Below are 137,644 nucleotides of genomic sequence, written 5' to 3' on the forward strand. Positions count from 1 at the left end.
TAGGACCTGCTCCAAGCACCAGCCTGTGCTGAGGAGATGAATTTTTACTAATTTGGCCTTTTGCCAAAGTTTTATTAAATCTTCCTCCTCACCTTTTGAATTGTGCTGCTCCTTTGCAGAGCCAGGGCTGTGTCTGTCTCACCCCTCAACTCAGAGTTTAAAAGCACTTGTTGAAAATTAGCTTGTGGCTCATTTTGTTGCATGTACAATGGCCATTAATTTTGAATGTGAGTATGGATTACATGAAGCCCATGGATTCAATCTGATCTGCTTCATTCCTCAGAAGGAATTTCATTGGGATGGAAGGAATAGAGCTACTGCCCACCCTTGGACACATGCTGACTTTGAAGGGGATTTGCTAGAATTTAGGCTTTAAGATAGCACAAAGACAAGATGTTTGGATTGCTATAGCTATCTTACCTGGATTTAGTTCCAGTCCATTTCCTTAGGGAACTTCTTGTGAGCATAATTTGAATGAACAGCCTTTAATAATAAGCCCAGATATACTTATGATTGTAGGTGATCTACTTCTGTAGTGAGTGTTGAATTTGTGATATGGGAAGAAAACTCCTGAAAGAGATTTTTAAACAATTAAGCCCATTTCTTAGGCAGATGCCAATTTAGGTGATAATCTAGAAATAATTATTCCTTCTACCACTGCAATTTAAAACAGCTGTGGTATGACATTGTGAGCTGTGCTTTGGACCATGTTGTCAAAAGCCATGCCCAAAGTCACTAAAGGCCAGAAGGCTTGTTAAATGGAAAAATAATGGGCAAAACTCTTAATATCTCCCAGAAGGAAAGAAATCTGTTTGACCACTTCAGATTTCTTCATTCTGAGTGCAGATCTAATTTTTTAGGCCAACTGAACAAAATGTCTGTCTAGAGAGCTCCAGAAAGAGGAACAAAAGTAAATTATAAATATTCAGCTCTTGATTTCAGATTTTAATAAATTATGAGCTCTGGGAGAAGCATTTTTTTCTTTCAAATAACAGCTGGCTTGATTCATCTTATAATTTGGTTGTATAGTGCTTGTCACCTTCTATCTGGATACAATCCATAAGTCTCTGGCAAGACTTTAAGATGACACATCCCCAAGGAAATTGGGTCCAAGTGGCTAATGAGGAACAACCACTCCCCGTGGAAGCTGCAGTCCGTATCTCTGCACCCGTGTCTGCAGCTATAAATAAAGTCTCCTGCACGGGAAGGGCTGATGCGAGACACGATGCTCAAAGATCGCCTGACCTAAATAACAACCGGGCAGTGCTGCGGTGCCAGCCCTGGCCCGAGGGGGAAAGCGAGAGCCCGCAGTGTGTCCCGGCAGCCCGGCCACAGGCAGGACACTGCTGCCAGCCCGGACACCCGCTCTGTGTGCCGGGAGCACAGCTGGCACAGCTGGCACAGCTGGGGCTGAGCGCCCCGGGCAATCTGGATCCACAGGACACCCGCTCTGTGTGCCGGGAGCACAGCTGGCACAGCTGGCACAGCTGGGGCTGGTCACCCCGGGCAATCTGGATCGACAGGACACCCGCTCTGTGTGCCGGGAGCACAGCTGGCACAGCTGGCACAGCTGGGGCTGGTCACCCCGGGCAATCTGCATTGACGATCCAATTGACAGTGTGGATGCAGAGTCACTTGCAGCCCTCAGGGAGGTGATGCCAAAGCAGACACGGGCCGGTGGGAATCCTTAAGCCGCACCTTGGGGGTGCTGCCCAGGACACAGCCGAGCCCGGGGGGAGTGCTGCAGCCCCCGGACCCTCCTGTCGCCGGGAGCAACCGCGGTGCTGCTGCTCCCCCCGGCCCGCAGCACTCCGGGGCAGCCGGCAGTACATTATTGTTCCGCCAGTGCGGGAATCGCCGCTTGATTTCCAGCGCTCGGATTTCTGGATGGGTTAAGCCAGGCGGAGCTGAGCTCTGCGGGCGCCCGGGAAGGAGGGAAGGGAAGACTGGGAATGCCGATTCTGCAACGCAGCCCACGGAGAGAAGCCCGGCAAGGTCAATGCCAGGGGACTGGCTGCCCTCTGCTGTCCCCTGCTGCCCGCCGCTGCTGTCCCTGTTGTCCCCTGCCCGTCACTGCTGTCCCTGCTGTCCCCGGCAGCCCGCTGCTGTCCCCTGCTGTCCCCTGCCCATCACTGCTGTCCCCTGCCGTCTGTGCTGTCCCCTGCCCGCTGCTGCCAGTCCTGCCCGTCGCTGCTGTCCCCTTCTGTCCCCTGCCCATCACTGCTGTCCCCTGCTGTCCCCTGCCCGTCGCTCCGGTCCCTCGCCATTGTCCCCAGCGCCGTGTCCCATCCCGGCTCTCAGCCCCTTCCCAGCGCTTCCCCAGCTCCCAGGAATGTCCCGAAGCCGGACGCTGCCTGTGAGAATAGTGTTTCTCTGGTGACTTTGGAAATATTTCATGTAACTTCAGGCTAAGCAGCATTTCCTCCTTTCTCTATCTTAACGCCCACCTCCAGGGCAGAAGGGTGGCCACGCTTCCCCGCAGGCTTCCACCGTACTGACCTTCCACGCGGGTTAATTATTTTAAGATCGATCCGAAATATATTTAGAAATTCCAAGAAATAACTTCTCCTGCGAAATAAACGCTTCCCAGCGCTGCGGGGCTTACCACAGCATCACCCTACACTTCAAAGTGAAAACATGAATAACTAAGCATAAATGTGACTCGCGCACTCCACTGAACGCTCCGGCAAAATTTCACAGGGAACCTTTTCCTTTAATAGAAACCAGCAGATTAAATTCTCCCTGCTGCTTTAAGAGGGGGAATTCAATTTACCCTCAAATATTATTAAACACTAAAGCAGCTCTAACTTCGGGAACCTGTTGAAGAGTGTTTGTTTCCAGGAAAGAAAAGCCTTTTGGATTTAAAATAACGAGTTGTGTAAGGAGTGACTTAGAGAAATACTACAGAGAGAAACCCCGGGGTATCAGTCGCTGCTCCAGGTTACCTGTAGGGCCATCCGACCCTTTCAGCTGTTAATGTGGGGCTATCAGGGGCTTTTGTGTGGGCACAGAAGGGTGGGCGGCGCGGATCGCCGGTGCTGGTTCTCGCTGAGGCACGGGAGGTCCCTCGTGGTCCCGCAGGCACCAGCACAGCCCCTTCCTCCCTCCCGTGTTCCCCGGGATGTGCAGCTGTGGGCAGGTCTTTAGCACAGGTTCTGGCCCACACTTACTTTGCATCTCATTTCAAACTGCTGCGTTCACTTCTCTCGTTCCAATCGATGCTGCGGCACCTTTGGTCCCTCACGCTGGAAGATGTGCTGGAAGCGCCTTTTCTATGCGATGGTGCCAAAAAAAAATTCCCAAATCCCTTCCTCTGGGTGTAAGCAAGACTACACTCGTACCGGTCACTCTGGACATGACAAAATCAGCGGGCTGCTGCCCTTTCAGGGGAGACACGTTTTGCTCTGCCTAGCCCAGGAGCCCCTGCCCAGCCCGGGCTGGCTCCCCATCCTCGGCCTCTCCATCCTCCATCCCGCCCCTCCTGCAAGGGAACCAACAGTTTTTTTACCTTTTTGTCCTTGTCAGACACTGTGCTGTGTCTGCCCACTCATCCCTCAGACTCCCAGGTTTTAGGGGAATTTGTCTTAGGGTGGATGGGGCTGACGCCGGGCTCAGACCGTGATCAGGAGCGCTTCTGTCGGGCACTGCCTCTGAAAGCACAAAGCTTCCCAAATCACCTTCCTCTCCTCTGAAACGGCAAGTTGCGGGTTACGAAAAAAAAATATCTAAAACCTGGACTGAAATTCTCACGGTGACATAATTCCAGCGTGTGAAGCTTTAAATAAAGAAAAATAATAATAATAATAAAAGCAATCAGTTACACAAAATACTGTGAAATACCTCATATAATAATTGACAATTGTCAACGCCGCAGGAACTTGTGTACGTGAAAGGCCTTTTCTGTCCCCTGCCAGCCCACTTTAGGGACAAATTAGGTTGCTGTTGAGATCGGGAGATTAGGGGAAGTTGGCAGAGCCCAGGAATCTGGGCTGTTAAGCAGACATCCCCCATCCATCCTGGCTGGGGGTTGGGCCAGCAGCTGTCCTCCCGCACAAAAGTCACCTTTACAACCCTTATAGAGCTTTAGCTCTGCCTTGGTTTTAGCTTCCACCAAGATGGACCGTGATTTATTCGCTCCTGAGATTCCTTCCCTGTGCCTGCGTTGTGCCTCATCCTTCTGCTCGGACTGACAGCATCCATTCGCCTGATAGAAAGGAACATTTTTTTTATTTTTTATTTTATTTGCTAAAGACGTCCTGCAGCAAGGGGGACTCGCATACAATACCTGGCACGAGCTCCTTGCAGGCTAACTCCAATTGTCAAATTCTTGCTCAGGCAAGTCTGCAAAGTTTTAAGCGCAATCTTCTGTCCTTCCTGCTGAGCGCTCAGATGTGCTTAAATCCCTCTTGGTGACTCTTGAAGTATGAATGTGCTCAGATACAGAGTATTTGTCATTGTGCACACTAAATGTTTATGTCACTGCCATCGCCTGTGGGCAAAACAATGAAATTTCCTTTTCTCCAGAAGTGGGAGCAGATATGCCCCTCTGCGAGCTCGTCTCTGTCTAACATCAGAGAGGGATTCGCAGATTTGAGATGAATTCAGCAGGTCTGAGGAGGTTCCCCTTCCTGCACCACGAAAATATCTCTGCAGAATTGAGTGTTTCGGGTGGGGTGTGGGGAGATCAGCCGTGGCAGGGATGGGGCAGGGATGGGGCAGGGATGGGGCAGGGATGGGGCAGGGATGGGGCAGGGATGGGCCCGTCTGGCAGCTGAGCACTGGCACAGCTGGGGAGGAGGGAGCTGCTCCTGTCCCACATGGAGGGAAGAGCGCTGGCACCGGGAGCAGCTGCCTGTGCCAGGGTTACCCGCACTGATGGGTTAAACAGGGTTATTGTGGTTTTCCATCAAAGCCAATTCCTCACGGGAACAGCAGCCCAGGAAATCTCTGCAGATCCGATCAGCCAGGTCAGTGCATGGCACGGCAGCCGGGGAGCCGGGTCTGTCCCGGGAATGCTGCTGGAGTCCCGAGCCAGCCACAGGCACCGAGAGCACAGGGTGGTTTGGTTACCTCACACAAGATCACTGCGCCTTTAGAGAAAGGTCTGAAAGGTCTCAGCAGGCGCCTTCCCACCAGAAACACTCTCCAGCGTGTTTGCCTTTGCGTGCTGCATAATCTCTTGTGTCTTTGGTACCTCTGTCCCTGTGTGGCGTATCTAAAACAACATTCCAAATTCAAGTGGAGCACCTTACGGTCCTAACTGGATTTGGTTTGGTTTTTTTCATTGTGCAGATTTACAGCTATGTCTTTCTAATGAAACAAGAAAACCAAACCAGATCCTGAATGACTAAATTTACTGTAATTCACTGTAAATTATTCTAGAGCAGACGTTCCTGGGATAACCAGCGGATGCATTGATTTCTGGGAAGAAATAATTTTTAGGGACCTTCATGCTGCTATTTCACATAAAACCAGTCTAACAGCTGTAAACAGAAACAGAATCTCAGCTGAGGCGGGAGGAGGTCAGGCGGGTCCGGTCCTGGTCCTTGTCCTGAGCACAGCCTGTCCCTCCAGGGACAGCGGGATTAGCTGGGAGCCAATGCAAACCGCAGCCTGCCTATTGAAAGTAGGGAGGAGATTGAAAAGGTGTGCACAATAGCGCTGAGTGCTTTGGAAATCACGGCCATCAGCTCAAATTAGCATTAAATCGCTCCCTGAGCAGCGCCCGGGGCTCAGAGCGGGAGGGGAGGTACCTGGGCCCAGCTCCCTGAATCCAGAGCATCCAGCTCCCTGCTCCTAGAGCCCAGCATCCAGCTCCCTGAACCCAGAGCATCCAGCTCCCTGCTCCTAGAGCCCAGCATCCAGCTCTCTGCCCCAGAGCATCCAGCTCCCTGCTCCTAGAGCCCAGCATCCAGCTCCCTGAACCCAGAGCATCCAGCTCCCTGAATCCAGAGCATCCAGCTCCCTGCTCCTAGAGCCCAGCATCCAGCTCTCTGCCCCAGAGCATCCAGCTCCCTGCTCCTAGAGCCCAGCATCCAGCTCCCTGAACCCAGAGCATCCAGCTCCCTGAATCCAGAGCATCCAGCTCCCTGCTCCTAGAGCCCAGCATCCAGCTCCCTGAATCCAGAGCATCCAGCTCCCAGCATCCAGAGCCCAGCATCCAGCTCCCTGAATCCAAAGCCCAGCATCCAGCTCCCAGCATCCAGCTCCCAGCTCCCAGCATCCAGGTCCCTGTGCTGGGCTCCTCCCAGAGCCTTCAGCAGCCACAGAGGTCCAGGCTTTGTGCTTGGAGAACTCACACCTGCCCTCAGCTTCCCATCCAGGTACTGAACCTTTATAAAACAAGTAAATAAATGTATTGGCCACTGGGAGCTGAGACATGAAACATAAAATGACACAATTTGTAATGTCCATTTATCTTTTGGAATTTTTCAATAGTTACAATAGGTTCCCTAAAGGGGAGCAGTGATCTCAGAAATTTCCTGACCCTTGTAGTCAGTGCTGTACTAAAGTGCTGCCTTGGCATGGTGCAAAGAGTCTCACAGAGGAGTTACATCATCACCCCTCTGACATCCCATCATCAGTCTCAAAATGTGGCTAAACCAAAGCCAACCCAAGCACTGTACTCACCCCTGCTCCTACACCGGGTCCTGTACTCACAGTTTTCAGGTATTCCAGCAGCTTTGATCAGGAGTGTGTAATTTATGGCAGAATTTTGCTGCCTGGATGGGCCCGGGGGGCGAGAGCACGGTGGGGTGCAGAGCTCCCCAGGCTCCCATGGAGCCCCCCAAAAAGGGGGTGCTGCTGGGGGTCAGCAGCTGTGCCTGAGCCCTCAGGGAGGGCTGTGAGCAGCAGATGCATGGAGCAGGCTGGCCAGGGGCTCCTCCAGCAGCAGCCTGTGCACCACTGACCCACAGCCCTTCCAGGGACTGGATGAGGTGACCTGGAGGGGACTCTGTTGTCATCTCAGGAATTGTCTGGTGCCTGAGCACTGGCTTGGAGCAGCAGCACACAGACTATTCACTTCAAGCTTTTTAGAAGTAAGATCTCCAGAGTTGAGGGATGGCTGCTCTCTGCAGGGGAGGAAACAGCAAAAGAGATTAATCTTCTGCCAGGCAAGTGAGCGCTCAAATAAAATTCATCACTTAGTGAAATGGCTGCCATTAAAGCAATACCCTCTGAACCTCATGAGAGTGGCTTTGCTTTAAGCACAGCCTGAGCTGACAATTAGGAGACCTGTGGCTGATGTAACAGAGTCCCCAAGGGGTAACAGAGACCACAGGGAACTCAGTCAAACACAAGGACAGGAACTCCAAGACTGGAATCCCCATGAAAACAAGACAGTCCTATTAGACTTCACTACTTATTTCCCAGTAAACCCATGGCAGTCCTACCACATCATTTTTGGAAGTGGGAATCACTCAGGAGCCTTAGCAAGAGTGCATGAGATTTTTTTCTGTTGGACAAGGAGACACCAGAAATCCCCAGTGGTGCCTTGCTAATCCTTAGTGCCAGGATTGTGCAGTGCTGACACCCGGGGCCAGTGGGGCTCTGCACTTCCCACTTCTCCTGGGAGTCACACGGGAAAGGCAGTGAGGGCAAGGATGGAGTGCATCCCTCTGCTTCAGAGCAGAGCTCCATGTGCTGGGACAGGCTGCAGAAAAACATTGAACTTTATTTTCTAGTTATAGCTGGAACAAGGTTTAGGAAACACGAGTAGCTCCACTTCAGAAAATTGGAAAAGTGCCTCCTTGGGAATAGGGCTGTATTAGCAGGGTGTATTGGCTGATTAAGTGAATTTGCATGCAGATTTTGCTGTTTCAACAGAGAAAAAAGAAAAGATTTTTCATCTTTCTTGTGAGAGGAATGTTACATTTGTCTTTACAAACAAACTGTAGATCTGTTGGTAGGTAAAGTTAGCACCTATAGATAAAAGAAACAATGGGAGGGATTACACTGATTGATGAATGGAAAAAGAGATTTGCCTTTACAAACAAACTGTAGGTTTGCTGGTAAATAAAATTGGGTAACAGAAGATGAAAGAAGCAAAGGGGAGGGGGAAAACTGAATTCTACAAGAATTAAAAATTAAAAGGGAGGGTTATACATTAGAGGGGAATGTCAGGTGTCAGGCGTTCCGGGAAGTCTGTGCCTCTCGAGTACCTCAGCCAATGGGGAAAGAGAGAGGGAAAAGCGGCCGGGAAAATAGGATAAAAAGGGAGGCTGCGTCCTCCAAAAATTTGAGAGATCCCAGGGGAATGCCCCATGGCCTCTCCCTTTATTCGAATAAAGCAAAAAGGACTCCTCTGTCTCCTTTTTGGACATAAACCTCTGGTGTTTGTGGGTTAATTTCCCTTACAACTTGGGGGCTCGTGTCCGGGATATTTCCACCGTCCGGGGCAGCAGGCAGCGGTGGAGCTGAAGGCGCGCCTCACCCAGTTTCGGTGATCAGCTCCCCGGGTGCCGGCTGGCACCGGGCGATCGATTGGGTTCCCGAGACTGTCCAGGAGACAGACGAGTGGCGGACCAGGGGGGTCCGTGAAGAGTCCGCAGGGAAGGACCACTGAAAATCTCACCGGTGAGTAAAGTGGGATCCTCGGGGAAGAGGTACACCTGGGAGGGCGCCCATGGAGGGCAGCACAGGTGAAACGGGGAACCCATGGAAGGTAGCACAGGTACACCTGGGAGGGCGCCCATGGAGGGCAGCACAGGTGAAACGGGGAACCCATGGAGGGTTGGAAGGGTGAAGCCAGGAAAAATATTGTTATTTTGTGTGGCCAGAGTATAAGTTGTCAAAGGGGCTTATAAGGCCATGTTATATAGATGCCCTGGGGGGGCAATACGGGAAATCGAGAAGGGATCTCGATAGTCCATGCCCTGAGGGGCAAAAAGGGGAGTTGAGAGAGGGTCTCGATAGCGGCGGATGGATGGAGAGTGTTTGTGTGTTGGAAGAGAATTGAGGAGGAGTGTGTGATAGGTATGGGTGTGGCAATGAGCGGCAGGTCCGAGCACGAAGCTGCGGGACTAGGAACACGGGCTGGGGCTGTGGGGCTTCCGGGGCTCAGCGCGGGGCTGTGCCTGACCCCGCCAGCCCCGGGCAGGGCCAGCAGTGTCCACTGGCCCCCGTGAGGCTCGGGGTGCCCCGGCCCCGTAAGGTTTGGGGTGCCCAGCCGCCTGCGATGCTGCGGGCCATGCTCGCTGGGAGCATCGGTGGGGGAGGAGCTGTGTTTGCACTGTGACAGGACACAAACTGACTCTGGTATACCGTGTGTGATAAAGAAAGGGAGAACGAGAATAAAGGAATATATGGGAAATGCAGATTGTACGTGAAAAGATTAGGATTCTGTTTTAAGGATTTTGTGAGTTTTGCTGGAAAATACAAGTAATACAGGAAAAGGCATGGGAATTTGCTAAATGTGTGGGAGGGGTTTAAAAAGCATGAGTTTCTGATTGCTCCTCATTGTGACTGTAACTTACTGGGAAGAGATTTGATGACTAGAATGGGAAAGTAAATTAGTTTTGTGAAAAGTAACAAGAGTAAAAAAATAAATAAATAAATAATAAGAAGTAACACAGAGTCTGTGTTACTGTCTGTAATATCTTTATGTTAAATGTCTGGTAAGATTTATGCTGAAATGCAGCTGCAGAGATATACAAAGTTTGTTTAGGCAAGCTGTGCAGAAAATATTAAGAGTTTACTCCACCCTCAGGAGTTAAGCTGTTGCAATATGTAGATGATTTGCTGTTATCGGGGGAGCAGAAAGAGGTGGTTGAGGAGAGAGTCAGATATTTGGGACACCTTCTGACTGAGGGGTTGCAGTGTGTTGGTCCAGAAGGAGTGCAGGGGATTTTTGCCCCAGACTGACAAGGGGTTGTGGAAATTTTTGGAGTTAGTGGGGGACTGCGGAGCTTGGATCAAGGATTTTTCTGTTGTGGTTAGACCTTTGTGTAACTTTTTAACCCAGAGCGGTCCTGGTGTTGTGATGTGGACACCAGAAGTGGAGCAGTGCTTTGGAAAATTGAGGGATGGATTAGTTGGTGCTCTGGTCTTGGCTCTTCTGGACGCAGAAAAGGAATTTCAACTACATGTGGGTGTTGAGCTGGGTCATGCTAAAGGAATTTTCGTGTAAGAGAATGAGGAACACAGAGGCCTGTCGCCTGTTTTTCTGAGTTGTTAACCCAGCGGCCAGAGGCTGGCTCCATTGTCTGCAGAAACTGTGACCACAGCTCTGATAGGGGCTGACAAGGGGAGGGTATGTGATTGTAAAAAGTTTAGCATCAAATTAAAGCTTTGTTAACTGAGAGAGCCTCTATGTGGATGACGAGTGCTCGATTATTACAATATGAATCTTGTTTAATGGAACAGGAGGATTTAGAATTTAAAAATGGGGAAAATTTTAATCCAGCCTCCTGTTTGAATGGCCCCGAAGAAAGGGGGAGACAGGAGGAAAGCCATGATTGTATCCAGGTTATAGATCTCCAGACTAGAGCTAGGGAAGATTTGAGAGATAATCCCTGGCCTGAGGGAGAGAATGTGTTCATCGATGGGTCGTCAAGAGTAATAAACGGGAAGCGTTTTACAAGATACTCTATCGTGAATGGCAAACAATTAAAGGAAGGGGGGAGGTTACTGCCCACCTGGTCAGCCCAGACAGCTGAGCTGTATGTGCTTATCAGAGCCTGTGAGTTATACTGGGATAAGACAGTGAACGTTTTTACCGATTCTAAATATGCTTATGGGGTGATACATGCATTTGGGAAACTGTGGGAAGAACGAGGTTTATTAAATTCTAGGGGAGAGACGTTGGCCCATGAAAACTTGGGTCTCTCGCCTATTGGAGGTGGTGAGTTTGCCAAAAAGGGTGGCAGTGGTCCACATTGGGGGGCATCAGGCAGGGTGCTCGGGGGGGGGGCAATGGGAGGCCGATTGGCTGATGGGGAGGCTCGGAGAGCTGCGTTGTTGCCAAAGGTCTCTGGGATCCTCCCCTTGCGCCCGGTGGCTGCACCGCTGCCAGAGAGGCTGTCTTTCCCACCAGAGGAACTCGAGATAATTAGGGGGAGTGGGGCAGAAAAAAAAGAAAACGATTGGTTTACAAGGGATGGAAGGCAGTGGATTCCAAAAGCTCTGGTCTTACAGTTGTTAAAACAACTTCATGAAAGGAGTCATTGGGGCTCTCGAGAGCTGGCAGAAGCCTTCCTAAAAATGTATGCTGCTGTGGGTCTTTTTAGCTTGGCAAAACGAGCTATTGAGGGTTGTTTGACTTGTGCTAAAACCAATAATAAGGTTACAAAGAAACTTGCCAGGGGAGGGAGGCCTTGGGCTGTACGTCCCTTCCAGAGATGTCAGGTGGATTTTACTGAAATGCCCCGAGTGGCAAGGTTTAAATATCTTCTGGTAATAGTATGTCAATTAATAGGCTGGCCAGAAGCATTCCCTACTGTTTCAGCAACTACAGGATCAGTTGTTAAAGTATTTCTGGAACAAATAATTCCAAAATATGGAATTGTGGAAGCAATAGACTCAGATAGGGAACTCATTTTACAGGAAAAATTCTTCAAAGAGTTATGGCTGCTTTAGGAATACAATGGAACCTGCACACCCCCTGGCACCCCCAAAGTTCGGGTCGGGTTGAAAGAATGAATGGAGAAATAAAGAAACGCCTTCTGAAGCTGGTAATAGAAACCAAGATGCCGTGGGTACTGCTCCTGCCCCTGGCTTTGGCAAGAATAAGGGCCAGACCCAGGGAAGATATTCAATTAAGTTAATGTTTGGAATTCCTTATCCTTGCAACTCTCAGCCTAGTGGGGGGATAGAGATAAGTGATGTGTATTTGAAGCATTATGTGTCTTGGGTACTGTCTCTTGTGAAATCTCTTCGACAGGAGGCTCAGCTGGCACAGACCCTGTCTTTGGACTTTGCTGTTCACAACATCCAGCCAGGAGATTGGGTTTTAGTTAAGGAGTATAAAGAAGCACCGCTGGTGGTGAAGTGGCGTGGACCTTTCCAGGTGTTGCTGACCACAGAAAAAGCCATCAAGACAGCTGAACACGGGTGGACCCATCACACTCGGGTCAAGGTCTCTAAGGCCCCAGAGATTTGGACATCTCAGCTGGAGGAGAAGGATGGGAAGCCGCGACTGACACTCCGCAGGGGCAGACTGGAGCAGTAGCAAGTGTGTCGACATCGAGGGAAGCCTCATGTGCCTACCCACGGACTGCCTGCTGAAATAAGTTTGTGTGAGCATCCCACCTCTCGGATCTCCAGTCACTGGGGGGCCAGCCCTTTGCTGTCACTGTTTTCCTTTATATTAAGCTGTTTCTGTGCCTTCACTCACCACAGGTGCAGAAGACAACGTGAAAGTAAAAATTAGGTTAGGGAATTACATAACCCAGTTAGAATGTTTCTCTTAGTGATCTTACCTTTATACTGTCAGTTAGGATGGGGCCAGGAATGAGAAAATAAGTTTTTAACCTTAGGAGAAGAAGTAGCAAAAACCTTTAACCTTAGCAATTGCTGGGTCTGTGGGGGGCCAGGAGGATCTGAAAACTGGCCATGGGTGGCCAACCTAAATGGTGGGTTAGCACCCTGAGTGAAGTCCATAATGGAACAGGATTCTGGGATGAAGAAGGAAGTCCATGGCGGCTTCATTCTTCTGAAAGAGGCACTTATTGTCTAAATAGAACAGGAAGCATATACGTGGGGAAAAGTGTTTGTAACTGGACTTTATCTTTGGATTTAGATTGTTGGACCCCAAATGCCTTCCTTATGATTGTTCCAGATATCAGGGCAGATGGAATCAAACTCATGTTAAGCTCTCAAATGGTAGTTGGGTAAAGTGTTCCTACCATACTTACCAGAAAGATTTGGAAGGCTGTAAAGCAGTGGAGAGGGATAAGTTTTTTGACTCCTTATTTTTAAGCTGCCCCCAAGATAATTCCACAAGTAGGACACATGTTGTTCGTGACTATCAGTAGAAGTGGCAACACTGGAATGGAACTCGAACTCTTTTTAGCAGGTTCTGGTCCCAATCTAATAAAACAGATCTGGGATGTAACTGCAGCTGGAAACCTCATGTGGGAGCATGGAAGTGCAAATACTGTGATTCTTATGGTGGGGCAACTATTCTTGGGGGACCACTAGGCCCAGGAAGCAAGCTGTATTTTGACCCCCCAGTAGATCATGAAAATTGGGAAGGTCTCTTTGCCAACGGGACGTGGGCTTTAAAGGGGCATTACTGGATTTGTGGCCAATATGCCTATCGCAGGTTACCCCCAAACTGGAATATGTTATGTGGGATATATCAGACCTCTGTTCTTTCTGCTACCACAAGTTCAGGGAAACCAGTTAGGAATCAAGGTATATGATGATCTAATCAGGGAAAAGTGGTCAATTGATGTATTCTTGGCTGGGGGGAGCAGCCAAAAGTGGGGTAATGATGAGTGGCCACCTGAACGAATCATACGACACTATGGCCCAGCCACTTGGAATCCTAGTGAATTAATATCAGGTGCCAGAGAAACCATTTATAATTCAAATCGGATAATTAGGTTACAAGCTGTCTTTGAAATAGTAAGTAACCAGACAGCTACAGCTCTTGACCTTCTTGCTGACCAATCTACTCAGATGAGAAATGCAATATTTCAACACCGGATGGTATTAGACTACTTATTAGCAAAAGAAGGGGGCGTGTGTGGCAAATTAAATGACTCAAACTGCTGTTTGCAAATAAATGACAATAGAAAAGTGGTGAAACAAATAGCAAAAGGAATAAGAAAGTTAGCTCATGTACCTGTCCAAACATGGAAAGGATGGGAATGGGACATGTTTTCATGGCTACCTGGTGGACTGTGGGTTAAACAACTGCTTTTTTTCTTCTTATGTGCTGTAGCTACTCTACTCTTTTACCATGCATGATCCCTTGCTTAATACAACTTATTCAACATGTGATCAAGGGGATGCAAGTTATAGCCATGCCTACTGACCCAGAGCTGGCTACAAAAGGACAGAAATTGATGTCATTGCAAATAATTGCAAAACCAAAAAGGACACAAGAACAAGAAATTAAGACAATGATAGCTAAAGTATGTAAAGACAATTACTAAAAATAAAAGAGGAGGGATTGAGAGGAATGTTACATTTGTCTTTACAAACAAACTGTAGATCTGTTGGTAGGTAAAGTTAGCACCTATAGATAAAAGAAACAATGGGAGGGATTACACTGATTGATGAATGGAAAAAGAGATTTGCCTTTACAAACAAACTGTAGGTTTGCTGGTAAATAAAATTGGGTAACAGAAGATGAAAGAAGCAAAGGGGAGGGGGAAAACTGAATTCTACAAGAATTAAAAATTAAAAGGGAGGGTTATACATTAGAGGGGAATGTCAGGTGTCAGGCGTTCCGGGAAGTCTGTGCCTCTCGAGTACCTCAGCCAATGGGGAAAGAGAGAGGGAAAAGCGGCCGGGAAAATAGGATAAAAAGGGAGGCTGCGTCCTCCAAAAATTTGAGAGATCCCAGGGGAATGCCCCATGGCCTCTCCCTTTATTCGAATAAAGCAAAAAGGACTCCTCTGTCTCCTTTTTGGACATAAACCTCTGGTGTTTGTGGGTTAATTTCCCTTACACTTGGCTGTTAGTTTTTCCAGAATTTGCCTGCCAGGGTAATTGTTTAGGATGGCGAGCGATTAAGATCTGTTTTGCAAACACAAGTATAATGAGGTTTTAATATCTGGCATTTCCACAGCAATACCCTCAAATCCCCAAAAGATAAAATACACTCAGGAAGAACAACAGACATCTCCTAGGTTGTCACCAAGAACTTTCTGGCTTTGGTGCTTTTGTGTGGCTTTCAGAAAAAGAAAAAGAAATGCGATGTAAGATTATAATTATCCCTGATGGCAACACAATGCTCATAATGAGAAAACAATGCTCTTTGGACTTCCACCCAGGGCAGCACCCGCCTCTTCCTCTCTCCATCCCTCTGAGTAGCTGAATTAAAAATAAACTAGGAGCAGGAGGAGGAGGCAGGGTGCCACGGGCAGGAGGAGCAGCCCCAGCCCCGCAGAGGATATTGGATCATGGATTGCTCTGACAACAGGAAGCCCAAGACAAGGCATTTCCCATTCTTGTTCCAGCATTATATGAAAGGCTTTTACAAAGGAATGTCCCAGAGAGGGGTGGTTTTAACAATGCCCCTGCTCTCCCTGCCCTGGTTGTGCTGCTGAATGTGCTGCTCTCAAGTCAGAGCAGTGCTGCTCATCAAGGCTTCCTCCTCTGCATGGCACTGACCATGAGAGCACCTGCACTGCAAAAACAGCCCTTGATCTAACATTAATGGTCCTTACCTGGCACATTTCCAACAGGATATTGCAGTTTAGATCCAGGTGCTGTCCAGACAAAGCGTTTGACACTCACTTCAGTCACAGAGGAGGGAGAGGAGGGAACATCCCAGCCATGCTGGGGTCTCACTTCTGAGGTCCCACCACCTCCTAGGCATGGCTGAAGAGATTTCTGCTGTCCTTGATGCCCAGGGAGAGCCTCTACCAACTCTGACTGCTGTCTGACTCTTACTGTCTCCTTTCCCCTTTTGCAATCCCCCTTTGTCCCACCTTATCCTCCTCTGCAAACCCCTTTTCTTCCCAAATCTCTCTCCCTACCTTAATCCCTTCTGACACTGTGTCTCTAGAACAAGGTCTCATGTTCAGTGCCTCGATTTACAGAGCAGTTTAGACTTCTCCCAGTCATTATGTCAACAGCTGGACCTGTGAGAGGATAAGTGATGTTTTCACTACTGCCCTGTAGACATGGATCCTGGCTGCCTCCAGACACACTGTCCATTAATCAATGCTTTAGCTAAATCATAAATAATCCCTTTAAACTCTTTTTGCAAGTCTTCCAGCCTTTGAACTGCTCTATAAACTTTGCTCCAGTGCACTTTGGAAAGAACCTTTAAATGATTCAAATATTGCCTGAATTTTTCATGGGTCCTCTGCAGAGAGGTGACATTCATTTGAACAATCAGCTTTCATTTGCACCACGTGGGAAATGGGACCAGGAAAAGTTAAACGTTCTCCTCAGGATCACACAACAGCCAAGACAGTGATGTAGTTCCTTGACCCCAGTCCCAGTCCTGGCCCCAAACCACGTGGCAAGTAGATATCTATCTCTTTAGGAGGATTGCCATGCTGATCTCATCACTGGCATCTCACCCTCCCGCTTTTTTATCTCTAATTATGTCCTGACACAATTATCCTTCATCACAGAGAGTGCCCACTGTGCACACACAGACAGAGAAACAAGCTCTGCACTGCAGCTGGGCCATGCTTTATTCTGTCTACACCAACATCTACCCACCAGCATCATTTTTTAACTGTTGAGTGTAATAGAAACCAGTGAGGGGGGTGGGTTTTTGTTTTCTGGATAGAACTGCCCTGGTGTCATAGTTTACAGTTCATCCACAAAGATACAAATTGTTTTCATTTCTTCTCCCTCTTAGCATTTTCTGCAATATTATCATTAGACATGATAAAACTGCTATCACTAAAGCTTTCTGCTTGGTTCAGGGCACTTTCCCATGTCATCTACCTGTATTTATTTCTCCTTTGCAAGGATATAAATAGACAAAATGCATGATTGAGGCAATCTGGGTATGGCAACCAATTCTGAAGTCACCAGATGGAAATCAATCAGATTTTAACTGCATAAGAGTGAATAAGGATCCCTGGCCTGATGTTCTCCCCCAGGCTGCACACAGCCAGGGTTATTCCCTGTTCTCTCTGTCCCAGGCTGCACACAGCCAGGGTTATTCCCTGTTCTCTCTGTCCCAGGCTGCACACAGCCAGGGTTATTCCCTGTTCTCTCTGTCCCAGGCTGCACACAACCAGGGTTATTCCCTGTTCTCTCTCTCCAGGCTGCACACAGCCAGGGTTATTCCCTGTTCTCTCTGCCAGGCTGCACACAGCCAGGGTTATTCCCTGTTCTCTCTGCCAGGCTGCACACAGCCAGGGTTATTCCCTGTTCTCCCTCTCCAGGCTGCACACAGCCAGGGTTATTCCCTGTTCTCTCTCTGTCCCAGGCTGCACACAGCCAGGGTTATTCCCTGTTCTCCCCCTGCCAGGCTGCACACAGCCAGGGTTATTCCCTGTTCTCTCTGTTCCAGGCTGCACACAGCCAGGGTTATTCCCTGTTCTCCCCCTGCCAGGCTGCACACAGCCAGGGTTATTCCCTGTTCTCTCTGCCAGGCTGCACACAGCCAGGGTTATTCCCTGTTCTCTCTGTCCCAGGCTGCACACAGCCAGGGTTATTCCCTGTTCTCCCCCTGCCAGGCTGCACACAGCCAGGGTTATTCCCTGTTCTCTCTGTCCCAGGCTGCACACAGCCAGGGTTATTCCCTGTTCTCCCTCTCCAGGCTGCACACAGCCAGGGTTATTCCCTGTTCTCTCTGCCAGGCTGCACACAGCCAGGGTTATTCCCTGTTCTCCCTCTCCAGGCTGCACACAGCCAGGGTTATTCCCTGTTCTCTCTCTGTCCCAGGCTGCACACAGCCAGGGTTATTCCCTGTTCTCCCCCTGCCAGGCTGCACACAGCCAGGGTTATTCCCTGTTCTCTCTGCCAGGCTGCACACAGCCAGGGTTATTCCCTGTTCTCTCTGTCCCAGGGTGCACACAGCCAGGGTTATTCCCTGTTCTCTCTCTGTCCCAGGCTGCACACAGCCAGGGTTATTCCCTGTTCTCTCTGTCCCAGGGTGCACACAGCCAGGGTTATTCCCTGTTCTCCCTCTCCAGGCTGCACACAGCCAGGGTTATTCCCTGTTCTCCCTCTCCAGGCTGCACACAGCCAGGGTTATTCCCTGTTCTCTCTCTGTCCCAGGCTGCACACAGCCAGGGTTATTCCCTGTTCTCTCTGTCCCAGGCTGCACACAGCCAGGGTTATTCCCTGTTCTCCCCCTGCCAGGCTGCACACAGCCAGGGTTATTCCCTGTTCTCCCTCTCCAGGCTGCACACAGCCAGGGTTATTCCCTGTTCTCTCTCTGCCAGGCTGCACACAGCCAGGGTTATTCCCTGTTCTCCCTCTCCAGGCTGCACACAGCCAGGGTTATTCCCTGTTCTCTCTCTGTCCCAGGCTGCACACAGCCAGGGTTATTCCCTGTTCTCTCTGTTCCAGGCTGCACACAGCCAGGGTTATTCCCCGTCCTCCCCCTGCCCACTCCTGTCCCCTGGCATCCACAGGACAGGGCCAGGGGCTCTGGTTTATTGGTGCCCAGGGTCTCTTTGGTGGCTTCTTGTGCCTCTGGTCACAAACAGCTCCAGCCCAGAGCCAGTGGCCTTTCACTGCCCATGACACCTCCAAACAAACAGGACATTTGGTGTTTATTTGTCCAAATCAGTCATAGGTCAGTGCTTAAGTAACTCTATTTGTATCTTGGTTCCTATTTTGTTTCATCTTCACTTTTGGAGTCAACCTGAGAACGAAAGAGACAATTCCTGGTGTAGTATAAACCTCTGTTTTAGCAGCTGAGGATGTGAACCTTTATGTCTCATACCAGAAGGGAATTTCTCTGCTGTCAAGAGCTGGCTTTCCCATTTAATTCAGTCTTCTGTCCTGCTGCCAAGGGAATGGGTTTCAGATTCCTCTGAATTTTCTTGGATGAATGGTTAGACCATGCTGGTTTGCAAACTTACTAAAAAAAGGAGTCAGGGCTGTATTTTCATTTGCTTGTATTGTTTTACATAAGTTGATACGTTCCACAAATAAAGATATTCTTTGTTTTATGCATAACTGCAAAAGAAGTTGGGAAAATGAAGCTCCAGAAAATCCATCTGGAATTCTCCAGCCTGGTTTTTAATCCATATTACCTCACCAGGAGTGAGGTGCTTTGTGACTGATCCGTATTTTGATAGTGCTGTATTTTATGTGCCATTTATCAGGTTTTAGCACCATCAGAAAAGTTCTACTGAAACATTTCTGTGGAGGACAGAATGGCAGGAGGACTGAATGGGAGGTGGACAGGAAGATGATTCTTCCTGACTTGGTGGAAGAAATGAAAAACATCTCCCATAGAAAAGAAGTGAATCTCTGAGTTCACAGGGATGTAATGCAGTCTGCCTGTAGCTCTGCTCAGAAGCTCTAAAAATTCTCCTTTTATTTATTTTTTTTCTTTTAGAATCAAGAGAAGCTGTATAATATTTACACCCTTCTGGAGCAGAGGAGTGAGTCATCACACTCATCTCACCAGAGTCCCTGACAGCAGCATCTGAGGCACTGGGCAGCATCACTGATGCAGAGCAGGGTGGGAGAGGCAGCACAGGGGCAGCCCCTGCAGGAGCAGACCCACATCTGCCTGCTGGCAGTGTGAGACACACACAAGAAATCCTGCTACAGCACAGCCTGTGTCTCTTGATACACTTCCTTCATTTGGGGCACACTATTAAAGATTTGAGGACTCTTCAAGCAGTTTTTGTTTTTAAAGGAAGTTTTGGGCAAATCCCAAACAGCTTTAGCTTGGTGAGTCAATGTTTCTTTCAAGCTTTTCACCCCATTTGCAATCTGATTGGTAGCAAACTCTACTCAAAGGACTATTTTCATATGATCCTGGATGTTATTCCACCAGATCAGTGTAACATTAGTCACCAAGCAGAGCAGAACCAGCTGGAAAACAGCACAGAAGCCATGTGTTGCTCTTGTTCAGAGTTCAGAGAAACACTGAGACACAGCTCAGCATGCAGCCCTGTCAATGCACCTTAAACTGATCTTTTGTTCCTAGTCCTGCCTTCTCTGGAGATAATGTCCAGTGAAATTGCTCTAACTTTATTTACTTAGGTCCAGTGCTGATCAAACATCAGGATACTTTCACATACAGAACATTATGAGATAAGAAACAATCTTAGAGCAGAGCATGTCATGTTCTTTCATAATGAGCTGTGGCAGGGAAATAAAATTACTTGTCAAATGCTTTTGAATCTGGGAGGATTGAAGAGAGGTTACAAATAGGTCCCTGTGTTACTTTGCTCAATGAAAATTACATTATTTTATCATGTTTTCATACTAAGAGATTGGTTTATATCCTTTTGCAGAGCAATAGCAACATTTCCAGTTCAGTATTCACAACCTTTTACCTCCACTCCACATATTCATTTCCCCACTGAGAAGCTTCCATCACTGAGCTGTGTTATCACTGTCAAGCAACCACCTGGATATTTGAATGTTGTATCACAGCTCCTGTAACACAAACTGAGCTGCTCAGGACAGCCCTGAAACACACATTAAGAGAGTGATTTGACTGAAACAAGGGAGGAGAGATGGGTTCTGTCTCTGCTATAGAACCTTCCCACAACCTCCTGCCATCCCTTCCACCCTCCTCCACTGCTGAGCTTTGCCTCTTATTCTTCCCCTGGAGCACTACAGTCTCTTAATCAAGCAGCACATTTCATTCTTCCCTCTGCAAGGTGTCTCACAGTTCAGGATTTAGGAGCAGAGGCAAGAGGTAAGCAGGTTGCTTTGGAATGGTCTCACAGTGTGCCACTATGCCAGAGCTAACGGAAGCTTAAACCAAGTGAAAAGCAAACAACACTAAGCAAACTGGAGGTGATGATGGGAGGGAGAGATGCACACTTTGGGGGCTGCCAGATATTTTTGGAGCCACTGTCAACCTACAGGCTTTGCTTTCCATTGATTTATCACCTTATTGCTCTCGGTATCAGGATGACAAAAACTCTCTCAAACATCTGATAACGAGGGAGACTCTTCCTGGTCTCCCATGCACTGCATAGCTCACACTGGCAGCCCTGCAGGCTGTGACAGTGTCCTCCTGCATGTCTCCAGAGAGAAATGACAACTGAATGTTGCTCAGAACCTTTGGTGAATCTCTGAGCAGTGCTGAGAGGTTTGTGACACTTTCCATGTTAGGGGTTTGCTGCTGTGGCCTGCCTTTAATCCTGGATCTATGACAAGTTCTTTGTGCTTGGGCAGGACATCTCAAAGTTTGTCTTTCTATCCCCACCTGGCTGTGGCCTGGACTGCAGTGCAGAACAGAAGCCTTTCTCTTAGGGTACAAGGTAACAGTGCACTGGAGACTCTGGTTCTCAGGTTCAGGCTGTACCTGGCATCTACATTGGCTCTGGTGCACCAGTTTCTGAGTGTGCCCCTCTCATGGGAAGGGTCACATGCTAAGAAATAGGCCTCCTCTAATTAGCCAAATTCTAACTGCACAATTGAGTGGCTTTTCCACAACGCATCATTTACATTTTCCCAGGAGCAGAACCCCGGGTACTTGGAAACTGTCAAGAAGGTTCTCACCTTCACTCTGGGAAGAGATCAAGTAGACAGTTAATATAAAATTTCCTTTTATCCTTTTATATTTGCTTATTGCCTCTCTCTTTTCAGCCCATTAGGAAATAAGGTCAGCATCACCTCAGAGAGTACCTGTCATGCTGTTTTACTGTCTCCTACTTCTTTTTGTTCACCAAAAGTCAGCCTGATCTTGTCTGAGCTCTGCCTCAGCCCTCACATCTGGAGGGTTCATGTAGTGAGGAGCCAAAAAGACTGCATAAAGAAATGGCATATTCACAAAACAGGCAAGGTTATCCCCTTTAAATTCTTCCTGTTATTTTATTTTCGGTGAAGATTTGAAAATTCTCCTACAGAAAGACCCTGGCCACAAGACAGTGAAGTATTTTCCCAAGTCTCTTCCCAAGCTCTTGTAGAATATTGAGTCCTTCTGCTGTAAGGAAGGACTGATGCAATCAGTGGTCTTTCCAGATAAGTTACCAATTTGATGCTCCCAAATTCACTCTTCCCTAGCTTGGTAATAATGTCCATTGAAAAATCTTCCAACCTGCTGAGCTGCTCTCTGGTGAGAAGTTATCAGTCCTGCTGCCTCTCTGGTGTCGAGTCCAGGCTTGTCAGTAAGTGACTCTTCTTTCAGGAGTCCTACATGCTGGAAGCAGATTTAGTTTCATGATTGTTTCCCATGAAACCCGGATGACTCTTAGTCCTGGGAAGAAGTAGGTCGTATTAGCGAGGCTAACAGGATTAAGCACAGTTCAGTAGGACACTCAGATGGCCACGGATTTCTGCCCTGCTGACAAGCACCTTGCAGCACATAGAAAGTGCCAAATGTCCCTGACAAAGGAAAAACTTAAATTCTCCTTCCTTTGGTACATACCTACTCCTACCTTGAATAAAGAAAAAAAACGGGGTGATGTCACGATGGGGTCCTGGGAGCCTGCAAACAGAGGATGTAAAACGACTCCAGTTTTACCCTTGACTTGTCTCTTTATGCATTGCTCCTCGAAACACCCACGAGCTGTGAGCGTGCGGGGGATGCGGGGCTGGCGCAGCCCTGCCTCAGTCTCCATCGGCTGCCACAGCACAGCGGCTGCATCCCGCCACTGCCTCTAGAGGGTAGAGCAACCATGAGTCTCCGCAGGGGCAGGCAGCCTCCACGGTGTCATTTCAGGCTCCTAAAAGCTTTAAAATTTCCTCAGCAAGCCTGCACAAAAACTGCCAGTCAGTGCAGCCAGCCGGCAGACCTGAGACTGGTGATGCAGCAGTTTCGCAGCGCGCTGCCAGATCCATCCCGCTCCAAACATATTCATAGCCGTCTCATGCGCGTCCCAGGACTGCTTTGGCAGCAATTGTGCGGGATAAATAAAGCTCCCATTGTTGCAGATGACTCTGCTTTCAATTGCACGGGAATCCAGGCCAGCGGGGACTTCTGCCTGATAAAGGCTGGCCCGTTTCGCACATTTGTGCCACGGCTCTGGGCACGCAGGCTCAGCTGCAGCACCTTCCCCAGCTTATTTTGGGACAGCTGTGTCCTACTCATTTGCAGCACTTTTCTAGACAGTTACACCTCCACTATAATGTTTAATTCTTGTGTCCCCAGCCTCACTGCACTGCTGTTTGAACGGGCAGATGTTGATGTATTCTCGGCCATGGGGAGGTCTGGCTCTGCACATAAAAACGGAGTCTTCGCCTCAGAAATCTTTTTGGGGAAGAGGGGTTTGTATCATGTGATATAAATCTATAATCAAGGGCCTGTGTGATTTCTGAACTACAGAGTGGAAGGAATAGTGTTCTTTCTGTGATATGCCTTGACAGAAAGTCTTTGTGGTTGAGTATGAGCTGTGCATGTTCACTTAGAGCAGTCCTGATCATGACCTCTGAACATATGCCTGAAAACTCCTTGGATTTCACTAGCTGTAAATATTCCTTTCATAGAATAAATTAAAAGGGCCTGATGCAGATGTTTGCATTCTACCTTAATGTTACAATGCATTTATTTGCCCCTCCAGCCATCTAGGGCACAATTACTGCTCCTGACTCATGTGCAGCCTGAGCAGCACAGAGATACAGCCTCCTCAGAGAGAAATACCAGTCCATCTTCATTTGCTTAACTACCTCCCTCCTAAAACACTTCAGAAACTGCATGCAACTTCCCTGGAACAGAAATTTCTCACTAGTAGGCACCTGAATAATTAGAATTCTTATTGAAAATTTTATTTCAGCAATCTGCTCTGCCCATACAGCACGTGTGTTTGAAGCTAATCAGAGCTCAGAAGGCAGTTTATATAAATCAGCCTGGGGATGGTAATATGATAGCAGCCGTGCTTGTTTATAACACAGCCTTCTACATGGTGCAAAGTCTGAGTTTGATTGTTTATAGCAGCAATGAAAAGCCATGCCTCTGCCTTGCCCTTTGATTGCTCATCTCATCTGAACCACTGAAAGCTGCAAAAAATTCCAACAGCACTTTTTTTTCTAGATGTTTAATCCACTATGCTGCAGGCAGTAGTATAGGGGAAAAAAATAAAAAATACTAAAGTTAAGGTAGGCAGTTTTTCAGGAGTCTAACTTCTCTCACAGGGGCCAGAATGAGTGTCAAAGCACGTGTCTCTCACAGGAGCACTGGGACAAAGCTCCCCATGGCCCTGCAGTGCTCATGGGCTGTGCACAGTGAGCACACAGCCCAGCTGGGCTTACAGGGCATGCAAGGAGTGGAATGGGGACTGAGAGAGCCATTTGTTTTCCCACTTCTCTGGATGCCAGACGTCTCAATCTGCTTGCAATTTGGGGAGGGAGAGATCCCCAGGGGAGCAGGAGGGAAAGGAATGGAGCAGGCTGCTTCCTATGCTCTCAGCATGGCAACCCATTGAGAAACAAGGCAAGACAAACAAGAAACTTGCTAAAATACAGTCAATTATGTCTAAAGACTCAACAAAAGGGAGAAATGTTGCTATAAACAATGTTCTAGGAACAGCAGAAATGACGAGACTTGGTTTGTGCACCTTGTACCGTGCAGATTAGAGTCTCTGATGTCTGATTGCACAGTTGTGCTCTCCTTGAACTTTTTATAATTGGGCAGACATGGTGGATTTCTTCCCTGCACACCACACTATTGGAGTGACACATAGAGCACTCTGGATGTAGTCATTTGGGAGCTAATCTCCTTGCTGCTTTTGGGAAAAATGACAAATGTGTAGGGCACATCCTGATCCTTCACAGACATGCTGAGGACCAGCACAGATTCCTCACTGCTGGAAGGAGGGTGGCACACCTGACCTTGCTCCCAGGCAATAACAAGTAACACCACGTGCCTAACTTGGGGCTCACCTTTGCTTTTCTAAGCCAAACAGGAAGCTTTTTCCTAACAGGTTTCCCATGGCCCTGCTCCAGCCATGCAGAGCACACGTGGCTGGCCAGGGAGGCAGAGAGCCCTTCCCAGCTCTCCTGCTTCAGGAGCCTCAGACTCACTCACCAAACCAATGCCCCAGCACTGGCACTTACCCTGCTAAGCCCTGAGTGAATGGATCACTCCTGAGTGTGGAAATGCTCTGCAGGGAAGGTGTTTGTGTCCCCCTGAGCAAGCAGGGTGGGTGACACAGGCTGCTTTATGGCTGTTGTAAAGGCCACGTGAAAAGCCACCTGAGGCTGGTGCCTGAACATGGCCATGGTTTATGGCACATTGTTTTCCCCTTCACCTGCTTCTCCAGGAATGTGGTGTCACCTGAGATCTGCAAGAGGCACCCTGGGGTGTGTAACAGCCCCAAAGCCTCCAGTGCACTGCATGCATGGCTTGGCTGTGCTGAATGCCCATCTTACAGAACTTGGAGATGTCTCTTGCAAGCCAATAGCATGTTAGCTATGTGAGCTTTGCATTTATTTTGCCATCAGACTCTCCTGTAGCTCCTGGGAGGAGCCACCCATGGGCTCTTCCTGCAGGATGAGCTGCTGCTGTGTGATCCCCAGCTCTGCTGCTCTAGGCTGTGCTCCATGTGATACACCAGGATGTTCAAAAGACATGTTCTGGTAATTTTATTGGTTCTCTTTATCAGTTTTCAGCACCCATCTTTAACCTTAATTTTATATTTATATTTCTGGTGACTGTAACAACTGCCTTTCTTTCTCTCAGTATCACTGACAGTAATAGTGTAGGTACACAGATGTATTTGCCTCCTTGGTGTACAACAATGAATTTAAATCCATAAAGAAAAATTAGACTTAGAGTTGCTATTTTGGTGTTGGCCTTTTGTATTAGTGATGCACAAATCACAGAACTCTTCATTTTCTTTATGCTGTCCTCTCTGTTGATGAATTAGCTGGCATTTCTCCTAGCTCACCATCAGTGAGCTGAGATGATGATAAACTTTACAGCAAATTATTTTGGGAGTGGGAGTAGGTAGTCTGAATTTGTGAACTTTTAATTCCAGATATATCTCAGAACCATTTTGCATTTCTGTGACAATATTCCTCTGGGACAAACTGAGATTGCCTACAGGTTACTGCTATCATTTTGTGCTTCTTTCACTTAACCTATTTTCTGCTTTCTGGATTCAAGCATTAAGCTATCCAGTCCTTCAAGGAAAGATTCAAACTTCCTAACAGGGAAGTCATTGATATTCAAAGATTTGTATTTCTTGGGAGCAGCTGTTCCACAGGGCCTCTGCAATACCTAGATGTATTTATTTATTTCCAGTGGAAGGGTTAAGGAAGTGTCCCAAGCAGCAGAGGCCACACTGGCTGCTGGCTGCCAGCCACCACATAAACACCTCCCATTTGTAACATCCCCATTCAAGTGTCTTTTGCACAATAAAAACATTTAGTAAGGAACACACGCCACAAGGAGTATATGTGAGTCACTGTCCCACACAATAAATGCTAGATGCTCTCAAACATGAGCATCTAGTAAACTGCAGGGGGTTTAAAATGTCACAAAAATTGTTTCTGGGAAAAGAATCTCCATGAGTGCTAAAGCAAAGCAAGGTGACAGGTCTGTATGGGAAGATGTTGTTGACACTTTTCCTGCTCCAACAGCCAGTCTTCCTCCTTTTCACTGAGCCTGTTTCATGTCATTTCCATGGTGAGTTTTCTGTATGCAAACTCACAATTACTACAATATGTGTGTAATTGGTTGTTCTCTTAGTTAATCATGTGGCTAAGTCATCTCTCCATAAATAAAGCAGGAAGACTCACACACCATCAATCTAGGAAAACAAATGAAAATAAGATTTTCTACATAAAGCATTGTAAAAAGGCTTAATTCCCTCAGTCTCAAGAGGAGACAGAATGCTCTGTCAGCCTTGCTGCTGGGTCTGCTCATCTCCTGCTCCCCTCTGGTGCCAGCTGGTGTTCCCAAAGGGATGCTCCCATCCTGGGCATTGACAGGTGGGCTCTCCCAGTATTTGCTTGGTGTTAGGAAACCTGAGATTTGTTATTTTGTTAATTGATCCACTTCACATTCTGTGGAGTGAATGGAAATGGAAAGTGGATTGAAAAATAACTGGGAAAGAACGAGGAAGTTCCTCTGGGCAGGAACAGTCAGAGAGCTGATGGAGCCAGAAGAGCAGGAAGAACAATAGGCCTTTGTCTTTCTCACAGGTTATTGCTCTTTTGTTTTCCTTGAAGTCTGATATCCGAAGAAGTGACTCCTAAACCAGCCTTGGTTCCCTCCAGTTGCCTCATATGATGTTTTCTGGTGGGAATTTCCAAAGTGCTCTGAAGATTTAAGCTTGGAAAAGTTCTGACTTCCCTGACAGTTATAAAATATTGCATTTTGTTTTTTGTTGTTTTGTTGGGTTTTTAAAATTAAAACAACAGAGAAAGAAAAGTAATGATCCTGAATTTTATGTAACAGAGCAAGAGGAGAAGGTGACTGTGGGAGCACAGGCATTTTTGCACAAAGCACATGTGCTGGCACAGGCTGGGCACACACTGCCCTGGCAGCAGCAGGGACAGGACAGGCAGATCCCTCCTGGGGCTGCACCATGGCACAGCCCTGGGCACTGCCCACCCACACCAGGACTTCAGCCTGCCCTTGGAGAGTCTCTATTCCCTTCAGGCCTGGGCTTCCACTCCTGCCTCCTGCCACCTCCACACTAAGATGTAGCTCCCCCTGCTCAGCCACCAATTCCCAAAATCATAGCTGTTCCTACAACTCCTCAAGAGCCAGCTAGAGTCCTTCCAGCTGTGACTCCTTCACATTTCCTTGCTGCCCTGCTTCTCTGAATATCTATTTCACTCTTCTGTCTCCTCCATTGGGGCAGAAGTTTGAGGGTGTCCCATGGATTTCCAGGCAGCCAGTCCTCAAGCTTTTGCCTGGCAGGATTCAAAAATGGCTTATCACTATAAAAAAGCTCTCCACAACCAGGCAAATCAGACCAATAATCTACCTGGCCTCCAGTCCCAGAATCTCTCCATCCCTGTCACTCTCTGATGCTGAACCAGGGTCCAGCATGCCTGGGCCAGCAGATTAAATCAGCAACTTCAGCCTGCTCCTCTCCAAGGCACAGCTATCTGATCCTCTGGGGAACCAGGCCCTGGATTGCCACTGTCAGCCCAATACCAAAGGAAAATAACTCCAGCCTGGGTTGGCCTTAATACAGAATTGCAGCAGCCCCAATGCTGATTCACAAAAAGTTGTCCTTGTTTTGAGGGCAGTGACATCTGACAAGAGGACGTGAAAGGTGAGCACAGTGGTGACATCTTTAAACATACTGACTTGGAAACATAATATTTCTGGGACTGTGTGACACTGCTATAAATTATTTTTCAGACACACAGGAAATGAGGACATTGGACTGGAAAAAGTATCCCACTCTCTTGAAACCAGTGCAAGCTGTTGGACTGAGAGATGATCAGTAGCAAGTTGGAAGAATCTTTAAAAAACAACCCATCTAAATATCAGGTTGCTCTCACATTTAGACAGCACTCCCTCTACTATAAGTAATTTTCAGCTCTCAAATTATAGGCTGTAGAGAGGAAGAAATCAATTGCACTAGATTTGCAGGTCTGCAAAGGGCCATGTGTGAAGTAATGCACAGGAATATCCCCTTTGGAAAGCTGTGGGAGCCTGGGGGGGTCAGGGCTCACCCTCTTCCAGCTGTACCTCTGCTGGCTGAGGCATTGTCTGCCTGCCTCAGGTCCTGAGTGTCTGTGTAATCTGTGCAGGACTGCTTCCTGCTATTTCAAACCCTTTAAGGCACAGGCTTCCACCTTTTTCCTGGAAAGGCATGTCCATGATTTAGTATCTTGCATTAATAGGTATTTTTCATATACTGTCCAAAGTTTTTGCAACTATTCTTTCTCCTCTCTTACTGTTGCTCAAATTCCCAGAACAAACTCTTATTATTATTTTGTACCTGTGCAAATCTGAAATATTCCATAGAAAAACCTATTCCTGAATTAATGTATGCATGATTTTTCCTAGTTGTTGGTTTGTTCTCTAATTCTGGTTAAATGTTAGTGGTGTGAATGCCTAGTGAGATCTTACAGCGTATTAGCAACACCCAAACAGTATTGACTGTGGAATATCAACTCCTTAAAAAAAAAAAAAGGTTACTGTTGGAGGAGAACATTCAGATCCTCATCTCAGTTCTGTATCTTAACTTCTCAGAATGAGATGAACACAAGCCTTTATAACCCAGAGAGCTGGTGGTTGGGTACAAGTGCCAAGCAAAAACTGGTGGTCTCCACAACTGGATCAGCTGCTCTATGCAGCTCCCAGTTTGAGCAGGAGTCAATGTCTTACCAGAGAAATAAATTAGAGGATGAGAGTGGGAAGGAAGTTGGACAGAACAATACAGAAGTAACAAAATCAATATCTTATCAGACTCTCCTGTTGTTAAAGGACAGGAGTGGAGAGTCTCTTCAGGGAACTCAGCTCTAGTGAGTGGCTACCCTTTCCAGAGGGCTGTCTGGACCTGGAGTATCAGGAGGTGACAAAAAAGAAGCTACAACTATGAGAAAAACCATATCAGGATGGAATTATTGGGAGAAAGGGATGGACACAGATGCCGAGCCATATTTGAAACAAAAGGTGTTGTAATTCAGGGAGATTTCCATTATAGCATTGCATTCTCTGAAAGATGTGTACAAAGTTACAGCAAAAGCAACTCAGAGCTAAGGAATGGTATCCTGAAACAGATGAAGTTTCTACTGGCTTGAAAAGCTTGGTTTTTATAATAGAAGAAACAATTTCCATAATGCTGGATGAGTAAATTAGGATTTCTTGCTGTAGACCAAATCTAAAGCATAATGGTTTTGTAGAGGCAGGGAGGAAATCCACATAGCTCATTTGGAGTGGCCTTTACAACTTTAACTCTGGTTGCTAACAAAAATTTAGAACAGGGTTTCATTATAAGATTCAGGGTAAAAATGGCAAAGTGTCTCAAGTCTCCTCTTTGCAGGCACTCTCAGATGAATTCTCTGCAGTACTCTACCATTTCAAATCTAAAAGATGATAAAGAAGTGACTGATGCATGAAACTCACTTGGGGTCAACAAAAAATCTTCAAGAAACCAGACAATGATTGGATCCAAGGAAGTCAGCAATAGCAGACCCTCATAGAGACCCTAGAACAGAGATTTGTGTAGGAGGTTTCAAAAATACCCATTGCCATATGAACTCACAACAAAGTCTTCAGAGTCTACCTTGGAGTAATTGAGTTCAGCTAAAAGTTGTTGGCATTTTTACATCAAGGAGCCAGACTGCTTGGAGGTACTGCTTCCCACATGTATGGGGGAAGGTCAGTGCCTTATCTTTGTGCTATGATGGGTTAAATCACCCAGGAATCATCAAATGAAAGCACCACTTCTTCTTAACTTGCAGCTCTAAGTCTTCCCAAGTTTGAAAACCAGCTGATCATCACTCAAAAATCTTCTCCTCATTCTGACTAAAGGGCAGGAGCAAAAGATTTGTCTTTGATAGAAAGCTCCTGACAAGAACTTTAAATATTCCAGCCTCCTGGGGCTTGGGCTGTGCTGAAAGATGGCTTTTGCTCCTTCAGCTTCTGCTGTGGAGGACTCCTGAGACTTGATTTCCTTGAAGCTACTCAGAAACATAAAATCCTCCCAATAAATAAGAACCCCTGTCCCTTGCTGTGACTAGAGCATTCAAATGACTCTGTGAGTTAACCCTTGGCAGAAACACCCAGTTTCATGATGAGAGGTTATTGGGCCTATGGACCAAAACATGAAAAAGCTGTGCTATGGAGCCTTTAGAAGCTCAATAATTAAGGCTTTTGTAGAAGATTCTGATTGTTAAGCTGTTAAAGAAAAGCTTTTTGAACTACCAATGCACTCTGAGCATTGAGCAAAGAAGTATAATGAGCACCACCAGTCTGCCAAAACACCAGAGCAGCCTCCAGAGCAGGCAGGGAAATCAAATATCCAAGCAGGTTCCTGAATGCATCACAACACTCCAGGGAACAGCCTTCACCATGGGCAAAGCTCTGGTGATTCAGGAAGAACTTCCTTGCCAGGCAGTCAGGAAGAAATTAAAATTATGAGGGACATGAAATATTCACATACATATACATGTATATATGCTTTCTGGAAAGAGCATAGGAATCATAGGAATACTGCTTTTTGTTTAATGCAGCAACTGCAGGATCAAGCCAAAAAGTTATTGAAAAGTATTTTGTCCTAAAGATTCCAGGCTAAGAAGTGAATTACACTGAAAAATTACCAATTCCAGTGTTTCCTATGCATAGCAAATCTGGGGAAAAAAATGTGACAACTCTCTTTCCTTCCCATGCCCTTCTACTACTGACCACACCATGCATCAGAAGTGTTTCAAATACAATATATCTAAATAATATATCTATATCTATTATATCTAAAACTGCTCCAAAATCTTCCTCTGACCCTCCCCACAAGTTTTCTCCATAGAATCAAATGGTTCCTTATTGTTAAAACCCAAGCTCAAAGGAAATGTAGCCTGAGTGAAAGGCCACTTCACTCCCACTCCAGTGCCATAGGAGGGGGTGCCCAGAAAGCAGAGTGTGCTCAAACAGTGCAGCCTGCTCTTAGCTGTGATGTCAGCACCAGATGAATATCTCCTATTCAGATAACAAACCAGCTTGATTAAATACAATTAATATTCATGGCTAAATATAAAAAACAAATAAAGGTAGTCACACTTGGCTTTGACTTCACCACTGTGGAAATGTTAATTATGCTCTCATCTTGCTTCCCACACTATTGTCAGTTCTCCTTCTTTGTTCTTAAAAGTCCAGCTTTCCAAACTCCTGTGAATGTCAACTGCCACTGATAATAGGAAGAAGTTCAATTATGTGATTCCACCAGCAAACAACTCCAGTTTCAGTTCCATTTCAGAATCCCAGTTAAATTAATCCTTCCTATTTTCAAGTCTTCAAATGCAATTGCCTGAAGGAGCCTTCCAGATGTTTTTCTCTGTGCTCCAAGCCCTGCTCTCTCTATTACTCTAATTGGTATCTTCCTCCTCTCTGCAACATGCTGCAAAATCCAGGCATTGCTGGGGTGAGAAAGTCCTCTTCCTCCTCCCCTTAAAAAACACACCAGGAGCAGTTTTATAGCAATTAATACCCAGTTTCTGCTTAAATGTCTGTAGCATTTCTCTCTGAAAATTACCTTAAGGAGGAGGCAGCAAAAAAAATCTCATTGTTTCTCAAGGCCTTTATGATAAAGGACTAAAGATACCTTTTTCTATTCTGTCCTGGGTTTTTGGCTGGCTTGCACTTTGACCTCTCCAGCTTTGTTGGTTGGCAGACAGCATAGGAAAAACAGGAGGGTGACAATGGCAATAAGGCTGATATCTGAACAATCAGAGCACAGGGCGTTTTAATCAAACTACTTCTTCCTCCTACTGAACTCTAATTCTTAATAATAGGAAAAAACTTACTCTGGGCTAAATTCAGCAGTCACATCTTTATCAAAAGCCAGAGGGCTTTTACTTCATGAGTTTCTTGTAGGAATTATGAAACTTCATAGTTCTGATTTGAAAAAAAAAAAAAAAAAAAAAAAAAAGAAGAAGGAACAATACTTTTGTTCATTTTACTGGGAATTTCTGACCTGAAATAAAAACTTGAGAGACTGAAGGACACTGCATTGATTCTTGGATCTTCCTGCCCAGAGCTCCCTGCAGGATCAGGGTTCTCATTTGAAAGTGATAGAGAGTTCTGTCTTCTAGGACCTAGTTTTATTCACTTCAAAGGAAAAGGTGTGTCTTCCCTTCCTTAATTTTTTATATTTTAAAAATTTCTCTCTGTTACTAGTTTCATTTTTCTATTTTATTCTTTCTCTAGGATCTTTTCTCTGCTACTTAACAAAAATGGATTAATTCAGCCAATGCTGTGACACTCACATCAGTAAAAATGTCAACCACAGATGTCACTTGCCTTGTTTATTTAGTCATTCTGTGACTACAGATTTTGTGAGGTTTGCTTGTGAAACAGTTTACAAGAATAATCTTCAATACTGGAATCTGATCCATCCATGCAGACTCCACTGACTTCATTGGGTCTGCTGTGGCTGATCAAATTGCAGGATCAGTTCCTACATTTGCACAGAACTCTGCCAGATTGTAAATAACACATTGGAGAAGAAATCAAATCTACCCCTTAGTATACAACAGATTATTCTAATATGACAGATACAGATTGGATGTAGCCATGGCATCCCCTGGTTCCACTGTCCTTGCCCTGCTTTCAGTTTTTGTTAAACTGTTGGGATGAAATAAAGACCAGTGTCAGAGAATGTGGAATCTTGAAAGCAGGAAGGGATTTGTGAAGGCAGGTTTTTCTTCTGAGGAAGAAGGCACAGGAATGAGATAAGGAAATTGCTGGAGTTAGATGGCAGGGTGAGTCTCAGGCTGATGCCTGGGCTGCCATCAGCTTTACAGTACACAAAGCTAAACTCAGCATCCAGCTGGGGATGTGATGTGCTGTCAGGAAAGGGGAGGTAATTTCAGGGAGAAGAAATGGCTCAACTTTTAAAAACTCAGATTTTGCCTGTTTTATTTTATATTCATTTTAATTTTAACACAGTTGTTTCCTTTACAGTTTTCCCAGCAGCACTAACACCTGGCAGAAAAAAATGCATTTGTTTAGCAGAGACAGTATCTGTCTATCTCTGTCACTTTCCTGCATTCAAAGCAGAGAAATACATTTGTGGATACACAACTAATGCCTCTAGAGAGGCATTAAATGTGTGCTGTGGTCTTCTGGGTCAGCCATTTGGTGCTTTGCAGAGCAGGTGTCACGGGTATGACACAGGTGTGACACAGGTGTGACACAGGCAAGAACTGAAGTACCATCTCCTAAGTCTCAGTGTGGTACCTTAGCTGGATAATTTCTGTTCTTGTTATGTTCAAGAACTCTCCAGGCAAAATTCTTTTGTATTCTCAGTTGAATAGAAAAGTGGCCAAATGCCATTACAGGTCATCCTTGTTTTTGATGTCAAAAATCAGGAAAATTAAAAATTAAAGAATTTTGTAACAGCAGAGTGATCAACTGCTATGCCAAAGAAAGAATTTGTCTCATTTTCATCCTACTGCTCAATGCCACCTCTGTTGGGGTGTGCAATACAGGGATGGGCAGAACATATAAACCATTATTTTTTCTAAAAAGGCCACTAACTCACTTTAATACACATACAACTCTTAAAAGATAATGTTTAAGTGATTAAAGAGAAACCATCAAACCAAAGATTTCTGTACTAAGAACATCCCTGAAAATGTTGTAATTATATATTTTGCTCTAGTTTGCTGAGCTTAGGCTATTGCACTGTCTGTCTCTCCATCAGTCTCAGAAAAGAAACAGTCAGTAAAGGGGTAAAAAAAAAATTAAGTGGGAAATACCTGCATACTTTGTGGAAATTGCTTGTACATTAAAGAACCATGGAATTATTGCAGCTTCCAGAGGTCATTGAGTCCAGCCCTTGCTCAGAGAAAGACTGGGGTTATTTGGAGCCATTTGCCACTGTAAAGAAAAGCCATAAAATTCTGAGGTTATTGCAGGATATTGAGTGTTACGAAACACAGAAAATACATTTACAGGGCATGAAACTTCACCCATCCCACTACTTGTGGAACAAGTTGCTATAGCTAAGTACATACATTGCAGTCAAACAAATAACCCAGTTTTCCCAGCTCATTTTGAACCTTTACCAACATTTTATGGCTTTTGCCTGTTGGTTTCCTGTCTCACATGCTGCAGGAGACTTGTGATTGTTTCTTTCCCCACACTCAGCCTGAAGGTGTTTGCAAGAGCCACTGATGACCTGCTTCAGCTGGAAGGTCTCTGGTTTGCAATTATGTTCATCTAGAACACCTGGGACAATGGATATGATCCTTTGGCCCCCTAAATAAAGGTTCCTTTCCCTCCTTCCAGGTACAAAGCAACTCAGGGAGCACAGGCAATGGGGCAAAGCATTAGAAGGACCACGAACAGCAAAATAGGGGGGGTTTCTGGCCACCATGAGATAATTCAAACTACTTTTATCACTGTAGCAGCAAGTGTCTGATTGTGTACATGTGAGATGGAGGAGAAAAACTATGAGAGCAGGAGAGGCTGCCAGAGTGTGGCACACTCAGTGTCTTGAGCGTGTGTCAGTGCCTGCTGGCACAGAGGCACGTCTGCATTAATGGATATTCATCCACAAACATAGAATGAGCTGCACAAGCAGCAGCCCCAGTTCTGCTGGTTTAATGCATCTGTATTAAGGGTGTGTGCTGGTGCAATTGCCCTTCTGTCATTAAATGGCTATACATCTTAATTATAGACACAGCCACCTGCACACGTTATGGAGCACCATCCGTGGTGCTGGAAACGAGTCCTGCACTGGCCAGGAGAGGCCATCTCTAGGCTGAACCAGGGCACAGAGGGAGCCAAGTGGGAAGCAAGGTTTCCTGCAGCAGGGAGGAAACCAGCAGGCTGGCACAAACCCGCCTGGCCTGGCTGATTCTGCCACGGGGCACAGGATGGGCTGAGCACCTCCTCCTCTCCTTTCCTCCAGTTTTCTGCAGTTCCTCCCACAGCTGCCCAAGCAGTGGCCACCAGGCCCTGCTGCAGGTGGGGTAGCCCGTCAGGAGGGGACGAACCTCCCGGCTGTGCCACGGTCAGGGGCTCTCTCCTGGAGGACACAGGCCCGGGCAGACTCGGGGCTCTCCCTGGCGCACAAACACGGGCTTGTGAGCTTTTTAAAAATAAACAGCCTGGCTTGGATTTATTTTTACGTTTCAGGGAGGCTGGGAGCAGGTCAGCCTCGAAAAACAAAGCGCATTTCTTCAATGGCGCTTTAGAGACGATAGCACCTCTTGAAGTCCATCTCATTAGGATGACTAACGTGGAGGGAATGTGGCGGGGCTGCGGCCAGCCCCAGCCCTACTGACCCCGGCACACACGGGATCCCCTTCGCCTGCTGATCCGGCTGGATCGCGGAGATGAAATCCCTGCTCAGGTGCAGCTTCAGCAGATCGCCCGTGCTCTGCGGGGGCACAGGGACCAGGAGAGCGAGCCCACAAGGTGGGAGACAGGACACAGGCTTCACTTTAGAGGAGATTCTGTTAGCGGGGAAAGAAATGAAAGGCAAGAGTGAAAAAGCACGGACAAGAATGAAAGGAATGGATACCTAGACTCTAATCATGATGTTCCTCCTAATGGTGTTTACTTTAGTTTTTTGTAATTATCAATAACCTATGCCAGAGATTTGCCCAAGTTTCATGCACAAGAAATTTGCCATCAGAACTACAGTGGACAGGAGTCAGAGGAGGATGTGGTGTGCAGTGCAGAAACAGATTTGTAAGAAAATAGGAGGCATTTATGGATCAGCTTGGTAAGTAAGTGATTTGGAATCAGGGCTGGAATGGAGGCAGTGTGAAGTGACATGGCCAGGTGGTTATAAAAAGGTGATCGTCCCTTCCTTCTGTGCTGGAGAGCAGAAAATTTCAGGAGGGAGTGGCAAAGGGTCAGGAATATTCAGCAGACATATTATTCATGTAGTTAGGATAAAGTGTTAGCATATGTTGAGATCTGGATTTCACCTTAGGCTCAACAATTAATAAGATTTCTATTTCCTGCTTAGAAACAATCAAATCACACTGCTACAATCACCAGCTGATGGTATAAAATGCCTGCTATTTAATTATTTCATAAATGCATTTGACATTACTGTATACACATACTTAACATTTACTGCCTCTTAAATATAAATACTTGAATCAATTCTCAGTAGATTTTTGCTATTTTTGCACAAAATAAATGACACATTTCCATATGTCTTTTCAAAACATTTTAAGGTGCTTTAGACTTTATTGTAGCTGGACTCTCAAAAGATTACCACATAAATTAAGAATATACAATCAAGAGCTGGATTTGGATATATTGCCTTCACAAACTGATGATGGATTGTTCCCACATGCAAACAATGACAGGAAAAGTCCTGCCTCTCTCTTCAACACTCCCTTTTACACTTTTCCACAGTGAAGGATTTGTACAGATGAATTTTATGCAACTTTTACTCCCTTTAACAGTAGGAATTTTGGAACATTATTTCAACGATTTTGGAAAACTATCTACCTTAAAATGAACTGAAGCTCAGAGAAGTTTTTGCATACACAAGAGTATTTTTAAGGCTTATGATAGCATCAGCCTGCAGTTAATTTTAGGGAGTCGTTCTTTGCAGTAGTGAAATTGTTTTCCTCAGCTGTTCCTTGCCCACAAGCCCAGAGTGTGTGGCTGAAGAATCAGGTAATAACCCATAGCCACCTTCTTGTTGTGACATACTGGTTCATCCTGTATTGGGGATCACTTGGAGGGAGGATGGAAGGATGAGTTTAAACCTGTGTATGATTTAGAAGGTTGGAATGGAAGTCGTTAGGAAAGAGTAATTGTTCTGGGAGGTAATTACAGGGAAAGACTGGCAGTGGGGAATTCAAAGTTTAGGACATGAGGAGACTAAAGATACGTGCACCAATCTCTGTCTGAACCACTGTCCTGATCTCCCTCTCTTGCTGAGACACTGTAAACCCAGATTTGTCATCTTTGTGCCTGGGTCAATAGCAACAAATAATTTCCAGATTTGTAATTCCTTTTTCTTTAAAAAGCTTTTGAAAATTCAGAGGAACAACAGGGAAAGTCAGAATATACTTTTTGAGAGGCAAACTATCAAATGAAGTGCTTGCAAAATCTGATTCTCCCACTGCTATCCTAATTTTCACTTATTTTTCCATTTTCTAGACTTGGAATTTACTTCTTAAGGCAGGGTTACACACACTTGGAAATTATTTTTCTCCCCTGTAAACTCTTGTGCTGCTGAGCGTTGAATTTCCTCCTCAGATTAGTTTTGCTTTGCTCATTTTATAAACTAGAAAAACAAATAATTTAAAAAATTCATTTATCTGCTTACAGGCAGACCAGCACTGTCAGCATAGGCACATTTTCAGTCCCTTCAGGAGGCCCAGTTTAGCATGTTCTGAGTCCTTCCCTTTGGAGACTACCCTGCTGCCCGTTTTCCAGCACCCTGAAGGAAACACTGGACCGTTTAATGGAACTCCCAAGGGCCTTCCAACTACCCTCTCATCCTTAAACGAATCGCTTCCTCCATTGCTCTACCCACAGCCTGGACCAGCCAGGTATTATCACTCATCTGCACCCCTGCCTTCTCCATCCACCCCGGAGCGACTGCATCCTCCAGACACGGCTAACGAACAAACAGCGGCATGCAGGGAGGAACAGCCTTGTTTACAGCGCATTTTCCCTTTCCACACACCACACAAACACGTCCTTTACCCGCCCGTCCGTGCCGTACAGATGGCAGCGGGCGCTGCCAAGAATGGGCCGAGCCCCGCCAGAGCCGCGGGCCCGGCCGAGCCCCGCGCGGAGCGGCTCCGCCATGAGCCCCCGCACAGCCGCGGGCCCGGCTCCGCCATGAGCCCCCGCACAGCCGCGGGCCCGGCTCCGCCATGAGCCCCCGCACAGCCGCGGGCCGGGCCGCAGGGCCCCGCCGGAGCCCGGCCGCGCGAGGCGGCCGGTGCTGGTGCGGGGCTGCCTCCGCTGCCGGCCCGGGCCCTCGCGGCGAGCGCAGGGCGCGGCCCCCGGCAGCCAGAGCCGGGTCGAGCAGCGGGGGCTCCGCCGCAGCGGCCGCGGAGGGCCCGGCGGGCAGCGCGGAGCCGCGGGCAGCGCGGAGCCGCGGCCGCTCCCCGCGCAGGTGGCGGCGGCCCTGCGGGGAGGCCGCGGCGGCAGCGCCGGCCGGCCCAGTCCCCGCCCCTCCGGCCTCCTGGGGCGGCGGCGGCGGCCGCGGCGCTGTTCCCCTCCCTCCTTCTCTCGCTCGCTCCCTCCCTCCTCGGCTGCGGGCTGTTCCCCCTCATGCGGATGTGACATTTCACGGCGTTACCGCAGCCGCCATTTTGAGGCACAGAGCGCTGGCGGCGGCGGAGCGGCAGCAGCGCGCCGGGGCTCGGGCGACGGGGGCGGCCCGCGGGCCGGGAGCGGCGAGCCGGGCGTCGGCCAGCGGCGGTGCCGGGGCGCCGGGGGGGGCGGGAGGGCACGGCAGGGGCCCCGCGGCGCCTCCCCGACTTCGCAGCGCCGCGGACACCTCGCCGGGGGAAGGGGAAGCGCCGGGCGCCGCCGGGCCCTGACTCCGGGTCTCCCGTCCCCCCCTCCCGGTCCCCTCCCCTCCGGCCCCCGGGGAAGCCGCCGCCTCCGGCCGGTCCCTCCTCCCAGCCCCTTTTCCCCGACCGGGTGCCGCCGCCGAGATTGGGCGAATAGCGAGCAAATACGTGCGCGTCTCGCTGCCTCCGCCGGCGCCCCGCTCCCTACTCGCCGGAGCCCCGCCGCAGCCCCCCCGAGCCGGGCGCCCAGTCCCGGCCGCTGCCGAGGCCCCTCCGCTCCTCCGCCCCTTCCCCTCCCGACACAGGCCCGCAGCCCCCCGCGGGAAAGGCCCAGCCCGCCGCCGCCGAGCCCCAGCCCCAGCCCGACATGAACCACCATCAGCAGCAGCAACAGCACCAGAAGCCCGGGGAGCAGCAGCTGAGCGAGCCCGAGGACATGGAGATGGAAGGTAAAAGCCGGGCAGGGCCTGCGCCCTCAACTCCGCGGAGAGTTTCCCCCTCGCCCCTCTGCCCCGCTCCCGGAGCTCCCCGAGCCGCCGCGTCCCCTCGGGGATCTGGGCCGCCCTCCGCGGTAAACACGCCGTGCCCGGGCCGCTCCTGCTGGCCCCGGCAGCTCCGGGCGCGGGCAGCGCTGCCCGGCGGGGCTGCGGGGGGACGCCGGGGAAAGTTGCGGTGCGGGGCCGGGGGAGGCGGCCCGGGGGCTCCGCAGGAATTCGCACCGCGGGAGGGGGAGGGCGCGGGGGGAAGCGCCGCTACAAAAGGAGCCCCGCGCCCCCGGACCCTCGGAGCCTCCCGCCGGGCGTGGGGGCGAGCCGGGGAGAGGGGGGGCACGGGGGTCCGGTCAAAGTAGTTGCCGTGATTCCGGGGCAGGGTTTCGCCTGGGGCGGGCGGAGGGGACGCGGCTGTGGCGGGGCTGCCCGGCGGGGCGGGCGGGGGGCTGCAGCCCTGCCCTGCCCGGCCGCTCATTGTATGCAGGCAGCTAGGCTGCTCGCCATTTTTAATTAACCCTCCTCCGAGGGTTATTTACAGAACCCGCTGCCGGCCGGGCCTGCGCGGGTCGGCGGGCAGCGCTGGCCATGTGTAGCGCCTGCACAGCCCGCGGCCCGCATCCTGCACCGTCATGCAGTTGCGCTGGCTCCATAAAGGAGGCACTACGTTTGCATGTTCCCTACCCCCGTCCGGTGGAGTCTCCAGTGGTGCCTTTAGTGGGGCCTTTTTTTTTTTTCCCTCTCTTTTGCATTGTGGTTGTTTTTGCACGCCTTCCCGTCCTCTGAACGGCACCTTCTATCTGAATTCAACGCTGTAAAATTAATTTGGGTAAATGTATAGCGAGGTTTCGTTCCCAAAGGAAGGACGGCCACAGTGAGCTAGCTACTCGTACCGATTGACTTGGAGGTCAAAATCACCAACTATCTGAATATCGTTTAGAATGCCTGGCTGTGAAGATGACAATTCTTATAGTGAAATGTGGCATAAATACTCCCCAGCACTAGATATTTTGCTTAAAAACAGGACAATCGATTTAGCAAATGTACCTTTCTATGTAGCCACTGAAATTGGGAGGGGTAAAGGTGTTTCGGTGGAAGTTTGTCACAGTGACTGTGAGATTACATTTCAAGATTAGAAGGTCATTACATAAAGCCTGGCTTTTTAAAACGTGTCTATTTTATACAGTAATGTCTGAAGCTTATTTACTAAGTTACTCTTCAGTTCTGTTTTAGTAAGATCTCCAGATTGATGTTTCTATACAATGGGACAACTATGAAAAAGGAGGTGATTTAAAATAAACCTCCAATTTGTATAAGTACAAATACTTGCTTCTTGTAAGTTACAGTTTCCAGCAGATTGTTTGGTTGTCATTAGTAATCTGCATTTTCTCAGTGTCCTTTTAAAGTCCTTTAGAATATTGACTGTATTTACTGTTTTTATTTTGAATTTTGTGGGCTGGATGCTCACTGTGACATGCTGAACATTTTTATGCAGTTTAAGGGAGTCATGCACTTCTCTGGATCACACCCACTCTGCCACTGGGAATACGGGGGTTCAAAATACATGCAGAAATCACTAATGTTGTGAAAATCATGCTGGTGGCCACCTCCACTGGAGGGAAGAGTCTCTGCACATGTCAACATAGTGACACTTACTATACATAATTGTCTCAGAAATATATTTGAAATCTCTTAAAGCACACTCAGCTGATTCCAACTGAGGTGACAAACTTGATAACTTTTGAAAACGATTCATTTGTGTAAAAACAAAACCAGAAAAGTTTAGCCTTTAGAGGTTTTTTTCCCCGTACTTGATTTTTCTTAGAGAAACATGTTAATTTTACTGCAGAGATCAGATTATTGCTGATTTTTAATAAAAGTTGACATCATGGGTATACATTAATTTAATGTGTAAAACAGTGTTCATCATCTTAATATATGGGTGTTTGTGCTTTCTTTAGAGATGTTTTCGAGCAGTGAGGAAAAGACTTAATAACATGTAGTTAGCTTAATTTTAACATGCACAGAGCAGTATTGGATGCCATTCTTCGGTGAGTGATCATGTTAGATTTAGGAGGCATGTGAAGAATGCACAGTGGAAAATTGCACATCTTGATTTTAAATTGCTTGGAGGTTTGCTTAGTCTATGTACAGCTACACTAGATGAACAATTTTTGAAGAGTGAAGTAACAATTTCAGATGTAGTAATCGAAGTGCAGAACTAAACTGCACAGTGTTGAATCAGATATGGTATTTTGAGTGTTTGCTCTCATGTCCCTGTTTTGTCCCCTCCCCTTTCCCTTATGACTAATTTACTCATCCTTGATGACCTTATGGACACTGTGTAAATGAAATTACTACTGGACAGGGCTTTTGGACTTCACAAGGGATGAAGACATTCCCTTTAGAAAGGAAAGTTAATCTCTGCATCACAGAGGAAAGCAGCAGTGACAGCGTGGTAAGTGCCAGGTACAGCAGGAGCAGGGTGGTGCAGCCTCACCTGCTTGCAGTAACTCTGCAGTGCTGCTGAGTTACCAGTCACCCCTCTGTGAATTCAGCCCTGTTAACTCTGGGTGTTGGTAATCAGCTCTAGCCTTACTGGGGCTTGGCAGTAGTGATGTGTGGACAGAGGAACTTTACATTTCAGAGCACTGTTGGGCTTGTGTCCCTGTAGCTGAAGGCAGCTACTTCCCAAGCTGAGGGGACACTTGGACAACACAGTGTTTGCTGCTGCTGGTTGTCCCCTCGTGTGCCACACCGGTGGCTGGGCTACTGCACCTCCCTGTGACTATTACAAACAGAAAGTGGGGAGTTAACATTGTTCAGGTTGTTAATTGGGTTCACCCTGCAGCCCCATTTAGTGTTGTGTGAAGGTGGTGAGGGTTTGGCATTGGGGCAGGAAGGAGCAAGAAGGGCAGCTCGAGGTGGGACAGATGCTGACAGTTACCTGGCCAAATTCTGTCACTGGTCCTGGGCTCTGTGTGCACCCCTCATTTATTCAGTGCTGCAGAAAAGCATGTGATTCTGCTGCCTTGGCTGCCTCTGGGCCGAAACGGAGTGGGAGTGTGCAGATGAGCCGTTGGTGCCTGGGTGTTAGATAAATTAACAGTTTGGGGTGGTGATTAGTAAATTATCCTGTGGAAATTCTGAAGAGTTTATTTGTATGCTAAATAAATTTAGTGGAAGAAATAAATAATAGTTTTTTCTGTACTGTAAGTAGGGTGTGTAGTTTGCTTTATCATGCAAAGAATTAGGGCTCTGGTGTTGCTAGTGAGTTGCTCTAGAAAGGGTAATTGAATCCAAGGCTGATACTTTATATATGCTTCATCTGTAACATCTTTTCACAAATGTGTGAGCTTCAAAGAGCTGGGCTTAATCCACAGTTACAGAGTTCTTTCTTGAAAGGTCTGGTTTGCAGTTTAATAACTGTAACTTTCTCTTGTTTATAATTTGTATTTAGTTAGTGTTTGTTTTGTTTTGTTTTTTTGTTTTTTTGGGTTTTTTTGTAGGTTCAGACTCTGCCCATAGTTCCATAGGTACGTGTGTTTCTCATTAGGGAAGTTTCTTTCCAGAAGTAGCCAGCGCAGGCTTAGCAACACAGTGTCACACGCTGGGTTCTGTCCTTGTCTCAGCTCTGCAGCCTCTCAGGCAATTTCATCTTTTAAGTTTTCCTGTAGTTTGGACAATTTAAAATTGAGACTTGAATTGCAGATGAAATGCTGCAAGATATGTACAAAAAAAAAAAAAAAAAAAAACAACCAACAAAAACCAGGAAAAACCTGGCATGACTGCGTGCATGTGAAAAGTTTAAAATCACAGTATTTTGCAATTTTCATGCACCTGAAAGTTTGTGCTCCTTGCTCATTTGTATTTTGGTCATTACTGACAGAATTTGCTGGATTTCAGACCCACTCTGGAATACTAGTCTCAAATACTTTACTTATTTTTGCCTTTCTTCTGAATGCTTGCTTCCCTCTCATGTTTTGTCCTCATTGGAATTCTCAATTCCTGGCAATTTAATATCATTTGCATATATAATCCAGTGTTCACTTCTTTTTCTGCTTGCTTCTATGCCTTCCTCCTGAAGACCTGTATTCCTCTTTTTCCCTGCACTCCTTTGCTGTCTTCTATGTTGCTGTTAGCCAGGTGGTGATAAAATGGGGCTGTGTGTTTGAGAGGAGAATGTGCAGACTAATTTCATTATACAGCTGTGAGTATCTGCTGTATAAACATAAATAAACATGTGTTCTTCCTGCCCCTTCCCCTCTCCAGCATTTTCCATGAAATAGATGATGGTCAAGCAAGGGAATATAAAAATGCTGATGCAGTGGACAATATGCAAAATTAGATAATTCTGGAGTTATTCCTAGAGCAAGGAACCAGGCCTGGCCTCTTACTCCCAGGAATGATCATGTTTGGTAGCTCTGGAAGCAGCTTGCTTGGCCTTGGGAGAAGATGTGCATTGGATCATTCTCAAGTACCCACTTCATGCCAACCAGGAAAACAGCCTTGATGGCTTCTGAAGAGTACAAGCTATATCTGGAATTCCTTTTGTGCATTCTCCATAAACTGGGTTCTCACTAAGTTGTCACATTTAGTAAACTCTCTGTGAAGAAGTGGAAATAGTGAAATAGTGGAAAATGTGGGCAAGTTATGGAGGGAGGTGCAGATCCATCCACTCCTCAGGATGAGCTCTGTATCTCAGGCTTCCTTACAGCATTCCAGTTGTTCCATGCTGTTAATTGAATTTGGAAGTGGTAAAAACTGCTCCCTGTTGTTCCTAGGGAGTTAAACAAAGTAAAGTAGCAAGCTGTCAAATTGTGTGAGAAGAGGTAATAAGAGCCCAAACTACTTTAAAAAAGCAGGTGAACATAGTTGTTTAAAACTAAGTGAATCAGTTTCATTGCTGCAAAGTGATTTATCACAAGAAAATCTAAACAGTGCATCCAGCCTGTAGCAGTTAAACCAGTTTAGCCAGTACATCTTGCATGACATCATTTGATATTTGGGGTAAGGGTGAAAATGAACTGGTTTAAAGCTTGTGAAGCATCCAATTTTTCTTGAATGATAATAAATTTAAAATAGGGCATTGTTTGCTTTAGTTTGTGCTTTGAGGTATCTCAGATCACTTGCTGTAGTTTGACTTTATATCTTGAGGCTGTAGGGCTTAGGGCTGTAGATTGTGAGGGAGTAAAACATTGGGTGGCTTGCAATACAAGTTATTAGTAATCTATAACAAATATGCTTTTTCCCAAAATACATATGTGTATTAAGATATTCAAAATCTGCTGCGTACTGATTTGACATTACCAACAACAAGGTTAAATGTTGTTAAAAAGTGTTCTTTCGTAGAAGGGAGGCTGGAGATGGGCTATCTTATTTGTCAAGTTATTAAACATATAATGTTGTTTTCTGAAACATTTCAATTGGTCACTTTATGCATTTTACTGCAGTGCTTATGGCACTTTAATGTCACATAGTAGCAAAAAGAGTGAAAGTGCACCTATGGCAATGGCTGTAGCATAATCTGTGCATATTGTTGCAGGCTTAGACTGCTACATTTTAGTATTTCTGCAAATTCATTTATTTTTCATCTTGCCTTGCTGATTGTAGCAAAATTATTTCTATATGTTTAGAAACATTAAATAGGGTTTGAATTATTTGCCAGTAAAATAAAGAATGGTCAGCTTGGAAATAGTGTCCTCTTCTGACTTTGATTTGCCTAGATTCCCAGAAGGCTGAGATTTTGTTCACTAGAAATAATTAGGCTTCTGGAAATTAGTAGATGGATTTTGAAAATTCTGTGCTATTTCCAGTTTGGGGAGGACAGTGTTAGTCTTACTGTAGTGTCAAAGCATCTTGGGGATTCTCTTCAGAATTTAAAAATAATTTGAAAACTGTTTTATATTTGACTTGATGTGATCTAGAATGTCACCATTTGATTGTCCAGTGTAACAGCATGGGCATATTTGTTAGGCAAAATGTGTTGAAAATATATGGAGATGGTGCTAAATTTTGAAAAAATTTAAATTCCATGCTGTGATCAATACAGCATAGCTCAGTTAGTGTTTTTACTTGCTGTTTGGCACTTGCTTTTTGTTTTAAATGTTACCATAATAAGTAATTCTTGACCCATATAATAGTGAAGATTTAAACAAAACCATCCTGCTCTGTAGCATCAAATATCTTAGGAGAACAGGATGTTCACTGCCTGCAAACCTGAGTTCTGCCTGACTGCAGCTGTAAAGTGAGCTCCAGAGTGATGCCACTCAGAGGAGGTGTGCCAGCAGCATCCTGCTTAAATTGAGGAAGAGAAAACACTGTTTCCTCTGCCTGTTCTTGCATATGTGCTGGTGGGTGGGTTTAGACTCTTCCAGGTGTCCTGAACACCATCAGCTTTTCTGCACCAGAACCAGCCCTGTGGCTGGCACTCCAAAGCATATTGCAAGCCAGAGGAAAACGATGTGGATAGTGAGCTGGAATGTCCTGTGAGGAGAAAGTTCAAAATAGATTTTTTTTTCTTTTTTTTTAGCAGCACTGCAGTGTTTTGCAGCCTAGGAGAGGTGATGAGTTTTTTAAATATAGTCACATCTCTTTGATATGAAACGTAAAATTGCTGGGAAACAGAACTTGGAGCTTTATATGTTGTGTGTTAAGGGGTTTAATGCCCTCCAGTAGAACTTGTTTTAAATGCAGAAATCTGTGAAAATTATTAAGGTCATCCCTTTTCCTAGTGTAAATAGCAAAGGATGTGTAGGAGTATCACTGGTGTTCTCTGAGCTCTAATCTTGATCATCTGATGATTTCACAGATGTAAGCAATGTAAGAATGTTTTTTTTAAGAATATGGCATCTCCAGCTGTATTTGGCATTTTGGTAAAGGTCTAAGGACAGCTATGGTTTGGGGTTCTAAATGTGGTGTTTTCCTAATACAACAATTGGATGAATTTTGGCCATGTTTGAAAAAAGGAATGGTTGTGAATTCCCACAACAGAGATTTCCCTCCCCATGCATTTCAGTGAGTTTTTTAATATTCCTGATACTGTTCAGCAGAACTTCAGTGGAGATTTGGATAAAAGCGTGAGAGTACCTGTTAAAACTCCAAATGCAACTTAGGAGGTTAATATTCTTTCTGGTAAATAGATCAGGCATTAGTGGTATAAATTGGTTTCATAAAATACCTAGTCAGTGAATTGAAAATGTACAGGTATTACATCTATCTTTAGATAAGTTAATAAACGATGTTTTTTATTTTAGAATATGACACTTAAGAAGGGAGAAATTACATTTTTAGGAAGAGAAACAGACTTCCCATTATTAGACCAGCACATTGTGGAAGCCACCCTGTGCAGGCACTGGGGCAGCTGTGCCACCCCCCTTGTTGCTCTGGGTGTGCTGTTTAGCACTATGCAGTTTTTGGACAGTAACCTGTTGTTAGAGTAGGAAATTTGCTCAAGCAAAGACTCTGTGTGAACCTTTTAAGCTAGGGATTAGTTAGATTTCCTTCTTCCTTGGGAATAGTGAGGAGCTGACCTCTTCTAAAGAATTTTTCACCTGATTAGGTGTTGTTTGCTTAATAATATCAAGGGGTGAACCTAATTCTGGAGAACAGGATAAACTATTAGAAGTTTGAACACAGAGATAGCTCAAATGTGTCTGTGTATTATATGAATTAAACACTGGGTCACAAGGCACATGCCAAACCCTCTCTGCTAATAGCAGTTAGTGGTGCTTCACATTTTTCATCTGCTTTCCTCTCCTTCTTCTCATTCTTCCTGTGTGGCTTTTACCTCCTCTATTTCAGTCTGTTTCAAATACTTCTTGCACTCTGCATCAAAAAACCCCTTAAAAACTAATATAACACTTTGAAATATTTCTGTCATGTCACAAAGGTAACCATAAGCTTAAGTGTTGGGTTTTTTTTTTTTTTTCTTCTTTCTAAAAGTGTCCTTATGGTTGAGGAATTTAAAATAAGCAACAATAAAATCGACCCCCTATCTGCCAGAACTAAAAACTGACTAATAATTTCTTTAAAAGTAGTTAATTCAGAAAGTTTAACCAAAGAATTTATAAAAATTGTTTTTTCCTTCAAATACATTGCTTCAGTTCCATATTGGTTTTAAAATATTTCCTTAACCTCAGCAGATTTGTCTTGTTTTTTCAAGTTATTTTGTTCATCAGGCTCATGCTTTGACCTAACACGTGTGCCCTGGAGTGTATCACCCAAAGCAGGAGAGAGGGCTGATGTGGGAAGGATGTGGTCCTTACTGGGAAGGATTCTTGTGGCTTCCCTCTGAAGGAGGGAAAGTTGTGCAGCTCCTTTGCTTATCAGCAGAGCTCTGCTGGGGAAACCCTCTTGATTTTGATAATAGCACAGATTAATGGGAGAGTAATTAGAAAGTTGCACAGCAATGGATCTCGTTGTGGCTGTGTCAGTTGCCTGTTGATCAGCCATGACTGTTGTGTCCCCTGTGCTTGGCTGGGGACCAGGAGTCAGACTCAGGGGCTCTTCAGTCCCTGCAGCTGGGCAGGGGCTGGGCTGGCTCTGGGGCAGCCCTGGCTCTAGAGGTGGGACTGAGCCTGTTGGCATTGCCACTGAAGAAAGGTGTGTGGAACCTCAGCACCTGTCTTCAGACTTCCAAACTCAGGGTAAAAGCACTTCAGCTTTATTGGTCAGTGACCTCTCTTGCTGGATTAAGAAAACATTCCAACTAATTCTATAAGACCTGTCAGCATCCTGCAGTTACAATGGACTGAGTGCAGTGAGAGCCCGTGCCTCAAGTGGCTCTCCTCAGTATATTTATCTGTTTGTTGTTGTTCAGATTGTACATACCCCAGGAGTGTTGGTGTAAATCTGTGTTGCAACTAATAGTGCATAAAAATTGAGATATTTTATGCCACCTTTGAAGAACAAAACTGAGGTCAAATCCAATAATAGTATGTTACTTGAAGTAAAGCTTACTCGAGGTCTGAACATGAGCCATGGGAGCCTTACTTACCCAAATGTGTAAACACTTACTTACCCAAATGTGTAAACACTTACTTACCCAAATGTGTAAACACTTACTTCTGCTGAAGTTGTACCAGTAGCAGTGAATTCAGCACAGACTGCATCTTGAAGGCCCATTTTGTTCAAGATCATTATTATTGTTACCTGGCTTTTGCTTAAATCAGTCCAGCTGAAGCACACTTAGCAGGTGTGTGTGCTTGACCTCTCTGGAGCCAGAGGCATCAAACATCTCCCACATCAAGGAGTCTCTTGGCTGGTACAGTGTCAGGTGGCTGTGCAGCTGTCCAGCTGAGAATAATGCCTGCAAGAAAGAGGAGCTTAACCCAGAACTGAACACAAGCTGCAGGAAAGGTCCTTGATTTTGGTCTGGGCACTAGACTTCATTATTCAGATGACTTTTACATGCTGCTGAGAGCCAGGGGAAGAGTTGTGTCTAGCTCACATTAACATTGCTAAACAGAAGAGGTTGTCTTCTAAAGCAAGGTTTGTTGACCTCTGTGCTTCCCTTTTGCCTCTCTGCTCATAAGGAGATGAATGAAAAGATCTGAATTGAAAATAACTTCCTTATTTTGTGTTTATTTTTAACCTAGCTCAGTTCACTGGACTGCTTTATTGTTTGGCCCCACAGACAAGTGGGTCAGCTTCACTGAGGAGGCAGGAGGATGAGAAAATTTTATTAACTTGTTTTTAAGATAAACCCAAGACCCTTTATTGGGCACCTGGGCTTGTCTCCCCCAAGAAATGCATTGCAGACCTGTAGCAAAGTTCCAAAGGTATAAAATCCAAGTTCACAGAGCTCTTAGTGCAGACACATGGTTTTACCATTATAAAAATTGAATGTTTTTCAGCTGCAAGCCACTTCTGGGGATTAAATTGTTACTATTACACGTCTGCTTCTGAATGTCTTCACTTCTTTTATTTCTTTTCTTCACACAAGGGTATTCATTGGAGCTTAATGTAGTTTCTTGCATTTTCCAAACTGGAGATGTATCAGTGTTTTCACCTGTACAAAGTGGGTTGCTATTTTCTAATTCAAGTACTTATTAAAAAGTCAAACAGTTACCTAACTTAAATTATAAATTTAAATCATAATTTAAATTGAATTATGATCTGAATATATTTTGAGGGGTCTTAGTCCCTGTCCAAGTTGTCTTTTTGTGTGGCATAAAAATTTCCAGTTTGCATTCAGACTGGAGCTGGTGTTTACTGCAGCTGTTTGATCAGCCAGGGTTTCTGGCCAGTGTAATGGTACTAATCTAAACAGAAGGCACTGATTTCTGGAATATGGTTGGATAATAAAGGTTTTTAGCAGGTATGTTGGAAGCAGAGAGTTTCAGAGTTAATCTGCTCCCTGATCTGGAAAGTTTGCAGAATAAGATGCATGAAATTTTTGTCATTTTGAATTCACCTTAAAATGTGCCTATTGATATTAGCATCACATTCACAGGTTAGACCTAAGAAGGTAAAATTGGTTAATGCTAGACAGGGTCTAGTTAGTGTAGCTGGAGAAAAATGTTGGCAGAAGTTACCTGGGCTAATGTTAATTTTTGATCTCTCATATTTAATATACATTGAAATGCACATTAACCACCTCAGATGCATGCCTTACTAAATCAAAAGATGGGGGTACAATAGAAGTATTAAAATTTTTGGCAGCATACAGCTTTGTAAACAGATATTTGTGTTTTCTGGAGTAAGAAATTTTTAAAGTGGAGTTGTTGAGCAATTATGGTTGATTTCTACCCTAAATATGGACTGTTGCCTTCTGTGAGAAGCTTGTTAAACTCTGTATTGTAAAGCTGCTGCTGGTAGTGCAATTTTGATTTCTACATGGTGCTCAGAAATTTGGAGAGGGATTATTCATTTGGTAACTTGCTTCTCCAGTGTGGATGTTCTGCACCCCATAGCAGTCCTGTTCCAGGTCCCAGCTGGGTGACCTGTTGGGGTGGCAGGACACTGCCCTGTGCCCCCCAGGTGAGGGTGCACCCCAGGTGGAGGAAGAGCTGCCTTAGGAGGAGCTTTGAAAATTTGTAATTGCTTCCAAAAGAAAAACTGTGCCCTACTCCTGGTCCAGTTCAGACGGGCACATGGAGAAGTGGACAGCTGGGGAGAATGCCTTGTTCTTGGCTGCAGCCTTGGACCTGAGCAGAGGAGAGGCTGGAGAGATACCTGCTCCTTTTTACTGCTCCTGCTGAGAAAGAGGATGGTGTTAATAACTGCCTGCCAGGCAGGGAGGGGTGGCTGCACTCAGCTAATGTGGAATTTTTAGTGGTATATGTTCACTTCAGAAGTTGAGCTTATTTTCAAAAGATAGCTGTGCACTTGGCTGTGTTGAGTGGGTTTGAATTTTCTGGGAGCTGGAATGCTTTCCTCACCCTACTGTTTTTCTTTCCCAGTTTAATTCACTCACCAAGATCTGTAACTGTAAATCCTGTAGTGGTTGAATGTATGCAGCTGCCTTCTTGATCTGCAGAGAAATTTGGACTGTCTCTGTAATCTTCAGCAGCAGCAAAAGCTATTTTAAGATGCTATTTCAATGGTAGTTCAGCACATGAATATACCTAAATAATTTGATTTATGGCCTACCTAGATTGTTTAATCACTTTCTGTGTTCTAAGATTTGGGAGAAAATACAAATTGCTGTGAATATGCCACTTGCAGTGGTGAGAGATGCCTTCTCCTTTCCACAGAGTTCTACCTGCTCTTTGAGATGTGTTTTTTCGAGCAATGATAATAAAGTATAAGTATTGGACTGAAGTTGTTGGAGCTCTACTGAAGTGCATGTTACCTTTTTAAAAAGTTTCCAGAGCAGCAGTGAGAGATCAGGAGCCAGCAGTGACAGGAACAGCTCTTGTGTGCACATTGTGTACCTGCCATCTGTCTGCAGCATGTACCTGCCGAGGTTCTCACTCATCCTCTCTGTATTTCTGAAACAAAACTCAAAAACTGAATACTCTTAATGGCCTAGAACTCATGCTTTTTTCTCCTGTTTTTTTGTTTTGTTTCACCCTGACCATAAAGCATCATGAAGATTATGGACCTGTGTAAGCACAGATTCTGCTTGTTAAATGTTGAGAAACTGTATTACTGGCACTTGGATTGCTGATCCTGTTCAAGATCTAGCCAGACCAAGTACACTAGTATATGAAATAAAATGTAGGGTCATTTATTTGCTCTCAGATAAAGTATTTATGTAAATCAGGTATTAAAATAATAGTGTCAATAATACTAAAATAATCCTGAATTCTATAAATAATACCAAGACTACTGTTTCTGATTTAATCCTCACAGAACAGAAAGTGTGAAAGCTGTATCATTATTGAGCCAATCTGTTTGCATAGTTGTTAAAACTGATAACAAAAATCTCATGGGAGCTCTGCATGTCCAGCAGACTTTTTTTCCTCTAAAAAACTGTCATAGGTGTCCCTGGAACAGCAGTTGTAACATGCAGTTATTGCAGTGCTGTTGTGTAGCAGGAGTTTGTCACTGCAGAGGGATGCCAGGATCTGCTGGAGCACTTGGGGCACTGTCTTGAGTTTGTCTGCATGTGTGCAAATGCATGGGGGTGCATTTATTGGTAGATGTGGAATAATCTTTCCTTTTCCCCAGTAGCTGGAGCTCAGCATTCAAGTGGAAGTTCCCTGTACAGCTCAGCAGGGTGAGTTCAGAATTGTGCCTGAGAAGGAAGCTTGCAGGGATTGGAGTATGCTCAGACTTCAAGGGTGCTGGATTATATTAAGGCAGGGAATAAACACTATTGGCATTGAAATCCTTACATTTGTAGCCTTTCTGTTTGCTTGAGAAATTTGTGGAGTTGATTGCTAATAGGATGTGCAGAAAATAATGAAAATACCCTTCCCCCCAATTATAAACCCAAGTTTGGCTGTGAACACTGCATGTGTTAGGTGTAATGGCAATAGCAAAAGCTAAAACCACATGCCTGTAAATTAATTGAAAGGTGTTTCTCTTTGTTCTGGGGTCATTTATTCTGTGTCAGCACTTTGAAGTAAATATTTTAATTTTCAAAGAGAGGGTGGCATTTGCAGTGTTTTGAACACTGAAGGAGCACCTTTTTATCTTGCATTGTGCAACCCAACAGTAGTGGATGTGGTGTTTTTCCTGTGTGTGCAGCCTGGTCCTTGGGGTGCCTTGCCTTTCTCCTGAAACTCAGCTGCAAGTGGCTTAAATCCCAGGGCCCTGCCTTGAGAAGGGTGGCATGGGGAGATCCTACAGTTTGGCAGAAGTTTTCTGATAAAATCCCAGAGATGTCTAGCATCCCACAGATTATCATCTAGATGTTTAGTGAAATAGCTTGTTTACCCAGATTATCCAAGTGAAAGTGTGATAGAGATGTACTCACACTGTCCCCTTGTCTGTGTTTCTCTCTTTTTGGTCTTGTTGGGTTTCTTTGATCTTAAAGTTTGCTGAAAATGCATCAATAATAAAACATCCACAGGGACATTAAAATACCTGAGCTTGGCCATATGAGTTAACAGTGTATGTTTATTCTAACATTCTTATGCTCAAAGGATGTAATGAGGGGGAACAGGTGCATCTGCTAGGTAAAAATCTAGACATTGTGTTGTGTCTGATGGAGTTTGTGAACAAGCTTAAACAGGTAAAGATTCTCCTGTTACACGTGCATAGATAAATTTCGTGTTGTGTAGCTTAGCTGTTTGAAGTATGCCAGTGTTGGTTGTGTTACACCACTGCCACTTGTAACCACCTGGTTTCTGTAGGTAAAATAACTGAATATTCTTTCAAAGGGTTGGTTTGGTTCTTTTGTTGGTCTGAGAGCCGTGTCCCAGAGAGCAGCTTCTCCCTGATAACCTCCAGCAAAATAACCACTAAAGTAGCCATTCTCCTTTCAGTCCCTGTTTATTTTATCTTCTTTTTTTAAAGTTGTCTTTTATATCTCTTATTCTTTATTGCGAAGGCACAGTGTGTCTCTTCCTTTCTTTCAGAGAAAAAGTTTCCCCTTCTGGAAGGGATAACAGTTGCAGTTAAATTATTACTGTCTCTAGTAATTCTTAAATCCTGCCCTAATTCTGACTTTGACCGGTAACATCTGGAGCTTGTTTCAGGTTTGGGTTAGACCTGACTGTAATGGCATTTAAATTGGAACTCTCTGCTTCAGTTCAGTTAGTTTAATGAATAAAAAAATTAGTCACTTTTTAATGAAAAGCCTGCAAATAATGCACATTAAGTGCAGATACTCTTTTTTGTGTGTACTTCTATTTCTTCAGCAAGATCTCTTAAATCATGTAAACTCTGCCTCTGAAAGAAGGAGCATCCTTACGGCTTCTTAATTGATTTTTTTTTTTTTTTTTTTTTTTTTTTTTTTTTTTTTTTTTTTTTTTTTTTTTTGAAAAAGGTCTGGAGCTAAGGAAGTGCCAGGAGTTACATACTAGGCAGTTTGTGGTGTACCTCTGTGTTTGGGTTGGTTTTTCTCTTCTCCCCTGTGATCCACTGCCATGCACTATCCCATGCTCACACCCCTTCAAGGAAAACTGTTAGCAGCTTTAAAGTCACAGAAAAGTAGTCCAGGAAAAAGGATCCAGTAGTGGGGAGGGCTGCCAATAAAATCTGCTTTTGTGTGCTTCAGGGAATATACTCCAAATAGTGAGAGCATTTGTGGGGTAAAAGTTGTAGTGGGAAATGTGAACGAGCTAAGTGGAGCAAAAGAAGTGTGAGGGGAGTAAGGGTTTCCGTCCCAGCTGTGTGTGAGGTTCTAGTGGCTGATGATGACACAGACCACAAAATGCTGCACTATTAGAGAGAAAATACAGGGTGTAGAGTAAACTTCAGGGACTTTGGGTTGTACTGAGACAAAGGCAGAATCATTCATCCTCAGTAGAATAAGGAATTTGAGATACAGCTTAGTTCAGTGGTGCTGTTTATACCAGCTTCTAGCCAGAGGCAAAGCAGGAAGGCAGTAATTAATTTTGGAAGTCTTCAAAATTTGCTTCAGATGAGTGGCACTAGCAGTGGAGGGAAAATAGAAGTAATTGGGAAGATTTGCCAGAAAGAATAGAGTATTGAGATGGGGAGTGTATTTCTGGAATTAGGGTGTTCTGCAAAGTATAAGAAAAACGTAATTCACTGAGTGACACGCAGTAGCCAACTGTCCAAAAATGTGTTTTCAAGTTTGTTTTGTTGTCTTTATGTTCTATGAATAGTTGACAAAAAAATATTGAAATACTGCCTGAGGATTTGGCTCATGAAAGAAAAAATAAATGTAGTATGTAGTAAGAAAGTAAATATGCAACAAACATGTGAGCAGTGAAATACAATTTCTTCTTCAGAATGTATTTCTGATGAAAAATGTGCTAATTATAACTGCTGCCACATGTGGAGTAACTCAGTTTTCCAAAAAAAAAGGGAGAAGAATTTTGACCAACTTGTTTTGTCTCCCTTTACAAGGGAAAACTAATTTGGGTGATTATTATTATTGGTTGATGGTGGCACATCGGGTCACTACTGAGATCACTGAAATATCCAAGAGCCCCACCATATACAATAAAAGCATCTTTATCCCTCCACCCCTGCCATTTGGCTGCTTTTTAAAATGAAATTAAGGGGTAATTACATAGGCATGAGGTCTTCCTTCTTGAATGCATCTCTCAAATTTCTGTTTCTGAAATAGTTGTTTGCATAAACTGTGTAGTTTTGAAGTTTGCAGCTGCAGATGTTACTGTATGAGGTACAGGGTTCAAGAAGCTCTGTGATAGTGTTCTAAAAGATTGCTGCTTTAGAGGTGTTCCAGGGTATATGAGTAGATTCTTCTTTATTCTTGTTTGTATTGTGAGTTGCTCATGTTGGGAGATCTGAATTTGGCTGTTCACATAATGTGCCTGGGGAGGAATACACAGCAGTTTCTTTGCCTAGTGGATTTAAGTGTGCTTGTGTTAGGATTTGGAAAAGCAAGTTAGCCTCAAAATTTGTATATGGCTGGGTCTGTATTCTGTTTTCTCTAGAATACAAAGTATAACTTTATTCCTGATAGTGATTGCTTAACTAATAGGCCTGGGGAAGCAGGGACTTGGTTCCATGGTCCCATGGCAGCCTGTGTGGCACCAGAACAGCTGGCTGGCTATTTAACACTGAATAGTTAAACAGGAAAAGCTTTTTCAGTCACTTAAAAGTTTTCTTTTGTTTTCAGTAAGAAAAGAATGCGACTTAAAATTGCTGACAAAGAAAAAGTGATAAAATTGTCAGTGGAGTGCTTAACTGAGGATTGTAAAGTTCCCTTCTGCATTCTTTTAAGAATTCCATGGTAAATACTGGAGACTGACACACGAGATTCTGTACAAAACAGTTTTTCAGCTGTGTTATTTGTTTGAAGAAAGTTGTTCTCCATGTAGACAGTATTAAATAATTAACACTGTTTAGTGCCAATTTTTGTGTCTGCTAACATTTGGATGTTTTCAGTACAGTAACTTTTATCTTCAAAGCAGCAAAGTGAAGGTGATATTCAGAATATTTTACAACATATTTTCTTAGACCCCAAGTAATTATTTTCTTGCATTAGCATATGGGGGTAGAAAGGTTGCAATCAGAATGGAAAATAAAGGTTAAATCTTAGTTAAAATGAATGCTGAAGAAAGTGTAAACTACTTTGGGATTTAGTGGTTCTGTTGTAGAGACTGAGGAAACTCTTGCATCAGTGCTCTGTTAAGGGTTCTAAAATTGTTTTAATGATTGCTAGTGTTGGTGCTACAAAGTAGAAGAAAGCAGCCACCTGGCAGATAGTTCAGTAGATCAAGGCTGGCCAGAAATTTCATGGCTGGGTTTTCTTGGGAGTGTCTAGACCCCAAAATCTTCATGGAGACTCCGGTCAAAACTGGGACACTGAGGGAGGGAAGGGGATTTCCAGATGGGAGCAGGATGGGCTGAACCACCCCATAGTCTCTGCTCCCTGGGGCACCAGCCCTGAGCCTTTTTCGTGCTCAAGGCAAGGGCATCACCAAATCTCCTGTCCCAGCTGAGCACCCCTTCCATGCACAGTCATTCTATGTTCATCCTCTTTGGTCATATAGAATGTGGCACTGTGCTAACAGGCAAGGCTGGAAAATTGAGTTTAGGGAACAACCTCAAAAACTCCTGGGAACAGTGTCTTTTAGCAATTTGAGAAACTAGTGGAGAACAGAGCTCTAAAATGTGCATCTTAGAGAACAAGAAAGCAGCTCCTTTTCTAGATCATCCCATTTGAAAAAAGGAGCATTTTTGCTCATTTTTCAGTTGTTAATTATATATGAGAGTGTTATTACTTCTCGTTAATTACATTGAAAACAAACTTTACACTTAAACCAAAGTATAGTTTGTTAGGTTTTGGTGTGGCTTTTTTTTTTTTTTTTTTTTGGTAGTGGGAATCTCTTAAAATCGTGGTTTACTATTATGCTTGAAATGTATCTGTTACTAAACACAGTGAAAGCTGAATTTCAGTAGGAAGTAATGATTTTGTCAGCAGTGCTCCCTGTATGGCTGGCAGGAAGCAGTAAATGCTCCTGTTACCAGGCTGTACACGTGTGCATGTGGATCAGTTCACATAAAGAACTTAACAAAACAACCTCAAACCTCAGACCTTGAATGGTTTAATTGTTGTTGTCGTTTTCCCCACGGTTAATCTACACTTGTAAAAGCGACCCTGATGTGAGGTTAGGATTTATCAGCACCGGGCACCCCACGCTAATTGGTTCAGCCCTGCAGTTCAGTTCCACAGCGCTTCTTCAGAGCAGAGCCTGGAGCAGTTCCCTGCTCAGAGCAGAGGGAGCTCACCTGGGCTGTAGGGCTGATCCTGCTCCCAGCCCCACGCTGCCTGCCTGCTTCTCCACAAATGGGAAGATTTTTCCTCAAGTGGAAGAGAAGCATGACTTGGGTCATCTCTTTATTTTGAATGAGAAGTGCTAAACACTTTGGCAATATCTGTTACTTTTCTAAAGTTTTATGGAGTCTACAAAACTGTGTTCTCAGTCAAGAATTTTGACTTTGGGTTTTGGTTTTTTTTAATACTTTAGGCTAGTTGATAGGGTTTTTTGTATGAATGTTCAAAAGTTTCTTATGGAAACCCTGAATATTTTTGAGCAAAGGTTGTTTAACCTGGTGTGTTGAGGTCTGTCAGTGGCAGATGCTGATGTTAAACATGAGTGCAGGGGAAGGAGGGCGAGTTCCCTTCCCTGCTGTGCACACCCCGAGGGTGTCTGAGGCTGGCCGTGCTGCCTCTGTACCTTTTCACTGCTCCTCATAGAATCTTCTTCCTTTCACTGCATTGCCTTTGGAAGTGAACTGGGAATAATAAATGCTTTGTGTACATTCAATGTGCTGCTGCATTTCGAACACTGAGTGCAGCCTGGTTAACAGCCTTGCTTCCCTCTATCTTGAAAAGATATAGGAGAAGTAAAAAAGTTACAACAAGGAAAATAAAGATGGTACAAGATATCAAGTGGCTGTTCAGTGGTATTGTCTGATTAGAAGGAAGGAAGGGTCCTGGATAATTGAGGAAAGATGTGCTAGAAGTCTGAAGAGCAGATTTTGTTTCTTTAAACTTCCTTCTGGTAATTTAATACAATGTCCCTTGTGTACTATAAGTAGTAGAAAATCCCATATCCCCCTCTAGTCATGAAGAATCCAAACCAGCACACACGACAGGCTTGCTTTATGGTTCTTCTGTATAAACAGTATCTTTCTGCTTCCCTGTTACATTTCAGATTGCTCAAGTACTCAGAGCACTGTGCTAATTAGAGCCTGTAGTGGTTCTTGGTTGCAGAATCCACCACCTCAGTAAAAATGTAGTAAGATACTGTGCTACTGAGATCTTCCAGTTGTGCATCTCAACTGGGCAGTGTATGCATCCAGTGGTATGGCAGAGATCACCACTCCTTGTGTCCTCAGGGACAGTTTTTGCATTTTTCTAGATTTTCCATGGGATTACCAGATCAAGTTTGGATAGAGATGCTTTGGCCTGGGATTTCAGGTTGTTTGCTGTAACATCCACCTCTGAAACACATTCCACAGCTATCCTCGAAGGAGTACTTTCTTGTGAGCATATTTGATTTTGACTCCTTTACTATGCAGCAAAGAAGTCTGGATTTGAGCTTGTGTGTTGTCAGGAAACACAATTAACTGTGCTTGCCTGGTCTTTCACAGTTTTATATGTTTTTAATGTTATTTTCCTGAATCTGGTTGATTTGGCTTTCCCTCTCCTCACTAAAGCCTAGTCTAGAATTATCACCTACCTGCAACTACTGAGTCAGATTCTGTGAGCCTGGAATACCTTACATATCTATCCATTTCTCTGCACAGCTGGGACCATAAGGAAGAAGAGGGAAAACAGGATCAGTGTTAGCAAAACTGCAATAATAAAGGAAGACCTTTAAAAGCATTACTGAAAATAAGAGGAAGAAGTGCCAGAGGTGTTAGATCCCTAAATGTGAGGGGTTTGGGTACATTGCACAGTTTCTGTGGCTTGGAGTGATCTTTTTTTGTGAAAAGGTAAATTAAAAGATGAGGCTAAAGTAGGTGGTTTATATTTTTTGCTCTCAGTGCCTATAAAATTAATTCCAGTGCAAGTCCAACATACCCAATGTTATTCTATACTAGGAAATTAATTTTGCTTTTAAACCAACATGGACAGATCAATAGTATTTCAACAGTTAAAAAATCATGTCACTATTAGGAAAATACATACAAGCTACTTTGCATGTGCTACTGCTATTGTGAGCAAAACTCAGCGTGCTTCAAGGCTGAGTTCAGGAGTGAGCAGTGCAATTAGCACTTGCTGTAAGGATGGATCTAGTCTCAAAAGAGAGTTACAGAATCTGCAATAGTGCTGAATAATATTTTGACTCTGTAGCAAAGGAACTGCGCAGGAGCAGTGTACCTTCAGAGCTGGTTTGGGCAAGTGGTGTGTGTGATCATACCCATGTAAGGCAATGTTTCATGCTACTGGTAAATGTGCAAAACCTTTTTGCTGCTTAAGCATGTTGTGAGTGTTCAGTTATTATATTCATTTAAATAGATGTACCCCAAGACTCTCTGAGACTGTGGATTGTACTCATCCAAAATGATACAGAAGTGAGTTCTGAAAAATTTATGTATATGAATAATAAAAATTGTGCTGGTCCAGGTGGTGGAGGTGTGTGCTTTTCTAGACTTCCACAAGGAAAGAGAGAGGTGCTAATGAGAGCAGAATCACTAATTCCATAATGTGCTTATATTATTATCCAAATATTCTCATTTTAATTGCTTTTTAATTGTCTTAAACATATCAAGAACGTGTCCACAGCACTGTAGCATGCTGGGCATAGTCACACAAACAGAAATACTCTGTGGCTCTTGGGCTGCCCTGCCTCCAGCTGAGGGTACATCCTCTTCTTCCCTCTTTCAGAACTTCCTTTTTTCTGCAGCCTCCCTAGTGATGCCCCAGATGGTAGCCTTTGTTGTTGCAGTAGAGAAGGCCATTACTCAGTAGAGCAGTAAAACATAAAGAGGGGTGTGATCCTGGAAAAACACATTGTTTAGGGTGTGTTCCGTAGGTTGGGACCGAGTGCCCGTCCCGCAGGAGATGTAATCACACTGCCATCCATGGAATGTGCAGAGACAAGACCTGACGAGTTGGGCTAGCTGCTTGTGGAGCCTTGCTGCTCTAGATACAGCAAGGAAAAGGTAGTGCAAGTCCAGGAGCTGCTGCCATAATAGGTCATGACACTTCTGATGTTTCTGCCTTTCATGATCATGGAAGAAAATAATGTATCTTGTCAACTGTTCTAGTTACTGTTTTTGAGTATTACAGGCTAGCCAGAAGCAGTCTTCCTGCCTTTCTTCCCGATATGATAGTTTACTAGAATCATGGCCTAAGCTAAAATAGCTAAGAAAATTCTTCATACTAAGGAAAGGAACTGTGAAAGATTTTTCAGCAGACCTTCTCTTGTCCTTGTGACTGCCAAGAGGTTATGACACTGTATAATGCATAAAGCCAGGATAATGAGACAAGCAGGTTGGTATCCTCTGCTAAATAATTTCACTGTACTGAAGAAAAACTCATGCCAGTGCTGCTGTCTATCCCAGTTATTATACTGGGGCTTAAAAGATCCCTTGAAATGTGAAGGCTGCCTATACACACTCTTCACCAAGAGCATAAAGTTGCAAATTTGTTGGATAATTATGGGTGTGTTGTCAGTGTCCAGACTGAACTGTAGTTCAGTCTTTCATCTGACACTAAATTATTCAAAGGGTTAAACTGCTGAAAGCAGGTAATTTAATCACTCTTGGTTTCAGTAAATTTTTGGGGTGACTTCTTTAATGACAGCCTAAAGTCCACTGAATGGTTATGTTGATAATACCATAAATTTTTTTTTAAGTCACAGCAGGAAGTTAATCACATTTCTAAAACATTTAAGAGCTTTGTTTTGTAAAGTGCCATCAGACTGCTCCTGTCTTTGAAGATCAGCAAATAGAAGAGTTGCTGCAGCAAACTGCTTAGCTATGGAGCAGATTCTGCATTGGCTATTTGTTCTCAACTCTTTTCCATCCACAAAGTTACATTGTACCTCTGGTTTGTTTTCCCATGAAGATAACTGTATCGGTGGGGTGAAGCTTCTGATACTATTTACCTTACAAACTGGTATTGTTCATTCCTGTTGTTCAATGGCTTGTTAGAGTGTAGCTGCTTTGTTTTATCTAAGATTACAACAATAATGTAATCTATTAATACAATTTTGTTCCCATTCATTAGTTACATTGGCACAGTTAGAAACCAGTCTGGCCATCCTGTACTTTGTCAAAATGTCCTGTGTGGCCGGGCAGACCCAGAGATGGGAGTGCAAGGCAGCAGCACATAGTGATTGATCAGTGCAGTAAGTGGTGGCTGCAGTGTTGTTACTGTCTGTCTAGTCATTGCTACATATTCTGTAGGCACGGCAGAGATGAGTCTGCTTCCAGGAAGTTGTCCCATCCCAGTTCTTCATTTGCTGTCTTGTGTAACATCATCTCCTACTGTGGGAGATTTGCAATTCCCAGTCAATAATGCAGTAATTACTTGTTTCAGATGACAATTAGAGAGCAAGAGACTTCCGTATAATACTGTTTTGGTTTGGGGTTTTTTTAAGATTTAATGTTGGCTACTTGCTCTTTAGTAAATAAATGTATTTTCTCCTTCCTTTCTAAATGTAATAGAGCAAATTTTGAAAGGATTGAAGATCTTTAAACCTTGTTTCCCTAGCTGGAAGTTTCCTCTCTCTCTATGCCCCTAATACCTTTCTCCCTTAGACTGTAAGCTTAGCTCTGCCTCCTAATACTTCTCTAGGAGCTTTTTCCCCTTAAGACTTAGTCATTATACATCATGACTTTCTTGTTAAGATACAAACATTTCTAGATACACCTTTTGGCACTGGATCAAGTAATGAACCTTGAAGAAAAAAAAAAAAAAAATGAGGCCAAAGCAAATTTTACACAGTTTTGCTAATGGGAGAATGAACTTCTAACTGCTAAGACAAATGACATAATATTTACAAGTAGTGGAAACATCCATGACAGCAGTTACCTGCATCTTGATCCATAGGATCATTGGGGTTTATTTACTTCCCTTTCCCCTCCTCCCATTCTTCTGGCCAAATTAATCTCAGTCTCCATTGCTGTTTGATACCTTGATATGTTTGAGGTGAATTGCTTTATCTGTGGATACCTTTTGAAAGGCAGCCACAGCACAGAAATTGCTTGATTCCTCTTCAGATTTTTCATTATAGCAACCTGGGACTGTCTTGGAAAAATGAAACTGTGTAGAATGCTTTTCATTTAATTCCTTTTCTCTTGAGTCCCTTTGTGCAGTAAGTGGTGTTTGTATTCTAGCTGCAGGTAGGGATTAGAGGCCAAATAGTTTCTCTTACTTGGAAAAGCTGGGTTCTTTCAGAGCAAGTGAGGGGAAATTTTTGCTCTGAACACTTCTAGTAGTTCAAAGATTGACAATAGTAAATGAATTACATTCAGATCGTGGAGGTGGGAGCTTGTTGGGCTAATTTTGGTATGTGTGGTTGTTTTGGCCTGGATATTTGATTTTTTTCTTTGGTTGGTTTTTGTTTGTTCTTTTTAAACCCTGCCCTCTTGGGAGCCACTCTATTCATCTGGCATTCAGAGCAATGGTTTCCAGACTTGTGGAGAAACAAGCTGCTGGAGCCCACAAGTTTTCTTGTGAGCTGTTAGAGCCCCATAAAATCCCGTTCCACGGAGTGCCTGCAGCCCCCTTACAGGCGTGGTCTGGGCAGTCTCTTCAGCAGAGCTGGGAAGTCATCTGCTGGCATTGCTTCTTCCAGCTCAAGGCAGGTATTTGTTCATCATCCTCTTCACCTTTTTCTAACTTTCTTGTTTGCTTTCAAGAAGTCATATTCTTGCTTTCTGAGTCTCTTTAGTGTCCTCTTTGCGCCACCATGGTTTGGTAACTGCTTTGGAAAGTGTGGCATTTACTGCTTGCTCTAGGGATGTCTCAATTGTGTATTTTGATATGCTGTGTATAGCTACAATAGCAAGGATCTGTTGGGTGGTTAAAGAGGTGATGTTTACTATAGCACTTGAAATCACAGAATGTTTATTCATTATGATTTCTAGCAGGGGAGATTTCTTAATTTTTTTTTTTACTTGTGTGCTATTATCCATGTCAGGCTGGTATTTTAAACTATGCACTAAAATAAGCTTTTAGATGTTTATTTAAAATACTGATGCATTTTAAAATAATATTTTTAAAAAACTTTTGAAGAGATTGTGATTTGTTCTACAATAGAAGAGATGTTTGTAGTGAGTGCAGAGAACCATGGCTCTGCTGGGCTGCCCTGAGGGGTGTGACAGCTTTGAGTCCTGACACTGAGATGCAAAGCTAGACCTGGGCTGTGTGTTGAGCATGCCCTGGGTGTCCTTGATGCTGATGTAGGTTGACTGCTACAGCATGGACTTTGCTCATTTGCATTCTCTGATTTTATTCTTATCTCCTGCCACCTGATATTTTTGCTCGTTAAGTTCTTTTCATAGTGTTTACTGCAGGTTCACTCATCCACTGGAATTCACACACACACCCCTTTATTATATCTGTATATAGTGTTGTATTTGTATTCAAAAATAAAAATGCCCTTTTAGAACTTTCACAATGACCTTTATTCTGGCATGTCCATTTAGTCCAGCAGAAGAGGAGAAAGTCGTGTTGTTTTCTGCTTTCCCCACTAAAAGCAAGACCTTGGATGTGAAAGTTGATGGTGTTCTTCAGGCTGCTGCCAGCAGTGAGTGAGTGACTGCCTTCAGCTGCTGATGCTGCCCTTGGTGCAACTGCCTGCTCATTTTGGGATTGCTGTGGCCCTGCTGCATGCAGGGCTGTGCAAGCTGTCTGCAGGGACTGTAAAAACCCTCAGTACCAGTGATTGCCGGTGAGAGGGATGTGTGTGATAACTGTAACCAACTTTTTAGTATCACTATTACTCCTCCACTGTGGTCTCCTTAACCTCAAAAGGAAACAAATGTTTCATAACCTGCTGTGGGGACTGCTTAAGTTTCTCCTCTGTGGCTGCCAACTCCAAAAGCTAATGACAAACATTATAGATAATCTTTCAGACTTTGACTATGGCTGTGATGTGAATCATGACTGAAAGCTTAGTGCCATCATCATTGTTAAATAGAGGCAGTTTCAGCTGTAGTGGAATTGCTGTGCTTGTGGAGTCATTCTCTAGCTTTTGGCCACACGTGACTGCAAACACGTGTTTATGCTGAGCAACGTGTCCTGCAGCTCAGGGACAGAGCACTGCAGTGCTCCTGTCTTAAAACTGCATTTAACTTATGGCAGAAGCCACATGAACTTGACAACATTTTTTCCGCTTTCTCATCAGTAGGAAAAAAATATGGCAAAGTGGGATTCCTTCCTTGTAGATTTGAATTGTTGTGAACAGTAGAACAACAGAGCAATGTATCTTACAGTGGCACTTGAGTTCATATTGTTAAGCAGGCTGAATCCATCAGAACTTTTTTTTTTTTTGTTTTAAATACAGGGGTTTTTTTGAATCACCAATGCTATGTTAGTTCTGATTGCTTAATAGTGTGAATATTTGAATATGATAATACTGAGCTCATGGTCCATAACAAGCAGATTTTTTTCATTTATATAGTTTCTTATATATAGGGTCTGTCATTATATGGGAACTTTGTAGTTTCAGAGAATGTAATTGGGTTTTTCCTCCTCTATCCCACTTTCCCATGCTGCAAATGCCACAACTGTTTTGTTTTCAGGCTTTCATCTCAACACTTCAGTGACAGACTTAGTAAATGAGTGATGAGAAGTGTGCACCTGCAGAGTCATTTATATATAATCCAGTAATTTGTGTAATTTTTATATATAATCCAGTAATTTGTCTGTTTAAGGTGACTGACACTTCTTACCAGCTTCCCAAACTGTGCTGTCATGCTATAGTTTGGTTCTAGTTGCATATCTCAGTGTTTAGACTTATTTCAGCATTCATGATCTTTCAGTAACTAAGTGAAAGCTCTTTTTTGTGGACAAACTCACTAATATCTGAAATGTCTCTTTTGGAAGTTGTTGTAACCTCCAAACTCAGAGACCCCCCCCTGTAAACTCTTCAAGATGTATTTTTTGTTTGCAACATGGTGCTGTGGACAGAGAGAAAAGATGTTAAATGTTTCACTATTTTTCCTGTTGCCTTGCATTCCTTTCTGTAGCAAAAGAATATCTACAAAGGTTTATGTGTTGCATTTTGGGGAGGTAGAAAATAAATGCTTACAACACAGTCTTACAGTGTCTGCAATTTTGCTATTGAAAACTGTATTAATTTAATATTGCAGTAATGTATTTAAAGAGTTAAAAACATTTCCTATCCCTAAAGTTGCTTTGTTGTGATGCTTCTTTAATTGGCGTGGTTTATGTTAATTTTCAGTTGATTCATAGACTGCATCTCAAATTTATTCCAGGGATATCATTAGAACTGGGTATTCTGATGTGGGAATGGACAGATGACATGGTTGGATGATTTTGACACACTGTGGTTTAAGCTGCATTAAAAACAGCAGTGTATTAAGTAGTATGTTTGGTGGGAAGGTTTTCCTGACCAGTGTGGACAGGTATTTTTTTCTCTTTCTTAATCCTGTAATGTATAATTTGAATAAGCCTTCAGCATTGCCTCTGCTTGAGGCAAAGGAAAACATGTTTCTTAATTAAACCTTGGTATGATTTTACAATTTTTTCCTATGAGCTTTTAAGGACAAGAGAGGAAAACACAAATTACTGGTTTTCAACACTCTAGTAGAAAATGCATTTTGTTACATGCTTGCTGGTGCATCTGTGGAAGAGGAATTGTGTTTTGTTTGTCTAAAGGATTAGTTGAATTTTATTAGCAGTTTAAAAGCTTCCTTTGTTCACAGTAGCCCAAAACATTGACTGGTGTTATCTGGTTTCCATATCTGAAAGCTGTATCACGAACTTTGTGTCCATCTATGTCAGAAGAAGCAGCAGGGGCATTCATCATGATTCATTTGTCTTATCACTAAACAGTATCTCTCAGAACTGTCTCTGTTTAAGTTGATTGCTGTTGCTATCATCTCTAACTCTTCATACTTGTGGAGAATGTAGAGCAGTATCTCATAGAAAGCTCTTTATTAGTTAAGGACAGTTCTTTCCCCATGAAACACGGTGTCAATATTTAAATTCTCTATTTAAAGATAACATTGGTTAAGCTCTTAGTGAAGAATAGAGCTATCTTTCAGGTGTTTGCTTCAGTTTATTTCCAGATACTAAGTAGAACTGATGATAACTTTAGGGGGAAAAAAATTAAAAAATTAGTATTCATTTATTGTAAAAAATTGTTGCATTTTAAGAACATGCTGTGTGCTTCTAGAATGCAGTGACCCAGAGGACAGCTTCTGTTCAGACCAGCACATGCTGTTAAAAGGTTAAAATAGTGGGGGGGGAAGGCAGGATGTTGAAATAAAATTGAGGCTCTTCTCTCTCGTGATTTTTGTCATTTTCCTGCTCTTAAGTTGCAGGAGTTCAAACCTGTCCCCCCATAATTTTGTTGTAGTCAATCTTTAACTTGCTGTTCTGCTGCTGCATTGCCAGTGCCGATTGCTGCCGAAGGGGCCCCTGGGGCTCTACCACACCCGAGCCGATCTTCTGCAAACCTTTTTCTTACAAAGTTAAAACTCCACGTCATGCTTGATTGTGCTTTTGTTCTAAAGCTGAGACTTTAGAAAAGCACACGTGTTACCGTGGCTGCTGCACAGTGAGCGTTTCACAACAGCCCCATCACTGGTACCTCAGTGAGATCTGCCGCACCCTAATAAGTGTCCAAAAGCCGTGTGTGAGCATTAAGTTCGTGATGCAGCGTAGCTCTAATCCCGGAGTAAGTCTCTAACCTGAGCTGTTTCTGTCGCGCTGAGGGCAGAGGTTACTACTTGTGCGGATTTACTAGGAGAGTAAACAATCAGTATAGGAGTGCCGGGTGTGAAAGTACCTTCCTGTGTGCTGTGAATTGGAATGGGGCTGCAAAAGCATGGTGTGCTCTGAGGAGAGGGAAGCACCTGGTGGCTGACGCTGCTGCGCTTCTCCCGTGGCTTATCCTGCCTTTGGTGGGAGCCCTGGCTTCTGAGAGACTCGGGAGATGATCGCACTGTTGTCCCTTGTGTTTGTTCCTTTTGCCCAGCAGAAATTCAGCTGCAGTCTGGTAGAAGGCAAGCGTCCAGGCTGGTTGGCAGCTCCTGCCAGCAGCCTGGCATCCCTGCGAGCCCGCGGGCAGCCCGAGCTGGGCGGGAGCCGGGCGGGAGCCGATGGGAGCCGGGTGGAGGAGCCGTGGGGGAGCCGGGCGGGAACCGATGGGAGCCGGGTGGAGGAGCCGTGGGGGAGCCGGGCGGGAGCCGGGTGGAGGAGCCGGGTGGAGGAGCCGTGGGGGAGCCGGGCGGGAACCGATGGGAGCCGGGTGGGAGCCGGGTGGAGGAGCCGGGCGGGAGCCGATGGGAGCCGGGTGGGAGCCGATGGGAGCCGGGTGGGAGCCGATGGGAGCCGATGGGAGCCGGGTGGGAGCCGGCGGGAGCCGGGAGCGCGGCGGGGCCGGCGGCGGGCGCTGCTCTGTCCAGGGTGCTGACGGCCAGGGCGCGGCCAGGCCCGTGTGCTGGAGCTGCCATCCTGCTGGGTCCCTGGGAACCTTACCTGCACTCCCGGCACTGCACACAGTCACGAACTTGTGGGGAGCTTTTGGGTACAAAACTGTTACACAAATCAGTGATTCGGGGCTTTTGAGATGGTAGCAGAATATCCAAGTTAATAGCACAACTTGTATAGCAATGAGAAACTCATCAGACCTTTTAAATTAGAGTGTCTTTTAAATAGTGCTTGTCCTTGAGATGGTTGCAAGAATGTATAGGTTTTATTGTTTGATGATAAAACCCAGTTTGGGTTATCCAAAAATATATCCACTTTTCTGGAATCATGCTGAAACTCTCCACTGGCTTTTGGTGTGGAAGCAGTGGAAGGTGTTGTTGGAGGAATCAGGAAGGTGCTTATTCAATCAAAACAACAGTATTTCAGTTCACTGAATTGTCTCATATCTCTTGGTTTAGTGGCATTTACATATGTAATGGTCACTGGAGCAAAACTTAATGGCAGTGATGCCTAGAAACTGGAAAATGTTATATCTAAAATGTCCCTTAATCCTTAAAGATTTTCTTTTCAATTTTTCCCAAGTAAGATTTAAATCTTACTGGACTTGATTAGAATTTCAGTTTTTTTCTTAAAAAAATAACACTGTAAAAGTCTTAAAGTAACTTGTTAGTTTAGAAAGTCTGCTATTATAAACTTGAACTTGTGTAAAAATTCATTGCATTATAAGAATGCAAGAAAAAATAAAGAAATAGTTCTTATTTAATGAGACCTGATGTGAGATGCTGACTGTAAGACCATTTGGAAACTTAAAAGTCAATTTATGTTCTTTGTATGTGTAGTCCATATTAATGTGGACTTTTTTCTTCGTCCATAAATAATCACCTATATGGGGAATTTTTGTTAGACACATGCCAGTACAACTGTTGAGCAGTAACTTTAGTAAATGCTGTTCTGTGCAAGTGTGCACCATTCATGTGTCTCATGAACACTACCTGAGACAAAAATGCTGATTTTTGATTATTAATTATGTGATTAATTTTTACATGCCTTTTTTTTTTTTTTTGTCTTAGCTGGAGATACAGATGATCCTCCAAGAATTACTCAAAATCCTGTCATTAATGGGAATGTAGCGATGGCTGACGGACATAACAACACTGAGGAAGACATGGAAGATGGTAAGTAAATATTTGATAAATGCATGGTTTGTTTGGCTTCTTTAATTCTATGATTTTGAGGAGAAAATGGTCAATCTCTATGTCCTGTGATCTGTGGCTCATTAAAAAAATGAATCCCTCTGTAGTTATGGCTGCTGGCTTTCTGTGTAGGCATCCTTTTGACATAGCTGTACAATGGGATTAGACTTCTGAAGGCTTGGGATTTTATTCTTGTACTCTTTCTAGGTACTCATTTAAAAATTGCTGAAAGTGCTATTGGCCATTGTTATGTTTTGTGATATAGCCCTTTAAAGGTGCTGCAGCTGGGCTTTTCTGAATAGTAATTTTATCAGTTACACAATTCCTTCAGGGTGTTTAGAATCCTTATCTGTCCTGCTCTCTTGTCAGGTGGCAGCTGTGCTCTGGTTTTGTCTTTATGTGGTAAGTCAGTGGTAACTATTTTGTTGATGAATATCTTTTGCTCTCAGTTCTGATGACTCATTTTCTTGGTAAAGCAAAGAAAAAAAATATGTGTTAATGTCCTGTTAATAAATGGGACATGTATTTTTGAAGTCTTTTTCTTGGTCCATTAAATGAAAATAAGGGTGTACAGTTTGTTGCAGAAGATCAAATAGTTATAACTCAGGGTATATTTAAAGAAAGACAACAAGTTTCTAAACCTGTTATGTTTAGTGAGGAAAATGTGCAATGATATTTCCTTTCTTAGGAAAGGCTATGGGTAAGAACTGCTCATTTTGAAGAACAGAGTAGAATTGAGTTGGGAGAAGGGAAACATCATAGGAGTGGGATTAGTTCCATATTCCATGCTGTCTTATGAAAGTACATTTAGGACTAGGCTTAAACATTTAGTTAGATTTGTGCAAAAATATTGAGTGATTTTTTTTCAGAAAAATCAAAGTTTGAGGTTAAAGGTTAAAAAAGTGCTTTCTTTTATGTGTTCAAGGAATATAGAATACTGATAGAAACTAATGTTCCATGAAGAGAATAGGATTTCAGTTCAGAACAAAAGCATGATTGAATAACCTCTGTATCATTGCATTGGCAAAGATTAAGTTTTCTATGACCAGAGTCTTGCAATGAAAGAAAAACCTAGTCTTCTTAGCCTGTGAATTTTATTTGTGTGATTACCTAATCTCATTCAGAGGGTTTTGATTTATTGCTCTGAGTAAATAGGTGAGACTGAAACAGGGAATTCTGTTCTTATCAAAAGCTGTTCTAGAAGATGTTAAATGTCTGTCAGGCCATGATATTTAGAGGGTGGAAAGAAAAGACAATATGGGTTGACACCAACTGGCTAGCACAGATCTGTTTAAGTTCTGTTCTTGGTAGGGATGTTTATATGTGGAAAGCCTGTAGTGTTTGCTGTTGATACAACCAGTACATAACACATTGGTGACTTAGAAAAGTGATTTGTCCACTAGTTGGTCTGTATATACCTGTACAAATTAGCCAAAATAGGGACTGATGAAAGCCAGGCTATATCAGGGCTGGCAAGTAATCAGATATTCACCTCTTCATTCAGAATAATATTGATCCTTTAACCAAAAAACTACTGTGAACCTGTTTGTGTCAATTCCCAACTGCTGGACTCTTCTCAGAACTGGGTATTGAAGGTATTGCACTGAGGAGAAGTGTCTGAAGGGGTTTGACAGAAGGCTTGTGAAAGCTCTCATGCCTTGATGGACTTCCAGCATGGTCAGGAGCTTGGGCCCACTCTGCAGTGGGACATCCTTCAGGGTTGAAGTGGGATTATTAAGCAATACCCATAATAGTTCCTCCTCATCATATTTGAATAAGGAGTGCCTGGCTACATGTTGGTGCTGCTACAGCTGTGCATTGACAGATAGAAAAGAGTGTCATTGCAAAATGTTAAATTGAAAAAAACATTCCTGAAGACTTGCATCACATAAGGGGATGATGCCTCTTTTCCAAGTCTTGTAAATCAGATTAGTTGCTTGCTGTTGCATTATTTACACATCAATGCAATTGTTCTCTTGCTGTTTGTGCTCTTGCTAATCTGGTTTGCAGCATGGTGTGCATGGGTAATGGACAGCTCAGAGATTCCAGAGACAGGGAAAATGGGAGATATGGGCTTCTCTGATAAACATGCAGTTTTCTTTTGCTGTTACTCATGGCAAGGGGCATCAATCTGAGCTGATGCAGAATGCATGAGGAGAATTTAGATACCTCTTCAGTGAAATTAATGACTTTAGTGGTTCCTGTGAGAGCTGAACAGTAAGATGAAAGGTTGATGCTTCCAGCTGGATGATAGAAATCAGCTTTCTGGTGATTTTCTGAGTTCAAGAAACTTTTGAGGTGATTTTGTTCTTCCAGCTTAGCACATAAAGAAATGACTGATAAGATTGGGGGGAAAAAAAAAGTGCAGCTCTCATCCCTTTTGCTAGGCAACAGGCTGCAGGCATTGTGAGACACAGGGAACAGGAGCAGCAGTGGACCACCAGCAGGACTTTCAGATAAGGCTGTGTTCTCTCAAGCACTGTGACCAGTACCTGTTGCTGCTCTGTGTGAAGTCTTAGCAATTAAAAAGAACCAACTGAAGGACTGTACTGTGCTGTGCTTTGTATTGAGAATGACTTAAATGAACCAGACTTTAAAAGCTTGAATAGCAGCCTCTGCAAATAAAGTAAAAAATAATAAAAACAAGGCTCTGATCAAAACTTGTTTGCAAGTGCATCAGTATTCAAAGCAACATATAGAATAAATTCTCTTAGAAGTTAAAGTTCAAACAGAAGGTCCCTAGCTGAACATAAGCTCACAGCTTTGCCATTACCTCCTGAAGTCTCATTTCTGTGAAGAATTGCAGAGGCAAGAAGGCTTTCAGAAGCATCAGTCTTAGCCATACACTGCTATTGCATGCTGTATTTGGATTGTTATTAAAATATTCATAGAATATTCAGCCAGTTTCTCCATTAATAATGCATGTTCAGAATATTTTAATAATTCCAGTGCGCTTTCAAGGTAGCAACATTTACTAAGAGAATAAAGAAATTTGCTTTTCCCAAAAGTATCAACATTTAAATACGTGCTTCAGCCTTAAAATGGATAATATTCAGTATTTGGATCTCTGATTTGAAGGATCTTTCTTCTGTGAAAATGCTGAATGTGATCTTCATCACATCAATGAAAAAATATTTTCCACGTAGCAAAGACAGCCCATTGCCTGGAATATCTCCAAGTACTGTCATCTGGATCAGTCCTTTTTACCTTGTGTTCAATTTGTAGTTCTGGGATTTATAAAAGTCTCACTTGCCAGTTACTACTAAATTATCCTGCTGGCAGTTACAATTTTTAACTGGCATCTGGAGGACATGTTCATGATGGCAAAAAAAGACTTTATTTATTGATATACTCAAAATAATTGTCACATTTGCTATATACTTCTTTTTCTGATAAAATTCTTCCTTTAATCCATTACACTTGCTAAGAAAAAATAGGCTTACTGGAAAGACAGGTTGTTATTTTTTAAAGAAACTTCTATTTTAGGGTTGACCTGTGTTACAAGGCTGCATTTTTATGGAGCAGTTACTAGTGCTTGTTCAAATATTTTACAGAGAAGAGTTCCCAGTTCCCTAGTGAGCTCTCATGCACAGGCTTTCCTGAAAAGAAATCAAGAAATACAGGCAAACTTTCTCTGAAGCAGCTGCAGATGCTGCGTGGGCTGCATTTTTTAGCTGACACTGTAGCAGCACTGCTGCATCCTTGTGCTGAAGTGCTCTGAAAGCTGCATCAAAGGAGGCAGAAGGCAAACTTGGCTCGTTTTTCAGAAGCTCAGACTGAGCCCAGAAGCACTGATAGCGTGATTGTGAGAAGGGAGGTGGCCTCAAGTTGGTTTGAGATACACGTGTGATGTAAGACTGATTTTAAGTTGTTAAGTGTTACAGATTTGTTTTATCCTGGCTGCAAATCAAGTTAGAGCTCCTCTGTCTGCAGCCTGTCAGGTTCTTGGGTGTAGAACATCAGCTCTTCACTCTGTCAACGGGCAGTGAGTAGTGCAACTGGGAAGAGAACATTTCTTAAGTAGGTGACAGACTGCTAGTTAGCTGTACTTTCAGGCAGGGAAAAAGGAGAAAGTAATCCTTTGAACTCTTGTGTTATTATGGAAGCTGACAGGACAGGGCAACATTCAGGTCTTTTCAGGAGCAGAGGGGACAGGAAGCAGGTTTGGGCTGTAGTACCTTCAAGAGACAATTGGAATGTTTATGGCTGTCAGGCTATACACAAAAAAATCCTCAGTGTTGCAGTTCAGGAGTAGGACAACTGCTTCAAAACTTCTTCACAAGGGAGGAGAATGAAATCTGTCATAGCTCCCTGGCAGTTGTGGATAAAACTTGGTCATTTTGTGTATGAAGTGTATAATCTTTACCCTGTTGCATGTTGTAATCAGGAGTGTTCCATTTTTTAAGCAAGGTAGCAATGAGGACTCACCTGTGTTTTGGAAGGATGATTCAGTGCTGTCTCTGGTGCTGTGCCAAGCTGAGTAAACGACTGCTGTCTGTGTGTGGAAGGAACGGTTGTGCTGTGTGCCTCGTCACAATTTCACAACCTGATTTCTGATTTCTGGCTCGGTGGTGCTGTCCCTCAGTGCTCTTTGATTGTGGGTGTCACTGTGTGTGTGGCACACCTTCAGTTGTGCATGCCCTGTGGGTGCAGTGAGAGCAGCAGGGTGACAGTGGGTGCTGCCTGCTGCCCTGTGTGCTAGTGCGACCTCCTTACAGCCAGGAGGAATCCATGTGCCACGAGTGTCAGACTGGAGAAAGAGGGGAGTGTCTTGTGCATCCCTGGCCTGGAGATAAGTTGGGATAAGTTTTTTCCTTCCCAAGTGCACTGTGAGGCATGTCACAGTGAAGAGAGCCTGGCCTTGCACCTTGCTGGAGCTGTCACAGTCTCCAGCACCCTGTTATAGCTGTGTGCTACAGGAGCAGAACAGATTGTGGTAGGTGAAGAACTGGGTATGTGGGAAGAAGGCAAAATTACTTTGTGTATGTCAAAATAAGCTCTTTGAAAAAAACAGTCTCATTTAATTTTGTGCTAGACCACTAAAAATCTCTGAAGTCTTTGCATAGCACAAAAAAACCAGGACCCTGCTCTTAAGCTGATTTTCAGCAAACTGATACAATTTTAGAATAATCCAGCAACCAACCTATGGCATTAATCTGTTTTAAAATACACTGTTGCAAGCCCAAACTAACTAAAAGGTGACATGATATCAACAGGGCATTTGAGCAGATTGTGAAATTCCTTTATTTATATGGGTTCATGCAGGGAAGTGATTTAAACTGGGCTGTGGAGATGCTACACAAGAAGAGTTAGAGTGGGCTGGGATTTAGGTGCAGGGTGTTTGATATCTGTCTTACTGCACCTGCTGCTTTAGAAGAAGCTGGAGTGTTAACAAATCCTGCTGCTAAGGAAGCATTTAAAGAAATAGTGTACAAAAGGAATGCATCTTGCAGTGCCATGTTTGCCTGAATGGAGTTTAGTGTTTTTCAAAATAAAGAAATTGAGATGTCAGTAATTAAGTAGCTCACTGTCCCTCTGGGGTGGGGATGTTTTTGTTGCTTCCCATATTCCACATGAAACACACTCATGTTACATGATGTTGTGATTTTGGAGTGCAGAAGGTGAGGTGTTTCAAACAGTGGGGTGTGTGTGTGTGTTCCAGATACAAGCTGGCGATCAGAAGCAACATTTCAGTTTACAGTGGAACGCTTCAACAGGTTGAGTGAGTCAGTGCTCAGCCCCCCCTGCTTCGTTCGCAATTTGCCGTGGAAGATCATGGTGATGCCGCGCCTCTACCCGGACAGACCCCACCAGAAAAGCGTAGGATTCTTCCTTCAGTGCAACGCTGAATCTGATTCCACGTAAGGACTTTCAGTTGTTGTACAGCTCCTCCCTTGATACTGCTTAATCTACTGCAAGAAATGTAAATATCTACCAAAAAACCTTCACCTCACTTTCTGCAAGAGGAGAGAATTCTTCCAAGAGTTTAAGTGTCCTTTACCCACCTTTTTAAATCTCAAAGTATGAGAATAATTCTCTCTTTAGGATGAGCTAAAATCAGCTTGTGTGACTAGAAGTTTGTGGTAGAATTTAGATACGTGCTTGCTGAAGGAGAAGCTCTTGACTGACAAATTTTTTGGCATGGAAAAAGTTCTGGGTTTATTTCAAATGAAAGTGGAGCTTCTCTAACTATGCCAAGCTATAAATGCTGCCCTGTGAAACATGTGAACAGGTAACTGCTACCAGTACAGGCAGAGCAGGGCACCAGTCCTTTCCTCAAGTGGAGTTTGTCACTCAATTCAGTGATATCTGAACATGTGTGTGTTCTTGGAGTCCTGCATGCAAATCAGCATTGACTACCTTTGACCACTTTTGTAAATAATGGAAAAAATTTAAAAGATGTCTACAAATTTCTGGGACATTCCTGCAGCTTATCCAGGAAAAGTGCAGACCTCTCAGGTGATCTTTCCAATAGGGTAACTCCATTCTGGCACTGAATCTCACAAAGCTTGTTGTTTACTCTGAATAATAAGTTTCACTTCATCATTTTTATAATTTAGAGGAGAGTGCTCAGGGCACAATGTAAAGAAAAAGTTGTAAGTGTATTAATAAGTCACAGGACGTGTGATTCCCGTGCAAGTATTTACAGAAAAAAGGTGATCTTCTGAAGTACCAACCAAGGTGCAGCTGGTGGAGCTGAGCAAGCAGTGCCACTGCATGAGGCAGTGACAGGACCTTGTCTGAGCTGTGCCAGACTGATTGCCTTGCACAAGCAGGGTGGTTTTGAATGCCAGTGGTCATGAAGAAGTGCTGCTGAGACAATTAGTGTTGGGGAGTTGATCTTGTGGGAGGGAGGGGAGAAGCTCCTCATCCTTTCCTTACCAAGGGCTGAGGCCTCCCACTCCACAGACACCAGGAGCACTTGGAGTTGCCCATCTATGTGCAGTGAGGCAGATCAGAACTAACTCACCTGAGAGAGCCCTCAGCTTCTTAAACCAACCTGCAAGTCACTGACACACTTTGTCAACACTGTTGCCATAAGAAAATCTCCATTCCAGGTTCATAAAGTGGTTTCAGAAAGCCCCAGAGGTTCATGCCCTCAATAACAATTAACATCTAATAAGAAAAAAAAAAAATCCAGTGTGTGAAAGTAATGTACCAAAAATGCCTAACAAAAAAATTATGTAAGGACTATAAAAAGCTTGGTTTTGAAAGAGTTTCAAGTGTTTCTTCTGTATTTATAGGTCATGGTCCTGTCATGCACAAGCAGTTCTCAAGATAATAAACTACAAGGATGATGAAAAATCATTCAGTCGTCGTATTAGTCACTTGTTCTTTCATAAGGAGAATGACTGGGGCTTTTCTAACTTCATGGCCTGGAGTGTAAGTAATTGGACATATATTAATCTATTGCTAAATAGGAGCACTTTTCTGTACTCCTGCATACTGAGATGCTGATAGCAAAGGGTTTTTTTCCCCAAGCTGTTATTTTTTTCTCTGTCATTACTGTAGATTTCTTCTCAATTTCTTACTCTATTAATTTGATTTTTGTAGAGTGTTCTTACTGATGTTGTAATTTAAATATTCTCTCATTATTATTTTCTTCCTGAGTGCTTGTGTTTTGTTATCACTTTGTGATAGTCAATGACATACTGAAGCAACAAATTTGCTTGCATTTCCATATGTTCTTTGTATATATGTAGATGTATATTTAATCCCTAATAATACTACTAAAGTTTCTCTTGAATTGTGACAACTTTTTAAGCATTTGCAAAGGTTTTGGAGTACTGTCCAGAAGAAGCAGAACATTTGATTACCAATTCTTACATCATTGAAAACTGGAAAACTGCTTCAAAGTCTTAAAAGGCAGGAGCAACTTTTCTGCACTGAGACACTAAAAAAAGAATTAAAATGTAGTGAGCTGAAAAGCAACTGCTTTGGTGTTCTTCAGTTTTTCGTGTTCTGTTTATTACTGATGATAGCTCAGGCTTGGAAACTAGAAAGTGATATCTAACTGGATGCTTCACTGCAATCATGTTACATGTTTCACTTTTCATGTTCCTGTGTCATTTATGTTTTACAGGAAGTTACTGATCCTGAAAAAGGCTTTATAGAAGAGGACAAAGTTACTTTTGAAGTCTATGTTCAAGCAGATGCTCCACACGGAGTAGCGTAAGTATCTTTGATTAAAAACAAGGCAGTATTAAAAATTCTTAATTCTAGTATTTTTATTTTGTGTGGGATCATTGAAGTATTCTGTGTTATTGCCATTTGTACCTCCCATCAGACATTCTCACTTTGTCACTACTAGCTGATGAATTCTCACATGGCAGTATTTTCATAGTTACACAGAGATTTTGTATAACTTAAATTTCTGTTTGCATCAGTCAGCAAAATGGTGTGGAGCCTCAGCTTGTGTGTGAGTTGGTTTGAGATTTAATACCTCTGCAGTTCTGGCCTGAGCATTTGTGGTGTGGGAGCTGCTGGGGTTTCAGGTGCATCCCAGTGGCTCTGCTGTCTAACTTGCCTTGGTTTACAGTTGTCAAACTGCTTCATCTCTCTTTTTCTCGTTAATGGCACATGTAAATAATGGGGTTGTACAGAGGTGCAGACTCACCCTTAAAAGTACAGCTCTGATCTCCAAGACATTCTCATAGGACATTATTTTTCTGCCATACAGAACATATTTTTAAAACAAGTGATAAAGTCACTAAGCATCTAATTGCAAGGACTGTTGTTACTGGCAGGCAGCAGTGAAGTGTAGTTTATTTGAATCTTCAGAAGCAATGGAGAGTAGCTGATACCAACCAGCAGCACTACCTTAGAACAAGCACTCTTTATTATTAGAATACAAAACTTCCTTGTTTTTAACCACAAACTGTTTTCTAGGTGGGATTCAAAGAAACACACAGGATATGTTGGCTTAAAGAACCAGGGAGCAACTTGTTACATGAACAGTTTGTTACAGACTTTATTTTTCACAAATCAGCTACGAAAGGTAAGTAATATATAAAGAACATGAGATTATAACATTGACTGTTTCAATTAGTATTTATAAAAGCTTCAGAACAGACCTGGGTGATCCTTTTGCCTCCTTTATCCTTTCAGAGGAGTTGTGACTTTCATGGTGATGTACATCATACTGCAGGCAGAGTACAGGAAGGTCCCTTTTGTAGTTTGTGGAACACAAGCTTTTGTTTTCTGTGCAAACAGGCAGAGCACCTGGAGAAGACCTGAGCTTAGGGGGTGTTTCTTTGACTGCATTATATGTTAGTATTGCTAGGAATTGCTGGGGGTGGGGGGAGCAGTTTAATGCTGCAGATAAAAGATGGAAGCAATTTCCCTTTTCTGAAATAGTTAAAATAGGGAATTATGGCCTCTCGGCCCATAAACAATGCAAAAGATACACATTTGCTCTGTCTTGAAATTCTTACTAAGCAGGAGAACTTTTTGTTATTATGATTGCCATCCTTGTAGTGATGGAAAACATTGTATTTTCAGTAGTTCAAACAATGTAGTTTTATATTTACTTCAGTATTTTTTGTTTATTGTGCATGTTATTTCTTTACTGGAAAGAACTTCTTTAAGTATCTTTTTAATAAATATCTCATCTAAAGCCAGGATAAAATACACTAGATAATGTATCATTTAAAAGCAATGCAGTACCCTTATTGGGATTAAAACCAGAAGTGATGACTTGATATTAGAGGTGGCAAATTTAAGAGGAGAGGATGTACTTGGAGAAAAAAATGTGGCACTATTCAGTGTATTGGAGTTTCCTATTGATCCAAATTCATCCTTCTGTGCATTTCTGCACTTACTGTGTGTCAGTAAAAATGGACTGTTCTAACTTGGACTTTCTCTTGTGTAGACTAGTTACTGCAATTCAGTTTTGGTTTTTTTTTTTCTTTTTAATGTACCTACTTTCCACTGTCTTTAATTTCCCACCATTTTACTATTTATATCCCTGTGGCCTGTAAGTGTCCCAGTTGCCATTTTTTTTCTCTTTGCAGTGTACTGTTTACTCTGAAACACTGCAAAATAATAACACCTCAAACTCCAATAGAATGTAACTGAGATCTTCCCAATGCCATGAACAACAGATAAATACTTGACTTGTTTTACATGATGCACCTGTTGCTTTTTTGCAGGAGGTATAATCTACTCATTCAGTCTATCACTCATTATAATGCCTGTTCTTTTTGGTCAGCACACAATGTTTATGCATTTTACTTTTTCGGACAACTTCATTTTGGTCTTGAGAGAAAAAAGTGTTTTTGTAATAGCTCCATCTAATGCAGTTGAGTAGTTTGTTGAAGAGCATCTTGTAGTCACTAAATCAATATGTACCATTAAGTAGTGAAGAAGAAATTCTTTTTGTAATACAGATTACATGCATTCCCTAGCACTTCTTTCCCAACCCCAAAGTAAAAGCAACTTTTACCTTCTCTTAATATCTGGCTAGTGACCACATGAGAACTTAATTTACTAGAGTTGGTAACTGCAGCTTTGCTTATGGAAGTGTTCCTTGACATCAGCTGGAATGTTCAATTCTTTGCTCATTGCCCAGGATTTCAGAGTCCCTCCAAGCAGAACAAACAACAGTGGCAGTTTCAGACAGCTTCAGCACTCATTTGCCATTGGTACAGATCAGGAAGAGTCAGTATTTACCTTGTCTGAAAAAAGTATTTTTTACTGTTTTATTTCCACTTTGACCAAACTTATTCCTCTTAAACCAAAGTAAAATAAAACAAAACATGCAATATCCTTGCTTTGCTTTTCACCATTTCCATAATTTCAGTGAATCTTCCTTCCTTGGAAGAAATGATGATTTCTGTTGCTGTTCCTTAGAGCTTTGTTCCCAGAGAAGCTGCTGTCAGGAGCAGAGCTGGGGAAGCAATGAACAATAGCAGAGGCAGGCAGGTACCTATGGCAAGTCAGGCCCTGGGGAGGCGTGGGTGAGGTTTGATGGAGAGGTCCTTTCTTCTCTGCTCTGCTTCCACATAGCACATGGCAGGTTCTGGGCTCTTTGGAATGAGACCTCCCTTTTAAGCAACAAGAGGTGGCCTCAGTGGTAGGGAATAAAGAAAGGAAGTTTGATGTTAGAGCTTATTATTATTTGTTGTGTGGGACTGATAAACATGTGCTTAACTAGAGTCCAGTAGACAAGGGGCAGTGGTGACTGCCCAGAGGGGTCCAGGTTTGACCCTGGCTGGCCTCTGTTACCTGAGTTGTCCCAGAACTGTTTTAGTGCCTCCAGCCTCTCAGTGGCTACATTCAATCCATTTTTGAACTTTTTGTTGGTTCCCTTGCAAAAGTCCCTACAACTCATGAGAACATTACAAAACGTTTATGTATTAAAACAATAAATACTGATCCATTTCTCCCAGATCTGGCTCTCCTCAAGTTACCCAATATATTTTACAAAACCTTGGAATTTCATGCACAGTATTTCCCTTCTATAAGTAATTCCTGGCTTTAAGCAATGTGTTCAAAGTTACCTGTACCATTCTATTATTGTATAAATATCTAAAATTTTTCTCATCTCTGTAAATATGCCTATACATGTCCCTATCCCTCTTCTGTGTTCATTTCCTGAGGGAACTTCTCAGGTGTTAAATAAGAGACCCTGCTTTTTTTACATGGATCAGAATGCCTCACTCCTTTATCTTGAGGTCAAACTTTCAGAATTTGGGAAAGTAAGGCAAAAAATTAAAGGTTTAAAGAGAATAATAATTTAGAAGTGGTAGTCTGGAGAAACATTTAGACTTAGGGAAATGAGCTCCAGTATTACCTAAATACACAAACAGAATGAAGAGTCAAGAAAGGCTGTGTTAAGTCTGCTTTGTCATAACACATGCAGAATTTCCAAAGAAATAAAACTGGTGTTTTTATTCAATGACAGCTGGAATGTAGTAATGATAAGTAAATTGTAAATTATTATTTGAATATTACTTGAGAGATATAGGAAGGGAATTAATTGTCCAGATGGTGTATGAGAAAAACATTTTTAAAAATAAGAACTAAAGGCAAAAGATTTGATTTTTGATTAATTATCAAAGTATTCTGAACTCCAGATTATGCATTTTTTATAAAGGAGTCAGTCACAAAGTTGATATTTTAAGCCTGCATTTTAGTATTTTTTGAATATGTCAGCATTGACTATATTTGCATTTTTTCATGACTTGATTTTCATGCTTTGTTTCTGTTTGTTTAAACATAGCGAGTATATGTATGTTTTTTAAAAAGCATTTATAAGATGTTCAGAAGTTAATAGGGATTGATGATGGAGTTCTCAAATATATGAGACTTGGTCACTCAACTATTTCTGTTTCTACCTTTAGCTAGTGACACCCACTTTTAAAAAGGATCATAAAGCAGGTACAGGAAGAGGTTTAAAGCTGGCTCTTCAAGGTGCTGACTTGTTCTGGTGTTGATACTTTAAAGCAAGAAATAACTTTTGATTGTGAAATCAAAGGTATAAGTTTAGCTAGTGATATTTGGAGTTTGTCCAGATTGATCTGGTTAACTGAGATTCATGAAAGCAGTTAAGCAAATCTCAAAGTGAACAAAAGGAGACCTTTTTTTGTTGTAATTAGAGTGAGGTTGGGTTTTTGTTCTTAAATTACCCTAACAAAGACTTCTGTTGACTGTCCTTCAGAAAAAAGTTGATGATAAATTTCAGTGAATTTTTATTAATGTTTCCTTTTTATATCTGTGAGTACAACTAAAAGTGTAGCTTGCAACTGAGGAGAAATAAAATTTAGAAGTTACTTGTGTTCATGATTCTGTTTTAGGTCATCTCTATTAACTGGTTACTTCTGGAAATTGATTTTTTCTGTTTTTAACAGGTTATTTTCTCATATGCTACTTAATATTGGAGTCTTTAGTTTCATTTGTTGCCTAATCTCCTTCCAGGGTTTTGTTTCTTTCTTGTATTTGCACTTCTCGAATGAACATCTCCCTTTTGTTTGCTTCTTTCCCCTAGATGCATTGATGTACACTTTTTAAAAAGTAAATCTCATTTCAGTGACTATGGAACTCTCCTAATTCCTGTGTGGTCTATTTGTGTAATTTCTTTGTTCCCAATCCTTCCCAGATCAGTAGAATCAGTGAATTGAATTGTTAAGCTGTTTATTTGCTGGACAGTGATGGCATTAAGTAGGAATGAAGGAATCAGGGACTCTCAGAGCTTCCTCTGACATCTTTCTCCATGTGGACCACTTCTGTTTTGTTCACTTGTTTCCCTTTATGGTTTCATGTGGTTGCTGTTTCACAAAACCAGTAATTTTCAAGTCTGCAGTATTGACTGGTATATCTGGTCCTACTGTGATGATTGCACAGACATGCCAGGCAAGAGAAGGTATCCAAAGGTGTTAAATACTTTAGTGCATTTGCTATTCTAGGCTGGAATAAAGGAATGATTTAGATAAAATAACCATGAATGGAATCTGTTGTTCACATCTTTCTAACCACTGTGCTCTTAAGAAGTGTTGTTCCAGACAATTAAAGTTTTTACACTACAGTACAAGATTTTTTTGAAGTGTTGATTAAATTGAGCTCTATGAAGGAAGTCACTGAAGAGGAAAGAATGTATTAACAGGATGAGCAATAAACTTTTCTGATACTAATTGAACTAAATGCTTTTTCAGGCTGTGTACATGATGCCCACAGAAGGAGATGATTCATCCAAAAGTGTTCCTTTAGCATTGCAAAGAGTGTTTTATGAGCTGCAACATAGTGACAAACCAGTTGGAACTAAAAAGTTAACGAAATCATTTGGGTAAGTTTCAGAAACTTGGACTATTTATTAGACTCAGGCTTCATAAAGCTTTTCTTTAAAAAAAAAAATATTTAATAAAGTTACTTTTAGAGATGTGCAGAGAAGTGTTAATATAACATGGTGTTAATTGTTGACTTTCTGTAGTCTACTTGCATAGGTTTTTGTTTGTAGCCAGTACTAAAGACAGCTGATCCAAAAGGCAGATTTTTTGGGAAGGGGAATGGTACAGAAAAAGAGCTGTTAAAAGCAAGGTTATAATTTACCTGAACATTGTGTGATACATTTGACTTAAGTAAAATTCAGAGCAAAATAGTCATTGAAACATCGCATTTCATGTATTGTTAATGTCTTTAAAAGATGGAATCTGTTTTAGATTTAGTGCAATAGCAGTAATTTGCACGTCCATGTTGTTGAACACTGCTGCTGTAACATTTTCCTACAACATACCAAAAACACAAGTTAGGACAGAAAGATTAAAATTAGTAGGATCTTTATAAGTCTTCTCTTTGCATGTCTTGTTAGTGTGGAGTAGGATTTTATTAAAATCTGTTCTAAAATACTTTATTTTGTATTACTTTGTCTCACTGTATTTATATGCTAGTCTTTTGTAATTTTGACAAGCACTGTTTATTTCAAAACACATTAGGAACACATTTTATTGCAAAACACGTGTTTTACATCTTTTTCGTACAGTTGTCCTCATATTCATCCTGCATCTGCTGCCTGTAGTCGTGCTTTGTCCTACAAACACTCTTTGTAACCTTGTGTTTTTGCAACCTTGACTCTTTCCTTTCAGGGGAATCTTAAAATGAAATCAGTATCCTCATTGTTGTCTGTTTATCTGTTCATGCCCTCTTTCTACTACCACACTGTATGTTTGGTTTATCAGTGCTCCTGCTGTGCTGCTTCAGGACAGGACTTGGTGATAGAGTGAATATTTCATCTTGAGTTAAGATCCCAAGTGTCATATTCAGTAGCTTGAAGAGGCCTTTCCCAAGGGTGTTGCAGATGCTAAATAGGAGGGTTTTAAATATGTGTTTGTGCCTGCTTTTGTTCTTTGAAAGGAATTCTAGAATGTGTTTGAAGATTTAGGTTTCCCCCTTCCCTCATTGTTGAATCAGAGAGGGGTTTTTTGCCTTAGGAGCCCTAGGTGCTGGTTAGGCTGTTACTTTTTATTTGGTGTTGTGAATTTCTATGTTTGACTTCTTGAAGTAGAAAATGATGCCATGTCTGGAAGAACCTTCTTCATCCTAATTTTAGTGTGTGACCTTTTTCTTTGGTTTGTCCTATGAGCTGGCTAGTGTTTAAAGCCTAGAGAGTCAGGGCATTATTTTCTATTCTTAATTGTCTGACAGGTCACTTGATTCAGCTTGTTTAAGTGTAGACCCCACACAGTTGTTGGCACACTTTGGAGGTTAGTTTGCTGCTGTGTGACAGTGGGGGTGAGTCACTGAGAAGAGAGTGGGAGAAAGGATCAAGTCAGCCCTGCTCCTGATCACCCTGCTGCTGGTTCCAGAGCCAGGGTGGAACATCACACTGAAGCTGGAGCCTACAGTCAGTGTGTTTCACACAGCTGGGAGTGGTGTCAGCTGCAAAAAAAGTTGTCAGAGACTTAGAACTTTAAAAGCTTTCTTGAGTTGAAGTTATAGTTCTCCCAGGTGTATTTAATACCAAAACTAGAAACACTTTGTGCTTCTGCTTTTATTGAAGGCAGGAGTGCTGAGCACCCTTGTTGCAATGTGCCATGCTGGCTATTTAGATCCTGCTGCCCTCACCCCTGCTTTCACACAGTGTTTGCATATGGGCAGTTCAGAAAGCTGAATGCCTCTTGGAGTCACTGCATGCCCAGGATTAACTGTTGAGATGAGCACAAAAGAGCCAGTCTTTCCTATAAATCCATTTGCTTCCTTTCCTGTGCTGAAATAATCTCTGAATGCCACTTGACTGCACCTGAAGGGCCCTCAGAAGAGAGGCAGCTGGAAACCTGCTGTGGAAACTGATGGCATTCAATTGCTCCCAGGCCTTTATTTAAGAGGTTTTTTGGCATGAACTGAGACTGGCTTGTAGACTGGAAGAGCAACAGCCTGGCTGTGCCTTCCTCAGCTGGCTCTGGGTGCCTGTCCCACACAGAAGGGGACTGGGCACAGAACTGCTGCCAAAATGTCTCACAAGTTCACTGCCCCTTCTTCCTACACAAATAAAGAACCTGTGCATCAGCCAGTCCTAAATCTCAGTCTGTACATCTTGCTGTGTATTACATTCTTGATCTACAAAGAAATCAAAAATTGTCTTTTGAGGTGGATTTTTCCTAATTAGTGTTTTTTTTATTTGCCTTTCAAAGGTGGGAAACTTTAGACAGCTTCATGCAGCATGACGTCCAGGAATTATGTCGAGTGGTATGTTTATACTATTTCTTGCTGATCTGTGATGTATAAATGTCTCTTGATATTCTGTATGTATATATATATATATATAGCTTAGGAATTATCAGAGTAATAGTGGCCCTGATTAATTTAAATTAGGTCTCAAATGCAGAATTTTTGCCTTGGTTTCTCTTTAAGAATGGGATTGCTGAGGAATTTGTAAAGAGTAGGGAAGCTTGAAAGTTGCTGGAACATGTGCTAGTGCTGCTTCCATAGCCATGGAGAGAAATGCTGTTTTGAAGATGAAATGCATTGTTACATCTGTGGGGGTTTCCAGACTCAAAGGAATGGAGTAGCTGGAGTAGCCCTCAGTCTAGGGGAAAGATGAGGATTTAAAGAACTAGAAAGGAATTGCCAGTACAAGTAGACTAACATTTCATATTTGTCCAAGTGACTTAGCATCTAGTCAGTTAAGTAGTTGTGAGTGTGTGATGAATAAATTTAAAAACTGCAAGTTTATCTTGTGTAAAAAATGATTTTTCTTTCAGCTGCTTGATAATGTGGAAAATAAAATGAAAGGCACATGTGTAGAAGGCACTATTCCTAAACTGTTCAGAGGGAAGATGGTGGTATGTATTTTATACCTTTCTCAAAAATAATTTAAATTAGCTCTTGTAACTTTTAGAAAATTGAACTTCTGTCTTTTTTTTGTTCTGTTTCCAGTCTTATATCCAATGCAAGCATGTAGACTATCGATCTGAACGAATAGAAGATTATTATGACATCCAGCTAAGTATAAAGGGAAAGAAAAATAGTAAGTGATACATTTTGGTATACACCAATCCAATACTTCAGCATGTTGGACAACTTTAGTGCCTGTTGTTTTCAAGAGGATTTGTAGGTGCACAGTGATTTGAAATATATACTTTAGGACACCTTACTGAAAATATTTTCAGTGCAGAGAATGTTTGTCTGCATTACATTTAATTTCTTTCTTAATTCCATTTCCTTTCCCTGCTCCTTCCTCCCTAATTCTCTCAATGTTATCTTTTCATGAAACTCTAAGAACTTTAGGGGTTTTCTGGTGTCTTAAATGTCCATGATGATCACAGTGATATTGTCACAGTAGCTGTGATTTTAAAATGAGTTATTTGTAGATATGCCTCTGCAAGATGGTATATTTCTTGACATTCTTAAGTAATATAAAACTTTATTTAAAGGACAGAAATATTCAAACACAAGCTCCCCTGTCCTAATATTTCATTTGATTAATATATTGCAGGCTAGTGCATTTTTTCCTCCTTTTGTACAATTCCCCAATCTTTTTTCATTCAGTTTTTGAGTCCTTCATTGACTACGTTGCAGTGGAGCAGTTGGATGGTGATAACAAGTATGATGCAGGAGAACATGGCTTGCAGGTATTATTCTTTAATAATATTATTTCTTTATCCTTTATTCTAAATTTTATCAATTGATTTTGGTGATGTTTCTTCTTAGACAAGCTTTATGTAGCTCCTCTTATTTGGTGTTGTGTTTCTTAAAAGGGAGCTCAGATTTTATAGCAATTTAATTTGTAGTGAGTTTTAGATGTCCAAGTCTTCCAGTTGCTAGAATGGTTCACTTTTCCACCAGTCCCAAGACTGAGAAGTTCTTCCTCTACAAGTAGTCTGTTCTTGCATTTGTCAAGTAAAAAAGCAGCATAGCCCTGAAAATAACTTTGGAGAGCTCATGTTTGTATTCTCAGCAAGAACACCAAATGAACCCATGGAAATTAAACATTTATGTGTGTGCACGTGTTTCTGAGCTCTTCAGTTGTACTTTGCTGCACCCACTGGAGTAAGCTGAAGTCCTTTATAAATAATGTTTTAGTAAAGCTTATTTCTGCATCTCTGATATACCAAGTTTTGTCAGTAATGTTCTATATATTCTTTAGCTGTTCTTAGGAAGGTATAGCACAGTAGCCAAATTCTTGTTGGCAGGATGCAATGAACACGAAGTTCTTAATTGATCAGAAATGAGCTTTTGCCTCCATATTCTCCAATTTTATTTATGCAGGTAACTTGCTCTTAAATGCAGTGAGGTGTCTACATATGCCTGCATGAGTGGCCTAAATTTAATTTAACTGAGTTCTTGTGTTAGTGGAGTAGTTCATGGGAGATTGGTGCAGCATTAGGATACTCAAATTACACCCCAATGTTGAACCATTCTGGTGCACATTGTGCCATCAAGTCTATAAAATCCATATGAAGGGTGTCTGCAACAAACAAGTATTTTGAGTTGCTAAAAATCTTGCAATTTCAACCCTCTGTTTCCTTTAAAATGTCTAGGAGGCAGAGAAAGGTGTGAAGTTCCTAACATTGCCACCAGTACTACACCTACAACTCATGAGATTTATGTATGATCCTCAGACTGACCAAAACATCAAGATAAATGATAGGTAAGTGAGTTTGTTAGTTTTGTGTGTGGGTTGGGGTTTTTTGTAGAATTTAGACCTGTGAATGTATTTTACCAAAAAATAGCTTCCCAAAATCTTGCTTTTGACTAAACTCTGAGAGGCAGGTGTGTGCAGTCACACACAGTGGAGGCCCCCTAAAGGTGCACAGGTTGAGTGTTGAAGTTCAGGATGACAAATGGAATGCTTGGTAATTCATAGTGATTGTTTTGACTGTGGGTGACTGCATCTTTTAATGGCTTGTGTGGCATTCCTTGTGCAGTGTGTGGCTAGGCTGCCACCAGAGTAGGCAGGATAAATAAGGAGTTACCTGCTTGCCCTCCATCTGTTTCCATGGATGGAAGGAGAGCCATTTGCTCACTCACTGTAAGCAGAGGCTGATAATTTCTGGAGGAAATACATGGTTGGTTATAAACTAAATGTGTCTTGCAATTATCTCATTGTCACCAAGATGAGATATTTCAGAGTAATGCTCCAATCTAGTGCTACCTGTGGTAGGAAAGCTGCATTTGTATGCTAGAAAATAACAGATTTTAGAGCTTTTGTCCTGACACAGTGAATCCAAACCAGCCCTAATTCAGTTGAAGTGCTTTTGCCCTTGTTACTGAGGGCATACTTCCCTGAGCTGCTCGAAAAGTTTATTTTTATTCCATACTTACATCAGGAGTTTACTTAAACTTTCCCATTCTGCCACTGTATGCAGCATGTCCTGGGTAGAAATGGCATTGTAACAGTAACATGTTCAATTTTTATACTTTGATTTAGGAGTACACATACTGTTCCACAATCGTGCCTAATATGTGTGTCTATCTTAACTAAAATACAATTGTCTTCATTCTTCTCAAAACTAGGTTTGAATTTCCTGAACAGTTGCCACTAGATGAATTTTTGCAAAAAACAGATCCTAAAGATCCTGCAAATTACATTCTCCATGCAGTTCTGGTACACAGTGGAGATAACCATGGTGGACATTACGTTGTTTACTTAAATCCAAAGGGTGATGGCAAAGTGAGTATTGAAAAGCACCTAAAAGTATTTGTGTGCTATAAATGCATACTTGCAGTTTTCATATTGGGCAAATCTTCAGAATTTTTGTCCAATAAAAGAAGTGTGCATACACACTTGGCTTTTAACCAAAGACTTTTTAACTGAGGAAATCCCTTCACTTGTGTGTGTATGTTCTTCTGCAATCAGGTTTTACCCAGCATTTTTTTGAGGCTGACTTTGCTGAAGCAAATAAAAACATTTCCAGCATTTCTGTGACTCAGAAGTTCAGCATGTTTGTGTATGTCCCACTGCTCCAGGTTTAGGTGACTTTATTGGATTGGACATTTATAGGTCAGGTGCCTCTTCCCTGGAGTTGACTGGTTTTGTGTGTACATGATTGTTCACAGTAAGAGTAGAAGTCAGATTTTTACTGTGAATTTCTTGCTATTTATAATTTTTATTCTTAATTGGCTTTATTGTTCTAATATAAAATTTGATGTATATTGCTCTAAATGCACAAAGAATTAACAGATATCTTGTGCATCACTGCTTTTTTATTTCATTTTACAACAGATAATGCCAATTTTCTGCTTCCTACAGAAATACTAGATATTGGAATAACAGCCTTAAGAAAAGCTTCTTTGGAATAATTATTTTGCATTTGGTACTCGTTATAAAATGATCAGTTTGGTATTTATGGACTTCCTTATGCTGAGCACAAGTAGCAGGTAGCACAAATTATACTGAACTAGATTTTCTTTTAAAAGTCATGTCGTTCAAAAGTAATTTTAGTTACTACCAAGAGCTGAAAGCCATGCCAGCAATAGGATTAATTTATCATTGATGTTTTGGTGTGTAAACTCACCTTTCTGTGTCATTCCCTGCCCAGTGGTGTAAGTTTGATGATGACGTGGTGTCGAGGTGCACCAAGGAGGAGGCGATCGAGCACAACTACGGCGGCCACGACGACGACCTGTCCGTGCGGCACTGCACCAACGCCTACATGCTGGTCTACATCAGGGAGTCCAAGCTCAGTGCGTGTCCTCTCTGCCCCAAGGGCCCCAGGCAGGGAGGCAGGGCTGCTGCACAGCTGACTGCCTTGTTACTTACAGTCAGAGAGTGGAGATCCCACGGGATCGACCAGCCCTTCTCTCACCTTTGCTCTGGGTCACTAAGTCACCTGCAAAGTGCTTCAATCTTGGCTGGTTTATAGGATGGAAAACTTCGTGAACAATCAAATTGATTGTAAATGTGTAGATATATATATGCTTAAAAAATGGAGGTGTGGCAGATATTTTTTTAATTCTGAACTGAATATTTCATTCAGGAGTCTATGATACATATTTCATGGCAGTCGTGCATTTTGGCTTGTCATAGAAGTGCTTCTTTTGCCAAAGCATGATGATATCAAACCATGTTTTCAAGTGAAAGATGAAGAAAGCTGGTTTTGACTTCAAATCAGAGAGAAGTCAAGTGTGTATGAAGAAGGAGCTGTTTGATGTAAATCTTGAAATAACATCATAAAATCTGCTTCATAGGTGAAGTTTTGCAACCTGTCACCGACCATGATATTCCTCAACAACTTGTAGAAAGGCTACAAGAAGAGAAAAGAATAGAAGCTCAGAAGAGGAAGGAGAGGCAGGAAGCTCACCTCTATATGCAAGTGCAGGTCAGCTTTTGAAACAGATTCAGTTACAACTACTTTACCATGAAAATTTAGAATATTGAATCACCCTGAAGGCAAAACTTGATTTTCTTAAATATTTGTTCTGAAGTAGTGTATGCAAGGAATCATAATAAAACACATGGTACTGCATGTTGTAAACATTTCTGCTTTCTTTAGAATTTCTTGTGCTTGTGAGTAAAAATAATAAGTTCAGGTAAAAGGACCAGGTTATTTCAAATGGCTGCCCTGCCACTGCACTTTCATCTCCTTCAGGAATTATTTTCTAAAATTAGAATGTATCTAGCCATAGGCTGCAGGTCTGGACTATTGCCAAACTGAACTCATCAAGTAGAAGCAGGAGGAGAGAGTGCTTATATTTGCAATTATCTTTTTGGAAAAGCCAGATGGACTAGATAGTTATAAATTGCCTTAAGGAACCCTGTTTATGGCTCTTTCCAGAGCCCATCTGGCACAGGAAAAAGAACCCATTTCCATGTGCCTCCATGTTTCCTTGCCTGTTCTCTCTGGTTTTGATAAGCAGAGATACTGGTGGAGTCCAGCTTGTTCTGCACTGCATTTGTACTGAGTTTGCAGTAGGACACTGGCAGCATTGCACTCTTTGTACTTCTGTGAACAAAGAGTGCAGGGGAGCTGTGGGAAATACAGGGAAAAGGGTTCAGTGACCTCTTTGCATTGCACCAGTCACAGAATTATGTAGCCTTTTTATTATCTCCAAGTGCCAAGATTAGAACGTGTTAGAGCACGTTCCAAGACTTGGGATCTAAGCACAACTGGTTTTTAATTGCTTGGGATTTGTAAGAATTAATGTATTGTAATTACTTGCACTGATGAGATTATCAATCACGATTTTTAAATTTCATTATAATCTGTATTCTTGTAGATTTGCTCCCTGAGAACATGAACAGTGTTAGCACTGTGCCAGAGGGCCAGTGAGGTTGCATAGTAAAGCATCCTGAGAAGGTATTACATACTGCAGCTGGGCTAATCTGAATAGTAACCTTTAAATGTCATTTTTCAGATAGTGGCAGAGGATCAGTTCTGTGGTCATCAAGGCAATGATATGTATGATGAAGAAAAAGTGAAATACACTGTTTTCAAAGTGTTAAAAAACTCCACACTTACAGAATTTGTTCAAAACCTCTCTCAAACAATGGTGAGTTTTCTGTAGCTGAATACCTGCATGTATTTATTTTGTTACATTATGGTTTTTTCATAGCCCTTACCTTCTCCACGCAGCAATCATAATTTAGACCTTTTAACACAGAAGATCTGTTTGAGTTTAATGAAAGCATTTTAGCCTATTTTCCCCTTGTTTTGACTTAGTTTCCTGTCACAATTTTTATTTATTTTAGGGATTTCCCCAGGATCAAATCAGATTATGGCCAATGCAAGCCAGAAGTAATGGAACAAAGAGACCTGCAATGTTAGATAATGAAGCAGATGGCAATAAAACAGTAAGTAGTCCCTGAGAAATTATATTACTTCTGTACATCTCCCATGATTTTTAGTTCTCTTTAAGAACATCTAACTTTGAGACATAAGATTTTCAGGCTTTTAATTTAAAATTAATTTCATTGTATATGGTGAAGTTTGATACTTGGGAAAACTTGGGGTTTAGTGGATTCATTTGGATAGGAAGCAGGAGTGTGGTTGGTGCAAGATTTTTCTGCTGTGGAAAAAAAGATGTGATCATGATTTATTATGTAAGATTAAAACAGAAATGTCCCTTTGAGAAAAGGGGCAAACCCTCTGGATTTATGAAATTCTGTTGCTTAAAATATAAAACATGTCCAAATACCACAAAAAACAGAGATTGGTTTCATTGTCCTTTTATTCTAAAATGAAGTCGTGTCATTGCCATTATAAAGGTAGCTGTAAGTAAACTTTTAAAAGATATGATAGTGGATTGATTTTAAGTAAAACCTACTGTTACTGCTTCATCAAAGTTTTTGGTATTTGTTTTAATGAATTTATAAACTTTTTTTTAACACAACTTAAAGCCTATCCCAGTTGTAAAATATCATAAAGTTCTTGTATCTGATTAAAATGCAGATATCAGGTTGTATTATGTTCTTCAGAGACTTTTTTTTCTTCTCTCACATCTTTCTACCTAGATGATTGAGCTCAGTGACAATGAGAATCCATGGACAATATTTTTGGAAACAGTAGATCCAGAGATGGCTGCTACTGGAGCAACATTACCCAAATTTGATAAAGATCGTAAGCATATGGGCTAAACAGTCCTAAGATACAAAATAATTTCATTTTGGGTGTATCTCCAAAAACACTGTACTCTCCTTTTTTCAACTATATTGTTGATTATCATTCAAACTACTACAGTGCTGAAATTAGTTTTTCTCATTCAGTTTTTCCTTCATTTCTCTTGAAGTGGAAGACACTCTTTGCATGTTTTTAGACTCACTGAATAAATTTCTCTCTATATTTTAAGGGCACCAAATTAATAAAGACATGTTCGTTACTGTGTAAAGAAAAGCATCTAGGTGATTCCTTCCCCCTCCCCCTAAGCCTTACTTAAAATTAAATCTTGTTTTTTGATTTGTAGATGATGTAATGTTGTTTCTGAAGATGTATGATCCGAAGACTCGGAGTTTGAATTATTGTGGACATATCTACACCCCTATATCCTGTAAAATACGTGAGTTCTGAATTTCAATTCCATTGTAAACATTGGAGTTTTTTAAATAGATTAAACATACTTTTCCTTTAGTAATAATTCCATCACTGAAACCAAATGGACATCACAAAAGCAAATTCTTACTTTATCCAGCACTTGAGAATTTTCTTCCCCATGTGGTGTCAGTGATGTTAACCCCACAGGTGGTCAGTTCATTGTTGCTGTACTCACCAAGTGTTATAGCTGTTTCAGACCTGTTGTAAAGCTTTGGGTTTTAATACTTCCCAATAGTTTTTCAAATAATTCTTCTACAGCCTTTTACTATGGCAGCCTGAGCAGCTGCTCAACCTGAATTGCGTGTGAGCCTTGATTTTTCATATGGGGCCATTTAAGGAATTCTGCAAATACCCACTGACTAAAAATAGTTTGGTTTTTCATTTTGAATGTCTCATTTTGTTATTTTATATATATATTTAAATTTTATATTTTAGCTGTCATTAATTTTTTTTTTTTTTAAGATGCTAAACCTTTTCTCTGGGGAAGGAGCAGTGTTATTTCATCTCTTGGATTTTCAATGAACTTGCATGTATTTTTGTTGTTCAAATGAAGTGGAAAGAAACTGTAAATGTGTGTTTGGTTGAATGTCAAAAAAGGAAAGTTTAATGTAAAAGGCTCTCTTTCTTAGATATTGTAGAACCCAGGGTGAAGAAAGGAATTCTTTCTGTGGTTGGTTGGTCTCACTACCAATTAGTGCAATACATTTCCCATTTCTTTTCTTTTTCTCCAACAGGTGACTTGCTTCCAGTTATGTGTGAGAGAGCAGGATTTCCACAAGAAACTAACCTTATCCTCTATGAGGTTTGAATTGATAGATTTTTGCAACTTTTTTGTCTTTTGCATGCTGTAAAGAAAAAAAAAGTTAATTTTTATAAGTTGCTCATAAGAATGGTAACTTATAAATAATCAGCACTGTAATCTGTAACTTTGAAGTCTACAGTGCTGCAAAAGAGTAGCAGCAAAGAGTTAACTTCAAAACAGATTTTATATTAAACAGATAAAAGTGGAAGGCTTTAAAACAAAAAAAATTCCATGAAGTTCTATATGAGCAGCTTTGTTGTGCTAAACCTGTGTTGCTGAGTTAGGGGAGCTAATGCTGCTGACATTATTGGCCATCACGTTTTCAGTGCCCAACTTAGTGAAGTTGAGAAAATGTTGCATCTTCTCCTTCCTTCCCCAAGCCAAGTCAGCAAACAAAATCCTTAGTCTGCTGTGCTGTTTCTTCCCACATATATATATATACACAATATAAAATACACAAGCAGTGAATCTTCATAACTGCTACATTTTCTGACTGCTGATGATGCAGATCTTGCCAAGGCAAAGTCCTTGCTAGAGTAAGAATAAAGAATTGGGTTTTTGTTGCAATTTCTGGTAGCAGTCCTGCTGCTCTCTCTGGTGGTTCCAGGGCAGCACACATACTGCCAGTTGCTAAAAAGCAAAGCTGTACTCCATGCTCTGACAGGTCAGGGTTACAGTCTCATTCCAGTTTGTTTACACAGGTGCTTTTTTCCCTGGGTCAACCCAGAGGTCAGCCTGCAAGTATAAATATGTAATATGCATATAAATATTTAATGAAACATACATTGGATTTGTATAAATACATATCTATCCATTTGTTTCAGTTGAAAAAATGTACAAGTTAGCTTATCTGATTATTTCTTCACTATTGTTGCCTTTATTTTTGTCTTTTATTCTGTGATTGATAATTATTGTTCTTTATTGCAGGAAGTTAAACCCAATTTAACAGAAAGGATTCAAGACTATGATGTATCTCTTGATAAAGCTCTCGATGAACTCATGGATGGTGACATCATAGTGTTTCAGAAGTATGTATTTAAGGGGGCACTTTATTGCAGTTAAAACATCTGTTCACTTTGAAAGCTGAATTTCCTTTAAGCTTTTTTATCAAGAGCAAAGTATTACATTCTAATAGTAGATATGTTCTCTGCAGTTCTCATTTGTTTATTCAAAGGGGAAATGAGCAACTATCAGTGGTATTTGAGTATCACATGCCACTTTACTTAAGGAAAAGGTGTCCTCCTAGTTTAGAAAACCAATAACCTAAAATAGTTCATAGTATTACCAGACTGTGGTCAGCAATTCATCTGATTTGTGCAGCTTTGTACTGGAGCCACTGTAATGCAGACACCAAAGAGACTCCCAGCATTTCAGATCTTGGGCTCAGTACCATGGCCACTGGACAAGGCTCTTGGAGCTCCTTCAGCCCAGAACTACACAAACTGCTTTCCCTTTTTGCCTCTCCCTTGTGCTCACAGTCAGGTCCTTACTGGTCTGTGGTGATGAGATGCTCCTAGTTTGCCTGAGCATGTGTCACTCTTAGGTGTACTGGTTCTTCAGCTGGAGTCTTCTCCAAGGCAAAGGGGGAGCTCCTGCATCTTGTATCCAATAAAGGAACCTTTCATAAGCTTGGCAGGGCTATAAATCAGCATTTCTATGCTCTCACTCCTGATGGTCACACCCAACTGTGTTGCTCTGTTTCTCTCCATGGGCTGACAGTGGGTGGAAGCCAGCTAGTCTATCTTCAGCACTCTTACCCCAGATTATGTGAGATGAATGTATTTCTCATGTCATGCCTTGGAACTCGCATTCCCTGTTGACCCAGTTGGTGTTATGCACCCTTGGCTGGCTGCTGACTCCTGGGTAAGTGCACAGCTTGTACCCTGGTGCTATTTCTCTGCAGAGAAGTTGGGGTACCAGTCAGGAGTGACCCAAACCAGCCCCTGTGCCCACTGTTCTGCCTCTCTGTGCCAAGGAACACTGTCCATCCGGCCTCTGTGCAAAGTGTTTGATACAGGGGTTCATGGAAAGCTGTGCAGCATTGCTACAGACACACAGGGATGTGCCAGGTGGGAGGGAGGGAGGGCCAGCTCCTGCTGCAGTGGTGCTGTGGAGCCACAGGAGCCAGGAGCAGGGCCAGGCTGCCAGGGGAGCAGCAGAGCGGGCGAGGGCACCGGGCCCTGCAGCACAGACACGCCGGGCTCTGGGTCACTGCTGGCTGCACCAGTCCTACTGTGCACCAGTGGTGCCTCTTGCAAAGGTTTCTAAACTTCATCTCTCTCGCTCTCCTCTTGCTCACTTACTGTAGCACATGTTTTGAAAAGCTCCAGCTGGCTGTGTGTGTAACACTGTGATGTGTAATGGTATCATTTGTTTGCTCTTGTAGGGATGACCCAGAGAATGATAACAGCGAGCTCCCAACAGCTAAGGAATACTTCCGAGACCTCTATCACCGTGTGGATGTCATTTTCTGTGATAAAACCATCCCAAATGACCCAGGCTTTGTTGTTACTTTATCCAATAGGATGAATTACTTTCAGGCATGTGTCCTGTTTCTCTCTTTTATTTCCTTGATGGAGTGGGAATCTTCAGAGCAAGTTTTCCTTATTTCCCTAATACTATAATTTACAAAAAAAACCAAACCCAAACAACACCAAAAAGCAACCAAGCAAAATAAGAATGGAGCAATTGTTGTGGATTTAGTGGCCTTTTGGCAGTAGTAACTTACTGTAATAAAACAGTTTCCTCTTTTTTTTTTTTTCTTAGAATATCTTATTCTGTGTCAACTGTTGAGAAGCTAACAATACTAGTTTATTTAGCCTTGGAGAGGTAGGCATAGTGGGTTCTCTCAGAATTTCAGTAGCATAATGTTCCTGTCATGGAATGAATGACTGTATAATTGTAGAGCAATGTCATAAATGTGTGAAACAATTCAGAACTTACTGAAAATTTATTTTCAGGTTGCAAAGACAGTCGCTCAGAGACTTAACACGGATCCAATGCTATTACAGTTTTTCAAGTCCCAAGGGTAAGATGAATTCCTTAATATTCTGTGTCTAAGCTGTTCCTCAAAAATTAGCCTTTTCCAGGTCATTAACTAATTCACTACCAGCAAGGTGTTACCTTTGTGGCAAGCACAGCAGGTTGCTTTGACAGTTGAAGTATTGCAATGTCTGTTTCTAGAGCCTCAAAGAATTGCATATTTTAGAAGAGTTCTAGTAAATGTCATTTTAAAAATCATTGGTTACTTCAAAGCCTGATGCTGTGGGATAAATTGCTAAGTTAATGCAAGTGCTGTTTCAGTGAATGCAGATTTCTAGAATGGAGGAGAGCAGAAACAAATGCACATAAAAGCAGTATTTTTGCTGATTTTACAAGTTTAAATGGAGGAGTTACCTCACTGAATGCCCCCCTCCTCAAAGACTGCAAATGAGGTTCTATGAAGACAATCTTAACAAGTTCACAGGTGCTCAGAGGGATAGTTCTGGTTAAAGTGGTGGTTTATACATTTGTGTAAAACTAGATTTGAATCTGTAAAAAACTATAGCAGAAAGTGTATTATATTTCTGTGTATAGGAATAGTGCACACACAATACTTGAAGTTTTCTGTATTCATGGAAGTGTCGATACTCTTTAGTTACCTGAGGCAATCTCTCTTCATCATCAGTGAGAATTTGAGTAGCTCTTTGTAGTTTCCAGTGCTTTGTGGTCACTGTGGAATTTGCTGTGTCATATGGCTCCACAAATTAACCTTTCACAATCTGAAGCATGTGCTGCTATGCCAGTAATTTCAGAGGAATGTAGGTCTGCCAGCCTGCAGCACTGACAGTGAGCCTGTAAACATCCAGGGGAGTTAACACACACCCTGAATGGTTTTCTGTTCCCACAGCCCAGCTGTGTTTAAAAATCTCTAAAGTTCTGTGTGTTGTGCTGCTCAGGCTATGTTAGCAATTATGTGAAACCTGAAGCCAGTAATAAAAATGTTCTTGGTGCTTCTTTTACTGAGCAGTGATGGATTTTGAAGAGATGAACTTGAAGAACATGTTTTCTTTCCTTCTGTAGTTACAGAGATGGCCCTGGTAATCCTCTTAGACATAATTATGAAGGTACTTTAAGAGATCTTCTGCAGTTCTTCAAGCCTAGGCAACCGAAAAAACTCTACTATCAACAGGTAAGAGTCTTTTCCTTTTATTGGGGTGAGTTATAAAAAATAATTCTGCCCTATTCAAAGTATGCCTAAAGTGTTTTTCTTTTTTTTTTCTTAAGCTCAAAATGAAGATAACTGATTTTGAAAACAGAAGAAGTTTTAAATGCATATGGCTAAATAGCCAGTTTAGGGAAGAGGTGAGTGAAGCCATTATTACACACTTGCTGTCATTTCTGTGTCAGAGCTGGTGTGGCTGTGCTTATGGGTCACACACTCTACCCTGAGTAACAAAGAATTATGACAAAGCTGTACATGATGTAAAAAAAAAAAAAATCTAATGAAACAACAACAATAAAAAACCCAAAGAGCACAAAAAAAAAGTAAAAAAAAATCAAATCTGTTAAAAGAAATTTTGAAGATGACATAGGTGCTGACTTAAGTCATCTTTTCAAGATGAGTGGTTAAGGAGAACAATCTGGTGTGTTGTGTGCTTTAATGTGGTTGTTTACATTTTCAGATTTTCTAATGACTTTTGTGTTTCAAATTCCACAGGAAATAACAGTATATCCAGATAAGCATGGGTGTGTGCGGGACCTGTTAGAAGAATGTAAAAAAGTTGTAGAACTCTCTGAAAAAGGTTCAGGGAAATTAAGGTAAAGCTCAATTAATGGAAGACTATGATTTTTTTTCTATATGATCATGTAAATTTTATGCATCAAAGTATCTGTAGAATTTAAAACACTGTAGAAAGCATTATTAACAGATTAAATGTAATATTGTGTTAAAAACTTCCAGGTTGCCACTGTTAATGGTTCTTCTTAACTATAAATATAAATTTTGCACAGTTATTTATTTATTTTGTATTTAATAAAGTTACATTTCTGAGGTGCATCAATTACATTTATTAGTCATGACTTATTGTTTAAAATCCAAGCACTTCATGCTGCTCACGTCCCAGGACTTTCAGGGGTATAAAGTGAGGTCATTTAAAGAGGATATATAAAATAAACTCCACTAGAAACCTGTATTTTGTAATGGCACATCCTTGCTTTTTGCCATGAGCCAGAAATAATTTAACCTCTTATGGATTTACTGCTTAATTTTTGCTAAAGGTTGAGTTTAAAATTTTATAAATACAGTAGCAGCATCACTCTACATTCTACACTAATCTCTCTCAAGGTTTGAGAAAGAAATGTTGCATTGATTTTTTTCAATTCACTTTTTAAAAATGCTTTTCCTGTTTATCTTCAAGGCTGCTAGAAATTGTAAGTTACAAAATAATCGGTGTCCATCAGGAGGATGAGCTGTTAGAGTGTTTGTCACCTGCAACAAGTCGAACGTTTCGAATAGAGGTGAGTTGTGCTTGTCTTAGAAAAGCTTTAAAACCTGACTTTAAAAGAGGCAACTCTTTCAAGTAGTAATTTTCTTTTTCTGGGTGCTGGTCTTCAAATACTGTGATGTTTGTATTAAGATTACATGATAATATTACATGTATTTTTAAAGGTAATGTTTTTAAAAAGATTGTCCTTTGTTCCATCTGCTTCCCTATAATGGTTTCATTCTTTCAATTTTATGTAAGTTTTTGTAACAATACATGGAGACTTTGCAAAAGCCTGTCCATAGGACATTCAATTCTTGGCAGTATTTCCAAGGTTTGTTTGAGAGCCCATGATAGAAATGTTTATGCTTAGAACCCCATTTGGTACTCTAATATTCTAGAAGGTTTTGTTTCCATTTCTGTTACATTTAAGGTTCTTGAGGCAAATTTGATACTTAATGTGTGATTTTTTCTAAACATCGCATAGATCTGCTAACTTGCCTGAGAGATCAGTAATTAAAAAAAAAAAAAAAAAAAAAACCTTTCCAGTGTAAATTGTAATGAGGAGCTGACAAGGGGCCTGTGCTACTGTCAGCTAGTTCTGCACTGATTCAAGATTTCTTGTCAAAAAAACCATTCAGGAAATATTTCCTGAGTAGGGGAAGCTGAAGTGCTTTTGTGCCAGGGATGAAGGACTCTGGTGGAAGGCTCTGTTAAACAACATGGCTCTTTCATTTGTTTTTGAATAGAATTGTTTTAAATCAGTAACAGTACATCAAAAATGCTTTCAGTTCCTTAATAACTAGAAAAATTATTTAAAAACTAGTTTCTTTTTGTGGAAGTTTGGCTAATTGGAGTCACAATTCTCTCTCTGGATCTAGGAAATTCCTCTGGACCAGGTAGATATAGATAAAGAAAATGAGATGCTAATCACAGTGGCACATTTCCACAAAGAGGTTTTTGGGACATTTGGAATTCCATTCTTGCTGAGGATACACCAGGTGCAGTATGCCTCCCTTTTTCTCCCTGTGGGATTATACTGATGATGTTTTCTTTAGGTACTGTCAAATAAATGTGTTAGTGCAAGTGTGTAGGAAAACACAAAGGTTCTGCCCCATCTCTGCCTTTTTAAGGTTAAATCATTTCCCAGCTCAGTTCCTTTTGCATATCCAGGTTGTTCAGTGTTTCAGTGAGCCTGTACAAGACCTAGAAATCTGGCAGCAGCTGTCATCCCCTGCCCCTGCAGGATCCCCAACAAACCAGAGCCCTATTTCCAGCAGCACTTCAGCAACTGCAGTGCAGAGCTGTGGGCAAAAGTGGCCCTGCCATGGCTGCTCTCACTGAGACATGATTATGGAAAATGGGGCTGCTTTCTCCATCACTTGCTAAGATGACTTTGCATTTCATCCCTTCTGTAATTTGATGGGCTTTATCTGCTAGGGCTGAAAGTTGGTACAAGAACAGGAGCTAATTTTAAAGGCTTAATTTAAATTCTCAAGTTTATCTGTGGTGCTGTGACAGCTGAATGTCACCCTGATTCTCCTAATATCAATATGTATTTCTGGGAGCAGTTAGCCATTTGCTTCTAAATTTTTTCTAGTTCATGTATGTTACTTTGTATGAAAATGACTCACTTTAAAAATTTGGGAATGAGAAATACATCCGTATCTCTACTTCTAAAACTCTAAAATTAGAATTTTACTAATTTCCATGTTTTTGATCAAAGAGTAAAACCTATATGGTGATTTTTGGTGGAAACCATTTGTTCTGCATTTCCCTGTTATGACAGTTAATATATATTATTTATCTTTAAATTGCTGGTATCTGTCACTTTTTTGGGCAGTGTGCATAGAGAGGAAGCAAAAATATATTACAAAAAGTAGTAATATGCTTAGCAAGAATATGGGGGTTTTTTTACAAATTCCTGCTTTGCTGCTGATTTTCTAACTTTGCTAATTTACTTTAACCAGACTTGTACATAGCAGTAGCAGTGCCTGGCCAATTTATGGGACAGTTTGCATAATGATGAATCAGTAATACTTAAAGTTCCTGAATTTAGAGCAAGTTGCCTGCTGTTCTTCCATAATATAGAGAATGATGTCGACACTCTTATAATTTTGTAGATAACAAGAGTTTGAGGCAATGTTTTTCAATGAAGCTTAAAGCAAGAAACACTAACAGCTTCCCTTTTTTTCCCTAGATTTTTTTTTACATTAAAAATCTTGTTGTAATTATTAGGGCGAACACTTCAGAGAGGTTATGAAGCGGATTCAGACAATGCTGGACATACAAGAAAAAGAATTTGAAAAGGTAATTTCAAGTTGTAAAAATTTTTATTGCTGATTGTAAACCTTAAATGAGTTTATTATAGTAAGTTGGAACACCACAGATATGGGATAAGTGTAGATTTTGTGTGATAGAACAGCTGCTTGACTGAAATAATGCTAGGATTAATTAGGGTGGGTTAGGATCACTGTTTCTGTACTGCATCAAGAGAGAGATTCTGCAAAACATTAAAGTAACCCAGAGAAGTATAGCTGGTGTAGCCTTTAGAAGCCACCCCCACATTACATTCCTGCTCAGAGCAGACTGTGACTCAGGTTGTGAAGGGCTTTTTAGTTGCAATTTGTAAACTCCCAAGGGTGGGAATTCTGCCCTGTTCTGGACACCGTGTTTTAGAGTATTGCCACTATCATTGGGAAGGCTTTGCTTTCTTTGCAACATGATCAGAAAGTTTCATTTTGCAACTTGTGGAGGTCACCTCTGTGCAGTTTTGTGAGAAAAGCCTGCTCCTGTGCACCATCCTGGTGGTGGAAAGCTATAGATACCCTGTCAACCTTTTATTCTCTGGGCCAAACAGAGAATAAAAATGGTTTTTATTTCCCAGAGGTTCCTGTACAGCAGGTTCCCCTCCAGTCCTCTCACAGTCTCACTGGATTGTTGCTGCACTTGCTGCAGTTTGTTGCCCTGTCCCCTGGAGAGCTTGAACCTGGACACAGTATTCTAGGGTGGGGGTTCATGATTTCCCAAGCATTTATTTTGTCCCATTATCCAGGTTGTTAATGAGGGTTTTAACAAGACCTTTTTCAACCCCTGAAGAATACTACTTATAACCAGCTGCAAGTTAGACTGTGAACTTAGGCTTGAAGACTTTATTTCAATGTTGTATCCTACCACTTGGTTTTTGTGTTGTTTTTCTTTGCATAGTTTAAATTTGCCATTGTAATGATGGGCCGACACCAGTATCTCAATGAAGATGAGTATGAAGTGAACTTGAAAGATTTTGAGTCCCAACCTGGTAAGTTGTTAGACAACCTCACTTTTCTTTTGGCCTGCTGAAGTTGCTCAGCCAGTTGTTATTATGTGTTTATCCTTAATTCAGGATGCAGAAAGAGGGTTTTTTTACATGACATACATTAGATGTAGTGACTAAGCAGGTATTTGTATACGCCTGTGTGCACTCTGAGCAGTGTTAATATGTATTTTTTTGGCTTATAGATAAGTAATCTGCTTCCTTTTCAGTTAAAAGATTGCATGTGAATGACCAAATGGGTCCAGTATCAGTATAATACACTGTGCAGCATCAGTTTCACCTTGTCTTTATTGTCCATCTACTACTTGCATGTTTGATTATCATGGAAAGTTAATTCTTCTTTATTCTTGATATCCTCACTGAATCTGAAGATTCTAACAAGACCATTAAATCTGTCAATTAGATGCTTTAGATTTTTTTTTTTTCCCTAAGAGGTGATTCACCAAGGTACAAATACAGTTCCATCTAAATTTGTCTCTGGATGGGCTTGCCATCTTGTTTACTTGACTGACATTTAAATCTCTATTTTCTTAGACATTTACACATGGGAGAAACCAGGTTAATCCTTCAGGAGTTCCACCATAGGAGTGTTTTCATAGGCATAAAATGTTTTGGGCTGGGAGGGCCATGTAGAACCTAATTTCTTTTTTTCAGAAACATTCAAATTCTCCCACTAAGATTGGCAGTTCTCTTTTAATTTCATATTGACCATTTTTTCAAGCAAGAAAAAAAATAATTTTGATTGAAGGAAATTTATCACAAAATGCAGATGCAGGCAACCAACAAGTTCACGTGTTTTATGCTTTAGTGGTTGCAGTTGATGGCTTTGAATTTAGAATGTGCTTCCCTTGCTGGGGGTCTCTTTAGTTTCTGCCTTTATCATCTCACTTCAAAGAACATTGGATGCTTTGCACTGAGAACATCGTAAAAAGAATTTCTCTCATTTGCAAGAAGTATGTGGTTTTCCATGAAAACTAGCAGTAGAGTAAATAATATTGGGTTGAACAAATGAAAAAAATCTATATATTTTCTTTGCAATCTAAGTAACTAGGGTTTTTTCTTAGAAAAGAAAGAGGAGGGTCAGTTTCATCATGTGTTAATTAGTTTAGCATTATTGGCCTTTTACATGAATTTAACAGATATTCCCACTTAAACCAGGTGATAGGAGTAACAGAGATTATGGTAAATACTGTTGGTTGTCATGTTTCAGTGGCAGATTCCTCCCTGTTTGAAACAGGCTCAGCACTTTGGTGAAAGCTGGTACTCTGGTGTGCCTCTGGCCATGAGTTATAACAGTGGTTCTTTGGCTTTGGCACACCCTTCAGTGCTGTAAACTCCTGTAGAAGAGGAGAAAAAGCAGGTACCTGATGCAGATGTGGAATGTGCTGTGGGAGGAAAGCCCTGCCTGCCTCTGGGGCTGCTCTGCACTCCCCCTGACTCCCAGCACACAGGACTAGTTTGTGTAATGGAAACATTCTTCCAGTTTCATCTTAAAACTTCATTATTTTTTTCTCTTTTCTTTTCTAGGCAACATGTCTCATCCAAGGCCATGGCTAGGGCTTGACCATTTCAATAAAGCCCCAAAGAGAAGTCGCTACACTTACCTTGAAAAAGCTATTAAAATCCATAACTGACTTACTTAACCAGATTGTCAAGGCAAGGGACAAAAATAAGTGTGTGTGTGCACCTTTTTAACAACTGTAGAACTTTGGTACACGTGCACTATATCTGAAGTCTTCAGCAAGAGGATTTGCTGCTGATGTTAATTTTATTTTGTTGAGGCTGTTCAGTTTGGCTTCTCTGTATCTATTGACTGCCCTTTTTGAGCAAAATGAAGGTGTTTTTATAAAAGCTTGGATGCCAATGAGAGTTATTTTATGGTAAACGTAATGCAAGGCAATTGTCAGCATAATGAGGGAAGAGTTTAGTAGAACAGTTGACATTGGCAAAATTATTTGTCTGTAGTACGTTTATAGATGGCATAAGCTGACTGGCTGCCCTTCCCATGTGGTGTTCACCATCACTGCAGCTAGTAAGTCTTATGTTTAGACTCACATCAGATTTATTTCCTTCAGTTATACTTTAAATGACATTTTTGTGCATTTGTAAATGCAAAAGAAAAACTCACATCATCAATAAATAGCAATCTCTACTTCATTGTGTACATTGTTGGCACTTATTTGGGATTTTTGTCTCCTCCAGCTTCATAGAATCTTTTTTAATGAACTAGTTTTCATTTAATTTAGTCAATACTTTGCATCCCGTTTTGCCAAGTGGATGCCCCGAGTCCTAAAAGAGATATTTGGGTCTTTTTATGAAATTTCCAACCGTTGTGATTGATTATGCCATCTTCTGGCAAATAGAATGACACTCAAAAGTTGGCAAAAGCAAGTGAAAAGAGTATAAATATCATTAATTTAGTTACCATGGGAAGAGATGGGGAAAACACAAGAACTAGCCTTTTAGCACAGAGGGCATGCTCACTAGTGTTTAGTAAGCTGTTGACTTTGTATAAAAAAGGAGGAAAAAAAATGAAAAAAGAAGAAAAAAAAACCGAAAAAAGAAATTGTATATTTAATGAATGAACATGTACAATTTAACACTTGGAGGTTAATTTTATTGGGTGAGTCTGCAAGTGAATTTCACTGATGTTGATATTCATTGTGTGTAGTTTTATTTCAGTCCCCAGACTGCTTCCTTTTCTTTGGAGCTAATGCCAGCCGCGTGTCTAGTTTTGAGTGCAGTAAAGATAGAATCAGCAATTCACATTTAATTTTACATTCTTTTCCAGTATTTTATTTTGTTTCTGTAGCCTCAGTGTACAACTCCTCTTCCTGTATATTGCCTTTTTTTGCTGGAAAATGTTGTATGTTGAATAAAATTTTCTATAAAATTTTTTCGATGAGTGATGACATGGACACTGAAGAAGATTTCTCCTCTCCTTGGAAGTAGAGTTTTAGGAAATGTTTTCATCATGAGATTTTACTTAAAGGTGTGGTTTTCTTTTTCCTTAAGTGTTGACAATTGTATAATCCTCATTGGTTGTTTTGGGGAAACTTTTGTGGGGGCTTCTGTTTAATAGTTTTGGGGTTTGGAGGTTTTTTTGGGGTTTGGTTTTTTTACATCTTAATTAGTCACATTTGAGCTTAACAAATAAAAGTTTTTCCAGGAAAGGAGCCATGTACAAAAAAGACAAATGGAAAAATTATTTTATTAGTTTGTTTGTAAAGCTTGTAGTAGAGTCTTTGTGGTAGACTGGACTCTGCCTGCCTGTACAAAATTTTGTGGTCCAGATTCTCAAGTTTAATATTATAAATGGTGTAAAGTGGAATCTGGAGTCTCTAAAGGTAAGATCTCTTTATAGAGTAATAGATTCCCTCTGTAATGTGTTCTCTGTATTCATAACCAAAACAGAAGGTGTAAGCTCTAGGTATGTTTGATTCTCTTTTTAGTTTGTATCTTGCAGTGCTTTTTGTAAGCTCTAGGTATGTTTGATTCTCTTTTCAGTTTGTATCTTGCAGTGCTTTTAACTGTCTCTTATTTCCAGTCAAGGCAAACTAGTTGTTTACTTTGGTTTTGTTGTCTGAGTGTGTAGGTTAGGATAGAGGGAAGTGCTTAACTGGCATGCCTTAAGTGGAGAAAGCTTTCCTTTGCTTTGCATTTCCATCAAGCTGGTGACAATTGCACCATCCCAGGGGTGTTTTTACTGGTACTGGATTGTCTCTACAGGCTTTCAGTAAATGTCACAATTTGTTTCCAAACTCTTTCTGGGAATCAGAGGCTCTGGTCAGCAGTAGTAAGCCCTAATTATATTTATTGTTGTTTCGACTGATAAAATTGAGCTTGTATATGAACATCACTAAGTTTTCACATTAATTTATGGGATGGTAGCAGCTTGTAGGGAATTATCTTAAGAAAAACAATCCTCCCTATTTCAGAATAAAAAGCCACTAACGGTAGATTTTGGGTGCCTTTTGGGTTTGAGATGATTGGATTTTATGTGCTTCAGGATTTGTGCTGTTCCCACACTAGTTCAAAGTCCATACTTTGAGCCATTCCTTATGCAATTTTCAATAACTGAAGGATATTTTTTGGAAAAACAAAAAGTTTTGGAGCACAAGTAACTTGTTACTCAGATGTGGAAACACCTATGAAGAGGAGGACAGGAGGGTTACTCAGGTGCAGTATGTTTGTTGAGTTCATTTTTAAAAAATTACAAGAATACAGTCTTCAAAATTGCCATGCTTTTCGTTTCTTTATTCAGATTTTGGAATTATCTGGATAATAGAGTGCATTAAATTAAGGCAATGGTAATATAAGTGTTAAGCAATAAGGATGTAATTTCACGGTACACAGCATCAGAGCCACATGGTGTTAACAGCCCATCCAAATTCTCCCTACAAAAATAGAGCCTTGTTCCTGTAGATTTACATAGTGCCTTTTATCCTAAAGGAGTCCAAAGCATTCTGTGAGATCTGAGCAGGTCACACCAGTGACAGCTGCTGCCTAGGGAGTGACAGCCAGCCCCAGCCCCTTCACCGGCCAGGCTGGCACAGCCACCCCGACCAGAGGCAGGACGAGCCGAGCGAGCGCCTCCCGCATCCCGGATCTACCTCAGCTGCTGCCCTCGGGACTGCTCCAGCCTCCCTGTGCCAGCCTCAGCTTCCTCCCTGTGCCAGCTTCGGCTTCCTCCCTGTGCCAGCCTCAGCTTCCTCCCTGTGCCAGCCTCAGCTTCCTCCCTGTGCCAGCCTCAGCTTCCTCCCTGTGCCAGCCTCAGCTTCCTCCCCATGCCAGCCCCCGGCCCGGAGCTGGGACCCCCCGGCCGCGGGCGCTGCGCCCACGTCGGAGCCACACTGGGGGTTGCTGTGTCATAGCCTCTGTGAGAAACCCTTTTCTGTAGGAACTGTACATATTGTAAATAAAACAGCCCGGGTTCCACTCTGCACTGGTGTCTTGGCTCTTCATTTTGGAGAGGAGTTGGAGTCACGGCTCTTGGGTCACTCAGAACACAGGTTTTGGTTAGATCAAGTAGATGAAGTTCACAAAATTCCTGCCTTGTATGTCAGCTTCTACATTTTGAGCCCTTGTTTTTCTGAAATATGTTGGTATTCATGTGGAGAGTGTCACTGATGTGAAAGCAGCAAGTTTCATTTATTGCTGGCTGTTAAACCTGCTTGGTCTTTGGGGTCAAAAAAAGGGGGAAATGTTCATGTGTGCTATGCCCTAATCCAACTCCAAAACTGTATTCTATTTAATTTCTGCCCCAGGTGATGTAAGCTGTATACCAAGCACAGCAGGATATTAAATTTGCCATGGCTTGAAGGCTTTATTTTTTATTAAATAATTGTGTAAACTGTTGCACCTATATATAGTGGTGTAAAAATGTCCTAACTACTTCTGTTAAATCACCTCTTGCACATCTCAAGTCATATAATTTCTTTGCCATGTGTATATTCACATGGATTTGGGTTTTGCACCTTTCCTGATTAATGTCACCGACTTGGTGCATTATTTACCACTAATTAACAGCAATGCTTGTGGTTTCACAGCCAGGTTTTAAAATGGAGAAAAATCTTAGCATCCAAAAAAAAAAAAGTGTGAATTGGTAAAACCTGCTGTGCTGCCATCTGTGGGGCTGCCTTTAATCCTTGTGGGTTTGTATTCCATTAGGTGACAGTAGGCTGGGTGGCCAGGGGAGGGACAGTCAGTGACCTTGGTACAGAGGAGTGAGAGCTGGAGCAGCTGCTGTGGTGTTGAGGCTGCACAGTGCTGGCTCTGGCTTTCATGTAGGGCTGGGAAAGTGGTGGTTTGGCAGTTTTTACATGCGTTGATTACATGTTTTCACATCTCTCAGTCTGAGGACTGGGGTTTCTGCGGTCTAAAGGCTGCAGTGGTGTAGGTGTTGAAGTGAGAATCAGTGCATCTGCCCAGCTGTGGGGTCAGCTCGGGGGCAGTTTTGGATGCAGCCCGGCAGTGCCGTTTGTGGAGCGTTTCCAGTGTCCAACAGCCAGCGCTTGTCCCTTCCTGCTGTCCCTGCGCCCCCTGCCCGCCAGGGGGCGGTGGCGGGCAGTGCCCGGGGACCGGTCACTGCAGGGACAGGGACACTGGAGGGACAGCGACACTGCAGGGACAGGGACACTGCAGGGACAGCGACACTGGAGGGACAGGGACACTGGTCACTGACTGCAGGGACAGGAGCACAGATCACTGCAGGGACAGGGACACTGGTCACACTGCAGGGACAGGGACACTGGTCACTGCAGGGACAGGGACACTGCAGGGACAGGGACACTGGTCACTGACTGCAGGGACAGGGACACTGGAGGGACAGGGACACTGCAGGGACAGCGACACTGGTCACTCACTGCAGGGACAGGGACACTGGAGGGACAGGGACACTGCAGGGACAGCGACACTGGTCACTCACTGCAGGGACAGGGACACTGGAGGGACAGGGACACTGGTCACTGACTGCAGGGACAGGGACACTGCAGGGACAGGGACACTGGTCACTCACTGCAGGGACAGGGACACTGCAGGGACAGGGACACTGGAGGGACAGGGACACTGGTCACTGACTGCAGGGACAGGAGCACAGATCACTGCAGGGACAGGGACACTGGTCACACTGCAGGGACAGGGACACTGGTCACTCACTGCAGGGACAGGGACACTGGTCACTGACTGCAGGGACGGGGACACTGGTCACTGACTGCAGGGACAGGGACACTAGTCACTCACTGCAGGGACAGGGACACTGGAGGGACAGGGACACTGGTCACTCACTGAAGGGACAGGGACACTGGTCACACTGCAGTGTCAGTGTTGAGAAGGCTCTGGGCACCTCCTGGGTGTTGTTATTGCAGATACTTGATTTCACAAGGTAAGTGACTATAAAGTCCTGTATAAAGGTAAAGTCTAATAACTCCTGCTTTGGGAGATGATGCACTGCAGTGAAAAGGCAGAGAAAAGACATTGTGTTGTGCTTTGTTCAAGCTGATTTTTCTTATTTGTGTTTTTGCCTTTTGGATTGTGGCTTGTTAATGTAACGGGGGTGTCCCAATGACCTGCATCTCATGCTCAGGGCACTGTCAGCAATGCAGACAGCAGATGTTTTACCAGTATTGTGAACAATAACAGATTTATTTTCTTACCTCATACATAAGAGAGTAAAGACAGTCTCATAACTTAGTGTTTTGTTAATAAATAATCAGCTACACTGTACCACCCACAGCCCTGCAGGTTAGATCCTGCAGGGAGAAGAGCAGAGAGGAATGAAATCCCAACCAGTCAGTTCCAATTCAGAGAAGAGCTTCTCTAAAACATCCATGTCCAGACCTTGCTTAGTGGTGATCTGAGAGGTCCAGAGCTGTGTCCCAGCTGGGTGGGAGATTTGAGAAGAGCTGAAGTACTCACCAACTGGAAACTCCACAGCAGCAAATAAACGGAGCATAAACACTGCAAATGACTCTTGGAAGTGTTTTTTGTTTTAAAGCCAGTCCAGCCATGTGGTGGTAAACTGGAGCTTCCCAGGTGGGTTCAGCAGCAAGGGAGCTGCAGAACCTAAGCACAGTCCTGTGGGTTTGCTAGCAGTAGTTTCATGTGCAGAATCTCATGCCATTAGGAAATGGAGGCTTTACATCACCTGCTTGCATAAACTTGGTTTCTATAGTCTTTTGTATCTATAAATGTGAAATTGGCAGCATGGGCAGTAATGATCTGCATCCTTGAAAATCTTCACAAAGAGAGGGACAAAGCAGCATCCGAAGCAGCACCTGGAGCCAAAGAGGAGATGGACATGCACAGAATGATTACTGCCTTTCCTTTTCTGCTGTGATTTTCCCCTGCCTTGTTCTCTTTGCCTTTTCACTGTGTGTATTATCCACTTCTCTCCCAAATCTATTAATGTATCTTTCAAAAAATTAAATCTTCTTTGCTTCTGACATCTTATGCGTGAGTCTGTTTCTGAGGCTGATCCTGAATTACAGCTGGGAAGTAGACAACATACTAATTTCTGATTGTCTTATGAGAAGTGAAACATACTGGGTTAAATTTAGCAAGTTTGCATCCCCTGTAGCTATGATAATTGTATCTAGAAAGGACAGGATGGCTTCTCATCAAGTGGAGAAGGGCAAACTGTCTGTAGAAGCACTAACTAGAACTTTGATTTTTAATTACTCGTTTTTAACCTTCTGTTATGCTGAATGTGCACAGTGCCCATGAAAACTTACCCAACCATGCAGAGGCTGGTGCACAGGAGGTAGGACAGCTTGCCCAGCCTGTAGGTGACCTGGGTGGTGATGTGCTGGCGGCAGGAAGGACAGATTGTGGATGTTGGTTTGCTGGAGAAGATCCCTGCCACGATGATGGGAGGCTGGGGCACCAAATAAACTGAACTCAGGAGAGGAGAAACAGCCAAATTAGAAGCACAGGAAATATTTTGCAAATTATAAAGCCTTAATTGGGAGAATGTGGGTTTTTAATGTGATATGTGTTATAATTATTGATTTCAGGTTTATCCTAAGAATCACTGTGCTGGTTGCTGTGGGTATCCCAGAACTGCACCTAAAACCAGCCAGTGTTTCCTTGGATTAGGACACACAGAGGGAATTGTCTGTGGGATGACCCCCAGTCAGGCAGTCCCACCACCCCCTGGTGGATGTACTCTGACACTGGGGATTTGTTTTCTGATATTTAAAATAATATGAAAATACTTGTTCTCCCTGAAGAAGGGATTCGAACTTTCTGGATCAACTTTTCAGTAGTTATGAGAAATTCATCAAAGCAGTTACTCTTACACCTAAATGCCATCAAACAGCTGCTGGTGCTGTCCCCAGTTATCTCTAACTCATGTTTTTGCAGTCTAGACTTGACTATCATATTTCCTGACAGGCATGCCCCTTGTAGGTACACGAAGGATATTTTTTCAGAAATGTTTTCAGTAAAAACACATTTAAAGGATCCTAAAATGTATTTAGGGTACAACTTCACACTGTAGCCTGAGGCAAAACATGAGGAGTGGGAAGGTATCTGTTAGATAAAATAGAGCATGTCTGAACTCAAGTGCCTTCTGATTTAGGAATATTTTAAAATGTATGCCTCCTTTCCTCCTGTATAAAATATTACTGACTGTTCTCCAAAGCCTTTCCTCAGCACCTCATTAGAGCTTCTCCACTTCCAAAGGTAACTAGAACAGGAACACTGCCCTTAAAATTATTTGTTCTGAAAGCCCTGGCTTCAGGCCTTTTTGGTTTGTTTTTTATTTTTCTTTTAATGGGTTTTTAAGCAGATATGCCTAATGCTGGAAAAATCAAGTCTGAGTCCCCTGTCTTTTGACATTTCTGCAGAAATTTTCCAGCTTGTGAGGTTGTGATTGGGTCAGAACCTCCCACTTGCTGAACCTGAACCCATTCCCCTTTTGCTGGCGTGCAGCACCAGCCCTGGGCTCACCGGGCTCCTCCACGATGGTGGTTTCTCGGTAGGAGTAAGGTGGGGGAGAAGGGTACTCATATCCTCCTGTGCAAAGAAAAACAGTGCAAAATGTAAACGTGCCGGCAGCTTCTGCCTCCCAAAACCCCGTGGAGTGACAGAGGGGCCTCGCAAGGAGAGACGGCCCTGAACCGATTAATGGCTCTGCAAAGCCAAAGGAGCCCAAATGATCTCCAGGGCCCTCTTTCCAACCCCCAGAACTCCCTTTCCCTCCCCCAGGACCCTCTTTCCCATCCGAGGAGCCCCTTTTCCATCCCCAGTTCCCTCTCTTTCCCATCCCCAGTTCCCCCCCTTTCCCATCCCCAGATCCCCCCCTTTCCCATCCCCGTTCCCCTTTCCCATCCCCGTTCCCCTTTTCCCACCCCAGTTCCCCCGTTCCCCGTTCCCAGCCCCTCCTCACCCTCCTGGCCGAAGCCGGGCGCGCTGGGCTCGGGTCTGTAGCGCTCGTGGTGCGGCTCGTACATGACCATGGGCACATCCCGGCACATCTGCTTCTCTCCGGACATCTCTGCAGCTCCCCTGCCCAGGCGAGGCACAGTAAAATCCCCTATACGCCCCTCTCCGTGCCTGCAATTCATTCCCTATCTCCTACTTCCCAAACTCAGGTGTTGCTTAGAGGGGAGCGAGCAGTTCTCGCACTCTGGCTTTTTGTAGGCTGGAGAGCAGTCAGCTGCTATCACACTTCATGATGAGGAAGGTGGAGAGCAGAAAATACCATCTTAATGCATTTCTTTGTGCTGGGAAGCTAAAAATGCCCCCCCAGAAAACGCTATTCGAAGTGCGCGAAGTGTGACTGAAAGAGTTACCTTTGCTGAAAAGTTAACCTGTTCTTTTTTTCTATGGATTGTCAAAGCAATCAAGGAAGGGAAGAGCACACTCGGAGCACCCGTGAAAAACCTTCACGTGTGATTAAGGCAGCGCAATCAGCGCAATTCGGATCTGTCTTCCTTCGGATTATTGTGCAACCTTATCACCACTGTTATCGTGACCAGCCGTGTCCTGTGAAACTATTGTCTCATGGGTGGGTGACAGGCTCCTGTTGGGAAACATCCTCATTGCGGATGAGTGCGCTGCCTGAGGCTCTGGGCAAGGTGAGGCCACAAAATGTGTTTGCAGGTGTTAGCAGGAGCTGATCCCGGCCAGAAAGGCGGCTGGGAGAAGAGGACACGGATGGAGATGTGTGTTTGCATCGCTGCCCCTTGAACCAATGTTAACTGGTTGGTTTTACTGACATTTACTGTAAGTGTGCCTTGCAGAAGAAAGGCACAGCCTTTCAGCACAGGTCAGTGAGTGTTTTGGGATAAAAGGGAAGTTTTGAGGGAAAAGGGAGCACGATGCACAAACTGCACGGATGTGTTAGATCAAGGAAAAGCAGCATAGGAATTGCTGGGCAAGGCAGGATGGTCTCAACAAGTCTGTTTGCAAGGAGTGCTGGAGGTGCAGGACAAAAAAAAAAAAAAAAATCCACCAGCTGAGCTGGGATAAAGCATCAGCCCATCACGGAGAAAAAAAAAGAATTTGAAAAGATTACCAAGGAAGATGTGCCAGAATTTTTACAAATCTGGATGAACAGCAGGTGATATGAAAAACGGTAGCAGATGAATCACAAAGAGAATAGGTAGGATGGTGTGGAGAAAAAAATCAGAAATACAGCCGTGTGGAGGCCAAAGATGCCGAAGGAAATTGCAAATACTTGGATTGGAGAGGATGGCTGGAGAAAGGTGCATCTCAGTATGGTTGTTATAAAGGAGCTGAACCCGGGGATTGGGAATGGCAGTAGTGTTAATAGGCCATTGTAGAAGCTTCATGAGGATCACACTGAGAAGAAAAAAAGGTGAGAGTCAAGAGAATTTGGGTAGGATGGAAGTGTGTGAACCAAAGGAGAAGAGACAGAGTTTGTCAGCAGTGACTGAGGGCTCAGCAGTGTGGTGATAGATAATTTACTTTAGCCGGTGTTGGCCAAGAGCTGTTCCCCTGGGACAGGGATTAGTGTGGGAATTACAGGGAGTTTCCAAGTTTTTGTGTTATTCCTATCCTGGTACGCTAAATACTGGGTGGTGTCCATTGGGTGACACTTCTGCAGAATCCATCTCTCTGTGAAACAGGAAAAAGAGGAGAGGGCTTTTGAATTGCCTGCAGTGCCTGTAAGCCCAGGCAGGCGCCTGCCAGAGGCACAGGGTAGGAGGGAATAATGATGGCTGAGAGAGTGAGAAATCGTCAGGTTAACAGCAGAGTGCAGGCACACTCTGACTAATCCTGGCTCCACCCAGCGAGGCATCAGGATAACATCACCAGGTAAAGGTGGAGGACACGAGGAGCAGGAGTGAATCAGCAGCAGAGCAGGGAGCAGTGTGGGCTGCCAGGTTTGTGTCTGATCTATGGGAGCTGCCAAGCACAGGAGCTGAGAGCTGGGGCTGGTGTAAAGCCCTGGATTTGCTCACTTTGGGCGCCTTGCTCTGCTGTTCTGCAGCTGTGTGCGCTGGCAGGGAGGAGCTGCCCCAGGGCTGGGTGTGCTCAGCTCCTGCAGGAGCCTCCTCAGCCTGTGGGACCAAGCACCAGGGGCTTGGGGCCCTCTGGGCATGGATGCTGCACGTCCACAGGCACAGAAAGGCATTTTCTAGGTTATTTATGCGACTCTGCAGAGCCTTTAATTTGGCACAGAAATGTTTGCTCTCGGCTCTTTGTCCCAGCCGTGTATAAGGTGCCACAGAGCCCTTTAGCACTGACTCCCAAACCTGTAGGTGTTGCCATAAATTAGGGCAAGCGATTTCCCTCTCCTTCAGATGCTGGAGAGGAAGATATGGGAGAGAACAGTGTGAGTAGCCCTGGAGGAAAAAGTGAGAAGAAATATCAGGAAGCAGTTCCTGAAGAGCAGGAAAATCCCCTATAAACTTGGCTACAGTGACAGCAGGAGGGTCTCAATTAACAATTTAGGAGTGATGTGAGCTGCCCTCTCTGCAGCCACCCTGAGCAAACAGAGCTCTGGGCGAGGGCAAGGCATTCCTCAGATATAGGAGAGATATAGCACTGATATAACACTGATAGTACACTGATATAACACTGATATAACACAGGTATAACACCCCTGGAGCTTTCCTGGGGTGGGCTCTGCCTTTGTCTGAAGCAGATTGATTCAAACTGCTGGATTGCATAGTCCCAGGGGCATCAAAACAATTCCCTGTCTTCTCTCAAGTTTTAGTCTCCTCTTCATATGGATATGAACCGGTTCGCACTGGAAAATAAAGCTGACTTTAAATCCTTTAAGTGGAAATCAGTATTTAAAAAAAGGAGTAAATCACACCCTGAGGCATATGCACAAAGAGCCAATTCAGTGAAAGTGAGGTGCAAATGTCAAAGCCTTTCTGTTCCAGCAAGGAGAGATTCCAGGGAAGGACAGGCAGGCAGTTTCCATCCCCTTCCCCAGATTTGCTCCGGGGTCTCGTGTTTGGGTGTGAAGAGCAGCCTGATGCAGCAGGCAAAGCTGACGAGCTGTGAAATTCCAGGGCTCAGCCCCACTCTGCACATCCCTCCAGAGTGTCCCTGCTGGCTAAATAACCCCACAGGTGGGATTAACTCACCTGCAGGGGCACAGGCACTGCCATCTCTGCCTGGAAAGGGGTTTCATTTGAAAATCCAAGCTCTCTGCAGTACTAATACTTCTTTCAGTTGGTACCTGGCTCTCAAGGATGACATCTCAACAAGCAGTGACTTTATAACCAGTGTTAATCTCCATTCCAGCCTCATCTGATGTCAGTGTGGGATTTGCCATTCAGTGAGAGAGTGTTCAGAGACAGACAAAAGGGAGCATGGAATTGGGAGGAAACTTAAGATTTGGGTGTTTGAAGAATATAAGATAGTACATCCAAAAGTTTGGTATTTTGGAAGATTGGTATTAAAACACTATAGTAAATGATGTCTACATTTCATGGACATCTGGAGGAATAGCAGTTTTCTCCAGAGGTCTGTTGGCTTGTAGGATACTGGCCCAAAGGCTTTCAGTTTGCTGCAATGTGTTCTGGTTCTCCTGTCACCACTAGTTCAATGTTTTCCTGGGCATTTAGCCCTTCCAGCTGTATTTATGAGACAATTTAAATTTCTGATATTTTAGAGTGGCCATAAAATGCCACTGCTGGCATGAAAATGCATATAGGCCTTGAACAATATCAAGAGCCTGTCTCACTTGATTGAAGCAGTTAATTCCAGTTTTTGGCTAGCAGTGAAACACTGAATTCCTCAGTGGAGAGATCTTTTCCCTTTAGTCCTGAGCTGGCCATTTCAGGTAACATTCACCATGTGCTGAAGGTTTTCAGATGTTCAGGAAGAATAACTCCAGCTCTAATACAGACAAACAGAGTTGGAGAGCAGCATTCAGGTATTTGCCTATCCTCATTCTTAAATAGAAGCTAAAAGAGAGGACTGCTGGCAGCAAATGAGAAGCTGGACTTCAGAAAGTATTCATTACATCTGGAGTAGACAACCTCTTCAAGGAGATGAAGAACACTGCCAATTCCCCATTCTTTACTCATGAAATTAATTTTTCAGCATCAAGTTATTCTGGCCATTAAGCCTGAATCAGATCACCAGCCTCCTCAAATGGAGAGGGTGTAGCTGGGGGGGATTGTCTGAATATGCACCATATTTCTTGTTGCAGACTCTTCACCTGGTTCCCTTTCCTTGTCTGCTGGCTGCCTTGTCTCACCCCCATATGAGCACTCACAAGGCTCTGGAAAGGCAGGCACTGCCTGGATCTTCCATCCTGTCCCACACCAGAGGTTTGTGTTAGGTTAATCCTTCATGAAGGGAGCCCTGCTCTGTAATTCAGTACATTTACTGCTCCTGTTGCTCTCACCTTCAAGCAATTCCAAACACTGCAAACTTTCACAAACCCTCTAGTCTGGAATTATTAATGGCAAAGTTTTAATTCCTTGTTTTTTATTCCTTTTCATTTCTGTATAGTGAATTCATCCTCCAGGTCCATGAATACTCAGTGATCTCTGTCCTCAGCTATGGAATGGCATGAACCTTGTATTTAATGGAAAAGCTGTCTGCACAATAATCCAGCAGCACTTATTTCCTTTTCCCAGCCACCTCATGCTGATGGTTTGTATTTAAGTTGTTGTTAACCAGCAGCAGGTCTTTCTCCTCCACTGTCATTCTGTACTAATGAAATCCCAGCTTGCAGCTGAAATTTTTGGTAGTTTTCTAGGTGCTCTGTTTTGTTACATTATAATTCACACAAATACTGCCACAGTAAGTCTCTGACTTTTCTTATTCAGTGTAATAGATTTTCTGCTTTGTTTCTAATTTGTTTTTTAAGTACCACATTTTATTAGCCACTCCTATATTTCTGCCAAGGTTATTAATTAAAATACTGAATAAGATCCATCACTACTTTCTGTGCTAACCTTTGATGCAAACCAGGTTTATCTGTTAAACTTCATTCCTTAATTTACTGTTTGAAGTATAATCCCTTGTTCCCTTGAGATGACCAACTTTATTCACATTTAAAGGGTGCTTGCACTGAAGGGTGAGCACAGCTGAGCCCTGGGATTGCATTAGAACTTGTCCCTCCCTAATTACCATTCCAAAAATAGAGTAATAACCACTAAAGGGATGATTTGTCCAGTGGTTTGTGCATTAACCTGGACTGGGGGGAAAAAAATGGGCTCAGTTCCTGTTCTGCCACAGTGATGTATAACAATTAATTACTCTTGGTTTTCCTTAGCTCTGTTGTGGACAGAAATACTGTTTTGGGGAGATACTACATCAATTCTGCTGTGACATTTGATCATGCCTTAAAACCTGAGCAAAGAGAAGATAGAAAATGCTGAGTTTAAATTCAGCCTTTGTCCTCTACAAATACAGTTTGTCTTTCACGTTCCCTTTTAGCTTCCAAAATTGAGGGCAGACTTACACAGTTGTTTCCAGCACTTAATCATTACTTTAAAAATTGATGCTTGCCAACTTTTAATTTAATTTCTTTATAGAGGAACATTCCCTCACCAACAGGATTGAATCATGGGTAGCCAGCATTTCATTAACACCCTTTTAAAAACAGTGTCCATAACTTGTCCTTGAAATGAAAGCTGATAGAGTAATGTGTCCTACAGCATCTGGAGCTGGTTTAGCAACTCTTACAAAGTTATTATGAATAAATTCACTTGAAGCAAGCAGGTATGTGCTCTGCTTTTATGTGTGAGCTAAGCCCTTTCCTATGGTGCATTACTTTGGATTTCTGTCCTTACTACCTTCACAGAAATCTCCCTTTCCTCTCTTCCATTCCTGATCTGTTCTAAGAGGAAAATATTCTGAGAAAAATCTTTGCCTCCAGATTTTAGGTGCAGATTTTCAGAGTTTGACAATTTAATCATGAAAATTTAACACTGACAACAGAGAGCCCCAGCTGCCATCCTCCCTGAGCTCCTGAGCTTCAGTCCCGTCCCCTCCCTTCACTCCTGCTGGGCCAGGAGTTTGGAATCTCTTACCTTTAGCTCTGGCAGATCCGGGGAGGAGGAAAACCTTCAGAAGGTGGTCAGTTCATGGCTGAGAGTGTGCTGGCTGTGCCTGGGGACGGGGCCAGGCTGGGCAGTGACACCCCGGCTGCTGCCCCGGTGACATCCTGCAGTGCGAGTCAGCCAGCGCAGGCTGTAATTACCCCAGTTTGCACTGCCCCAGCCCACTGCTCACTCCTGCTCTGCCACACAAGGAATGCTGTGAGACTGGCTGGCTCCAGAGCTTGTTTTTGTTGGTTGCATTGCCAATATCCCAGAATTTTTCCTTTGTGCTAAGCTGGAAGCTGATGGAAATGGTGAGAGCAGCACGGGAATAACTTCATGGCAATGGAGAGGAGAGTGTGTATCCTCACCCATTGTGCTATCTAGGAGAAAAGAAAGGTGAAAAGCCACAGGTACAGGTGTATCTGGGGCTCTAATATTTTTTTATTGAGATCAGTGATCACTTTACATTTCTGACCAATTCAGTGTGCTTAGATCAGCAAAGATTTCTGTGCAGGTAACCATTGGCATTTTAGCTGGGATCTTCTTGGTAGCCAGGTCTGTGGCTGAGCTGGATTTTTGTTAAATAGATCCTTTGTGGTGGGTTGCCAGGTGCCCACCCAGATGCTCTTGTTCTCCTCAACAGTGAAAATAAGATGGAAATGTTCTTCAGATGAGATGAAATCAGGGAGACCACTTACCAATCACCAGCTAGACTTGACCTGGGGGAAACTAATTGAATTTATGACCAGTTAAAATATATTTGAAAGGTGAGCTTGGAAAGTCGGGATTGCATGATAATAGTAAAATAGAATTTTGCATTTCCCAGTACAGCTGGCAAATTGCCATGGGAAAAGGAAGAAGAGATGAAACTGTTGTGCACTCCAAATTTTCGTGCCCCCTTTGCCACCACAACTGGAATTTCTGGAGAGTGAGGTTTTTGTTGTTGTTAATGGATGTTTTGGTGGGTTTGGATGCTGTTAATGGTGACAGCACGTCATCTGTCTCAGCTGAGTGAGGCTCAGCACTTGGTGCACTGCACACATCGTCAGAGTAGCTGCAGACTCACCTCACAAGAGTCACATCTCCAGGCTAAGCTAAAAATATGAAAGGATGGCTGACAGTAGCTGTGGCTGATCCCATTTCTGCCTTTCAAATCTTTGCTTTTTCACAGGTTTTTTATGTGATATTGGGCAAGTTATTCACTCTTCTGTGTTGCCTTCCTGTAAAGCAAAATAATAGACTGATCATCATAAATCAATTTTAAAAGAAATGTTAAGATGCTGCTTTATTTAAACTCAAATGCTTTATGGAGAGGCTTTATTTTGGCAATATTTTCTTAGGAAAATTACTGCATGTTCATACTGCAATGTACTATTCCTTAAAGAGGTGCTTTAAAGTCTAAGGAAAATACTCTGGAATTAAAAAACAGGGAAAAGTGTGAGAATAGTAATACCTGTAGAAAAAAATGGATTTAAGCATAGTTCTTTTATATATTTATATATCATGAGATCAGTGGAAGAAAGGGGCCATTTATTTGGGTATAGGTGTCTTTCCCTGTCCTTGAACAGCAGAGTAAAAGAAGTGATGAAACCACGAGTGCATCCAAAAGTACTCATGCACAAGAAATTCTGGCTGTGCTGTAGGATGGCTTAAGTGCTTAAATATTTAGAGCAGCTTTAATTCCCTCAGCATGCTGCCAGGCTGACACCTGGGAGAGCCCCTGGCTGCTGCAGGTGCACAGGGGGCAGTGCCAGCTCTGTCCCCTGCCCCAGGGGCACTGGGTGCTCTGCCACCTTCAGCCTTTGGTGCAGCTGATTTGGGGGTGCAAAGCCCCCCTGCCTCCTGCCAAACTGCTTTTGTCCCTGACAATGATCTCCCAGCCTGTGGGGGAAGCCGGTGGTTTTAAACTTTGGTTTACACGTGTATCACATCACTGGGTTTGTTTCCCAATCTTAATTAGGGTGCTTGCTCCAGGAGAAACAGTGTGAAACTTGGGAGGAGAGAGATTGTATCTGCCCCTGAATATCGTGTATGCTATCAGAGACAAAGAAGGGTGCAATAATCATTATAAATTAGTCCATCAAGTGATGATTGCTTCCCCTATCCTTGTAAAAAAGAGCCACTTGCTGCACATAGGAGCTGTTCACCATTACTAGTGGCTTCTTTCCCATTTTTGCTTGCAGTTTCTCACAGGATGGGAAAACTGGATTCAAGGTTTTTGTGTGATTTTTTTTTTTTTTTTTCCCTGCATGAAGCTGGTAGCCCTGTTTCCGACTGTGGATGTTGTAACTGTGGAATTAAGATCAGAAGGATCTTTGTGTGGGATAAAGAGTGTCAATCCTCACCTGGGGATTCTGCAGAGCCAGAGCCCTGCTGCATACCAAGCCCCACATGAGCCAGGAAGGGGAAGCTGCCCCTGGGGAAGCTCTGGGAGATTTGGAGCCTGGCCCAGGGCAGGACAGAGCACCCATCAGAGCACTGAGGACAGGAATTATTCACCCACCTGTGCAGGTGCACAAAGGAGATTTGTGGCTCTCCACTGACTTTAGGGGGGCCTCCCACAAGTGGCTCATGCTAATTTGTAGGTGGGTGAATCTGAGATTTAGTTCTCTTTCCAACCCATTTGAATAGTTTGTATGTTCTTTGCAGACAGATCATCTCCTTCTTGCTGTTTTGTGTTCAGGTCTAGCCCAGCTGACTGCAACCTGTGTTACAGCATGATGAAAATAAAGTTGAACTGAGATCTTACTACAGACAACTCATATTTTGGTATAGTTTCTCTGCTACTGGAAAACTACCAATGGGTAAAGTTCCTTTGCTAATAAAGCTTGGAGAAAAATCTGAACAGTTTTTCCAATTGTAGAAAGCAAAGCCCTTGTGCAATTCTCCCATTTACACCAGCAGGTGATTGTGTGCAGTCAGTGCTATCTGGATCTGTGTTTTGTAATTCAAGAAATTCGGTGTCTGTGAATACCCCTGCTATTGTCTGCCATAAATACAGTGCAGGGAGAAAGAATTCCTTTCCCAGTTAAAATGCCAGCTCAGTACAGGTGAGCACAGCTCCTCTTGGCTGGGAACTTGTCTGTCCTGCTCAGTGTCTGAATTCAGCATTTTCTTGAAATACTGATTACACAAGAAGGATAAGAGTGACTCAAGAATGAAACATCATTCTTGTCAGATAAGATCTAGAGATGAGTTGCTTTAATGTGCAAAGTAAATATTTGGGTGCCAGGTGGCACACAGCCCTGTGCAATGCTTTCCACATGAAAAATTATTTCCAGTGTGACAAACTGGACACTGGCTTTTTCTAGTCATTTACTTACTGAAATAAGATGTAGAAAGAGCACCAACAGCACATCATGAAGGAATCTGAAAAATCACTGTACCCTCTGCAGATCCTCTGATCTGAGACCTCACCATTAGCTAGGTTGGTTAACAGAACAGAAGTCATGGGTTTTCTTTTTTTGTTTGTTTGTTGTTTGTTTGTTTCCTTTTAAAATAACAGTTTTAAAAGCTCTGAGCTTGGTGTCAGAAAGATGGTTATAACATCCATGTAGTCTTACTCATTGATTATGTGAGGCAGAAAACACTTAACAGTCTAATTCAAAATCAATCATTGAATCAAAGCAAAATGAGTGAATGTCCTTCTTGGTTTGCAAGGAATAGCTTTAAGAAAAGTGTTATATTGTTTTCTTATTTTTATTTTGGATTTAAAAAAAAAAATCCAAAACGTGATATTTGAAAAATTTTGAAACAATACATGGGAAAAGTCAATGAGAGCACTTCAAAATCAATTCATTTTTTAAAATTTTTGCTGGTTTTGGTCACCATGTCTGCTAATGGTTTTCAAGAGGAGATGTTCTGTTAGGTGAGAAGCCCTTGCACTCATAACAAATTCTGCTTTCCTGCAAATGCATCCCTGCCACCCACAGAAATTCTTGTTCTTTCAGCCTGGAGCACAGAGTTTGGCTTGGGCAGGGCAGGCAGAGCTGCAGGGAATCCCTGGAACTGCTGGGTGAGCTCACAGCTGAGCCTTGGAGCCTTGGGGTGATGGAGAACAGGGTGAAACCCACAGCTATGGAATGGAATTGCATCTCCTGCTTATTATCACACCCTGAGAGCTGTTACAGCCAGAACCATGAGGGGTTAGACTAGAAAAAGTAGGGAATTGTGAAATTTCATGCAGGGAGAACAAAGCCTGCTCTACTGACAGGGTGATGATACAGCCAGGTTGTGCTTGGCAGGTCCAGGAGGTGTAACATTTTCTGCTTGAATTTAAGGACTTTCTGATTTTTCTAACAATGGGAATCAACAGGATTGGCACTTCCACAACACACATGACAAAAACACCCGAAAGGTCATCTGCTGATCTGGGGAGGAAGAGGAGTGGACCCTTAACCCTCAGGGTCATTTGGGAAGTTCCTTATCCAGACCCAGGTAATTAACTTCAGTGGTGGAACTTCAGATGCTGGAAAGAGCTGATCAGCAGAGCTGGCTTGCAAGTCTGGGATGTTTCTGATGTAAGAAACAGCATGTGGTCAGATACTGAATTACTAATTGCATACTTTGGTGCAGCCAGAAGAATAAGTATCTCAGGATTCCAGTTGCCCCTAGAACTCTATTTTATTTTAATTATGCAAGTGTACAATGAGATTGAACACAGTTTAAATAGGCCAAGAATATCTGTTCCTGTGCAAAGACTGTGCTGACTTTGCACAGGCTTTGCAAAGACTTTTGCCAGTGCAATCAAAATGTTTTAAAAGTTGCTTCCCTTGGGGAATCTGCTATCACAGGGGGGTGAGGGCACTCCTGTCTTCCACCACGAGGTTGAAGCATGCAAAAGGCACAAAACCACAGGCTCCCAGTGCCTGATCCTTCTCATCACAGGGGCTTCAAATCCCTGCAGGCAGGAGGGGTCTGAGCTGAGGGAGCTGAGGCAGGTTGAGTCCTCTAATTAACTGGGGCAGTAATTCAGTAATTAGCCCCTTAGATGGGGCCCTGCACTGGCAAATGCACCCTTTTGTTGATTTTAACCATCCATAGCTTACGAGTTTGGATGCACTTTTTTGTGTTTGGGTTGGTTTTGGCTTTTTAGGTCTGTTTTCTTTTAGGTAGTCCTGTGAAGAGCAGGGAGGTGGATTTAGCAATTCTTATAGGTCACTTCCAACCTGTGATATTCTGTTTCAGCTTCTGGAAGCAAACTAAATTATCTGAAAATTACGTTTTTTTTCTTTTTCTTTCCAATAGAATTAAATTTAAATCTTAAACAACTGGACCTTCCTTCAATTTCCTGACTTGAAATAAACAGCACGTTAGAGCATCATTTCTATAAGAGAAAGGACAGAAAGAGCTCAACACTGCTGCTGTTAATTGTGGCAGGTTAAAGGCTGAATTACTGACACAATCCAAGATACAAATCCCAACCAGCAAATTCCTGGAAATGCAAAGTGTTCTTGGAATTTTTATGCTGAGATTTTCTTGGAAGATTGCTTCACCTGCCTGCTAGGTAGAGAATGACATTTCGTAAGAGAACATATATTCCTCTCTTATAGTTCATAGTCATGTCCTTTTTTACCTTGATTGAACTTCTAGAACATTTAATGAAAAATCTGCCAGAAAAGAGATTCCACATAGGGAGAGCAGCATTCCCTGTACTCTGACTTGCACAAAACAGTTTTTCTGTAAGCCTGGTGTCCTGATAACAATGGTGTTGGCCAAGGAATAATTTATACAAAGTACATGCAAAGTGTAACTATACAAAACTTCAGTTGATGAGGTTGTGACTGTGATATGTAGAAAGCAAAGTGATAAAATCAAAACTAAAATGCACATCAGAGTTACATTAGTAAGTGGAGCCTATATTGTATGAAAATGGAAATCTCAGGCTGGAGCACATCCCTGGGTGTGTGGGGTGGGTTTCAGCCCCAGGAGCACAGCCCTGGGTGTGTGGGGTGGGTTTCAGCCCCAGGAGCACACACATCCCTGGGTGTGTGGGGTGGGTTTCAGCCCCAGGAGCACACACATCCCTGGGTGTATGGGGTGGGTTCAGCCCCAGGAGCACAGCCCTGGGTGTGTGGGGTGGGTTTCAGCCCCAGGAGCACACACATCCCTGGGTGTATGGGGTGGGTTCAGCCCCAGGAGCACAGCCCTGGGTGTGTGGGGTGGGTTTCAGCCCCAGGAGCACAGCCTGGGTGTGTGGGGTGGGTTTCAGCCCCAGGAGCACAGCCCTGGGTGTGTGGGGTGGGTTTCAGCCCCATGAGCACAGTTGGGTGTGTGGGGTGGGTTTCAGCCCCAGGAGCACAGCCTGGGTGTGTGGGGTGGGTTTCAGCCCCAGGAGCACACACAGCCTGGGTGTGTGGGGTGGGTTTCAGCCCCAGGAGCACACACATCCCTGGGTGTGTGGGGTGGGCTTCAGCCCCAGGAGCACAGCCCTGGGTGTGTGGGGTGGGTTCAGCCCCAGGAGCACAGCCCTGGGTGTGTGGGGTGGGTTTCAGCCCCAGGAGCACACACAGCCTGGGTGTGTGGGGTGGGTTCAGCCCCAGGAGCACACACATCCCTGGGTGTGTGGGGTGGGTTCAGCCCCAGGAGCACACACATCCCTGGGTGTGTGGGGTGGGTTCAGCCCCAGGAGCACACACATCCCTGGGTGTGTGGGGTGGGTTTCAGCCCCAGGAGCACACACAGCCCTGGCTGCAGCTCACCTGCTGGGCTGGGTGAGAGGCTGCTGCCCTCTGCAGCCTGCAGAGCCCCAGAGCCCAGGAAAGAGGCACCCACAGCACCAGGACACCTCTGCCCCCTCCTCCTCGCTTTTACAAACCTCGGGTTAAAAGGCATTTGTATATCCCAAAATATCTGCTCCAAGTAGTTTTACAGAATAGTTAACAAAATTAGGGAATTAGAAAACCAAGCAGAAATAATGAAAAAGCCAGAGCCATCTACTCAGATCTTTAATTATCTATTCCATCAAAAATATAACAAGAAATAATATTGCCTATAAATGGTCACTCACAGGTCTGTGATCCAGTATCTCCTCTCTTACATGAAGATTCCAGCTCAAAAGCAATGAATCCTCTCCAGGATTGGGTTCAAAGTAGGCCACTCAAGATCTGTGTGGGGGACAGGATAATGGGATTTTCTGCTGTAGCTGCAGTTGGGGCCAGAACCTGAATTCCTCCATAATCCTGTTCCTTGCAATTTAGGCACCCTTAAAGTTATTTTTGGACTTGCTCCTGAAGCCTTTTCATGTCTGAATGACCCTGTTGCTGAGCCTTGAGCAACAGCTGAGGTATCAGGACCTTACTAATTAAAATGATCCTTTCTGCTTTATATGCAGTGCCTTTCTTGATGGAGACACAGCAGGAAGTCAGTCATGTGGCTGGAACCATTCTCTGAAACTTATCCAGCAATGTCTAAAGGTTTATCAGTTTGTGTCTGAAACTATGTCAAGAGAGACTTGTGGAGAGTTAAAGATGTGCAAAAGGAGATCAGGGAGGGAATTATCCTGAAATCAGATGTAAGCAGGATGGTTGTTAAGGTACTTACTGTACTGGAGAACTTGCTTAATGCTCTCCAGCATTAATGTCAGGCTGTGAAACCACATCTTTATATTGGGGTATGTCCCTTCTAATTTACAAGTCACTTTTGCTCAGTTTAAAACCATTTTTGTCTATTTCAGGTTTCAGTCCCAAATAACTGCTGAAATCGCACCCTTTTAAATGCAGTCCTTATTCTTATTTAAATGCAGTCCTCCATTCTGCAAGCCTTGTGAAAAAGCAAGCACATATCCTGTAGATGTTGGTAGTCATGATCACTGTGGTCAAGTGAAAAACTCACTGATCCAGATTTATTTTTCCTGGCCTGAACAGACCAGCTCTGCCCCTGCAGAGTTTATCCCTGTGGGTACCAGCTGGTTGGGCTGCTGTGTCCTTCACTTGGTGGGACACTGCTCCTGCTCCTGTATTTGGTGACAGCAAAATAATTAAAAGGCACCCCAAGAACCAGAAGTTAGACACACTGAATCCAATCAGTGCAGGAACTTGGAACTGTCCTGACTATGTGTGTGAGCCTGTACAGAAAAAAGAAAAAAAAAAGAAAAAAGAAAAAAAAAAAGACAAAAGAATGCGTCAAAGAAAGAGTTTTTGTGCTCTAAACTCCTTGGGTTGTTTTTATGGTAGGTCCTTAAATCCTGATCCAGAAAGATCCAGATCACACCAGTGGAGCACATCCCAAGGTAATTTGTGTGTGTTGTCAGAAGGCACAGTGGGAGAGAAGATGATGGCTTTGTGCCAGCACAGGGTACCTTGAGCACAAGCCAAATGTTTCAGTTGTGAATTTAGCTTAGGTTTGAACCATCTAAAGCTCTGCAATGCCATTTTTAATTTGTGGTTTTGAGTGTGTTAGTCTGAAAAAGAAGATGCAGAGAACTCCTTCAGCACAAAACTCTGACCTGAGTCAGCTGTATTTTTCTGGACAATGCTTTCAGGATTTCAGTGGTGTACTGAGATGCTCTATTTGCTTCTCAGATATTTTGCCAGGCAAGATGCCCAGTGATTAGGTAGTGAAAGTTCAGGAGACACACTGGTGCTCCTAACCAAATGATTTCACTTTCAGAGCATAAGGAATTCATGCAAGTGACAGGTCAGAGAGCAGATTAATTTGAACACAGCGTGCTTCTCTCGAGCAGCCCTGCTTGGAGGGGAAGTGTTTCTTCTCAAAAAAAATTATTAAACAAGAGTGAGTTAGATTATGTACCTCTGGATATGCTTTGCACTGCTCTGTCTCTCATTAACTCTTGCAAAATTACTGGTCAGAGAAATACATTATAATTCATCTGTTTCGTGGTGCCTCTATCAATTAGGAACAATATTATGCAAGAAATTAAAAGATGATAGAACCTTTCATGGCTGAACCTAGTCTTTTTCCTTGACCCCTTTTCTCCTGGCATCCATTTCATTCTATTTCTCAGAAAATGGTCAAATCACTGATTAATTGATCAGCCAGTGGCATTGCTGTGAAATGCAGATTTTTTTCTGCAGAGCAGATGAAAGTATTTCTCTTGCTGTGCTGTTGGTTGGTAAAAGTGGCTCATGTTAAAAGGGCTCAGAGTTTCCTGGAGCAGTCAGACAGACCAGTGCATTAAGAAGCTCAGAAATGTTATTTTTTTCCCTTTTTGTTTGTCAGCTGTGACCCTTTCCCGTCTGCCTTTGCAACCCATCTCTGGATTATTGTAACAGCATTAGTCAGCAGAGTGGACAAAACCCAAATGACATGAGTGACAGCAGAGAAAGAGCCAGAGCAGCCTCATCAATGCTTTTGTGGGGCTCATCAGTCACGTTCTGCCTGAGCCCATCAGAGTCCTGCTCTGAACCCTGGGCATTCCCTGAGCAGCACAGCCAGAGCTCAGGTTTGGGTTCCCAGCTCTCGTGGGGAGGGACTGTCCAGGCCTGGCTGTGATGTGCTTTTTGCAGAGGAATTGCTGAAACTAAAGCAGCTAAAGCAGCACTCACTGGAACACCAAGTGTGAAAAGTCTGTCCCAGATGATCTGGGAGGAGAGGTTACCAGCACCCTGCCCAGCTGGCATCCTCTGGGAATGAAGCCACTTCCAGGACAAAGCCAGGAAATGCTGATTTAAGCCTCTTGCACTTACTCCTGACAAAGTCACTCATCAGTCACTCACCATAAAGACAAAGTTGATGCAGAAGAATGCAAAGATGGGTTTCCACATTCCAGGGAACTCTGTGCCACCATCCCATCCCCCTTTCTTAGCCAGCTTGGTGCTCCAGCCAGCACTAGCACAGCCTTTCCAGCCTAAATATATAACCAGATTTAAAAATGTTCTGCAGCAATTTTTGAGTAAAATCATTATACTGTGGCTTAGAGTCTGCAGCATCTAATGCTGACCACCCCTTAAAGTTAGGAAGGGTTTTAAGACATGGATCTGCAGCATCCTAATCACTGAGGGATGTTTTGTGTCTAGAGCAGACTACACCCAAAGCAAAGCTAAAAGCAACAGGCAGTTTCTAATGATGATTTATGATAGATAATATCTTTAGTCCTAATTGTGTTTACTGTAAGTGAGGCCCTTGAGGGAAAACCAATATAAGCAGCTTCTCAGTCAAGAATGGAGCCACAAGACAGACACATTGTTTAAAATAAAATCCACCATCAGCTAGTGAGTTTTGAATCTTTTGGAAGGTGGAACAATTGTTGCAGAGTCAATATTTACCTGTTAGGGTGATGCTGACCATGAAAGAGCTGACAGTTGTGTCAGCATTGGCAGAAATGGAGACACCCTGGCTTGGCAGCTTCCTGGCTCTTGTGACTGGGAAATAGCTGAGGTTCTGGCCCTGGGACAATGCATTTGGAATAACTGACAACAATAATGTACTTTTCTGTGTTACCATAAGAAATAGTCAGTAGTATCTCAAATACTCCAACACCCCAAATTAACACATAGTCCATGTTATCTCTGCAGACCACAGATTGTGAAACACTGGTATGGGCTAGACACACATGGCAAGATGAGAAACCCAGAAATAATACCAAGATTGCTCCAATGCAAGAGCATTTTTTGGGGTTTGTACAGAGAGTAGACATGGAGTTAATTAGGAGAAAGGAGAGAGAGGAAACCTCAGATGTGTGAAGCTGCTTTGTCAAAGGGTCATTGCTTCTGTGCTTTTTCCTGTGACACTTTTACTCTCTGTGCCAAACAACTGGCTGCCCCCAGACCTTATGCTTGAGGGACAGCACAGTGTTTAAAGGGCTGAGAAATGATCTGAAAAGATGGAAAAGCTGCACCAGGCTGTGACCTGGGAGGGGAGGGAGTCCTGTGTGAGCAGCAGGCTGCTGCTCAGATCTTCCTCCTGGATTCTGACTCCCGATGCTCTGAAAAGCTGGGATGCAGGCTGCTTGCCTTCACCAAATGGAGGAAAACTGGGAGAGAGAATGCTGCAACCCATGAGCATGGGGTGCTTCTGCTGGCTCCTGGTTTGACAGAGCAGGTGTTGCTGAGGTATTGAACTTCAACAGGATTAAATCTCTTTATTTTCAAGTCTGTTTTATCAGCACATTTTCCTTTGTTATGAAAGTTCCTGAGTGCATCATTAGGAGCCTGAAAATACAAATAATGTCTGGTTTGGTTTTTTCGTTTGTTTGTTTTCTTTTCGTTTTTACATGCATAGATTGTGAATGTCTCAGACAAAAGGGAGATCTGAGTCTGGCCAATTTTTCAAAAGAAAAGCAAGCCTGCAAGTCATCCTTGAACAATTTGGTACCTGGTGGCAGCACAGTGGTGAGGCTGCAGGGCTGCTTCTTCAATTGCCTGGCTGAAGTGAAAGATTGAAAGCAATTTCACTCTGAATCAGCTCAAAACAAAACATGGACTGAACTGGAAAATACAGGTTGCACTAAATGGATCATTGCATTTGGCATAAAGCATCTCTGCCATGATGCAGCATTTAATAAATGTATAAACTGATAATGACAACGACAACATCAACATCATCATCATCAACAACAACAACAACAACAACAACAACAACAACAACAACAATAATAATAATAATAATAATAATAATAATAATAATAATAATAATATAATAACTGCCAAAACCTATTAGTGAGCTGGTATTGCCAGAGCCTGTGGAGTGATAACTTTGGTGGAATTGCAGCAGATTTAACATCAGAATGGGGAATCACCTCATGCTCAAGGAATTAATTTATTGAGCAATTCTTTCCAAGTCAGCCTGGAGATTTTATTCCTCTCATGTCCACTAAAACTTTTATGTGTCTAGGTTAAGTATTGCGCCACGTACAAAAATTTATATGATTAATTGACTCATCCTTTATACACCTAATTCTAGTCCATCAGTCTGGAATTTGAGATGGAGGGTTAATGGAAAAGCACAATGTTACAGGAGAAAATTGTAAAAAAGGAACAAAGAGAAGTGCTGCAATAATGTTGTCACCTGGATACAGCTTATACCTGGAGAAATCCTAAAGAACAGGAGCCCTCTTCTTTCTTTAATGTTTATGGGATGTTAATTCCTATTTATTCCTGTGTACTGCTCTTTACTTCAGCAAAAACTGGAGGTAATCATGGGATCATCTTAATATTTAATTGAACCAAATACTGAATTCAATGTCATTGTGAAAAAATCAGGGCTGGCAAGTGCTTCTGCCTCATGTGCACTCTGCTTTCTCCAGGATAAGGGTGTGAGACTCATCCCAAAGCTGTCTGTCACATCCAAAACTGAGCATGTATTGGGTTATTGTTCTTGAACAGCACTGTACTGGAATTACTTTCTTCAGGCTGACTGTGAAATCTTTTCCAGGGTCAAAAGATAATTAGAGATTAGCAGAAAGGAATTAAACACACAAACAGTTGTGTGGCTACAAATCTGGAGAGAAGGATGAGATGCAAACTGACCTGATGAACTAGCAGGAAGCTATATTGATTTATTTTAAAAAATATAATTTAATTCAAACAATGTCTCTGGGAATTTTCATATTTTCCAATGACTTGTTTCATCTTGAGGAAATATGGCTGGTGGAAGGAGAGTAGGTATAGAAAACTCCCTGATCAGAGCACTCTCATTTTGCCTTTCTCTTTGGCAGCTGCCATGGTGTTGGTGCAAAATAATTTTCAATATTCCCTAAAAACCCAGTGAAGATGTGACTTTTCTGCACCACTGAAGTTCATCATAAGCAGAAAGGACAACCACTTTCAGCTATCATCTTTGTGCAAACACTTCATTTATGTTTCCAATCTTCCTCTGTTTCAAACACTAGTGTGATACAAATATAAAATCCTTCTATCCTTGCACTTACCATACAAAGAGGAATTAATTTTTTTAGTGTTGCATTAATGTCTCAATGTTTTCTGAAATTAATACAAAATTATTGGACTGCATTACATTCTTTGGTTGGTTTTGTTTTGTTTTTCAATAATATAGAGCCAGTGGTCAATTCTGGTCAAATAACTAATGAAATCAAACAGTTGGAACTGTCAGTTTAAAGAGCTAAAATAAAAATACTGCCATGCCTGCCCCTGCATGGGCAGTTCCCACTGCCAAAGGATCCCAGCCTGTCACTGCAGAGAGAATATTCATGGCCAATTTCTCCATGCTGTGAGAAACAGCTGAAAGGAAGGAAGGGCTGACACTGAAGGAGGCAGATGTTGTGAGCCCTCCTGGTTCCATCCTCCTTTTGCTCCTGCCCTTTCCCCACCCTGAGGGCAGGAGGGGGGAGAGCCCAGGGACAATGAAGCTCAATCTGCCCCAGCAAGGAAACCTGAACTGTGGAAAAGGCAATTTTCTCAAACACTTCTCTCCCAAAATAGGCAGAGGCAGGAAACAGTGAAATGGATGGCAAAAGTCTGGGAGCAAGGTAGCTGAGTATTTCCTGTTGGCTTTAGCTGAAACAGAAGGGCTGGGAAGCATTTCCTCTTGGTGGTGGGAGCAGCTCAGTGCTGGGAATGTGGTGTGTGTGACATCTCCAGAGCTGAGGACAACTCCCAGCCCTCTCTGCTCTGGATTGCTGCTGCTCAAGGTCTCAGTGGCACAGTGGAATTCAGTGAGCACTGACCTTTGCATCCTTCCCCCAGAATGGCTGCAGGGACCCTCAGTGCACATCCATCCACTGGACATGGAGATTTTAAATCTCATTTACTTGTTGACTTCATACATCTGCTCCTGTACTCCATCAAATTTGTACAGAGGATTTGACCTGTCCTTGACTCCCTCCACATGCACACATTTTTGAGCAGTTTTTTCTGATATTTGAGCTCCTGATGAAGATTCAAAAATTAGATGAACAATTTCAAATCAGTTTTTAAATTGTCAGGTTCTTTGTCAGTTTTTGGTCTCATCTTGCACATAGACTTGCAGAAAGTACATTGAATTCCTTCCATCAAGGGCTGTTTATGTTTGCATGCACCACATGTGAATGTTTCTGTCAGTATAAAATACAGAATGAACAATATCTCTACCCACTCTGTGCAGTTTCTGTGCATTCAACTAAATACTGACTTACAGAATTAAATGCTTTGTTGTACTGGGACCCCTTTATATGTTTGGAGGGATTTCCTCTGAGGTGGAATGCAGCAGCAGTTTAAATGGAGCAGTTCTCCAAGAGAATGAGTGAAAATATTCCCATGCATTTTCCCTCCCAATACACTAATGACTATTTTCTTATCATTCATCTGGTCTAGAAAAGTGTTCTCTGAGAATGTTACAATCATATTTAACATGTTTACCTTTATCAGCTCGTCCTATTGATCAGTTGTGACTGTCCTGGACTTAACCCAAAGGACTGTACAATTGTCATTATTGTACAGCCCTTTGAAATACAGCACAGCTACATTTTTTTCCTAATCTCTATTCAGTTGTGCAGTAGAGAAATATGAAGTGCCATATAAAGAACGTGTGAACATTGTGGAAAACATAAACAAGCTTCTTTCATAAGGACAAGCTGCAGTTAAACAAACAGCAGCACCACTGTTACTGGGTGGGTTTAACAAGCCAGATCATTCCTGTTGCTTTTTTTTCCTTGCAAACATCATCTCCCTCTTCCTGCAAACCAGAATTCTCCCTAAATCTCTTTCAAACCAGTTTTGATTTCTGTTATTTAGACATGAGTATTCGTGTGAATCATCACCTAAGCAGCAAATGCAGGGTGTGAAAGCCTGGCCCAAAGGAAAGCTGTGCTGATGAACTCTCACAGTCCAGCTTCTGGCCATGGGGCTGTGAGAGAAATCCCAGGTAGGGAGCACTGCTCAGTTTGCTTCACTTGCTTCAGTTAGAGCAAAATGATTTCCTAGGAACTATTCTCTGCAATGCAAGATGTCATAAACCCCAGCACTTCACCAAAGTTACGGAGGGTGTGGGGTTTAGTCTGTTCTGTCTGAATTGATCTGAGCCTACATCTGGAATGTCAATCTCTTGGGGACCTGGGGACCCTGAAGCTCTCACTCAATGTAGCTCTTTTTACTAAGAACAGTCCAAAGTTTATTGACCCAATGGTGCAGGAGTTCCAGGGTCATCTACTGATGAGAGGAATCTTCTGGATGAGAATAGTCCAGTTCTCAAGCCCCCCCTGAGATGAGTTGTACCTTTGTGCCAGCAGAGACCAGCTGAGATGCCCTGGAGAAATCTTCTCTTCCCAAGGACTGCCCTTGCTGGAGGCTCCCCATTCACTGGGATGGGACATTGACATCCTGCAGCTACTGAAAACTGGGAAAGCACCAATCACCCTCTGGCTATTGCTCTGCAGAAAGGAATGGGGAAATATCTGGCTCCTGAGGGGAAGGAGGGTTGGGAACCCCAATCAGAGAAGGAGGAGAATTTGGCTGAAAGTACCTCAGTTCTCTCAAAAGATGACTTCAGACACTCTCTTCTGACTATTTGTCAGTTTTATTTCCTATATTCCATCAGCCCCACGTGTGCTTAGTGGGGTTCTAAAACAAATGGTGTGTCCCACCCTGGCTGAGCCCAGCCCATGTCTGTGTTCACTGCACAGTTCTCCTGCATGTGAGGGGCTTACATCTGCCCACCACCTTCCAAGAAAGAATTTTCCTTATTTCATCATTGTAAAATTTCTTTTTCACTTAATTCTAAGCAAAAAAATGCCACCAACATGAAGGATGCAAAGAAAAAGGCTTTGTAAAAGCCAATTTATCTCAAGGTAATTCTGCCCCTTTTATGACTTCAGTGTGCCTCTAATGGAACAGGGCAGAGAACCCTCTTTTCCTACCAAGTGTGGCAATTGTCTGTTTGGTGTGAGAAGACTCTACAGGTCTCCAGCACAGCCTGATTGCACTTTCTGAGACTCTACAGACTCGTATCTAAAAAAAGAATTGATTAGGACAATGAATGCTATGTCTGATCATTAAATATTTAAACCTGGTAGGCTTTCAAGAGTGGCAGGCTTGCCAGCCTTTGAAAACACCCTTGTTTTGCCAGATCTAACTTGCCATTGTCAATTTTCATAAGGCTTGAGGTAATGTGCACATGAGATTTAATAACCAAATTTTTTTAAGGGTAAAAGAGGACAGAGACTGTGCCTTTAATTGTGTCTCAGAGATTGAAGCAAGGAACCATACATTAAGAAATGTAGCTGGGAGAATGCATGTGTCCCTCCCTGGTGTGGGAGTGAAAATGCAGATGGGATCATTGCCCAAAATGAAACAAACACAAATATTCTAACCCATATATCACATTGATCACTAACACAGGAAATAGCATCTTGTTTCATGGACTGTGGTTTCTGCTCCAAACTTCTGGAAACAAGAGAGCACAGAATCTTCTGGATGCTGGGAGATTGGAGCCCAGTACTGCTCTCTCTCCACTGTATTTTCCATCTCTGTTTTCATTCATTTGATAGTTCTAGCACCATGGGAATTTTTATCTAAGCTTTTTTACAGTTGTTGATTTTTTTTTTTTTTTTTGCTGTGTAGTGCAATGCATGTTATGTAGGCTCTTTTTCACCATAAAGATTTTGCAGTATGTTCATTTGAGCAGAGCATAGATGCCATTTTCTTTCTTTTTTCCCCCCTATAATTAGCTATCAGCATGTCATCATTACAAATTATGTGATTATTATAATCATTCTTCAGCATTGTGAATTATGAATATTATCATCCAGTCTGTGGCAAAACAAACATATTTAAATGACTGCAGATAACACAACATGATATATATGTGCACTTTTTTCAAAGAGTGGCTCAGCAGTCTGCCTGTTAACTTGCTGCCACCTTTGGATCATGACATCTGTCAGAACTAGTAAAATATGAATCAGTTTGACCTTTGCTCCAGCTCTAATTTGGAAACCTGTGTGAAGGCCATAGCAATATGTTCGTTGAGCAGCTGCTTTTATATTTTGTGTTCCAAAAAGCAGCTGCCTGATGCAGTGCTGTGCACTGGCAAGGCACAGTGTGGATTCTCAGGAGGTTCACCACTCCTCAGTGCTGCTTTGTGCCTTGCACTGCACCTGTAGGTTAACCCTTGGTAACACTGTACCTGGAAAGGAAACTTCAGCTGTGATGCTGCACCTTGCCTTCAAATGTGTGCTGGTTTTGCCCACATGACATTTGGTGAGGAGAGAAGAAGACACCCACAGAAATTATTTTTTCTGAGAGGAGCAAACTGTAAATTCCCTTTGCCTATCAGGTCCTGGCCTGACCCATTGTGCATGCACAATGCAACCCCTGGATGCAGTGAAGAATGGAAAGCAAGCTGCTTGGCATCTGCTGTTGAGTTCACTGCTAACAGTGGGTGGTGGGTGCAGTGCTGAGCTTGCCAGGGGTGGCTGGAAGCACAGGTGGGGCTCCCAGCAGGGGCAGAGGCTGGGGGGTGTCAGCCTCCACAGGACAAGCAGAGTGGCCAGGGAGGCAACTGGTGATAACAACTGAGAGTAAATGCAAACAGGAGCAAGGGGTAGAAGATGGCAGCTGAAGGGCAAGGAGCAGGGGACAGTGTTTTATTTGTGTCAGGCAGTCAATATTAGCAAAATAAAAGGCAAATTACAGAAACAGTTCTTCTTTAAGACTGTGTTTTTCTATTAGAATGAGTTTGGGTTATTTTAAGGAAGCCTATTGCATCAGAAGTCAAACCACCAAAAAGGCAAGATGTGATCTTAAAACATCCCAGTTTCCCTGGAGCTTACCTTGCTGAAAAGCTCACCTTTTCTTTGTTTCTATTTCATCTCAATCCACAGATGTTATTTTTCCTGAAGTAAAAAACTTATCCTTTTGACTGTGAAGACAAACAATCTGAAACATCAGGTTTGAGAGCTGAGTATTAGATGATTGTATCAGGACCAACAGGGGGATAGCCTGACTGACCTTAAAATATTGGGTAGCTGTGTATTTTCTGACTGATTTCATGCCTCTGCTCATGATAAACATAATCTTTCTTCAGAAGGAGTGGAACCTTAAAAAAAACTAGCAAAGAGAAAAAATAATCTGCAGCCACTGGATGGATTGTGCCACCTGCCAACCTGCTCGCTGATGACTTTTGCACTAGTGTGGAGTCCTGTTTCCTAATAAAGAACCTGGAACTGGTTTAGTGTAAGAAAAGGAAAAAAGAACATAAGAAGATACCCCTGCCCAAGGCAAGCTCATGCAGCTCTCACTGTTTCACTAGCCAAATGGAACAGCCAGCTGGCCAGATTAGGAGTTAAGCAGTACCTGTTTGGTAGGGTTTTGCTGCACCTTCCAGGATGACAAAATGGGAGGTGATTACAGCTTGGAGCTGACCTACTTCTTGTCCATGACATTGTGTCCCAAGCTTGGCCGTGGGGCTCAGGAAATAATTTCTCACCCTGCTATTAAGAGTGCTCTGGATTTGATAACTAAGTTTGGGGACTAAATCCTCCCCTGAGGGAAAGGTGGAAAGATGTTTGTTAAATTCTTGTTGAGGAGGTTGTATTAGTGTTACTTTTAGCACATTGTTTTATTGATGACTCTATGGCAATTTGGGGCTTTGTTTTTCTTGTTTCAAATCTCTGTAAACATTTTGCAAGGTTATTTGTACCTTTAGTTAACATGCATTGAATTTTAACCCTGACCACAGAGGAAGATCCATTTCTTTATGAGCATTTTTTTTCCCTGGCTCTTGCTGCTGTGATTTGTCTGAGAACAGCTAAGACATCCTCAGTTCCTACGCTTTGCAAACTGAGCAGAGCTCATCTGAAGCGTGATTCAAAACTACAGATGATTAAGATAGTGAGAGCACACAATAACTTGTCAGATGCTTGGTAGGAAAAAAATTGATCTGGTAAAATAGAATGAGTGTATGCCATTATATAGTAAACAGCCTTAAGGGAAAGGCAGATGCCACTTTTTGGGGCTGGCACAATGGTGGGTTCCAGCCAGCACTGGGACTGGACAATGGAACATGGAGTGCAATAGAGCGCTCTGGACTGAAGCATACTTAATATGCCACATTTCAAGGAGTTATTTTTCCTCCTATTATTCTCTATTACAGTCTTATTGCTCTAATCTTTAAGAACCTGTTCCAAATTTCCAGGCACAGTTCACTCATGTCCAGCCTACACTCTCTGTCTCGTGCCAACCACAGATTTTAGATTAAATACTTCTGAAGCCCCATCCGGAGCTGGAGACCAGGATTGCCTTTGTGATGTGTGGAGCAATCCTAGAGCAATTCATGCCTTTTTATCAGAGGTGGGCAGTATTTGCCCTATGTTGACAAGCAGCACCCATCTAACTATTTGAGAGTTTTTCAAGCCACCTCATCCTTTCTGCTGCACAGAGACATGTATCACCCACCATTACTAATGAATCACATTACCTGATCCATTTTCCCCCTACACACTCATTTCCTTGACTCAAATTGTGTAAGTAATTGCACTTTGAATACTTTAAATGAATGAAAGGGGGTATAATGAAGCTATGCTATCAAGAGAAC

General features: G+C 42.8%; 2 protein-coding genes and 1 long non-coding RNA gene across 7 annotated transcripts; 1 reads left to right on the forward strand and 2 right to left on the reverse strand.

Moving 5' to 3' along the window:
• Nucleotides 1-33,015: 33,015 nt before the first annotated feature.
• Nucleotides 33,016-38,128, reverse strand: LOC306809348. Its single transcript, XR_013776216.1, has 3 exons — nt 38,045-38,128; nt 34,114-34,234; nt 33,016-33,198 (listed from the first exon to the last, which is right to left on the reverse strand). It is a non-coding gene; the product is annotated as an uncharacterized lncRNA (long non-coding RNA).
• A 934-nt stretch (nt 38,129-39,062) lies between these two features.
• USP7 (ubiquitin specific peptidase 7) lies at nt 39,063-106,324 on the forward strand. 5 transcript variants are annotated; one of them, XM_079320720.1, is made up of 33 exons: nt 39,063-39,314; nt 68,568-68,672; nt 69,060-69,092; nt 74,353-74,551; nt 75,935-76,073; nt 76,774-76,862; nt 77,580-77,688; nt 82,343-82,473; nt 84,815-84,869; nt 85,385-85,465; nt 85,560-85,650; nt 86,172-86,254; nt 87,164-87,273; nt 88,140-88,296; nt 89,165-89,309; nt 89,814-89,944; nt 90,981-91,115; nt 91,315-91,416; nt 92,077-92,182; nt 92,526-92,618; nt 93,388-93,455; nt 94,383-94,483; nt 95,842-95,995; nt 96,416-96,483; nt 97,518-97,626; nt 97,722-97,799; nt 98,155-98,255; nt 98,855-98,954; nt 99,802-99,921; nt 101,159-101,230; nt 102,128-102,218; nt 103,761-105,722; nt 105,781-106,324. In XM_079320720.1, the coding sequence occupies exons 1-32, from the start codon at nt 39,233-39,235 to the stop codon at nt 103,865-103,867; spliced, it is 3,345 nt and encodes a 1,114-aa protein (XP_079176846.1). In that variant the 5' UTR covers nt 39,063-39,232; the 3' UTR covers nt 103,868-105,722; nt 105,781-106,324. The 5 variants fall into 5 exon arrangements, with proteins under 5 accessions (XP_079176846.1, XP_079176845.1, XP_079176844.1 ...); XM_079320719.1 differs by having other exon boundaries at nt 103,761-105,688; nt 105,741-106,324; XM_079320718.1 differs by having other exon boundaries at nt 103,761-105,667; nt 105,719-106,324.
• A 3,028-nt stretch (nt 106,325-109,352) lies between these two features.
• On the reverse strand, nt 109,353-112,263 carry LITAFD (LITAF domain containing). Its single transcript, XM_079321229.1, has 4 exons — nt 112,123-112,263; nt 111,684-111,749; nt 110,465-110,624; nt 109,353-110,008 (listed from the first exon to the last, which is right to left on the reverse strand). The coding sequence occupies exons 1-4, from the start codon at nt 112,226-112,228 to the stop codon at nt 109,900-109,902; spliced, it is 441 nt and encodes a 146-aa protein (XP_079177355.1). The 5' UTR covers nt 112,229-112,263; the 3' UTR covers nt 109,353-109,899.
• Nucleotides 112,264-137,644: the final 25,381 nt, after the last annotated feature.

This window comes from Erithacus rubecula (genome assembly GCF_903797595.1).
Source record: "Erithacus rubecula genome assembly, chromosome: 17".
Taxonomy (NCBI): Eukaryota; Metazoa; Chordata; class Aves; order Passeriformes; family Muscicapidae; genus Erithacus; species Erithacus rubecula.

What these genes read in the sequence shown, in the direction of transcription:
- USP7 (XM_079320720.1), top strand. Translation starts at nt 39,233, where the DNA reads ATGAACCACCATCAGCAGCAGCAACAGCACCAGAAGCCCGGGGAGCAG. An exon ending in TGTTCAGAGGGAAGATGGTG is followed by an intron (nt 85,466 to 85,559) that starts GTATGTATTTTA and finishes TTCTGTTTCCAG; the next exon opens with TCTTATATCCAATGCAAGCA. An exon ending in AGATTTTGAGTCCCAACCTG is followed by an intron (nt 102,219 to 103,760) that starts GTAAGTTGTTAG and finishes TTTCTTTTCTAG; the next exon opens with GCAACATGTCTCATCCAAGG.
- LITAFD (XM_079321229.1), bottom strand. Translation starts at nt 112,228, where the DNA reads ATGTCCGGAGAGAAGCAGATGTGCCGGGATGTGCCCATGGTCATGTAC. An exon ending in GCCCGGCTTCGGCCAGGAGG is followed by an intron (nt 111,750 to 112,122) that starts GTGAGGAGGGGC and finishes TTCTTTGCACAG; the next exon opens with GAGGATATGAGTACCCTTCT. An exon ending in CACCATCGTGGAGGAGCCCG is followed by an intron (nt 110,625 to 111,683) that starts GTGAGCCCAGGG and finishes TCCTGAGTTCAG; the next exon opens with TTTATTTGGTGCCCCAGCCT.